The sequence below is a fragment of the Arvicanthis niloticus genome, chromosome 2, assembly GCF_011762505.2.
Source record: "Arvicanthis niloticus isolate mArvNil1 chromosome 2, mArvNil1.pat.X, whole genome shotgun sequence".
In the NCBI taxonomy this organism is placed as follows: Eukaryota; Metazoa; Chordata; class Mammalia; order Rodentia; family Muridae; genus Arvicanthis; species Arvicanthis niloticus.
This window is the reverse complement of record NC_047659.1, coordinates 147,684,952-147,789,355: the sequence shown is the minus strand read 5'-3', so window position 1 is coordinate 147,789,355 and position 104,404 is coordinate 147,684,952. Positions and strand designations below refer to the sequence as shown.

The 104,404-nt window shown below is 46.4% G+C and overlaps 5 protein-coding genes, 1 long non-coding RNA gene and 1 other non-coding gene across 27 annotated transcripts; 3 read left to right on the top strand and 4 right to left on the bottom strand.

The window, feature by feature from the left end:
* Window positions 1-5,203: 5,203 nt before the first annotated feature.
* LOC117704878 (U6 spliceosomal RNA) lies at window positions 5,204-5,308 on the bottom strand. Its single transcript, XR_004606386.1, has one exon. It is a non-coding gene; the product is annotated as a U6 spliceosomal RNA (small nuclear RNA).
* Window positions 5,309-7,955: 2,647 nt separating this feature from the next.
* C2H20orf204 (chromosome 2 C20orf204 homolog) lies at window positions 7,956-11,792 on the bottom strand. Of its 3 annotated transcripts, XM_076930457.1 has the most exons (4): window positions 10,346-11,792; window positions 8,696-8,974; window positions 8,451-8,603; window positions 7,956-8,255 (listed from the first exon to the last, which is right to left on the bottom strand). In XM_076930457.1, the coding sequence occupies exons 1-4, from the start codon at window positions 10,346-10,348 to the stop codon at window positions 8,118-8,120; spliced, it is 573 nt and encodes a 190-aa protein (XP_076786572.1). In that variant the 5' UTR covers window positions 10,349-11,792; the 3' UTR covers window positions 7,956-8,117. The 3 variants fall into 3 exon arrangements, with proteins under 3 accessions (XP_076786572.1, XP_076786571.1, XP_034349687.2); XM_076930456.1 differs by lacking the exon at window positions 10,346-11,792 and having other exon boundaries at window positions 8,696-10,312; XM_034493796.2 differs by lacking the exon at window positions 10,346-11,792 and having other exon boundaries at window positions 7,956-8,252; window positions 8,696-10,306.
* A 152-nt stretch (window positions 11,793-11,944) lies between these two features.
* On the bottom strand, window positions 11,945-55,980 carry Prpf6 (pre-mRNA processing factor 6). The gene is made up of 21 exons (XM_034495100.2): window positions 55,786-55,980; window positions 50,126-50,294; window positions 44,090-44,208; window positions 39,696-39,774; window positions 38,939-39,115; window positions 38,589-38,744; window positions 33,610-33,704; window positions 33,030-33,186; window positions 32,242-32,404; window positions 30,346-30,464; window positions 29,350-29,568; window positions 26,387-26,509; window positions 22,560-22,681; window positions 20,918-21,056; window positions 18,955-19,074; window positions 18,477-18,653; window positions 17,883-18,016; window positions 16,952-17,043; window positions 15,270-15,384; window positions 12,691-12,817; window positions 11,945-12,199 (listed from the first exon to the last, which is right to left on the bottom strand). Exons 1-21 carry the CDS (start codon window positions 55,854-55,856, stop codon window positions 12,047-12,049), a joined length of 2,826 nt encoding a protein of 941 aa, XP_034350991.1. The 5' UTR covers window positions 55,857-55,980; the 3' UTR covers window positions 11,945-12,046.
* A 107-nt stretch (window positions 55,981-56,087) lies between these two features.
* On the top strand, window positions 56,088-62,810 carry Samd10 (sterile alpha motif domain containing 10). Of its 4 annotated transcripts, XM_076930454.1 has the most exons (6): window positions 56,088-56,116; window positions 57,836-57,919; window positions 59,815-59,996; window positions 60,081-60,252; window positions 61,087-61,227; window positions 61,384-62,810. In XM_076930454.1, exons 2-6 carry the CDS (start codon window positions 57,853-57,855, stop codon window positions 61,404-61,406), a joined length of 585 nt encoding a protein of 194 aa, XP_076786569.1. In that variant the 5' UTR covers window positions 56,088-56,116; window positions 57,836-57,852; the 3' UTR covers window positions 61,407-62,810. The 4 variants fall into 4 exon arrangements, with proteins under 4 accessions (XP_076786569.1, XP_034349568.1, XP_034349569.1 ...); XM_034493677.2 differs by lacking the exons at window positions 56,088-56,116; window positions 57,836-57,919 and adding an exon at window positions 58,292-58,552; XM_034493678.2 differs by lacking the exons at window positions 56,088-56,116; window positions 57,836-57,919 and adding an exon at window positions 58,294-58,519.
* Window positions 62,811-64,822: 2,012 nt separating this feature from the next.
* Window positions 64,823-75,433, top strand: Znf512b (zinc finger protein 512B). Of its 12 annotated transcripts, XM_076930444.1 has the most exons (18): window positions 64,825-65,176; window positions 66,560-66,685; window positions 66,935-67,077; window positions 67,366-67,494; window positions 67,588-68,174; window positions 68,275-68,501; window positions 68,600-68,671; window positions 68,759-68,935; window positions 69,040-69,164; window positions 69,256-69,348; window positions 69,488-69,586; window positions 69,668-69,838; window positions 70,147-70,341; window positions 70,595-70,696; window positions 71,035-71,097; window positions 71,650-71,748; window positions 72,297-72,544; window positions 75,297-75,433. In XM_076930444.1, exons 2-18 carry the CDS (start codon window positions 66,562-66,564, stop codon window positions 75,322-75,324), a joined length of 2,682 nt encoding a protein of 893 aa, XP_076786559.1. In that variant the 5' UTR covers window positions 64,825-65,176; window positions 66,560-66,561; the 3' UTR covers window positions 75,325-75,433. The 12 variants fall into 12 exon arrangements, with proteins under 12 accessions (XP_076786564.1, XP_076786560.1, XP_076786555.1 ...); XM_076930445.1 differs by lacking the exon at window positions 67,366-67,494 and having other exon boundaries at window positions 64,824-65,176; XM_076930440.1 differs by having other exon boundaries at window positions 64,824-65,176; window positions 67,366-68,174.
* Window positions 75,119-77,271, bottom strand: LOC143441549 (uncharacterized). The gene is made up of 2 exons (XR_013109105.1): window positions 77,171-77,271; window positions 75,119-76,940 (listed from the first exon to the last, which is right to left on the bottom strand). It is a non-coding gene; the product is annotated as an uncharacterized LOC143441549 (long non-coding RNA).
* Window positions 75,406-87,916, top strand: Uckl1 (uridine-cytidine kinase 1 like 1). 5 transcript variants are annotated; one of them, XM_076930452.1, is made up of 16 exons: window positions 77,741-77,832; window positions 78,699-78,816; window positions 82,090-82,280; window positions 82,369-82,475; window positions 82,584-82,754; window positions 82,841-82,912; window positions 83,726-83,915; window positions 83,999-84,060; window positions 85,831-85,850; window positions 86,477-86,575; window positions 86,673-86,766; window positions 86,882-86,944; window positions 87,041-87,163; window positions 87,275-87,382; window positions 87,455-87,611; window positions 87,689-87,916. In XM_076930452.1, the coding sequence occupies exons 2-16, from the start codon at window positions 78,749-78,751 to the stop codon at window positions 87,766-87,768; spliced, it is 1,605 nt and encodes a 534-aa protein (XP_076786567.1). In that variant the 5' UTR covers window positions 77,741-77,832; window positions 78,699-78,748; the 3' UTR covers window positions 87,769-87,916. The 5 variants fall into 5 exon arrangements, with proteins under 5 accessions (XP_076786566.1, XP_034350710.1, XP_076786567.1 ...); XM_076930453.1 differs by lacking the exon at window positions 77,741-77,832 and adding an exon at window positions 77,901-78,044; XM_076930451.1 differs by lacking the exons at window positions 77,741-77,832; window positions 78,699-78,816 and adding an exon at window positions 75,406-75,544.
* The last annotated feature ends 16,488 nt before the right edge of the window (window positions 87,917-104,404 follow it).

Genomic DNA, 104,404 nt, shown 5'->3' with positions numbered 1-104,404 from the left:
TATATTTTTATTCCCACAGAGGACCTTCTCCCCTTGGTTAGTAAAGTGGAACCCCAAAGAGTCTGTGTGTGGAAGAGAAGATAGAGCAGCGTGCTCTCTAAAAGCCCCCTTTCCCAACTGTCATGGAAAGAGGCTCGTAAGGGTCTAGTTTGGAGCAAGTTCAAATTTATAAGTTCCAAAGGGCGGGGAGTACCCCAGAGCAGGGTCAGAAAGAGACAAGAGCAGGATCACACTACCAAACGCAGCCGTAGATTGATAATAGGCTCTGTGTACCTGTGTGTGTGTGGTAGGGGAGTTCCCATTATCCTGCCTGAGAAGACCTTCCTCTCCATCCCCCAAGGATGAACCCTCCCCTCCTTTCAGATAGAACCTTAGACTAAAGCCACACTCCTAATTCCTCATCCTATCTACCTCCTTCCCAAAAGGTCTGAGCTTCTATCCTCACCCCTTTTGATCCCTTGAACAGTCTGGAGTGGCCTGGCTAACATGCTAAATAATCCCAGCAGAGAAACAGGGGTGAGAACAGGTAAGGGTCTCCCCAGAAAATACAGTCGTTACTTTGATTATTTTTGAGGAAACTGTCATATACCACATAAAGACTCCTGCCCCAACAAGGTCACCATGGGGCACGCCAAGGGGTAGGCATTTCCACTTGAGGTCTAAGCCCCCCCACCCCCAGCTCCCAACTCAGCAGCACTCTAGAGAGCCTGATCACCCAACATCCACCAGTTTCTCCTCTGCCCTGGAGTTCCTCCAACTTGAATTTGGTAAAAACAGGGTTCTACTTGCCTTCTGCTCTTACACTTAGAGGAAGGGCGCCTAAGAAGCACTCTGCTCTATCGTACACAAAACCTTCAGTGCAAAGTTCAGTGATTTCAGAACCATTACCATGTAATTTCAGAACTTTTTCATCACCTTCATAAATACTTCCATGGTCCTAGAAACAAATAACTTTCTATCTTAGGAATTTACCTATTTTAATATGTTTAATTTCTTTTAAGATTTGTTTAATTTTATCTTACGTGAATGAGTGTTTTGCCTACATGTATGTGTGTGTGCCACATGCATACAGTGTCTCTGGAGGCCAGAAGAGGGCATCAGATTCCATGAAACTGGAACTAAAGACAGTATCATCAGGTGGGCACCAGGAACTGTACCTGAGTCCCCTGCAAGAACAGGAACTCTTAACCACTAAGCCATACCTCCTGTCCCTATTCTTTTCAAAATTGCATTTTATTTATTTATTTTGTGTGCAAGTGTGTAAGTATGCAGGCATGCACACGCCATGGCATATGTGTGGAGGTCAGAAGAAAACCAGAGTAAGCCAGTTCTCTCCTTCTTCTACATGGATCCTGGGGCTCAAACTCAAGGCCATCATAAATTTCATAAGCACTAGTCCCTGTTATCTAAAGATTCATTCTTTTTTTTTTTTTTTTTTTTTTTTTTGGTTTTTCGAGACAGGGTTTCTCTGTGTAGCCCTGGCTGTCCTGGAACTCACTCTGTAGACCAGGCAGGCAGATTCATTCTTTAAAATTATGTATTTACATTTATGTGTATGGGTGTTTTGCCTTCATGTTTGTATGTGCACCATACACATAGTTGGTGCCTTTGGAAGCCAGAAGAGGGTGTTGGATCTCCTGGGATTGCTGTTACAGATGGTTGTAGCTGCTATGTGGTTGCTTCCTTTAAAGATTTATTAGTGTGTTGTGTTGTGTGTGTGTGTGTGTGTACTTATGTATGCGTGGGCAGGTATCTATAGAAGCCAGAGGCATCAGATTCCCTTGGAACTAGAGTTACAGGCAGTTGTAAGCTATCCATCATGCATGGTGCTAGGAACTGAACTCAGGTCCTCTGTGTGAGCAATATGCTCTCTTAATCACCAAGCCAATTCTCTAGCAAAAAATAATTATTTTAAACAAAATTTTCTCTACTCTTACAGCAGTGGCTATCCAGCAAGTGAAAGCCAGACCCAATGGGAAAACTCATAAAACATATAAAAATTAAATCTAATCACAAATGTTTACTGTCTCATGTAATAAAAGAATAAAAACGTACTTTAAAAGCCAATTATTTTTATTTATTTTTAATTTGTGTACATGTGAGGGGGTCGTGAGCACATGAATGCAGGTACCCACAGAGACCAGAGGCATCAGATCCCTCTGGAGCTGAACTTACAGGCACTTACTTCCTTGCTTGGAGACTGGATCTCACATGTATCCCTGGCTGACTTGAAACTGGCTGTGTAAACTAGATGGTCTTGAACTCAGTGACCTGTTTCTGTTTCCTGAATGCTGGGATTAAAGATGTGGACCACCATGCCGTGTGTGTGTGTGTGTGTGTGTGTGTGTGTGTGTGTGTGTGTACCACCTGTATGTGAATGCCTATGAAGGACAGCAGTGTCCGACCTCCTAGAGCTGGAGTTATAGGCAGTTATAAGCTACCTGAAATGAGTGCTGGAAATCAAACCTGAGTCCTCTGGAAGAGCAGTCAGTGCTCTTGACTGCTGAGCCATCTTTCTAGACCAGGATTTACTTAAAAAAAAAAAAAAAAATTTATTTATTTATTTATTTATTTATTTATTTTATGTATATGACTACACTGTAGTTGTCTTCAGACACACCAGAAGAGGGAATCAGATTCCATTACAGATGGTTGTGAGCCACCATGTGGTTGCTGAGAACTGGACTCAAGACCTCTGGAAGTCAGTGCTCTTAACCGCTGGGCCATCTCTCCAGCCCCAGGATTTTTTTTTTTTTTTAAAGAATTTATTTATTTATTTATTTACTTATGTTTAATTATTTATTTTTATGTGCATGTGTGTATACCTACATGAGTTTATGTGCACCATGTGTGTGCATGTAGGTGCCCTTGGAGGGCAGAGAGCAGCAGATGCCCTGGAAGTCGAGTTACAAGCAATGGTGAGTTGCTGGATGTGGGTGATTGGGAATTGAACCCAGGTTCTCTGGAGAGCAGTAAATGCATTGAACTGCAAAGCCATCCCTCCAATAGCCAAGATTCACTTTATAATTTTTTTGTTTTGAGTTTGTTTGTTGGTTTGTTGAGACAAGGTTTCCTCTGGGTAGCCTTGGCTATCCTGGAACTTGGAACTCACTCGGTTGACCGAGCTGACCTTGAACTCAGATGTCCACCTACTTCTACCCCCTGAATGCTGGGATTAAAGGCTTGTGTCACCTCCACCAGCTGGAAGTATAAATTTAAGACATTTTAATGAAAATGCTCTAATAGAAGTTTGTAACATAGTATCTCTTAACAAAGTAAGTTCCAGTGTGGCTAGGGCTACAGAGAGAAACCCTAACTCAAACAACAACAACAAAAAGTACTTTTAATTTAATTTTGTATTTCTGAACAATAGATTGAGAACTACACACGCATAAGCTACAGCAGCTGCTCCTAAACTGATTCCTTTTTGTTTGTTCTCTTTTCTTTCTCTTTATTTCAACAGGGTCTTTCTGTCACCTGGCTGTTTTGGAATTTCCTGTATAGACCAAGCTAGCCTCACACAGAGATCCTTCCCAAGTGCTAGGATCAAGAGCTTGTACCACCATGCCTGGTTCCAAACTAAGGTTCTGTGTGGCTTAGTCAGCCACTACCCAGACTATAAAACGTCTGCTCTAGGATAGGAAGGAAACTCACTAAGGAGGGAACCGTGTACATAGAGGGTCGTTGTTTCTGAGGACTTGGGAGCAGGACCTTGTTACACACTGGGCCCATAGTGCTTCTCAGGTACCCTGACTCCTGTTCCCAGGGGTCTCTCCTCCATGACCTCGGTTTTTCCACAACCCCAGCTCATGGCTTCATTCCTTCTCTTGGGTTTGGCCACCTACAACTCTACTTTTTGTACCACAACCCCAGCTTCTAGTGTTACCTCTCAGGACATGCCACACATAACCCTGGCCCTAGAACTTTACCCAGTCTCCCAGGAATCTGTTTCCACTCCTCCTCCACCTCACCCTGAATCTATGCCCTGTCCTCCATGACTTCATCCCATCTCCTATAGTCCCCTCCCCTGAAACTCCACCCTCTGTTCCATGACCCCATCCCCCACCACCTTGTCCAGTCTCCCACACCCCTGTCTGCCCTCCAGAAAACAGGAAGCGTTGGGAGTCACAGCTCTGGGAGTAAGTGCAGGAAGCTGGGCTTATCTTGCTCTGCAGCCCTGACCCCTGGCCTTGTGCCTGGTAGGGGGCGCCAGGGGCAGTCCAAGGACAGAGCTTGCTCACCTGGTGAGCCCTGACTGCCTCTCTCTTGAGCTACAAACTGTCACAACTGGACTGGTATGCAACAAGGCCTAGCCAGTGTACCATTAAGCTTCCCAGGGTATATCAGACCGATGTGTCCTCCACAGACAGCAGCAGAAATCCCATCTTCACAGTAAGGAGGTGACCCAGGTTCTAGGGCCTCAGGATGTCCCACTTCCCTCACAACAGGCACTGCACAGCTGCCAAGGGCCTGACCTTCCCTTTTCCACCCAAACAAGAACTCACTTCCCATAGCAGGTGCTACCTCTTTGCTGCTTATTCCAGAGTCTAATGAAGTAGGGTGTGTGTGTGTGTGTGTGTGTGTGTGTGTGTGTGTGCGCGCGCACGGCGCGCACACGTATGTATGCCTGTGTCTGTGTCTCTGTGTGTGTCTGTGCGTTTTTCTGCGTTTACAAAACTAAGTCTTCCTGAGGAGGGGGCAGGGATGTCTCTTGCACTTCACCCCCACCCCCAGGTCTTGAAGGCCACTGGCAGGGACAATGGGCCTCAACACCTGCCTCACTCTCCCCCCAACCCCCAGTAATATGTACTTCCTGGAGTAGAGAGCCTTGTTTATTTCCAGTTAGCTGCAGCTGAAGCAGGCAGCCTTCTTGAACATCTGCAGGTCTTAGGACCCCACACGCAAGTGTCCAGAAGCCCGCAAGGCCAGGCCCTCTCCAGGTCTGGGAGCAGATGTTTCCTCATCCTTCACAGCCCTATCCATAGGGCTGCCCAAACCTTCTAGGAGCCCAGCTCTTTTTTTTTTTTTTTTTTTCCCCAATAACTCCTTGAGTAGAAAGGGCAGTCATTTAATTCCAAGCAGCTGCAAAGCTGAACCTCCCTTTACATGCACCACAGGATCTAACAGTGTCAGTGAACCAGGCCCGGGCCTACTCATTGTCTCCCATCAAAGAATTGTGTGTGATACAGCACTGTTAACTAGGAAAAATATGGAACACTTTATAAATTTGTGTGTCTCCCTTGCACAGTGACCATGCTAATCTTCTCTGTATCATTCCAGTTTTGGTATATGTACTGCCAAAGTGAACCCAGCTTTAGGACGATAGCTGAGTTTAGGCTCTACCTGCTTAGCCGTGGCTCTGTGCTCACAGGACACGCACACACAGAAGACATGTCTGTCCTTACTGTGCCCTTTACTCTGCCACGCTTCTAGGCTGTTGTGGTCAGTAAAAGTCCTCACTCCCTGTTGCATCATGGGAGGTGGGGCAGGGTTCTTAACACACAAGTGGCAAACTCAAGATTAATTTAGGGATTTGCAAACCCAAGAACTAGCTTGTCATTCACAGCTGTTGCCCAAGTTCCAGATGTTCTTTCAAAGGCTCCTAGTCGTGGGAGGCCGTGGTATCCAGTCTCCCTTCAAAGCCCGCCAGGCCCCTTCTTCCAGGATTACATATGGAGGCCTGGCTCCTGGGCTGCAGAAAATTGCACAGGCCTACCCAGTGCCTTGGGGGTTCCATCTGTAATCCTCACACAGCCCTTCCTTCTGGGCCATAGCCCCACCTCCCTGGAAAGCCAAGCATTGAAAAGGCTTGTGTGGGATAGGATAATAGCAGCAGTCTCCAGCCCCATGTCTGAGCCTCAGCATCTCCAAGGTCGGTTCTAGCTGGTCAGCAGCTAGCAAACAACTGTGGGACAGCTTCTGTGCTGGGCTAAGCTACGCGTACACAAGGATATGCCCTGTCCTCAACTACAGAGCAGCCCAGGAAGCCTCCATTTAGGTCCCTGGGCTGAGCCTAGAAAACCCAGAATCTAGGGTCTCAGTAGCACTCAACTTGCCCTTCAGCTCCAAGCCTTTCTGAGGGCTCTGTATCGGTCCTTGTCCTGCAAGAGGACAGTCATTCTAGTGGGTTGGTGACCATAGGCTGATGCTTTCAGGACTCCTGCAGAGAGTCATGGTGCAGAATTCAAGTAGCCTCTCATGTGTAGTCTGGTACAGGGCTTAGGTATCAACAATAATTTCCTGAAACTCTTGAAGCCTCTGTTTCACCCCCAGTCCCAGGAGGCTGTAGTTTGATCTTTCCTCAGCTGAGGAGTGGAAGGTGGGAATCAGGACACTCTGTTGGCTACGCCCCCCCAGGACAACAAGATGGGGAGAAGCTGTGGGTGGGGACTAGCTGTGGGTGGGGAGTAGCCGTGGGTGGGGAGTAGCTATGAGATACTTACTAGAATTGAAGTAATTGCCCAGTAGGATCTAAAGTCAGGGCAAGGATCAGTACAGATTACCTTGAAAAATGAATTCATGGGAACTTCATGGTGAGCTGTCCATACTGCCGTTCTTCAGCTCAGTGCCTAGACTGTTACTAACCTTCCTCAGATCCCACTTGACCACTCTTTAGTTAAAGTTCTGCTTCCTTATGGCTTATATTTCAACAAAACCAGACCTCTTTTCCTACACTGGACATTGGTTATACCCCAGCATACTCAGCAGAGCTCATCAATATAAGCCCAAGTCCATAAGCCTCCCAACTCTCTTCCACTGGTATTTCCCAGTTCAAGACGGCCACCCACTCAGGCCCTAGGGCCAGGATCCTGCAATGGCTCAGGCTTCCCCTCAACCCTTCACACCAGCTAACACATGCATGCATTCACTATGCACACATGGAAGAGAATCATTTTAGACCTGACCTTGAAGGTCTTTGTACTGAGGCCCTCTCTGGTACACCCTGCACTTTTTTACACTGCCTCGTACCCCGTAAAGAAGAATCAAAATGTTCTATATTTGTAATGTATCGTGGCTTTCAAGACCATTAGAAATCCCAATCAAAGATTATTAGAACACACATCGACACCCACAAAGCTCCATTTCCCTTCTGCACACCATACTATGGGTCTAAACCTGATCCCAGTTCTCCCAGTACATGATTGTTGTGTAATTAAGGAAGGTCCTATGGTCTCTCCATTGCTCAGCTTTCTCAACTGAAAAGAAACAAAAAGGTCCCACTGGGCAGATGGAACTTGCACCAAGAAGTGGAGGCCTGAAGAACTTCAACGCTATTTCTTGCTCTTATAGAGTAGAATGCCTTTTCGTCCCTTGTTCGCCTGTCTGAATGGTACAGAGCAAGATATTCCTTGAAGCTTTTGGGCTCCACATCCTATTATGAGGCAAGGAAGTGGAGGGTGGGGTGACGACATTGCCTCTTTCTGCTCAGGGCTAGAATCATGAAAGAACAGACACCCAGGTATATGTAGGTACTGGGGTCAGTCCAGTTAGTTCAAAAGACAAGTCTAGGACAGTCTGTGGAGTCATCCCACCCCCATCCCGCCCTGCCTATCCCCCAGGGGCAGCAGGAAATGGCTTGGTCTAGTTTGTGGCCAGGGCAGCAAGGCTGGCTTCCTCTAAGTCCTGTTTCCTTTATCCGGTTGTTTTGCTCTGAATCCACGAAGCTCAGCCTTCCCCTCCTCTCCATTTCCACCCTCTCCTCCGGTCCAGAGCTGGGCAGGACGGATGCATGACGTGTTAAAATCCCTAACCAGGTTGTAGGGTGGGGGTAGGGGATTCGTTGCCTTCCACACTACTCGAGGACATGTCCAACGTCCCACCCACGCCCCCTGCTGTATGAGGGAGATACAACTATTGCCACTGTGAAATACAGGCCCCTAGCCCCACCCTTACTGAGGTGCAGATCCCTGGATAGACCACGGGGCCCACAACCAGTCAAACAAATACAAGAAGAATCAGGTCACATCATTAGCTCCATTTATTGGGGCCTCAATGGGTGTATACACACCCTGGACCTTTGAGTGGAAGCAGTGAGCCGAGAGAGAGGGTGTTACCAAAACACAAATCAGTTTGTTTCCAATCTTCTGTAAGAAGTGAGAGCAAGAACAGGGACAATGCTAGAATTCACGGGTAGCCATGGCACTTAGTGCAAAGAGCTTTTCCCAGCAGGTGGCGACAGCATATAGGGCACGTAGCAGGAGCCGCCTCCGCCTGTTGCGTGGCTGTAGCGGTTGCTTCTTTGGCTGCTGGATCTGCTAGTAGAGACCAGCTGTGAGAAGTGCATACAGATCCTACACCCTTGCCTTCACCTCACAGCTCATATTTAGCCGTGAGGGAAGTGGGTTGTCATCAGATCAGTTGGCCCTAACTGAGCCCAAAGCCTCAGGCCATTGGTATGATATAGCCCGGGGGGGTGGGGGGGGTGGGGGGTGGGGATTGAGGACACATACCCTGTAGGATGTTCGGCAGTGTCTGCGTATCACTGCCTCGGTGCGCACTGCCACTGTCCATGCCGCTTTCTCTAATGCATTGTGGGGTACTCCAGCCACACTCCCAAGAAGGGTCTGACCCAAGGACTCAATAGATAGTAGGATGCTACTCTCCTGAGTTGGAAAGGGAGGAAAGCCAGAGCAGGGGGATGGGGGAGGGGCCTGAGGAGGGAACAAATAGCGGTTTGGGGGCACCTCCCCCATACCTTTTGGGCACCACAGGAGGTCCCTGGCTGTCCCTGACCTCTGCCAGCTCCAGTCAGATTTTTCTGAATGAAGCGGTGGTGTCGGGATCCAGGCTCTGTATGTTGGACTCCCATCCCAGCCCATTGCATGGCAGCCTGCAAGTCCTGGAAGATGACGGCTTGGTAGTGACGGAGTACCTCCTGGACACTGCAGGACTGAGACCCAGGCCAGCCCAGAGCAGATCCAAGAAATGCCAGCAGCAGCAGCAGTAGTATGTAAAAATCAGGCTTTGGGGGCACCTGGAGAAGACACCATGTTAGGGCTGAGAGCATGAAGTGGCCCCATAGGCACTTGGAGTCACCACAAAGGGCGCTCCTTCATCTTTGAGATGCTAGGAGATAGAAAATCTCAGAGGCTCTGGTCATGGTTTATGATATACCTGGGCAGTCCTAGAGAAGGGAAGAGACAAACCAAACACACCTATGAACGTTTGTGGAGTGTGGAGTGGGGCATGGAGAAGTATTTTTACTGAGCCCTGAAGGACTAGGAAGGTGAGCGAGAACAGGTATACAGACCAAGGGTGATACTATGGTCTATACTGGAGAGGTAGGAAAGTGAGCACCGGGAGAACCACGAATGTATAAGAGCTTCCTTACTTTGTACAGGAGGTGGAATGGAGGTTCAGCAAGAAGTGATCCCTTGTACAGCTTCACCCCGACCACGCTCAGACCCACAGCCACTAGTCATAGCCCACTCCCATCCCCTGCTTGTTATTCTCTTGGTTGTTCTCTCTCACATACATCTAAAGCACTTTGGGTGAACAAGAAAGGGTCTCGGGACAGAACCACTTTGTTCTTATGCAGTATGAGAACCCCAATCTTCCTTGATAGCTCTGCTACAACCAGCCACAGAAAGCCCGAAACCATGGCAAAAACAATGGCTCTGAACTCCAAGATTCACTCCCAATGTGAAGGGAAGGCTGGTGGGAAGGCTCAGAGACAGCAAGAGAAGAAACAAAGTCTGCCAACAGGTTTCCTCCCACCCAGAAAGGAAAGGACTGGTGCTGGGGAAAGCTCAAACAAACGTTAGCAAGACAGCTAAAGGTCCCCAGGACTCCAGCTCCTTCAAATGGACTAGTTCCCAAATCTGCCTCTAGGCCCCCAGCTGGAGTTCGGCATTCTACTTGCTCTGGAAAATTAATCTTGTGAACCCAGCGAAACGACAGGACTCAGCTTCCCAGCCCTGGCAGGAGAGCTGAACTGAGCATACCGTAAACTCCCACATAGAGATGGGTGGGGGTTGGGGTGACAGCAAACGGAAGGACGCTCTGGCAAGTCACTGAGTACCATGGCCAATGGAGGGATACTGAGACCAGCCCATCAGCCCACATTAGGAACAGGAGCGGACCAGGCCAGCCAGTGAGACTGCTAGTGTATCTAGCACCAAGGGATGGGGCAGGCTGCTTAGGGAGTTCCTGACACAGGCTTAACCCAGTATAAGAGAAAACCGTTCTGGGAAAGCCAGGACATAAGCACCTACAATAGTCATTTTACTGGGTACCATTATAAACATCTGGGGGTTCCCATGAGGCACAGGGAAAAGCCTACCCCCACCCCCACCCCAGTTATGCCCATGCCCAGCCCCTTGGCCCGAGGCCCCAAGCTGCTCACCATAGGCCTCTCAGGGTCTGGCCCTCCCTTACTCCCTCTAGCAGACAGCACACATGATCCTGGGGTCCTCTGAGTCTTCAGGTGGCCAACGAAGCAGGCAACTGGCAGCCACACCAGGTGGATGGGTCCTCCCTGAATAGAGCTTGAGGGGCAGGTGGAGAGGCTTTTGAAGTTGGCTCCTCCAGCAAAAGGAGGGAGCGACAAGGGAGGGAAGGAAAAGTTCAATAACCCAGCCCGGCCCCTAACCCCTCCCCAACCTCTCCCCAATTACAATTAACCTGACCCTGGAGCACAGCAGCTGCTTGTTGCAGCAGATCCTGGGCTTCTCTGGGTCTTAGATTGAGTTTCCAGCCCCATGGAGACCCCTGCTCTGTCTCAATGGGCAAAGAACAATAGTCTCTCCTGATAGGCAGGTTAGCCACCAGTTCCCAATCCATATCCAAACCAACTTGTCCAAGCAAGTCTGGAACTTGGGACTTCCCAGCCTTCCATTGCTGGCCCCACTTCATCCCTCCAAACCTTGGGGTCATCCAGGAGTAAGAGGCCCAGTCCCAGGGTTGCTGTTTTCCTTTACCGTCAACAGCAGCCTCGAACACAACTAATCTTGTGTTGAGCAGAGCTCAACTTCTTCCAGCAGAAGAAAAGCAATGGCGTGGGCCAGCAGGTTAGTTAAGGCACTTGCTGACAAATCTTGACAACCCGAGTTTGATCCCAGGGGCTAACATAATAGGCGGAAAGACTCATATAGGTTATCATCTGACCTCCACAAGCAAATTGCTGCATACATGAACCCAATAAATAAATGTGGTACACAAGGAGTTGCTGACCATGTCAGCAACAAAAATATCCTCCATCCCCACAGGCAGAAAAAATAACCTGGACACTATAGGCTATCCAGACTTTCCCACAGCCCTACAGAAAATTTTACCCAAGTATCCTCTTCTGTAACTGCTCCAATGCATTCAGTCCGAGAGTCGAAAACAGTCAAAAGAAACCACCAACAGCTTGATGCTATAGTCAAATTCTTTGCCCTTCATCAGTGAAGAAATTACTGGGTATGGTTCCTCAATATAAGGAACCCCATGGATTTCTCCACAGAAATACCCAAGCAGCTCTCTTAAGACATTCCCTCAGGACAGAAGTACTTCCCCAAGCCAGCAAACAAGTAACCATGCTGTTAAGCGTCAGCCAGCAGGCTCTACTCTTGTCCTCTACTGTCAAGGTTCCCAGAACCACAGGAAGAGTGAGCTCACACCTTCCAAGGTAAGCAAAGGTGCCTGCTGAGATTCATTTTACCTCAGATGACTACAGAACAACGGGGGCTTCTACAAGCCTTTCAATCCTTTGTAGCTTGGTCCCCATGTGACCTTCAGCCTCCTGTACCAGAGATCTGTGACAGAGCCCATATTCTCCATATAGCCTATACTCTTAACATCTCCACAAAAATCTCAGCAAGCCCTCAGTACCCAACCATACTTCTTCTGCAGCACATAAGCACTTGCAGGAGGCTACATCCAAACCAGACTTGACTTGACCATCATTCATGGAGACTAGACATCAAGGACAAAACAGAAAAACAAATGAGGCCCTAGCCCAACATAACTCTATAAAAATCTTTAATGAATAAAAGACAGACAGTGTAGGCTTTGTGTTCATTGTCCACATGTGGCACCGGAAGTCCCGTGTCCTCCACCCCTGCTATCAGAAGGTGTTTTTGATGCGGGCGGCCACCAGCACTAGGATCTCCCCAATCTTTCTCTGCCAATTGGTGATATCCTTGGACACAGCACACCACAGCTCTCCATGTCGGGGCTCTGCATTCTCACAGCGTTTCCTCACTTCCTCCTGCTGCTCCTGGGGAGATCAAAGGATACTTCAGGTGGATTCCTTATGAGGTTTACATCTTGTGAGGTACAGGTCTTGCCTGTCCCCTTGCAGATCTGGCCCCAGCAGATTTCAACCCACCTCTTTCTCTTGTGGAACATACAGTCAAGGTCAGTGTATCTCTGTGTTGACTTCCTATCTTTTGATTCCTATGAGTTGCCATGTGCACTCTCTAAACTAGGTACTTCCTGGATTCAATGAAGTCTGGCTACTACTTCCAATGAGGACCCCAGGACATCCTGCCCTGCCCCCCACCCCACCCCACCCCGCCTTATGAGCACTGTTCCAACAAAGCTCAAGGGGGAGGGGCTCCTGGTCTTAGCCACTCCCTGCCTCCTCTTCCCCAAGGATTAGATGGAGCTTTCTACCGTCTCTGTCGTGGCTAGGGGAATAGGCAGATTATTACTGGTGTGCGGGTGTACAGTGCCATTACTATTACAGGTGTGTGGGTGAAGCCTTACCTCAGTGCCATGCTGTAGTTCAAATTTGTAGAAAAAGGCCCAGGCATCTCCCAGATCTGAGTCAATCTTCACAGTACGATGGAACCACTCCCGAGCCTTGGTGATCTTTCTTTCACTCCAGAACAGCCTGTTATGGGAGAAGTACTTAGAGCAAGGGACATAGACTAGTGTCTGCCACATTTGAGAGTCACTCTTCTATGTAGGTGATCAGCTGTACCCTGTTCCTGTTAAGACCAGCAAGCCTAGGCATCTGTTAGAGGTCTGTGTCACAGTCCAGGGCTGTCTGGAGGTTATCCCAGATCCTTCCCTGATCCACACTGCTTTTTAGAACATTCGTACACAGTGAGCTCTTAATGTCTTTTATTTTACTTACTTACTTTTTGACAGGGTTTCTCTGTGTAACTGCCCTGGCTATCCTGGGATTCACTCTGTAGACCAGGCTGGTCTGGAAGTCACAGAGATCTGCCTGTCTCTGCCTCCTGAGTGTTGGGGTTAAAGGCATACACCTGCATCACCTGCACCACCTGCACCACCACAGGCTAGATAGATCTTGACTTCTTAAAACTATCTGGGCGAAATGCAATTTGAAACTAACCTTGACAAACATTAATTAAGGCAGATTTAAAAAAAAAAAAAAACCCTGAAATCTCAGACTGCCCCTTAATAAGACACCAACCCTGAACTATTAACCTGCCTCGTCTACCTTGTAGCAACCTAAGCAAACACTAAGACTGACGTTGACAGGTCCGCTCTGGGAAGACTGACGTTGACAGGTCTGCCGGGCCACTGGAGCTGCAGCTCCACGACAATCAGTCCAGAGGACACGACTGTTGCACCTGACACTCAAGACACTTGAACAGCAACCTGAACGGAGTCGTGCAGGAAGCCAAGAGACTGGACTGTTAGAAACTAACTTACAAGTGGGGCATGGTGGCACAGGCCTTTAATCCTGTCTGGAGGTTATCCCAGATCCTTCCCTGATCCACACTGCTTTTTAGAACATTCGTACACAGTGAGCTCTTAATGTCTTTTATTTTACTTACTTACTTTTTATTTTACTTACTTACTTTTTTACTTATTTTTACTTACTTACTTTTCCAACACCTGGGAAACAAAGGCAGGCAGACCTCTGAGTTCAAGGCCTGTTGATCTACAGAGTCCCAGATGGCTACACAGAGAAACCCTGTCTAGAAAAAACCAAAAACAGCAACAACAAAGAAACCAATTTAGGGTTGCATGGCACCCTGCTCCCCACCTGGTAGTTACTGTAGTATAAGCAAGGTGAACAATGGGGAGGATGGCATGGCCTGCTGTGGGAAACACTCTGGCAGGGCCAGGACTTGGAGCTGTATTCACCCCCTTAGTGAGGCAGCTGGTGCACAGCTAACCTTTCCACTGTAGGCAGCTGTCTGGGCTGCTCTCAGGTACCAAATGGAGTAATTTCATGCTGATAACTTGATTGCTTTTTAAGCCATATAGTACTCTTAATTGCTTGGTGTTAGATAAACTGTGATTTAAAGAGCATAAAATCAAGATAGGAGGCACATGGAACACTGGCTGGGAACAGCAAAGAGTGACTTATTTACTGTAATAAAGCCTTTTGTAAAGTTTACGGCTGCTTTGGCTGAGGGCATAAAGAAGCTACTCTGGGAAAAGGAAGCCCAGGCTAGCAAGGCTGGGACATAGAACCTCCCTCATCTACTAGGGTTAGACTCTACAGAGGTGCCAGGTAGCAATGTGAAGACAGCTGCACCAGACCCTGAACACTCAGTGCCACTCAAAGAGAACCAAATTGGTTCTAAGGCTCTGCCTCCACCAGTGGCATATCCTTATGCTGGGAGGTGATAGATCACTTGATGGCGCTGCAGATGAACCATGGTTAATCATTTCTGTACTCCAAGACGACGGATTACAGCAGGTTATTCCTGGGGTCACTGAGCTAAAAGGGTCTGAGTTCTGCTAACACAATGAAAGTGCAAGCCTCTTGGCTCTCTGGGCAGTGATAGTGATACCTTTTGTCCCAGCAGTCAGGAGGCAGAGGCAGGCAGATCTCTGACTTTGATCTACAAAGTGAGTTCCAGGACAGTCAGGATACACAGAGAAACCCTGTCTCAAAACAAAAACAAAAACAAAAACAAAAAACAAACAAACAAAACCAACAACAACCACAAAAAAACCCCAACCAACCAACCACAACATTAAAAACCTCTTGGATAAAGCCCATTCAGTCAAATGGGCTTGGCTTAATACTTAAATTCTGTGTGGACCAATAACAAATCTGTCTTGCAAGTAATCCAGGCCCCATGTGGTACTAAAACAAAGGGAACAGTCCCATCAGAAGCCTGGGCCTGAAGATGAGCCAGGAACCCAGGAGGCCTGAGAAGAGGGAGTGACCAGACAGATGTCTAGACAGGACACCTCAAGGCCTCTAGCAAGAGCGTGCTGCCCAGAAGACGGAAGCAGCAGTTCTGGCAGCTGAGGCCCATGTAGCTCATCCTGGGCAAACAAAGGCAGCATAGCCAGGCAGAGATGCTGGCAAAACTATAGCAGAACCCAAGCAATCCCAGACGAGTACTCACTTAGCCACAGCTAGAAGCACATGGGGGTCATGTTCACACTTCTTCAGGGCATCCACACTCTTGGTCTTTCTCTGGGGCCTTGCCTCAAGGAAGACAGCTTCAGACCACAGGATACCTGGAATTCACAAGCAAAATTCACAAGTGCCCCTCAGCACTTCTGGCTTCAGAAATGCACCCTCTTCTTCAGGCTGCCCAAAAGGTGTCTCACAATCACAAGGGTCTCAAGTATCCATCTATTCAGTAACCTGAATTATAGCAGCTTCGCCAGAACAGAATTGGACAGCTTTCATTCTCACCGAGTCAGCAAACAGGCAATGGGCAATGATAATCTGAAAGCACTATCACATGCTGCTGTTGAAAATAAAGACGGCAGAAGCCAGACAGGATGGCGCACACCTCTGATCCCAGCACTCAGGAGGCAGAGGCAGAGGCAGGCAGATCTGAGTTCGAGGTCAGTCTGCTCTATGAAGTAAGTTCCAGTACAATACTCAGGACTGTTACACAGAGAAAGTCTGTCTCAAAAAAGAGAGAGAGAGAGAGAGAGAGAGAGAGAGAGAGAGAGAGAGAGAGAGAGAGAGAAGAAAGAAAGAAAGAAAGAAAGAAAGAAAGAAAGAAAGAAAGAAAGAAAGAAAGAAAGAGACAAAAGCATAGCTAGGCATATGACACATGCCAACAATCTAAGCACTTGAGAAGCCAGTAGCTGAGGCAGGAAGATCATGATTTAGGAGCCAGCCTAAGCTACAAAGTCCAGCAAAAAATCAAAACCAAAAGCAAAACAAAAGAAAACAAAAAAAACTACCACTACTAGCACAACAACAACAACCTCAGCCAGGAAGATGGCATAAGCTGTAATTTTAGCACTCGGGAAGTAGAATCAGGAGAGCAGAGGAATTCATGGCCAGCCTTTACAACATATTGTGTCTGAGGCCATTATGGGCAATATCAGACAAACAAAGTACTGTTCTAAATACCCAGCATAACTCTGTACAATAACCCAGAAATAATACAAACACTAAGAGAAGACCCCTGAGTAGTAGGTTAAGGCAATCTCTATTATCCTCTTTTAAAAACTCAAACTTCTTCAAGTGACATACATTTCTTTTTGTTTTCAAGACAGGGTTTTTCTATGTAACAGCTCTGACTGTTCTGGAACACACTTTGTAGACCAAACTAGCCTTGAACTCAGAGATCTGTCTCTGCCTCTCAAGTGTGTGACAGCACTGCCTGACTACATTTCTTATATACCACATATAAGAAAAATAACAAAAGTTAAAACTTGGCTTAAGGGGATGAAGAGAGATGGCTCTGAGGTTAAGAGTACTGCCTGCTCTTCCAGAGGTCCTGAGTTCATTTCCCAGCAACCATGCGGTGGCTCACACCATCTATAATGGGATTGGTGTCTTCTTCTGGAATGCAGGTGTACATGTAGATGTACATAAATCTTAAACAAACAAACAAACAAACAAACAACAAAAACAAACCAACTTGGCTTAAAATGATAGTGCCCCAGAACATGAAATCAAGTTTTCCCGTACTAGAACTGAGGATTTACTCTGAAGTCTTTGTTATCACATCAGCAAATCTGGACTAAAATGGGACACAAGGGTTGTGTATTAAGGGAGTCCCTGGAAGTCAACTGAGCCCATACTACAGAAGATTTTCTCTGTGCCAGGAATCCTTACCAGAGTTAGGGCACTCCTGCAGCGCCTTGGCCATGAGGGTATTGGCAATGTTCTTCAGCCCTGCCCGGTACTCCAGCCGCACTGACTCCAACCTAGGAAAACAGGCCCGGGGATGGGACATCCCCATCTATCATAGCATAACCAACTACTCCAGCTGGCCTTCTGCCAGAGACCCTTTGAAAAGGCTTTTACATTCTTACTTTATTATTATTGTCCTGCTACTACACATGTGTGGAAGTCAGAGGTCCACTTTTGGAAACTGCTTCCAACACATGAACCAAACTCAGATGGTAAAGTTTGCTCAGCAAGTGCTCTTTCCCCAATGCCAGTAAAGGAAGGCTCTTGTCTCCTAGAAGGGGCTAGAATTCCGTTCTCTACACGGATGGCAGCACTGGTGTCCACAGCCTGTTAGAAGGCAGCAGCCCTATCTGAGATCCCTGAGTCCACAGGATCCAGATACAAGTGAAGATAAGGAACAAGTGCAGACCGTATGTGATCACCACATGAGAGGCACCTAAGAAGGACCCTCCTCAGCAGTGTCCTCTCTCATCCCAGTCTAACCCCTAGCTGGACTCTGCATTCATTACCCATACCTTGTCATGTGCCCAAGCTGGCATAACTCACTAGCCTTCTGCATCCATCTTCCGGGAACCAGGGAATACTGGATACACCATACTCTGTATGTTTCTTCATGTTACTCAAGGTCTTCCTGTTATCTCTTTTATAGTTCACTTCTCAGTTTCATTCCCTGACATCTTACAACACTTCACCAAAAGTGCACTTACCATCTAGACCCAGCTCTCCCAAGCATGACTGTGACCCTCATAGAAGCTGTCACCTGTTACGGAGCCCACAGGAGCCTGGGCTAAAATGAAGAAGGAGCTGAGGACTGCCTCTAAAGGGGAAATGAAGCTGATTACCTAGAACTCACCATAGCCCAGGGTTCTTTGGGTTTTTCAGACGAGATTTCTCTAAAATGGCCCGAGCACGAGTCAGCTGCCCAATCTTTTCCTCTAGCCGGGAAAGCAAAAGCCATAGTGGTGTGGAGTGAGGACATTTCTTCAGCTATGACCAAAAAAATTGTACAAAATAAGAGCTCAGAGAACATCTACAAAAGACTGAGACTTGTGGTCAGCTTCTAGGAGTACTTTAGGGCTGTTAGATACGTACTTCATGTTTGACATGGCTCTGTGGTGTGCACATGAAAACAGGCATACATCAGTTTCCTGTGTATGACTGTGTTGTGTACATGTACAATAAAGAAGGCTTGTGGGACTCTGTATATGTGTCGTGCATGTGTGTGTACAGGGTGTGCACTTCATACACAATGTGCTCAGTCTGCTACATCTGATATACTGAACGAAACCTATACATCTCAAACACAGGGTATACAGCTTTGTAAGAAAAAACCACAGTACCCACAATGACAGCAAGAACAAAGGCTCCATCCCAAGGACAAACAAAGTTCTATCCCTGACTACTGCCATGCTGCTGGATTCCCTGAGATATCCTGACAGAGGCTCACCCCCTGGTTATAGGCCTCCCGGGCCTTCTCCATCAGTTCACCCTGCTCCTCAATCTGTCCCTTCATCATCCACAGTTTAGGGAAATCTTCATAGTGCTTCAGAGCCTCCTCACACAGCTCCTGTGCAGCAGTGATGTTCCCCAGCACCCACTCCAGCTTCACAGACTTCATGAACACCTGCAAAGCAGAGAAGCACTGTCACATGCGGGGGACCTCCACCATTTATCTGGATGCTATCTTTACATCACATGTTTGAAGCCACAGACATCTTTACACATCTGTCCTGGACCTTATAAGTTTTTGTATTAGCTCTTTTGTGAATACAAAAGGTATAGATAAATAAGGGGATGTATGTTGAAGCCCAATACCAAGATTGGGCTGGGGTCTGAGCTGCGCCACTTATCTTGCTCCTTCCAAATGCCGTGCAGGAGCCACAAGGCTCCCTGCCAACCCTCCATAACCACCAGTCACCACTCACTCGGGCAGTGGGAGCACTGCTCCGAGCCTTGGCCAGCAGCCTCCGGGCTCGCTCATATTCATTGTTCTCTGACTCCAGCTTCACAGCCGCCAGCCAGATCTCCTCGCTGTTGGGGTTGGCCTGCAGAACAAACAGCTGCATCAGAAAGGCTCAGTACAAAAGTGACCAAGGCTAGATTATGCTTAATCAAAAACAGGCAGTCTGAAAACTGAGCTGGCCCTCTCCCTGATGCAGGACTAGTATTAGTGCACTCCTGCACAGGCTACAGGCCAGGGGACGACAGCGTGGACTCAGTCAGGACCCACACTTACTTGAAGGACAAACAAAACAAAAAAACAAACAAAAAAACAAAACCCCACATTTGTCTTCACTCTTGTACAGAGATGAAGCAGCAACACTGGAGCTCTCGAGCCGCCCTCTCCAGGGTCTGTCTGAATTCTACGCAGCCTCTACAACACATGCCTTGTGTCAGGAGCTGCTGTATTAACTTAATCCCTTCTGCCTGGCTAGCCACACCATGTGGTCAGGGTAGAGACGTTCAAGGTGCAGACAATGGCGTGTAAAGGGCTCCCAAAGGCATGGGCCAAGTGGTGCACTCAACTCTTGTACCCACTCTCCTCTGGGACTTCTGCTACATGGTCATGGTGCCTATAGTTATGGGAAAGGACAACAACCATCTTAGAGCACTGGCACGCAGCTAGAGGAGAGAACTGAATGTGGAAAGGATGCCATCTCCTCTGTACAGCACTGCCACCTGCTCCTATGTACTTTCCAGGTGACAGCTGGAGCAAAAGATTGACCCAAGTTAGCTCTTTTTCTGTGTTTCTCACAAGAGACAAACTTTACTATGCCCCTAGGCTATGATACCAAACTGATTAATTATATAGCACCCTATAACTTATTAAAAAGAATCTAACACCTATGTTATGATAAAATATTAGGATTTTTTTTTTTGATAGAAATAGTTTTCAAGTAGGGCAGTGGTGGCGCAAGCCTTTAATCCCAGCACTTGGGAGGCAGAGGCAGGCGGATTTCTGAGTTCGAGGCCAGCCTGGTCTACAGAGTGAGTTCCAGGACAGCCATGGCTACACAGAGAAATCCTGTCTCGAAAAACCAAAAAAAAAAAAAAAGAAAGAAAGAAATAGTTTTCAAATATTACATGTTGACTGGGGAGACATCTCAGTGGGTAAAGTGCTTACTGGGCAACCACATAAAGTCAGGCACGGCAAAGCCCATCTAAGACCCCAGTACTGGAGGCGGAGACAGGCAGGTTCTAAAGACAACTGATCAACTGATGTCCAGATAAACTAAAATGGCAAGCTCTAAGCTCCAGGTTCAGTAAAAGGTCCAGAAAGAAAAGAAAAGAAAAGAAAAGAAAAGAAAAGAAAAGAAAAGAAAAGAAAAGAAAAGAAAAGAAAAGAGCGAGCTAGAGAGAGAGAGAAAGAAAGAAAAATGGGGCAGTGGGGGTAATAGAAGAAGACACTCTAGGTTGACCTCTACTACTACTACACACACACACACACACACACTCACGCACGCACACGCACGCACGCACGCACACACACGCACGCACGCACGCACACGCACGCCCGTCACCAGGCCTGCCACATATACACTATCCATGTTGTAACAGCCAGACCTAGTCAGTGTAGGTAAGTGTGCCTGTTTCAATGGGGCCCCATTCTCAAGCACCCAGGCGGCTTATGCTTTGGTCTTGTACTCTGGAACACTTCGCCTATAGTCCAACTAGGTACAAGGGACGAAGAGGACAGTGTTCCTTATGTCCCTTGTTGGGGTGTTCTTCATGCTTTGGCCCCACAGATCAGGCCATGCACATAATGTACTATCTCTAACTAGACCATGGCACCTAAAGGATATGTATGGGGTAAGTTCTCAGGCTACAACAGCATCAAAGCTGAGTTTGTATTCGTGGACCCTTCCAGGGCAGGTATCCTTCACCTACCTGAAAGGCCAGGGCCAGGATGCTCCTCGCTGCAGGGACATCCCCTGCCAGCCACTTTGACTTGGCACCCATGAGCCACAGCACCTCTGCCTTGGGACAGTGGGCTACAGCCCTCTGCAAGAGTGCTTCCAGAGACTCCCTGCAAGACAGAGGACATGGTTACCAGGGCCAGGGCCATAAATCAGAGCACACAGCTACCAAGATGCTGAAAAGACAGTTAGCACTCCAAAGTTCGGCGCTATTAATGATTTACAAGATTTTACGATGGGGAGAGTGTGGGGAAATCTTTCCTTCCAATAAAGAATCTAAAATCAACTACTGAAGACTGCTTGATAAAGCAAAGCACTGTTTAAACAGCAGAGCCTTTCATAGCCATGTGTCCTGGGCACTGATAACATGGCAGTGAAGGCCTTTTTATCTTGAAGCACAGAGGATACCACGGATTCACTAATAAAGATTAAGGTCCCTAACCCTGTCCCCCTCCCAAAATAAGGTCTCATTGAGATGATTTTAGGGCATTACTAAGCAAGAGTATTTGTCAGCCTTGGATACTGGGCATGAAGTCTCTGGGTTATCTCTGGCTCACCACCACCTCACAGTCACACCACCTTCACTGATGACCCTATGAGCCCTCATGGTCAAGAGCAAACCAAAGAATATGCAAAATCCTATCATACAGAAAGTGCCTACAGAAACAAAGCCTTGTTTCCCAGAGCTCTGGGCCCAAGCATTGATGACTTTCTTCATCAGTCTGTGAGCTAGCAGCAAAGAAAAAATAGGTTGTTGGAGGGAACTAACCATTGAAGCATGTGAGTGGACAGGAGCACACACTAAAGCCATGAGTCATGAGGTCTCAACCCACACCTGACATGACGATACCAAGTGACAGTCTACAAAGTGAGTCATGAGGGTCGTTTTAGAAAGTCCTCAAGTTCCCTAAGGAGTTAACTCTGAAATACCAAGGCAGCTGGCAGGGTAAGGAAAAGGCCCTGTAGAAATTAACATCAAATAACATCAGAAAAGAAACAAGAGCTCAAAGTCACAGCTGCAACCTTGGTGAAACCAGCAAAGTCTGTGTCCACCCAAATAGGGAAGAACTGAGGACCCAAAAGAGGATGATATAGGGTACCCAGGGACATGAGCCCAAGACCCTAGAGAGTTACACATTTAAAACAAGAAATTACAATGCCTAATTTAATCAGCATTTACAGCCAATAAGGCAGACCCAAAGGTTTTTCCAATTAAAGGGTACAATTAAAGGAAATTGTCAAGGACCTCCTTCTGTGTACAAAAACCAGCCAAACCCCAGAAAGCTAGAGCAATGTAAATGAAAAACAGACTGCATGGCCCCTGACACTGCACCGCCCACTGCTAAAGGCAGTGCCCCAGCACTAACAGCCTGCCCTGGAAACTCCAGGCCCATGGGGCACTAGTAAAGAACAGGCTTCCAAGATGCCTCCGTTTCTCAACTATAAAATAGTGATAATCCAATCACTGAAGGGCTATAAAGAATGAGGCAGTTTCAAAGTCCCAAGGGCCACAAAAGTGTAACCTGATCACAGAGTCAGACCCCAAATGGTGTTGTGCAGGGAAGTGAGGAATCCAGCACCACACAGATAGGAAGTGGAAACTGACCACATACCTGGTACCATGGTTCTTCTCAAAGTATGCAGCTCGTAACCACACACTTTTCTTGCTGGGGAAGACTTGTAGGGCATAGGCATATATGGCTCGTGCACACTCCAGGGCATTGTGGGCCACACACTAGAAGAGAGAGAGTCTATGAGGAAGATAATTCAGGACGGCCATCGAGCAGGTAATAATACCTTTCCAGCCTCTTGAAATCCTCAGCAATGACATCTGGTAGCAAACATGCTGTGACACTGGTCTAATTAAACTACAGTCTAAAGCAAGGACACCTGAGGATGGGGACAAAGATGCCGAGAAAGCCCAGAAGGCAGCAGGCAGCCTACTGAGCCTGGCATGCATGGAGAGCCGGTCGGAGGAGGGCTAGTTCTTAACTGCAGGATAACACATGCACATGTTTAGGGCTATGGCTAAGGCAAGTGTGTGTGTATGCACATACACTAGACTATACTATACACACACACACACACAAACACACACGTGTTTATGTGTGTGTGTGTGTATCACATGCTGATTTTTAACAAGGAGTACTATTTATTTTCCATTAAAAGGTTAAGCTATTCGAAACCTGTACAAGACAAATAAACCAACACAAAGAGGATGAGAAGTCCACCAATCTAGTAGAAATCACAGCAGACACCATTAGGCTCTGCTTCCTTTAGTCTCCCACCCCCATCCTATCCTCCAACACCAGATCTTAAACCCAATGCCAAGGCTTTGTAATAATAAGCACTCTACCATCGAGGTACATTCTTCGCCCTTTTCTATTTGTTATTTTGAAACAGTTTCTCTCAGTTACCAGGCTGGACTTGAAACTGCAATCTCATCTTAGGTTTCTAAAGAGCTGTGTAACAGGGCTGCACCATTAGGCCTAGATCCTCTATTTTTTCCTATGTTCAAGTGATTTTAGGGGCTGAAGAGATGACTCAGTAGTTAAAGAGTACTTGCTACTCTTACAGAGGAGGATACAAGTTTGGTTGCCAATACTCAAATCAGGTAGTTCACCAGTAATTCCAGCACCAAGAAATATGGTGCCCTCTTCTGGCCTCTGCAGGTATCTGCAAACATGAAGCACATGTACACATATATGTACTGTGGTGGTTTAAATAAAAATGGCTCCCGTAGGCCCATAGGGAGTGGCACTCTAAGGAACTGTGGCATTGCTGGAGTGGGTGTGGCTTTGTCACAGGAGGTGTGCCACTAGCGGGTGGACTTTGAGGTCTTAGAAGCTCAAGCTTGGCCAAGGTATCACTGTTATTTTCTGCTGCCTGCAGATCCAGATGTACAACTCTTAGCTCTTCCTGTCTGCCTACTCAGTGCTACGCTTCCCACCATGACAATAACAGAGTAAACCTCTGAAATTGTAAGCCAGCCCCAAATAAATGTTTTCCCTTATAAGAGTTGCTGTGGTCATGGTGTCTCTTCACAGCAATATAAACCCTAAGACGTGTGTATACACATGCATAAAAATAAAAATAAGTCTTAAAAAACAAAACACATCCAACATTTGTATACATAAAGAGATAGGTAGGGGCTGGAGAGATGGGTTAGCAGTTACAAGTACTGGCTGCTCTTCCAGAAGACTGGAGAGTTCAATTGCCAGCACCCACATGGTGGCCCACAATAACCATTTGTAACTCAAGTCCCAGGGGATCCAACACTCCCTTCTGGCTTGAGTACTGCATGTACATGGTGCACTGACACATGCAGGCAAAATATCCATACACATAAAATAAAACAAAAAAGAAAGAAAAAGTGATAGGTAGTGGATGGCTTAGTAGGTAAAGACCTACATAGTAACTAACAAGTTGAGTTCAATCTCCAGGGCCCACATAGCAGAAAGAAGGAATCAAGTCCCATGCAAATTGCCTTTTCTGACTGTTACATGCATGCTATAGAATGTACACACATATACTTAATTTTTATTAAGTGATAGGTAATATCAAATGACAAACCCAGCCACAGAACTCAGTGACATGATCTGATGAGAGGTAGTTTAAAGGATCTTCATGGTGACCATAAGACCCAACAACATACTGAGCAGGCTAAAAGAAGACTAAGGGCTCCCTTCCTGAAAAAAAATCACTTCCTTCTATATCTGCAGACAGCACCTGGGAAGCAGAGACAGGCAGATCCTTCAGTTTGAGGCCAGCTTTATCTAAACAGTGAGTTCCAGGGCAGCTGGGGCTACACAGAGAAACCCTGTCTCAAAACCAACAACAGAAAAAAGAGAGGTCTGAATCTGGGGTTAAGTTAATGGCCACTAGGGAGAAACAAGGACAAGCTATTACAATGGTAACTTGTACACACCACAGGGAGTTGTCTGGTTATGTAAAATTCCTAGTCAGGCACCTTCATAGAGGAGAGATGCCAATGGCTGTTAGTGTCCAAGACCCAACAGTATGTGTAGAAACAGGTGTGGAAGGAAGAGAGCTATGCCGAGATTTTCATCAGACACAATCCCTCCTGTATCAATCACATAACCTGACTCTGACTCAACCACCAGAGAAGAGGATCTTTCCTTGGGTGTTGTACCCTGACCAGAAATCCGTATCTAGACAGGGCAGATGTGGTCTGCACACTTCTGTGTGGCTGCTGACCAAAGCGATGAGGTCAGCCGCACATTTCTAGAACCTCTATTGCCTTAACTGCCTATAGCATCGAGTAACAGTGTCCAGGGCCCAGGGTGGTAGGCCAGCCAGCCCACACAGGAAGACCTACAGGCTGTGAGCGGTGACTCCAGCCTCACTTTCTAGTCCTGACACAATGTGCTAAGGAACCACAGCAGCGTGTAAAGTGTAGGGAAATGATGCAAGTGTGCAAAAATGTGAAAAAGTGTGAAGAGTAATAAGGCACGAAGGTAAAGTGGGTAAGTAGATAAACGGCATATACAAACTCTGTGATTTTGTATTATTTCTGGGTATCTGAAAACTTTTTTTTTTTTAGACAAAAGTTTGTTTTTTGAGACAGGGTCTCTGTGTACCCCAGGCTGTCCTGCAACATGCTCTGTAGCCACACTGGCCTCAAACTCAGAGGATCCACCTTCTCTGCCTCCTGAGTGCTGGGATTAAAGATGTGTGCCCTGTGTTTGTTTGTTTGTTTGTTTGTTTAGAGAATGTTTCTCTGTATAGCCCTGGCTACCCTAGAACTCACTTTGTAGACCAGGTTAGCCTCAAACTCACAGAGATCTGCTTGCCTCCTGTGTGGTAGGATAAAGGCATACACTGACTACTATTTTAATATCCTAAACATGTTTATCAAAGTAGCCCTATGGTTTTCCCTCTGGAAGACTGTTTTGAGGACATAATCTCAAAGAGGCAGCTACTCTATGCAAAATGTTTCCTGAAACGCAATCTGTAGAGGAAGCAGAAGTGGGAGAAACCCTGGAGCCATAAGGTTCTCAGCTGAGCACATTGTAATGCAGCTATACCTCTATAATAGCTGCTCCTCCATTTAGTAAGCACTGAAACCTAAACTCATGTTTATAGAACTCTGCTGCCGTATGACTGCAACTCCACCTGAAGTAAGTATATTAGAATGAGATGTAATACATGGTCCTGCAGCCCCAGCAATGAGGAGGATAAAGCAGGAAGCTCTCCAGACCAAGGACCACCCGGCCTACAGAGTGAGGCCCTGTTTCAAAAACAGACAAAAAATAAAAGCAAGCACATCAGAAAGACTTTTAAGGAGACAGAAGAGAAGGAGGAGGGAAACATATGGAAAGCAACCTAAGCACTAATGGGGCCACCGTTCCTGACAAGGCTATGGACTGGAAAGCAAGCAGGCAAGCAAGCAAGCAAGCAAGCAAGCAGGCAAACTTACACTGTCAGCGTCTTCCATCCAGGTGTGTTTGCGATCTTCCTCCTCAATCCCGATACCGATTACAGCACGCATGACGGCCTGGCATGTGGCCACACTCCCTGCTCTGTCACACTCCTCAGCATCCTGAAGGAGGAACAGAAATTTTGTTTGGATTTTTTTTAGTAAAGTGAATGGTATTCCTGAATGGTGACTAGTAACGCACCTATTGTTCTGGCAAACGTGAATATCATATCTGCCATACTGTCTCTTCATTGACGTTCCTGTCCTAATTACCCTGCATTAAGTGCTCAATAAACATGCATGACTGAATGAAGCCATATTTATACACTCAGTGCATTTTAAGCATGATCCTGCTGTACACAGGTTAGTTATATTAAGCTCTTACCTGAAATAAAGAGTATCTAGAAATCCTAGTTTTGCAACATTCCAGGGTATCTGAAGTTATTTTTATTTTAAAATAAAAAGCCAAGTGTGGTGGTACACACCTGTAATAGCAGCTATTTGTAAGGTAGAAGCATAATGACCATGGTCCAAAGCCTGCAATACTGAGTAAGACCTGGTCTCAAAATTCATGAAAAAAGGGGTAAAAGTTATGCAATGCTCCAGTGATACACCACTTGCCTAGAGTATCTATTCAAGGCTCTCGGTTCAATTCCTGAAACTGTGGGAAAATTATTTTAAAGACGTGTAGGGGGTGGGAAGAGAGCTGGTAACAAGGTAAAGGCGTTTGCTAGGAAATTCTGGTAACCTGAATTTAACCCCTAGGAGAGCTCAACTCCAAAAAATTGTCTTCCAAGTTCTGTATTTACACTATAGCACGTGCCCCCAACACATTAACAACAAGGCTGCACAGTGGCACACACTTTGCACTAGAGAAACTTTCAAACGAGTGAGAGAAAAGACAAGTTAAAAAAATATTTATTCCCTTTGGACTAGAACTCATAACTTATATTTAAAAAAAAAAAAAAAAAAGGACTACTTTGGCCCATATAAGAACTGTTACTGGGGACTCTGATGAAAACCTGGTTAGAGCAGATGACCAACCACAGAGCAGTCCACTGGGCAGGCCAGCATACAGCAAGGTACCTTTAATTTTAGGAAAGCAGATTTGGGACACACAGAGAGAAGACATATCTGTCTCAGTTAGGGCTTTACTGCTGTGAACAGATGCCGTGACCAAGGCAAGTTTTATAAGGCCAGTTAACTGGGGCTGGCTTAGAGGTTCAGATGTTAAGTCTATTATCATCAAGGTGGGAGCAGGGAAACATCTAGGCAGGCACGGTGGAAGAGGAGCGGAGACTTCTACATCTTCATCTGAAGGCTGCTAGTGGAAGACTGAATTCCAGGCAGCTAGGATGAGGGTCTTAAAGTCCATACCTACAGTGACACACCTTCTAATAGTGCCACTCCCTGGGCATATACAAACCATCACAATATGTATATCCAATTTTTCTTCTTAAAAAAAAAGTTCTACGTCATGTGTTACTAAAAGTTGGGTATAATAAAGTATCTTGTACATCAATTAGGAATTAAGCTACTGATCTAACAGATGAATGTTGTAAAGGATAAAGACATAGAGTTTACCAGAAAACAAATTACAACAAATTTAAATGTCTGAAAAGAAACTATAAGCTATTCTCTTTTGTAAGATGCTAAACTGTTTCCAGGGACATTTTCAGATCAGTATGGTATCTGATCCCTTTATTACACTGCACTTTAACTGCAAGTGTGAGGAAATTGAGACTGCCAATGTCAGAGGTTAGAACTCTACAGGGCAGGAGCTTTGACAATCAACTCCAAATCTCCCTGTTCTGTTCAGAACCAAAATGTGAAATTTTGTGTGTATGTATGTGGGCCAGGACTGAAGAGAGGTATCTAACCACGTGGTAGACATAAAATAGTTTAAATAAGTTAAAAGCTAGTCCAGGAATGAGCCAAAACTTATGGCCAACACATTTAATAAGTAATTAGACCCAGAGTCGTTGCTCTTGGGAACTAAGTGGCCAGGAGGAAAATAGAATTTATAATTTTTTAACCTATGAGAACGTGAGTTCAAATTCTCTCCAAGTACCCACATAAAAAGCTAAGCATGTCCGGGAACAATAGTTGCAAGCCTTTAATCTTTAATTTCAATACTCCAAGTGCAGAGGCACACAGTTTTCTAAATTTGAGGCCAACCTGGTGTACTTGGTGCCACCAGCATTCAATACACTTTTCCTTTTTTTTTTTTTTCCTGATGGCTTTTTGTGTTGCTCTGGTTTGGTTTGGCAAGGGTAGAAACTTATGAAAGCTATGAGGAGCCAGCCAGTAAGCACCCCTCAAAGGCCTCTGCATCACCTCCTGCCTCCAGGTTCCTGCCCTGTTTAAGTTCCTGTCCTGCCTTCTTTTGATGATCAACAGTGATATGAAAGTGTAAGCCAAATAAACCCTTTCCTCCCCAAATTATTTTTGGTCATGGTGTCTCATCACAGCAATATTAACTCTAAGCCAATTAGCAAAAAAATGCCAGTCATCCATGTCTTCATTCAACACAAGACAACTCAAGGTATTGGGTCTGTCAAAGGTGGCAGCATAGGAGCACACTCACAATGAGCCTGTTTCTTTTGCCAGTGTGGGAACTCTCCAGTGCTACCTTTTATCTTACGTGAAACCTCATACTCAGAAAGCATCTGCAGAAGAGGGAGAAGTGACTCAGTGATATAAAGAATATGAAGCATTGGCTACTCTTTTAGAGGAGCTGCGTTCAACTCCCAGCACCCACACGGCAGCTCATCTACCTGTAACTCTTCTGGAGCACAAATATGCAAACAGTCAAACACCTATATAAATAAAATAAAAATTTTAAAAACCTTACTTACTCACTCACTCAAGACAGTTTCACTTGGCCTTAAACTTGCACTCCTGCCTTTGCTTCCTGAGTGCTGGTACCAAACCAACTAAAACAGAACCGAGTGAAAGCTTACCTGGATCCACTGTTCGCGATTGATCTCTACACCGTTGGCCCGAAGAGACGTGATGGCTCGGTCAATGATCTTCTCCACCATCTGAGTGTTCCCATTGGCCTCCTCAAGCTTGGCAGCTGTGATCCAGATGTGCCTATCTGTAGGAATGTTCTCACGTGCTTTATTTAAGACCTTTCGAGCATTTTCATAAGTTTCTAGTCTTGCCAAAGCAAGCCAGAGCTACACAAAATAAGCCACCAGAAAGAGAGAGAGAGAGAAAGAGAGAGAGAGAGAGAGAGAGAGAGAGAGAGAGAGAGAGAGAGAGAAAAGTATGTTGAATGCCGAAGGCACCAAGTAGTGTCTTCTAGGCTGGATGGCAAGCCAGTCTCAATGGCCCACAGCACTTCTGCAAAGTGCTTTCTGAAAGCTTAAACAGAGCCCATATCATTCATAGGAGCCCTTTCACTACATCAAATGAGTAAGTATACTTCTGACACTGGTTAACACAGAAGGTTAATAATGGGACTCTTTAAATGTGCAGTGTGCCAGACTTGACAGTAGGTGCTAGGCCAAAGGTGAGCAAGATGGGTTCACAGACAGTTGTATGATGAACTTAGCCCTCTGGAATGCTCATGCCTCAAAGGTACTGACTGTAACATTCCACCCCTAAAGTGTGCACTATTTATTTTAGTGTGAGTATGAATGCGTGTGTGCCAGAGAACAGTTTGTAACACAGTTTTCTATAGCTATCAGGGGTGAGCAAAGAAAACTCAGTTTAATCCATCTACTACATGCACTGTGCAGCACTCACGTGCACTTCGTACTTGCACCTATACCACAACAACTGAAGCCACCTGCTACCTTACTCGGCAGCTACTGTAGAATGCAATTTTAGGCTTCACATTGTCCTTTACTGACAGAAATTGTAGTTTAAATAAGCAGCATACATATGCAGTCTCAGGCACTGGACTTAGGCCTTCTACAGTGGGGTGGTGGGCCTGAGCCTGGTAGACTCACCTCTACACTGGTGGGACAGCACTCTACAGCTCGGCTCAGCATGATTCTAGCATCTTCAGGCTCTTCAAGCTCAACAGCTGCTTTCCACAATCGAACAGAGTTTGGAACATGCTCAAGGGCTGGAAAAGGTCAAATAATGTGAGCGCCAGGAATGTTCTGCCAGTTGGATAAGAAATGTGCCCCTCCCTACCCCCACCTCCTGATAATCAAGGGCTACAGACATGCCCATTTTGTGGGTCCTTTGATGTTGGGATAAACATAAAGCCAGACAGAAAGCATTTTGATGTAGGAAAAAGAAAGGAACAGTCAAAATCACTAAAGTTGTATCAACAGGAATTGTAACATAAATACAAAGTAAGTCTCAGGACAGTCAAGACTACACAGAGAAACCCTGTGTAGAAAAACAAAACAAGACACCAAGCTATATACATAAAATTCACATATGATTTACTAAAAATATATTTCAAATATCAGTGTCAAAAAACCTTCATGATTATATTTTCCCTTAAGAATACATAAAATTTTATGCTGGGTGGTGGTGGCGCATGCCTTTAATCTCAGCATTCTGGTGGCAGAGGCAGGCGGATCTCTGTAAGTTAGGGGCCAGCCTGGTCTACAGAGCAAGTTCCAGAACAGCCAAGGCTACACAGAGAAATCCTATCTTAAAAAAAAAAAAAAAGGGGGGGGGGAAATACCTAAAACTTTAAAAAGAAGTCATAAGCAAACTCTGAAAGACTCCTACAGAACAGTGATGGGGTCCTCTGTAGCACACCACAGCCTAGGTGTGTGTGTCTAACACCTGTGTTATCCTCAGGTAACTGAGACAGTGACTCACTGGCCAGCAGCATGGACACTCCACAGAGGCAGAGTCCAGGTTTTTGTAAGGTTGGCAGAAGTTTCACCGAACAGAATACTGTATGACTTAAACTTCTGAATGACTGATTTCTACAGCCTGTAAGTTTTTGGATGTGTGAGCTCACTCCCCATTTACACACATACAGGATCTCATAGACCCTTAAACTTGCTAGATCGTCAAGGATGTCTCTCTGTAGTGAATTCCTGATCCTCTCGCCTCTGCCTTTCACACTTTCACAGGCTGGGATAAGTCCCCATACCTCGGTTATTTCTACAATTTTCTATTAGTTTTCATGTTGTGGTTGAATATAGGTTCATGTTTCCCTTAAACTCAAGGAAAACTGTAGGTGAAGGAGATCACAGTTAAAAAAAAAACCTGCAATCTGCAATGTAAGGGACGGGAGGGGAGGGGAGGGGAGGAGAGAGAGAGAGAGAGAGAGAGAGAGAGAGAGAGAGAGAGAGAGAGAACGAGAACGAGAACGAACACGAGACTATAGTCAAAAGAAGCAAAAGCACCAACTGATGATCCAGACCTTAAAAGGTCTAGGTCACTGGATCACTAACCTAGGTAGAGAGCTAACCCTTGATACCTGCATGAGGGAAAAAAATCCTAACTCCAGTATGGCACACAGTTAGCGTCTGCTCTGTGTGTGCACATGGTAATAGTGGTGTTTCTGTACTACTTCTTCCTCTACCTTTGTACACTTCAAAATTCCATCTCCAGGGCACGGGCTATCCTCAAGGGACTATACTTACTGAGTCACAAACCTGTCCCTGTACTGTGAATAAGGAAAACTAGGATGACAGTGACTGTTGCACTCACGTGCCCTCCATTCAGTGTGGGACACTCCTACTAGAGACCCTTTTCTACACAAAGTCCAAGGGCAAAGGCAACCAACCAGGAAGAAAGGACTAGCAACATTTCCAGCTTCTTAACTACTCTCACAAAAAGTCGAAATCGCTCTCCAAGAGAATGAAACATCAGAAAGCAAGAAGAGTACCTCCAAGGGACAGTCTGAGGGGACCCCCAGAGAGGCTCACCTTTCCGAAGAACACGCTTTTTTGCTCGAATGTCTGTTTCTAGTTCTGCAGCTCTAATGTAAATTCTCACAGACTGCGGGAGATGACGGACAGCTTGTGCCACCACAGCCTTGGCTGTGTCCCCAGGCTGTAACCTAGCTGCTTCTAGCCAGACATCTTCACTCTGGGGAAAAAAAGAGCAATAAGAACATTATCAACAATACCTAGTCCACACAGAAAAGCACATGACATTCAGTTGGTTTTATAGCACTTTTCAATCTTGTCTTAATCATCCCACCTTCCAAAACACAAGTGCTAGAATATTCTAAGAGCTCTCTCTAACCTGTGTTTTGCTTTTTGTTTTTTTTTTTATGACTTACTCATTCTTGTTTTATGTATACAGGTGTTTTGCTTGGATGCATATCCAGAAGACATCAGATCCCCCTGGAACTAGATTATAGGCAGTTGTAAGGTGCCATATGGCGTCTGGAAATCAAATCTAGGTTCTCTAGAGGAGCAGCCAGTGCTCTCAACTGCTGAGCTGCCTGTCCTGAGTCAACCTCTAGGTTTTCTATATTATATGGCCTGAAACGCTGCCTGGTTCATCACTTTTAGTAATGCTGATTCTGCCAGTACAATGGCAGGTCAATCTCTGCTCCACACAAAAGCAATCAAGAAACTCCTTTCCCTCTGTTTATAACCTTACTCTGGCTTTATTTTTCCAGTATAAACACCATGCCTGGAAGAACAGAGGATTTCCTGAGAACATAAATCATGCAGATGTCAAGAGAAATATGCTATAGCTTCACCTTGGGGCACATCTCTGTCCCTTTCATAATAAGGTTTCGAGCCACTTGTAACTTTCCAGTGACTTCTTCCAGGCGAGCTGACGCAATCCAAGCTGGTGGGTGATGAGGGTTTGTTTCTCGAACAGATTTGAGAAGTAGTCGTGCTTTCTTGATGTCACTGTAAAGATTAGAAGCCACAAAACATCAGGCCACACTATGAGAGGTGTGACAAGAGCCTGGGGGAAGGCACCTCCTTCAGACACAGGCATGAATTGCTAAGGAAAACATGCTGAAGACATAAAATCCAAAAGAGCTCTACTCTGTGGGGCACTAGACAAACAAAGTGCAGCCTGACGGGAAGCATGAGGCAGCGAACAGGCCGCTTTTCCAGCTCAAACAGGCACTGACCTATTGTTTGCAAAAATATTTAATATACACAGTAAAGAAAAACAAATTTACTTCTGCATTTCTCAGAACATCCATGTCATATTTTGACTGTATAGTCTTTCTTTTTTTAAAAACACCACAACAACATAGTAAGCAATCAGAGTTCCCATTTCAACCCATCCATTATTACAGTGAGTATCTGCAGCATACTCACTTTATGTCCCCGCCGTGGGTTGGGATCATAGAATTTAGATCTGTCAGATAGCCTTTGGGGTCCACAACAGTCTGCCCACTCACTGAGTCGGATACCTGTGAGATACGTTATCATGAGAATCAGCTAGCCATGACCAGCAATGTTTAAAACAATGAATTACCAACAACCCCGAAGGCCTCCCAACAAATCTTACCTAGAGTAAGTAGTCAGGAGGAAAACAACTTTATTATAACTCTAACAACAGTTAGTGATTTAAAAAATGCCTTAGTGATTTAAAAAAATGCCTTGTATTATGTTGTTACTATCCTATGTGCAGTCAGAGAGACCAAATGTTTTCTTTTCCAGGATTATGCATTTTAAAATCTTATTTCCCATTCATTGTTTTAATAATATTTTAAAACACTTCGCAGATTGTGAATTGGGGGCTGGAGAGATGGCTCAGTGGTTAAGAGCACTGACTGCTCCTCCAGAGGTCCTGAGTTCAATTCCCCGCAACCACATGGTGGCTTACAACCATCTGTAATGGGAACTGATGCCCTCTTTTGGTGTGTCTGGAAACAGCTACAGTGTACTCATATATATAAAATAAATAAAATCTTTTTAAAAAAAAGTTTTTAAAAGACAAGACCTCATAGTATAACCCAGACTGGATTCAGGCTCAAGGTGATGCTTGTACTAAGTACTTTTAAGTACTAAGCTTCCTACGTAGTAAAATTACAGATGTATCACCATACTATCCAACACTCTTAAGAAAAGACAGGCTAACAAGCACAATGCACAGAAAAGGGGAAAGGGAGAAAAAGAATTATTTTTCTAGTGACTGGGCATGATAGTGCATGCCTAGAATCCTACCACTTGGGATCATGGTAGAAGAATCAGGTCATCCTTGGCTACATAGTTAGTGTGAAGCCAGCTAGGCTACACAAGACTGTCTTCCTTTCCTCCAAAAGCCAGTTACAGTAGCTTATACCTGTAATTCCTGCACTTGGTAGTCAGAGGCAAGAAAATTATTACAAGTTCAAGACTAGCCTGGTCTACACAAGTTTCAGGCCAGCCAATTACATGCCAAGTCCTGTCTCAAAAAAATGCCAAGAAGAACATGTGCACAGCATTCTGTTTTATATAGCAGTGGCTTCTATATTTTTTGTCAATTTAAAAAACAACAACAACAAAAAACAAACAAGGTAAGGTAAGAGAATAAAAGAAGATACCTAAAGCTGACATCTAGCTTCCACAACACAGGCACATACACACACACACAAACCCACCTAAACATGTGTTATATCACACACACACACAGAGAGAGAGAGAGAAAGAGAGAGAGAGAGAGACAGAGACAGAGACAGAGACAGAGAGTGAATGAATGAAAATATTGAGCTAGAGAGAAGACTCAGCAGTTACAAGTGCTTTCTGTTTCTCCAGAGGATGAGTTCAGTTCCCAGAACCCATGTCACGAGACTCGTAACAGCCTGGTAATTCCAAAACTAGGAGGATCGGATGCTTCTGGTATCCTGTACCTGGCACCAGTACACATATAGAAAACACACACAGACATACACACTCAAATGAAAATAAACACAGGAAAATGAGGAGAATCTAGAAACTTTGTGCAGTCAAAGCTGTGAAATAACTATGGAAGCCAGTGTCACTGTTTCTAAAAAATCTAAACAAAATTATCAATATGACAGCAATTACACTTCTGAGAATATACCTATAAAAACTGAAAACCAGGTCTGAAACAAGTATTCGTATGATCATGTTCAACAGCAGCACTATTCTCAGGAACCAAAGTCAGAAACAAAGCATGTGTCCATTGAGAGATTGATGAATGATACATGAAAATACACTCATACATACAATTAAATATTATTCAGCCTTAAAAAGGAAAAAATTTCTAACACATGCTAAACATGACCCAGGAAGACAAACAGCCAAAACAAAGTAAGTGAGAATACATGGGGGCTGGAGAGATGGCTCAGTGGTTAGGAACACTGACCGCTCTGGCAGAGGATCTGAGTTCAACTCCTAACACCCACATGGACGCTCACAACTATCTCTAACTCTGGTTTTAGAGGACCCAACACCCTCACAGACATACTTGCAAGCAAAATACCAACATACATAAAATAAAAATAAGAATATAAAACATTAAAAAGAGTTACTCTGTTAAAGTCAAAGAAGGAGGAGAAGCAGGAAGAGCAGCAGCAGCAGGACAGACAGACAGACAGACAGACAGACAAGCAGTGGTGGCACATGCCTTTACTGCCAGCACTCAGAGGCCAGCCTGGTCTACAGAGTGAGTTCCACAACAGCCAGAGCTACCTAGAGAAACCCCGTCTTAAAAATCCAAAAATAAATAGATAAGTAAATAGAATAATAAAAGAAAATAAAGTACCTACCAAGAGTCCATCAAAGTTACAGACAATAGAATGGAGGTTGCCTAGGGTTATTGTAGAGGCAGACTGTCATGTGTTTAACATAGTTTTAGCAGGGCTGAGGAGATAGCTCAGCAGTTAAGAGCACTGACTGCTCTTCCAGAGGACCTGAGTTCAATTCCCAGCATAATCGACATGGTGGCTCACAACCATCTGTAATGGAATCCCATGCCCTTTTCTGATGTGTCTGAAGACAGCTACAGTGTAGTCATATAAATAATACAAATAAATCTTAAAAAAACAATAGTTTGGATCTGAGATGGCGAAGAGTTTTGGAGCTAGATGGTAGTGATGCTTACATAATAGAGGAAAAGCAGTGACATCGATACACACACACAGAAAAATGGCTAAAATGTCCAGGCATCAAAAACATTATATTATATCTACATATTATATCTGTAGTTCCACCAAGACAGGAGGTTCACTTAAACAGTGTATGAGGTCAGCCTAAGCAGGCAGTCATCGTAAGACCTTGTCTTAGACATAAACACATTCAAAATGGTTAAAATGGTAAACTATGGTTCCGGGGTATGGCTCAGTAGTGTCTTGTTTATCTAGCATGCATGAAGCTCTGGGCTCTACCCTAACAATTATTTTAACAAGGGTAGAGAGGAAGATAAAGAAGGTAAAGCCTGTCAGGCGCAGAAGTGTACGCTTTAATCCCAGAACTCCCCAGTCAGAGGCAGGTGGACCTGTGACTTGGTTACACAGTGAGCACCAGGTCAGGGCTACACAGTGAGAAAAAAATGAATGAACAAAATTTAAAAGAGGAAGAAGAAAAAGATGTAAAGCTCAACACACACACCACACACACACACCACACACACACACCACACACACACACACACACCACACACACACCACACACACCACACCCCCACACACACCCCCCACACACACCACAAACACACCACACACACACACACACACACACCCCACACACCACACACACACACACCTCACACACACACACCACACACACACCACACACACACACAACACACACACAGAGACACACATTTACTTTTAACATGAAAATTTACCACAGTACAGATTTTTTTTATTTGGGTTGTTTTTAGTTTTTGTGGGAATTTTTGGGTTTCTGGGGGGTTTTTTGTTTTTTGTTTTTTCTTCTTCCCAAACAAGGTTGGTTTCTCTGCGTGGCCCTGGCTGTCCTGGAACTTACTTTGTAAGACTAGGCTGGCCTCGAACTCAAGAGTGCTGGGATTAAAGGTGCTGCTACCTCCTCCACCACCTGGCTCTGTTTGTTTGTTTTGTTTTGTTTTGAATACTCTTCACTGGAGATATAGCTCTGGGGTAGGACACCTGACTAGTGTAATCAAGGCCATGGACTCCATCCTTAGCACCACAAGAAAAGAAAAGAGGAAAAGAAACAGAGTAACATTAATTTCTTCTCAATGTTCATACAAGAAACTATTAATTTTACAACAGTTCAAGCAGAAAAACAACAAACCAAAGGCGACAAAGTAGCACTGATATTAAATACAAAACTAACAATAAAGACATTTCTCAGACCCTCAGAGACTAATGGGGCTGGAAAGATGACTCAAGAGAGAAGAGCACTGGCTGCTCTTCCAGAACCCAGACTTTTGATTCCCAGAATCCACAAGATGGCTCATCTGTAACTCTGATGCCAGGGAACCCAATGTCCCCTTCTGGCAGCTATAGACACTGTACACACACCGTATACAAGACATACAATGCAGGCAAAACACCCATACACATAAAATAAAAATAAACAAATCTTTAAGAAAAAAAAAAACTGACACACTGGAAGTCCACTGAGTTCAGAGATGGACAGTGCACTTTAGACAGGCTGAGGTAACAAAGAGGATCCAGCAGTGCCAGGTGCCAGATATGTCATCACCTGATAGAAGTGTAGAACAAGGAAGCATTACAAAAATGCTGACTTGAATGTGCTACATAGAAGTCTATGAATTCAAAACATAGTAAGAGTTAAAAAAAAAAAAAAAAAAAAAAGTAAAAACCACCCAGAATTTCTCCGAAGATCAACTACTGAGACCATACATGACATCACTCAACTGTGATCCTAGTACTCGGGCCAGGGCCGGAGCTGCAGCTCGGTCCTAGCGTGCTCACCTAGAATATAAAAAAGCCCCTCTCCAATAGCACACACAAAAAAACATTAAGTCATGCTGCACATTTTACAAGGTAAAACAGACACACACATGTTAACAGAAAAAGTGCAATCAATAAGCAATTCAGTTTTTTACTATAAAATATTTGCTGTTACAAATTTTCAAAAATACAGTAACAAAAAGTTAGAAATTTAGTTCAGTGGTAGAACACTTGCCTAGCACGCATAGAGCCCTGAATTCATTCCCAGTGTTTAAAAGGGTTAAGCTTCATCAACAGAGCGTATGGACTTTGTTGGGAACACACTCATCCCCTACAACAGCCTTATACCTCCAAGGGACAGACTAGCAGGTCACACAGGGATGGCCCTTTATTGCTGTGCTGGGTCTGTTGGCATGCCCTGTAGAGAAACACACAAACTCTTACCTGGCTAAGCCTCATGTCCATCAGGGTGTTCCTTGCCTGGCCAATCTTCCTCATGTCCAGCTCCCCTGTACCAGGTGTCATCAATCCTGGTGTCATTCCCCCCGGGTATGGAGTGTTCAGGCCTCCTGGGTAGGGTGTGTTCAGACCTCCAAATTGCTAGAAGGAGGATAAAACACTGGCTTGAACTGCCACACTGAAGATTCCCACCTCCTCTAAACTCTGCCCACCGAGCCCCCATGTCCTAATGACTCTTGCTCCAGCACAGCTACAAAAGTAATCAACACTCACCCTTCTCACCACATCCTTATCCAGACTAAAGAAGCCCCATTTGCCTCTGTTCATATACTCACAGTTTGTCGGGGATCCACAGAAGTATGGTTCTCTCCAGTCTGTAAATGTTTGGCAAAGAAACTATCAGGAACAGGAGTCAGCTTCTCATAACGTGGGTTCCGCTGACGTTTGTTTCTGGCATCGCCAACTTCTGGGATGCTCAGCCACTCTTCTTCTGTGACTTCTGCCAACTTCCTCTGGAAATATGTAGATCCCAAATGTTAGTCAGGGTTAGACTTCACATTGCTCTCCCCAAGCCTCTGACCTATTGTGCTTTAGAAAAGACTGATGCAGAAATGGTTTTCCATTAAAAAAATAAATAATGCATTTCTTTATTATTTATTGTATGTATGTATATGCATGTGTCCATATGTATATGCATGTGTGGATAAGTGGCAATAGCTTTTACCTGCTGGTTTTCCACTTTAGAGAAATCAATTCATTGGATTGGCATGACTTTACTAAAAGGTAAATTATCAGATCAAAGTCTAATAGGCAGTTTGAAAAAGCATATGCCTAAATGGAGAGAAATTTAATAGAGACTGTTTTCCTACCTTTAACAGTAGAAAATGTTTTTTTTTTTGCTTTATTTTATTTTTTAATATATAATGACAGATGATCAAATATATGAAGTACAAACTTCCCCTAAGCAATTAATCCTCTGAACTAAATCAAGAGCATCATTAGCAAAGGCTCAACAACAGTATTACACCAAGCAGTTCCGCCTCCGCTGCTTAGGGGAAGGCCTGGAAGCCAGTGGGCTAGCCATCTGCTCACCTTAAGGTCTGAAAATTGCTGCTGGATTTTGGGACGTTCCATTCGGTATTTCTCAATCTCTTCTTTCTCCCTTTGCTCTCTAGGAAATAAAACATGTGCCTGCATTAGAAATATTACATGTAGGCTTAGGGTACTTGTTCCCATAAAGAACCCAGTTGTTTTTCCCAGGCCCCACATAGTAGCTCACAGCTATCCATAGCTCCAGTTCTAAGGAGTCCAATGAATGCCTGTTTTTGACATCTATGGGCACAAGGAATGCACTTAGTACATGTACATACATGTAGGCAAAAAAAAAAAAAAAGTCACATATATATATAAAAATAAATAAATCTCAAAAATAAAATCCATGAAAAAAAAATATCAACTATCTATTGCAAAACAAAGTTTGTTATCTATTGCAAAGCAAAGTTGGTTTGTTGTATATCTTAATTAAATAACCAAAAACAATTCTACACATTTAACAGTTAACTAGAATGTATTTTAGGTAACTATAGATATAATCACAAATCTAGTTGTTCAATTATTTACCAAACAAAAACAAGCAGAAACTAAATAAACCGGGTATCTTTATTCAAATAGTATGTTTACATCAAAATAAATCTATTATAGTCAGGCATGATAGCACACACCTGTAGTTTGAATACTAGGAGGCAGAGGTAGGCAAATCTCTGTAAATTCAAGGCCAGCCTGGTCTTGATACAGCCTGGTCCAGACACATATGTATCTATGTAGGGAGTTCTGGAACAGCCAGGACTATGTAGAGAGACTCTGTCTTTAAAAAGAAAAAAAAAATTACAAGGAAAATAGATTTTACTCCCTAAACTGCACACCCTGTGTTCTGTGGTGTCAGTTGTAATGGATCATTTTGTTATAAGGTCAGAAGAAGTTCATTTCCATTTGACCAAGAATTCAAGTTGACCATGCTTTAACCTGTTTCCGGAATTTGACATGCTCCCCACCCTATGGAGTTTGACTCACACCTTGAATATACCCAAATAAGATGTTCTGCCTAATAATTTAAAAATGTTTACCCAAGTCCCTAAATAACCAAAATTCCCCTAGAAATCTCCCAACCCTTGAAAACCCCCTAGTCTTGCTGGTTTTTGTACTATATAAAACCTATATTCCTAGTTCAATGCTATATTCTCAAACCCCACTTGAGGAAGAAAGCACTGTATGACAGAAAATAAACCTTGGTTAATCTGATCAAAGAATTTGGGTAATGGGCTTTACTCTCATTAGGTGGGATTAACAGCTGTTTCCTCTTGTTGACTGCATGACTGACCAGAAGTTATGGAACTGCCTGCCTCTGCCTCCCAAATGCTCGGATTTAAGGTGTGCATAACCACACCCAACTCAAAGTATGGTTCCTTCTGAGCACATGAAACTTTTCTTTAATCCCATCCCTTGGGAAGTAGAAGCAGGAAAATCTGAGTTCAAGGCAGGCCTGGGCTATATTCTAGGAAGCTTGTACAAGAGTAATATCCTGTTTCAAAAATAAAACCAAACAAAACTTACATAGCAATATAATTATGCTTCATAGTATCATATGTCTACTTCCTATAAACTTTCCCAAAATTAAGTCACAGAATTCAGAACTTGCCATATATAGATAGCAGTGTACTGAGAGAACATAAGCACAGCTATTGGTGGTTGGTCTGGTGCTGCCATATATTCAAATGCTTAATTTTGAACCCCAAGATCTGATTGCCGCCAGATGAGTGAATTCTCACATCTGCTGGCTTGCTCCTCAATTTAAAGTGATTTTCCTGCTTCTACTTCCCAAGGGATGGGAATAAAATGGTTAATAAAAGGCTAGATCCTATGGTTGGGCAGTAGAGAGAAAAAGGCAGGACCTAAGAATCATGTGAGGAGTCTCAAGAAAGACCAAGGGGAGAATACAGGAGACAGAGAGAAGAGGCGGCCACCATGAGGCTGGATGAATCCTGAACACGTAGCCAGGAGAAGTAGATCCTGAGGATAAGTTGACAGAGAGCAGAAATAACACAGCAAGACTTAAACATCAAGTTAACACAGGGTCTATGGACTGGATGTAACTTAGAATAGCTCAGGGCCTGCTCAATGTTGGCTTACAGCTTGTCAATAAAATACAATGTTTTTGTGTCATTTATAAAGGCAGCTAAACACAACAGATTTGACACATTAGAGTTCAGTGTAAGATGTTACCTTAAAGCCCTCCAGAACAAGTATGAGAGCCTTGCATCTCAAATAGAGCACCCAAGTTCCAACATAGCACCAAGTGACCACCACAGTGATCACCTCAGCTTGCTCAGATGCCCTATAGTCTGCTTCACCCACTAGCCTCATTTGATCCACCCATTTCACAGTGGAGACATGTGGCATAAACTTCCAAACCATTAACTCCAACTGGAACACTCTAGATTTTCACCTTGACTCCATTTCACCTTGACTCCATTTCCCCACTTTCTCCTTTCTTCTTCCTTCTCTACCCTAAGATCTTTTTCTTTTTCTCTTCCCCCTCCCCATGGTGATTTCCCTGGCCTCCTTCCTTGGGATCAGTTATCGTGCCTGCAGTTTCCCAATAAACATACACACACACACACACACACACACACACACACACACATATATATATATATATATATATTTTTTTTTTAAATCTGGCTTGAACTGGGGCTCACTTCACCAGTGGGGAAATAACTTACCACCAAGCATGCATATGATACACATAGATATATATGATAGACATACAGTCAAAATATTCATATACATAAAAATAATACAAGCTTTAGAAAGATTCTTAAAAGTTTAAAATAATTTTTTAAAGAGAAAAGAAAAGACAAAGGGAAAGGGGGAGAAAAAAAGCCAGGCAGTGGTGGCACATGCCTTTAATCCCAACACTTGGGAGGCATGTTTAAGGTCAGCGTGGTCTGCAGAGAGGGTTAGAAGAAACCAAGACTGCACAAAGAAGCCCTGTCTTGAAAAGCCAAAAATAGAAAAAGGAAAAAAAAACAAAAAAAGCTGAGGATATATAGCTGAGGTGTAAAGAATCTGACTACCATGCATGATGTCTTATGTTCAATTCCCTAGTACCACAAAATAAAACAAACCAAAGAAAAGGGGGGAGGGTATACAGTTAATTCACTGGTAAAGTATCTGCACAAAACACACAAGTTAAAATCTCAAAACCAAGGCCGGGCAGTGGTGGTGCACGCCTTTAATCCCAGCACTTGGGAGGCAGAGGCAGGCAGATTTTTGAGTTCGAGGCCAGCCTGGTCTACAAAGTGAGTACCAGGACAGCCAGGACTACACAGAGAAACCCTGTCTCGAAAAACAAAACAAAACAAACAGACAAAAAAAATCTCAAAACCACCCAAAAGCTGGGCATTGAGGCACACACCTTTACTCCAGGCACCTGGGAGGCAGAGGCAGGTGTATCTCCGAGTTCAAGACCAGCATGGTTTACATAGTGAGTTCCAGGGCAACCAGAATTACATACTGAGACCCTGTCTCGGGATGGGGGCATAGTTCCCAGGTTTCAACCTCTGCATAATCCCTCAAAAAAGATTACACTGCTGGACATGGTGGTGCACATACTAAAGAGGCAGAGGAAGACAGAGCTCTGTCAGTTCCAGGCCAGCCAAGCTACACAGTGAGACCCTGTCTCAAAAGCAAGAAGGAAATAAATAAATAAATAAATAAATAAATAGGTGTAGACACAATGTTATTGTGTCCTGCGTGCTGACTTATGTGCCCCCATATCTGGTAGCAATCCTTATTCTGAGAATCTCCTGTCTCAAAGTTGTGTAAATATTGCTCCTCAATTATTACCTGTTTGGTAAATACAGAACGGATCAGCCAATGACTGAGCAGGGCAGCGAATGGGGGGACTTCCAGGCAGGGGAAGGGGAGGGAGAGAGAGCAAGCAGAGATTCTGCCAGGAGAGAAACAACTGGAGCAGAGAAAAACCATAAAATGCAAGTATCTCAGGGATTTTAGTTGGGAGGTAGCCAAATTAGTTTACGGATTAAAAAAGATTAAGACTGCTCAGTGGTTATGCCTTAAAGTTTTAAATAAATAAATTAGTCCAGTCTAAATTATTTGGGAGCTAGCTGAGTTATGAGAAAACTGCAACATTTATAAAGTTGCACTGACAAAAAGTAATCCTGATCACAGTCAAAGTAATTACCCCAAACTCTGCTGCTCTTGTGGCAGCTTCTAAGCTTTGAGGCTGTTTTGCAAACACCCAGCACTTATGCAGGTACAGCTGTTTCAAACTAAGGTCCAAGTAGCCTCCAAAGTCAACATACAGACTATTATTGCAACTTCCCTCCCAGTCCAAAATAAAACAGAACAACAACAAAAAATTATTTTGCCTGAAAGTTGGATAAACACAGTATGAAACAGCATACCTTCTCTCTTTTCTTCTCTCATCCATCCTTTTATCCAGAGCTGCGTAAATAGCATCTGCTTCCTCATCGTCTTTTTCATAGGGCCCACTTGAGAAGAGGCTCCCAGCGTAGCCGTTAAACTAAGAACCAAACAGCATGTTTAAAGGATCAGCTTTCCAGCCAGCACAGAAAGCACGAAAAACACTCATATACATAAAATAACTAAATCTTAAAAAACAAACAAACTTAAAACCAACTTAGGGAAGAAAAGGTTTATATGACTTATTTGACTTACAAATCCAGGAAAATCATGGAGGGAAACGCTTGAGAGAGCTGATCACAGCACATCCATACTCAAAGGCAGAAAATGAACACAAGCTTGCTCACTTCTGCTCAGCTTCCTTCACCTTTATACAACTCAGAGCCCATGAAACACTGCCTCCTACAATCAGGGTGGGTTTCCTACCTCAATCAATAATCAAGACAAACTCCAACACACAGGCCCACAGGATAGGCCGATCCTGGTAATTTCTTTATTGAGACTTTTTTCTCAGGTGACTCTAGATTACGTCAAACTGATAGTTAAAGTAATCTGTAGCTTAGTTAATAACAGTGTCAATATTAATTCTAGGTTTCCATAATTTATAAAAATTTGTAAGATGAGACAAAGCTTGAAAGAGCATGTAAGAATTTTCTTTTTTGAGACAGGTTTCACTATGTAGCTCTGGCTGGCCTGGAACTCGCTATGTTGAACACGCTGGCCTTGAACTCAAAGGTCTACCTGCTTCTGCTTCGACTATGCCCAATAATTTATTTACCTGGAAGTATCACCATACCTGATTCCAAATACTACTACAAAGCCACAGTGATAAAAATGGCATTGTACTGGCGAATGGACACCTAAGCCAATAGAAGACCCAGACACAAGGGTACACAACTACAGATACCTGATTCCTTTACACACATGCCAAAAACATTGTGCCAAGGACATCTTGAGCAAATATTACTAGTAAAACTGCATTCCTCCATATAGAAGAAGAAAATTAAATCCTTCTTTTTTAGCCTGCACAGAAGTCAACTCTAACATATGATCTGAAATTCTCATGTGCTGAGGAAGAAGTTGACTTTAGAGTATAGTATAAGTAGGATGTTCTGAATAGGATTCCACCTGCTCAAAAATTAAGGCCAACAATTAACAAATGGGATTTCATGAAATTAAAAATTTTAGCACTTAGGAGACAGAGGCAAGTGGATCTCAGAGTTTGTGGCGAGTCTGGTCTACAGAGTGAGTTCCAGGACAGCCAAGTTTACACAGAGAAACCCTGTCTTGAAAAAACAAAACCCAAAACAAACAAACAAACCCTCTGGAGAGGGAGAAAATATAAAGAACTTGAGAAACTAAACATCAAGAAAACAAACAACCCTTGGGGCTGGAGAGATGACTCAATGGTTAACAGCACTGACTGCTCTTTCAGAGGTCCTGAGTTCAATTCCCAGCATAACCAACCATCTGGTGCCCTCTTCTGGCTTACTTCCAAGATCTGACACCTGCACCCAAACTTACATGCAGGCAAAAAACCAACGCACATAAAGTAAAAGAAGAAAAAGACAACCCAATTCTCAAAAGAATACATACATATATATATATATATATATATATATATATATATATATATATATATATGGCTAATAAATTCAAGGCTGGGTGTAGTGACACACACCTGCAATCCTAGCACCCCAGGAGGCTGAGGCAGGATGGTGCTGTTGAGTTCAGAACCAGCCTTGTGGGTTTCAGGTTATCCTGTGTGAGTGTGGTCACTGTGAGGCTGAGATCCTACCTACTAAAATTAGTATACAAAATCATTAACCACCAGAGAATGCAAATTAAAAATACTTTAAAAATTCATCTTACCCAGTCAGAATGGCTACTGTCATGGTTAGATTGTCAATTTGACACAAACTTAAGACTTGTCACCAGAGAGTGGTCTATGAGGCATCTTTTTCTATTTCTTTCTTTTTTGAGACAGTCCCACTATGCAGCCTTGGTTTGTAGACCAGATGGCCTTGAACTCAAAGATCTTCCTCCCAAGTGCTGGAATTAAAGGTGTGAAGCCTCTCACCCAGGTGAGGCATTCTCTTAACTGCTAGATGACACAGGAGAGCCCAACCCCCTTCGGACCTGCTACCCCTCAGCAGGTGAGCATGGGCTGTATAAAGAAGCCACATGAGCAAGCCAGTGAGTGCCTTCCTGCATGGTTCCTGCCCTGATTTCCCTCAATAATGGACTGTTACCTGGAAGTGTAAGCCAAACAAAACCTTTCCTCCTGATGTTGTTTTTGGTCATGGCTGTTCATAACAGCAACAAAAAGCAAATTAGGTAAGAAATGGGTACCAGAAGAGCAGGATTATTGATATAATAAACTTAATCATGTTGTTTAGGTGAAGGACTGTGGAAATAAATGTGTGAACTTTGGGCTGGAAAAGCCATTAAATGCTCAGAGCTTAATGAGCTCTTCTGTGGAAATTCTCAACAGTGCTTCAAGAAATACAAATGTTGGAAGCCTGGTTTTTGAAATTCTGAGTGAAACAAAGGCTATAAGGAACAAGTGTCTATAAAGGACAGTCATGTTACACTATGTATGGATCTACGGAAGTCAGATCTGTGCTTCACTGGGACAATGAATGGTCATCACCAGGACCTAATGAAAACCAGCTGTGACCAGCATCAAGGTAAAATCTTTGAAGCATTTCTTCAGGGTCAGCCTACAGAAGCTGCTCCAGAGGGAGCTAAGGCTGCATCTCAAGCTGGCAGCCAAACTTAGTAATGTGCATGATGGTACCGGGTTTGGTGGCATGAAAGCAGCAGAATTGAAGAAGTCATGAGAAGAAACTCAGGCTTTGCACCATGTGATAGTGTTAGACTCCCTGAAGAAAAGCTAGGAGAGGCTATTGTGAAAGTGTATCCTCAGTGGCCGTAGAGACCCCAAGATATTGAAGATGCCAGGTGAGATGACCACCAAGGATATGGCAGATGTGAAGCAGAGTCATCTTGAGCCAACCAGATAAGCTAGCTATGTGTGCCACATATGGCAAACTGGAAAAGTGCAATTGCCCAAGTTTTTTGAAGCCCAGAAGATCATGAGTGACTCCATATGCTGGATATTGAGCTACAGAACATGGGTATACACTACTGGGTTTTGTTTTACTTTAATCTCATTGTAACTATGCCCTGGCTCTTCCTTTGTAAGAGGGTAACGGTTTCTCCATCTTGTCTCAGCTGAAGCCATCTTTGGTTTCTACTCCCTGCCCTGAAAAGTCCCTGTTCTAGCAACTCAGGGTTGAAACGCCCCAGCTAACTGCATATTCTTGGCTCTTGTTAAGTTGTTTGCTTGCTTGCTTCCCTCTGCAACTGCCAACCAGGATGTAATTTTCCTGTACCCTTCATCTTTAAAAACTCCCTGTTTTTTGGGGTTGCTCTGTAAGTGTTTTTCTCTAGGCAGTCACCAGCCAGTTTAACACAGATTCTCAAACTCTGCTCTCTAGGTTATCCCATAACACTTTCGGGATTAAAAACAAATACATAACTTGTTTTCCGTTTTACAAAGCACAGAGACATTGAACTTTTAAAGTGTTGGCTTTTTTTTTTTTTTTTTTTTTTTTTTTTTTTTTTGAGACAGGGTTTCTCTGTGTAGCCATGGCTGTCCTAGAACTCACTCTGTAGACCAGGCTGGCCTCCAACTCAGTGTTAGACTCCCTGAAGAAAAGCTAGGAGAGGCTATTGTGAAAGTGTACGCCTGCCTCTGCCTTCCAAGTGCTGGGATTAAAGGCGTGCGCCACCACTACCCAGCAAGTGTTGGCAAACTTAAAGATTGTGGTACTTTTAAAGTTGTATTTTAATGTGTAAAGTATTTAAATATGATATGAAAGTGGAACATGGACTACCAAGAGTTAAAAATTTAACTGGGAATGTGGGTGAGGAAAAACAGGAGAGGAATTGGGAGGGGTGGGTTAACCAAAACTAAAGATATATGAAAAACTACTACTTTGAAGCTAATTAAAGACCATAATTTGTTTTTAAAGGAGTTTGAACACAGGTACTCTGCAGGGATAGATGTGGTAGTTTGAATAAAAATGGCCCCCACAGGTCCATAGAGTGGCACTATTAGGAGGTGTGGCCTTGTTGGAGGAAATGTATCACTGTCTCTTCCAGTTTGTTGCCTGTGGATCTAGCCAGGTATAGACCTCTCCAGTACCATGGCAGTCTGCATGCCATCATGCTTCTAGCCATGATAACAAACTAAACCTGAAACTGTAAGCCAGCCCCAATTAAAGGTTCTCCTTTATGAGAGTTGTGGTCAGTGTCTCTTCACAGCAATAGAAACCCTAATAAGAGACATGGGTCATTAACTGAAAATCTCAGTACCAGATGTGGGATGTGGTAGCAGAGTTTCAGTACAGTCATTATATCTGGCATGAATTCTGGAGTGATGGCACCTAGGTTTTGAAGTAGCCTTTTGTAAATAGTGACTGTTATCTGAGGCTTATGGAGGATTCACAAAGTTTTGTATAACTTAGTCTTATGACATACCTGGCAAACCAGGAAGTCTCCTATGGATGAAGATTCCTTCAGCAACTAGATCAGCTAAGAGGTTTTGGTACTTGGAAATTGACTTGCCAAAGGTATCTTTTGTGTAACAATCAAGAGGCTCTACAAATAGAGTTCAGAGTTCAGTCCTTTGAGGCTGATCCCCTGCTGTGGGGAAGCCTAAATTCAATCTGCAATGTCTCTTTCTTGGAGAGATGGTTCCAGAACACAGGATACCTCCCAATGAATTACTGGTCAAGGAATCCCCAAAGGCTCCCTTTAAAACAACACAAACTGTTGCCATTGTTCTTGGTTGCCCTCCACAGCAAGATAGTAAGACCCTATTGCTGAAGACATAAAACACTTTGGTTGCTGGACATAGAAAATTCAAAAAAAAAAAAAAAAAATTGGAATTGACCTGAAACTTTTTTGCTGCTGGCTGGCTTTTGTAGGGCTGAAAAGTGTCACGTAGGCTACTCAGGAAGAAATGTCATTGATGGCATTATACCCAACAGTTTACCTTGAATGCTACAATACAGGTCTTCCAAGGAAAATGTATGCGTGGGTGCAATTGAGGCAGGAAATGTAGGGGGTTAATCAAATGTCTGAGGCCTGCTCCGTCGGAATAAATTCATGCTTGAGTCTATAAACATGCACAAAAGCCTATGGCTTGGGAGATCACAGGCTGCAGGGAGAAACCTACTTCTATTGCTTTGCTAAATGGAAAAGTCAAATTGCTTTCTACTTAGGTTTATATCCATAGATGTAGGCTACTCTCAAACTTTACCCAAAAAGCCTTCTGCAGTGAATAACAGTTAATGGAAAAAATTAACAAATTGTCAAAGTGCTAAGAATAAATTATAGTAAGTATTCATCCCTAAAGTATCAATATCATCCTCCCTCCCTTCAAAACTAGAGTTAACCATTGAAGAAAGGTTAAAAAGTATCTAAGAGCAGGGGATGGGTGGGGGTGCTGTGAAATGCTGTCTTCTGGGTATGACATAGCTACTGCACTGGGGAACTCACTGCATACTTAGTTACCTGCACAGGACAAAGCTAACAACATCAGCCAGCATCCCAGCAGGTTGCACTAATTGGACTCAGTAGGTACCGAAAAGGAAGCGATCATGAAGACGAGAAAGAGACCTGTCAGAAAGTACTAGGGTTGATCAAAATACATTGTATACACATGTGAGGCTGTCAAGTAATAAATACAACATATTCTAAAAACACTTCAGTTTTTTTAAAGATTAGAGAAAGCTCAGCAGTTAAGAATACGTTACTCATCTTTCAGAGGACTCTAGTTCAGTTCCCAGCACCCACATTGGGAGACTCACAAACACAAACCCCATCCCCTGGAGAGATCCAACGGCTCTGTCCATCTCAGCCACACATTCATGTACACACATACTCATACACATAACTTAAAAATAATAAAAATAAATCATTAAAAATTATTTTTTAAAAATCACCTCATCGTAGTTGGTATCATTCAGATCTTCATCATCATCATCAGCGGCCTGATTCTTCTTCATCTGGTCACCCACAGTTCTCTTCCCTGGTGGGGCATGGCGATCGTCCACAGGGTCATTTGCATCCCGAGCAGGCCCAATGTCTGATCGTGTGGTGAAGCCGGTGGCTCTGGAGGAAGCCCAGAAACATCATTATTTCAGTGACCGTGATCCTGTGCTCCCTTTTGATCGTCATGTAGTATCGTCACTTCTCACACTTCTGGGACCTCCAGAGATTCTAGCACCAATGAACTGAATGCTTACACATCCCTGGTCTTTGTTTGCTAAACTTTTAACCTATAGTGAGTAGATCAGAGGCCGTTTCTCTTCATCCCAAGGTGTCTCCATTTCTCCTCCACATCACTATCCAGCCCTTCAGAAGTCTGAGTCTCTCTTTAGTTCTCACCTCACATTTCCAACTATCTGTTGGGGATGAACTTTCCACTTTCACCCAGGCCCAAACTGAGTTTCCTCCCTTACACACTCAGCAGCTGTTCCAGTGATCAGCCATTAAAGACATCCCATATCAAGCACCATCTTACTGTCTGACTCCCTTTTGAGTTCTCTCCATCCTGTCTGCCCCAACTACTACTGACAAAGCATGCCTGGCATGGCTGAAAATCCATTTACCATTCTATCTCCAACCTGCTCCTACCTCAACTCTCAATCTGCCAGGTGACTCTTTTCAAAATGTAGCTCAAAAAACTATGGGAACTGTTGCAGGTTATTTAATCAAACTAAGAACCCCAAGACTGTGTTATTTACACTTTTAGTTGTTCTGTGGCTCAGCCTTAGCACACACCTTTACTCCAGGAGTTTTCTGCTTGAATCTTGTTAATAGGATTAAGTAAAATCAACCACACAGGTCAAGAGAGATAAAGATTAGACTTGAACAAGAGAGGCCTCCTGAATAAGGAAAAGCAATAGTTCATCAGATAGCTTGGTCATTCAGTTCAAACTAACTTATAGAGACTAACAAATGCCTTTTATTTGATCAAGCATGAAAAAAATTAAAATAAAAAAAATTTTTCAAATAATAATCTACCACAGGCACACCTGCCTTACTGGCATGAAAGGAAAATGGGTTTTCTTAAACCATGTGCCTTAATTTCATGCTAGAACATTAGACTGTAGATTGTCACATGGCCCACACCATCTTGGACATTAGCTTTTGAGTTTTCTTCTTAAATAAGAAGAATATTTTTTTTTTGGTTTGGTATTAAACACAGTTAAGAGATTTAAAGCATTTTAAGTAAATTCAGAAGGTGACTGTAGTTCAAACTTGTTTTCTACATTTCTAAGAGCTGAAGTGATCTGGAGCGAAGATAAATATTTGAGCAGATCAGTAGCCCATGCCTTAAATCCCAGCAAATCTCTATAAAGTAACTGTTTCCTAAATTCAAGAGTTAGGGTGAACAAGGTGGTGGTAGCACATGCCTTTAATCCCACCACCCAGGGACAAAACTAGAGATACAGCTCCTAACTGGTATGTTTGCACACTAGAGAAATCACATACCATATTTACAGATTATTATTATAAAAACCCTCCATATGGTTACTAGAAAGGCAGCTGCTGCCAGGCAGTGGTGGCGCACGCCTTTAATCCCAGCACTTGTGAGGCAAAAAAAAAAAAAAAAACAAAAAAAAAGTCTTCCTTGGTAATGGTGGTGGAAGGGAGGCATTCACAGCCATTTTCAGAAGATTTGCAGTTCATAAGACACGGCCGGTGTCTGTATAAATAAGCACAAACAGTAGAACAGAGGTCAAGAGATATTCAGCAGTGTGGCATTTTAGTCGGGTTTACAAACAGGATTTTGAAGTGTCAGATTTGGGAGGAGTAAAGGGAAAAAAGTGGAATTTGGTATAGACACATAAAAAGGCAAGTAGGGTCTGGTGAAGTGGCTCAGAGGGTAAAGGCTCTGTCAGGCCTGAGTTTGATTCCCTAGAATTCACAAGGTAGGAGGAGGGAACTGATTCTCTGAAATTGTCTTCTGACTTCTACAGACATGTCAGGTCACACACACACACACTAAATAAAGAAATAAAGCTGAGTGGTACCATGGCAAAGCCCTGGGTTTGAGTCCAACATCTTGCCCAACCTCTTTAATATAAAAGGGATTAGAGAGATTCCTTAGCTTTTGTAAAGGACTTGAGTTTGATTCCTGTGACCCCTGTCAGGAGACTCACAACTTGCTTCAGGGGATCTGATACTCTCCACAGCCACCTGCATGCATGTGGTGTTGATAAATACACAGCTACATACATACACATAAATAAAAATACACACAAAAAGAACAAGGTCAGGCCCAGGGAGGCTAGGAAAAAGAAAAACAGAGTCCAGCATAGTGGGAATTGCAATAAGAATGGAGGTGGAGGAGGCCACAGGACTTCAACATTAGGATAGAGTTCCCTGTTGGTTTTTAAACCATTATCTCAGTTGTTTGATTTTACCAATGAGGAATAAGGAGCCAGTTGCTGGGGTGAAAGCCTACTAGCTCAGAGAGCCAGAAAAAGCACTCAGTTGTCCTTCCTCCTCAACCAGTATCTGAGAAGGAATCTCCCCGCCCCCCCTTTTGCTTTCTCAAAAAAACCTTTCAAACTGAATGTCCCTCCCTTCTACTTCCTGTCTATCACTCTGTCCTTTTATTCTCTGTTTTTTTTTTTTAAATCCTATATTCACTTCCTGTCAGTTGGTTGCTTGCTGTGCTTCTTGACCAATGCTTGACTTTATTTAATCCAGTTTACACTATTGAAGCAGAAAGGCCTTGGATTAAAGGTGTGTGCTAAGGCTGAGCTCTCTCTTACATCAGTAAATTATATACCATAAGAACTATTATGAAACCATCAAGTAAGAATTATATTTACAATGTCTAGTCCATTTGTATTTGACAACTTTGGAGAAAGTTCTCTACTTTCCATCCTATCTTGGTGAGATAGAGTTCTGTACTTAAATAATTCTCTATCAAAACTTGCATTTATAAACCTAAGAATATCTTCTTAGATCTTAAAACATTTTCTGAAATCCGAAACAATTTAAACTTAATTGTGAGACTAGCTAGTCTTCAACCCCATCAGAGATCTGAGAAGGAAATAAAATTACCAAAGTGTGCAGGAAGTGCAGACAAGCAGCTTCCAGAACTATTGAAATGACAGAGGTTGTGGCTGACTGGACAGTGACCCAGTTTCTCTGAGTCCTAGCAGCATCAGCTTCATTCAGCCTTCGGGCCCAGACTTCTTTGTGAACTAGGAAATATGAAGGACTTGCCTAACTTGTCTTTGCAAACCCCGGTGGTCAACTTCTCTGCGTCGTTTGTCTAGTTTGGACAATATTTTGTGTGCATTTGAGCCATATAATCTTTGAAGTACAATGTGGGTGCTGCCAGGAGCAGGCCTGTCTCATTGTCAAAAAGATCTTTTTTTTTTTTTTTTTTTTTTTTTTTTTTTTTTTTTTTCAAGACAGGGTTTTTCTGTGTAGCCCTGGCTGTCCTGGATCTCACTCTGTAGATCAGGCTGGCCTGGAACTCAGAAATCCGCCTGCCTCCGCCTCCCAAGTGCTGGGATTAAAGGCGTGTGCCACCACTGCCCAGCTATAATAAAACATCTTTAAATGCTGTATTTTGTAGATCTCTGAGGTTTTGAAGACTATAGTATATATAAATTGTTTCTAGCTATTTACTATACTTTCAACTCTGAAAACAACATTTCTGTAATAAACTAGACTACTATCTAACATGATTATGAGTTTGATTGTCTGACTACTAACTCACATTTCTTACTTATACTTAGCAGTTTATAATAGCATATTTCAAAAGTACTAGAACTTAACATTTAAGTTTTAAGAATTCCATAGCTATAATACCTTAAACAGAGTTGAAACATAATATGTTGTAACCAAATATCTTATTCCTGTATGTAAAAAATAAATCTGTTTTTCCTCTTTTCTGCTCCTGCTCCCAGAATGATGACTCTGAGACTATTTATGAATAAATGCCTAGGCCACAAGCTTTGTCTTATTCCCTGACTAACTCATAACTTTTTTTTTAACCCATTCATACTATTCTATGTCTTGCATATGGTTAGTTACCTGTCCTCAGTTTCATGTGTCCAAGTCTAGGGTAAATCTCCTCTTTATTCTCTCTTGAGTTCAGCTACCTATCTATCTCCTCAGTGTCCCAGCTCAGATCTCCCCTTGATTCTAACCTGAATTCATCTACTTGCTGGTTAGTTACCTCTCCTTCAGTCCTGACCTGCTTCTTCCTCAGCCTCTATCTATTTCACGGAGTCCTCTCTCTTCCTGCTAATGTCCCACCTCCTATTTCCTGCCTCAGCTCATTGGCCATAGCTTTTTTTTTTTAATTGACAGGTGATGCTTATAAGAGATTCTCTCTAGACTTATATCCCCTTTTTTCTTTTCATCCCTTCTCCCCCCTCCAACACTAGATAGGAGAGAAAGGATAGAGAAAAAGTTATCCCTGAATGTAACCTCCCTGACCAAAACCATTAACAATTTTTAACCAACCCTTCTCCCTTTTGATGACAAACACCCATCATCTACTGAATGACCAAAATCCATCCACCCCAAAAAAACAAAAAAACAATTCACCAATAAATATGATCTCCATAGTTAGGGTATCATCTAGTTCAACATTGATCAGGGTTGTATGCATGGAGATGAGCTTACTGGCAGACACAAAAGCTACTCTTCTTGTCTCCATGGGCAGCAGCTGCTTTTTTTTTTTTTTTTTTTTTGGTTTTTCGAGACAGGATTTCTCTGTGTAGCCCTGGCTGTCCTGGAACTCAGAAATCCGCCTGCCTCTGCCTCCCAAGTGCTGGGATTAAAGGCGTGTGCCACCACTGCGCGGCACTATGGAAGACTTATGTTTCCCTAATCAAACGCATAAAGAAGTAGGAAAAATACTATTCATTTACCCAACATCTTATGATTAGCAGCATAGCCATCTGTGTCCAGAGGGCTGAGATTTTGAACTGGTAACCTACAGCCACACATCCTAGAGGAAAAGGACGTTTAAGGGAAGAAATGTATAGCACACTCTTACGGTATACATCAGAGACTCAACTGCTTCTTACAGCCAACTTGCTTACGGATATTACTTCAGAAACCAAAATGCTGAGGTTCAGACCTCTCAGTCATTTCTTAGGGTGGCAGTCAGGCCTCATGAACCTACTTATTTTAACAAATACATAAATACATACATACATACCCACTTTGTCGGAAAGGCATTATGCCAAATTACCTAGTTGTGGCGGTGAAAGTTAACCTTGTTTTTGAGACAAATTTTGTTTAAATAATTCTAGCTGTCCTGGAACTCGCTATGTAGCCCTGGCTGTTTTATAATTCGCTACGTAGACGAGGCTAATCTCTAACTTAAAAACGAAGCCCCCCCGCCGCCCCATCCCACCCCACGCCCCACAACAATGCTGGGATTAAAGACGTGGGCCACAAGCCCCAACCCCTTGGTTTTTGCTTTGTTTTGAGACGCGGTCTCTCTATGTAGCCCTAGTGGCTACTAGTCCAGAATCGTTTTCAAATAGGCCAAGAGCGAGTTGTGTTCCAAGGCACTAGCAACCCTACCCGGGGCAAGCTCCCCCTACCGCCTTACCCCCGGCCCAGTCCGGGTACGTAGCCCAACGGCGCAGGCATGCCCAGGAACGGCTTCTTCTTCTTGTTCATGGCGGTGTTGTTGACCGAAACAGAGAAAAGCAGGAGAACAAGTGTGCGACAGAAGACTCCGAGCCCTCACGGTGTCGCAGCTGGAAGAGATGCAGCCGCTACGTCACCGGCACACCGGAAGTAAAGACCCGGATCGCGGAAAGCCCCGCCCACTTTGATGCTCGGGCGGAAGTCAAAGATGTGGGTTTGCAAAGTGTTTCCGGCCGAGGCTGGGTGGTGTGTTTGCTGCGGGAAAAAGCGCGTGCGCGCGAAGCTGTGAGGTACAGCGCCACAAGGTCATGGGTTCGATTGTCATCCCAGCCGTGATGCGCAGCCAGAGCCTATCCGTCCTGTTCAGGAGCGTTCCGGTGCAGGCATGGCTGCGAAGCCGCTTGGTTCAGCCACCATAACCACTTCCGACTTGCTTTACTGTACTGAACCGTTACCAAAGGTCCAGACTGCACGCTAAATGATCAGATCCGGGACCACCCCCCATTCCCCGCGCGCCTTCGAAGAATAAGTGTATAGTGCACTCAACAGAGTGTGGGAAGCGTCATAGGCTTGGGAGTGATTGTGTGCCCAGTGGCTTGGGTGGACTCACACCACTTTGCACAGATACTTTTTGCCTGTGTGCTACTCCTCCTGAAACACAATGCCACTCCCCCCTGCTATGTGGTAATAGCCTCCGGTCATGGATTACGCTGTACAGGGTTAAAAACCAACATTTTTAACCCCAAGGTGTAAAAAGTTGATTAGCCTCAGGGATGGTCTGCTCTACCTGCAGAAACAGTATACCAAGGGAATGGAAAACAACTCTGCTCCCAGTTAAACCTCAAAAATAGCTGTAACTTCCTGGTAGCTACTCTGTGTGTATGCGTCCCAGCCCTTTTACATTGGTGGCCCTCAGTGTTTCAATAAAGTGGCCTCAATCGGTAGAGTCTGCCTCTCAGCCTCACTTTTCTTGCGCCTCCTGCACCTGGGGAGAGAGCACCAAGCTCTAGGTCAGGCAGCAAAAACTGCAAGTTGTGCAAGTTGTGCAGCCTGGACTCTGTGCTGGACCAGACAACCAGATGTCTGCATCCATTTCAGTGCAGTACTAAAGCAGTACTGGCTCCCTAGACAGGTTTTTAGGGAGGGACAGGACTGAGTCTGTGAACACTGAACGGCAGGAAACTGAGCCTGACAAACGGGCTTCACAGAGATGAGCAGTTCTGCCCAAAGTTCAAAGCAAAGTGGCCTGCAAGTGAGGATCAGCAAATGCCCCAGTGAAGAATGACCTACTAGCTGACTCAGACAGATACAAACACCAACAGCCAAACCGTGAACGGAGCTCAGGGATTCTTACAGAAGTGTGAGTCCTGAAGGAGATAAGAACTCCACAGGGCTACCAACAGAGTCAACTAACCTCCACCCTTGGGGCGCTCAGAGTCTGAACCACTAACCAAGGAACATATACCAGCTGGATCTAGGCCTCATCACTCATATGTAGCAGATATGTGGCTTGACCTTCCTGTGGGTCCTGAACAACTGGAGTGGGGACTATCTCTGTATGTGGGGTATGTTCTACTAGCTAGGCTACCTTGTCTGGCATCAGTGAGAGAGGAAGCACCTAGCCTCAAAGAGACTTGAAGTGAAAGGGGGTGTCCCAGGGGGGCCCCACCCGCCCAGAGAAGCGGGGAAGGATTGGGGAAGGGGTGACCAGGAGGGGGAGAGTGAGCAGGATGTACAATGAATAAGTAAAAAAAAAAATTAATTAAAAAATAATCATAGCCGGGCGGTGGTGGCGCACGCCTTTAATCCCAGCACTTGGGAGGCAGAGACAGACCGAATTTCTCAGTTCGAGGCCAGCCTGGTCTACAGAGCGAGTTCCAGGACAGCCAGGGCTACTCAGAGAAATCCTGTGTCCCCCCGCCCCCCAAAGCATGTATGTATATAAAGAATGAGCTAGTGGGGCTGGAAATATAACTCGGTGGTTAAGAGAATTTCTCGTTTTTTTGCAGAGGACACTGGTTCACCCATGTGGCAGTTCACAACTGTCCATAACCCCAGTGCCAGGAGATCCAATGTCCCCTTCTGGACACCAGGTACGTGTGTACTGCACAGTTACACACTCGGGCAGAACATTCATAAAATTTTTAAAAAGGAATGAGCAAATTAGGATACACAGGTATTTGGGAGAGAATGATCGGCCCTTGGCCAGACTGAGTAGGTAAAAGCCCACAGGTGTGATTAACCCACCACCATCAGACCGAGGGGACCTCGCTTGCCAACACCAAAGGTCCTTCAGCGGGTTGCAAGAGAGCCTAATCCACTGAGTCCTACCCAGGTGCGCAAGGACGCCTTTTGCTCTGGCCGACATCCTCGGCAGACGCAGCCCCGCGCGCCGCCGATACACCTCGGAGCTCCCGGAGCGCGCCTTGCGCCCAGGGCTGGGCGGCAGGTGCTTTGCCGCGCAGACTCCCCGGCCGCGGGGACCGGCTTGGGTTCTGCCGGCTCCGGCAGGTGGGGACGCAGTGCGCGTTGCCCACCATCCACACTGGCTGCCTGGTGCTCCGCGAGGGGCGTGTGCCCGAGCCGCGCATCCGCGGGCTCCATGTTTACCGAGCTGCGGTCAAAGCTGAGCCCCCCGCGAGCTCGCGCCGGGGCTGTGCGTACAGGCTTCGGGGAGCGCCCGGATGTGGACGGTGAGCTGGGATGGACCCAGGCGCAGGAATATCGTGAGCGGCGGGCAGAGTGCGGGAAGGGTACCGGGGCCCAAGGAGCGCACTGGGGCTAGACTCAAAGGGTTTCCGGGGGCGGCCACTGCGGGGAGGAAGTCTTTTTTACTAGAGTCCAGGGGCCTTTGTCCAGCATTATGGGGCGGGAGGGCGGCGGTTAGTCTCAGGCCTGATTTGGAGTGGGGATGACTGACAGGAGCTTCTTCACCAAGATGACAACACACTCTGATCACCCTTTACTTCACATAGAGAAACCCCCCCCCCCCCCAAGCCCTAACGTTAGGGTTGAGATGAGGCAAAGGCATGTAATTCTGGGCTTGAGGTTAAGAACAACAGACTCTGGCCCAGTGCAGGGAGGAAATAGGCGGGGCCTGGGCAACCTTGGCAGGTGCGGTTATAGCCAAGACTTTGGACTGGTTTCCCCTTATGAGGAGCTTTCTAGCCCTAACCCATGGAAGGCCTTGCAAAGCCCTCAGACTACAGTGCCTATTCCCCGGACCTCGCTCGCTTAGAATAAGTCTTATGGTATTACAGGCTACCTCAGAATAGTGGCCATACACTTCTTAACCCACCTTGTACCACATAGAGTCATTTGTTTATATACAGTACTTATGGATGCTTTCAGTGCATCAAGATATTGGTCATCCCCAGACTCATGTGATTCCTGTAAATGACCCTAACACTCACTTAATAAGTGCAATGAATTTGTGGGAGAAGGACTGTACCCTATTCACACTAGTTGTCCTGGGATAGGCCCTGCAGAATCCATACAGAAAGGAAATCCAGCATGTGTCTGGCAAGTTCTTCTTGTCAGCTTTCTCAGAGTTCAAACTTTTTGTCAGTGAGTCATAGTTAGAGACTATTAAAGACAAAGAAGTGTGCACACCCTGGTCCTGCATGACATGTAGGAGGCTTGCTTGTCAGCCCAAGGCAAGGGCAAAGCAAGTCAGGGCAGTCCTGGAGATAGCTGCTCTCCTGGTCCCAGCTATAGCAAGTGTGGTCATCCTCCAATCTAATCACCTAGAGTGTGGGCTATCAGCTGATAAAGGGAAAGACATGTCCAGTTTATCTTCTGAAAGAAGTTCTCAAGACAAGTCTTGCAAAAAAAAAAAATGTTTTGATATTGGGGGCTCAAGGTTCCCCCTACAGGAGAAATTATTACTACTCCCCTCATTGGTAGAGGGAAGATTTAATTGTCAGGGAGCTGAGTCAGAGGGAGGAACTTGCCCCTGACCACTCTGTATGCACATCCCTGCATACAGCCTCTGCCCATTTCAGCTTCTGCCAGACCCTCTTAGAGCACACAGTATCAGCTGAGAACATACCCTGCCACCTGCCTCGGACACCAGGCACCAGCCTCACGTGGCATGACTCCCGAAGCCAGAGGGCATCCAGCAGCAGGCCAATCAAGCTCCTTCAACAGCCGGGCTCAGAGACCCCCCAGGTGCCTACCTATCCCACCTAAACCTTAGCCCTTGCCCTCAGTTTTGTCACTTTCATTCTACTGACCTTACCTCCCCACCTACAGGCCCGGCTCTACTCTGATCACTATGGCTTGTACCATACAAGCCCTTCGCTGGGTGGCCTGACAAGGCCAGTGGTCTTGTGGAGCCAGCAGGACGTTTGCAAGTGGCTCAAGAAGCATTGTCCTCACAACTACCTCGTCTACGTCGAGGCCTTCTCCCAGCATGCCATCACTGGTATAGTGGGCTACGGGTTAGGGAGGACCAGTATGCTCAAGACTTAGCCTTGTCTTCACTTGTATCCTCCTGAGTTCAGCCTTCTGTGTGTGTGCGTGTGTGTATGTCTATGTCTCTCTCTGTGTGTGGTCTATGTCTGTTTGTGTGTCTGTCTGTCTCTGTGTATGTGTTTGTGTCTGTGTGTCTATGTCTCTCTCTGTGTGGTCTATGTCTGTTTGTGTGTCTGTCTGTCTCTGTGTGTGTGTTTGTGTCTGTGTGTCTATGTGCATGTGTCTGTGTCTATGTCTCTCTCTCTCTCTCTGTGTATGTGTGTGTGTGTGTGTGTGTGGTCTATGTCTATGTGTCTGTCTGTCTCTGTGTTTCTGTCTGTCTATGTGCATGTGTCTGTGTCTGTCTGTCTCTCTCTCTCTGTGTGTGTGTGTGTGTGTGTGGTCTATGTCTGTGTATCTGTCTGTCTCTGTGTGTTTCTGTTTGTGTGTCTATGTGCATGTGTCTGTGTCTATGTCTATGTCTCTCTCTCTCTCTCTCTCTCTCTCTCTCTCTCTCTCTCTCTCTCTGTGTGTGTGTGTGTGTGTGTGTGTGTGTGTGTGTGTGTGCCTTTCCTAGTCTCTCTGCTGTCTTTTGATGCTTCTCTTATTGGTCTCTATCTTTTAATCAATCTTGTCTTTCTCTCTACCTTTCTTCCTTTAAGAATCTCTGAATCTCTGCTCCACTTTCTTGGTCTTTGGTGGGTTTGCTTTTGTTTGTTTATTTTATTCTGATAGAATAAAATATGATAAAGTCTTATGCTTTGCCTCTGTCTGCCTCACTGACTTCTTCCTTTTCTCTCCCTAGGCCGAGCTCTGCTTCGACTGAATGCAGATAAGCTGCAAAGAATGGGGTTGACCCAAGAGGCTCAGAGGCAGGAGGTGCTGCAGCAGGTGCTCCACCTGCAGGTTCGTGAGGAGGGGCGGAGCCTGCAGCTGCTCAGCCAAGGTTAGTATCAGGGATCTAGAGTACCAGGGTTGGGGGAAGGACAAAGCTGAGGGTGTAGGATGACTATTCTTGACACCAAAGGGTGGCTGGGGGCATCCAGTAAGGACCATCCTTCGGTGTGCCAAAAATCAACTTTTCCTCCTATTCATCCTACAGCTTCCTTCGGGAACATGTCCTAGCTGCTGCCTATACTTGGACCCCAGACCCCAACACTGTGACCAGAGCCCACAGCCAAGAATGAGTCAGAACTGGCCCTACAGCCCCTTTGGATCTTGCAGGATACCCTAGTGGCTAAACCTAGCCCAGTGATCAGGGAGGAACAAGACTTCCACCTCCAGGTGCCTCTGGAGAGGCACTACAGGTTCTGCCCTGTGGCTGGGTGGGTGGTTGCTGCCTGCTTATAGACCCTTCTTCTGAGATCCAAGCCCAGGTCCATCCCCTGGAGCTGCTGGCAGCAAACAGGGTAGCTGCCTGGAACTAGAGTGGGGTAGAGTGGGATTTGAATGTCCCCAGACTCCCAGGGAGTCTGTTTATTTATGCTTCCTCCAACATGTGACCATCCCCCATCTGAGACATGAGTCTTCCCCTTAAGTCTTAGTTCTGTGTCTTTCCCAGGCACCTCCAGATCAGCCATACAGTGGGACAAGCTGTCTTGGCTCTCTTTCAAGTGTATCAGTCCCCTAGCCCTCTTAGAGTACGACAGGCCCAACCTGCTATCTATATACTAATATGGTCATCTATTCAGCTAGACATCATGCCATGTGCTTCACTCAGTGATTAGGAAACTTCAGCATACCCACTCGTTAGAAGTGAAGTTGAGAGGGTTCCAAGATGTTCAAGTGCAAAGCCAGTGTGTGGCACAGACTCCAGTGCTGTGCAGGTGATTCTATGCATAGCCCACCAGTTCAGCAATGTTCTCAGTCTTACCTTTGAAGAAGTCATGCTTTTAAAAGCTTCCCTATTCCCTGGTTCTTAGAGACTATATTGAAGAAATGTGTGTCTGTCTCTCTGTGTGTGTTCATGTGCACCTCTGTGGCTTTCCCAAGAAAACCTGTTCTCAGCTGAGAAAATCATGTAGGGCAGTTCTTTCATGTGTCACCAGATACCTGAACAACCCCTCCTTGGGTATTTGGGGGGCTGCTGCTGCCAGGAAGGAGGACAATGAGGATGAACCTGGCAGCTCACTCTCACTCTGCTCTCTACCAACTTTCCCAGGGACTCTACAATCTCAGGGACAGTTGAGGCTCTGCCTCCAGTCCCCTCTGTGTGCCAAGAACTGGCCTCGATTCAAGGTTGCTCATTACAGTTAATTTGGGCCATTGGCCTGGGATCTTACATCCTGTATGCCCTCAATCCATGGAAGGGCTCCCTTATTGTGTTTGCCTGCCTCTAGAATCCCCTGGTCCTGGTGGTGCCTGCAACCAGAGGGCCCTCTCTGCTTCCTTTCTCTCTCTCATGTCTTTTCTTCCCTATGCTCCTGTCTTGTCTTCCTTGGTTTTTGGTCACTTTTTTATACTCTGACACCCCCCTGCCCCATCCAAAAAAAAAAAAAAATCAGAAATAAATCTGGTTCTCAAATGCCATCAGTGTTTGAGTCTCTGGGGAGCAAAAGGATGTCTAGGACAGTGCCTGCAGATAGAACCACTAGAGGGCAGTGGTGTTGCATCCTGAGAAAAATACCTGGTAACTCCAGGACACCAGAACAAACAAGATGTCTCAAGTAGAGGTCCTATGGAAATCATCCCAGTTTTGGGACACAGCAGCTCTGACACACTCAGAACAACAGCTTGGACATATGGAATGAGGCTCTCTGGAGCTGATCTAACAGTGGGTTCCTGCTGGTTTGCAGTCTGGGAGTGTATCAGTGATATTGGACATGGTTTGTGGTTCAGGCCCAGGTTTGATCCCCAGCACAGAAACAGAAACAGGTCTTCTAAAACTAGAGAAGAATCCTTCTTTGTCTATTCAACTTTGTAGTGGCTGTCTGGTATTTCTGGGCTCCAGGCTCTGTCACAAATCTATTTCTGTGATCATTAGTCTGCCCCTCAAATATCTTCTTTAGAGTTCACTTAGGTACTCCAGATAGATCTCAGAAACTTCAGTCGCACCTACAAAGACCCCTTTCCAAATAAACTATCACTACAGCTTACCATGGTTATTTGTTGGGGCTTACTCTTCAGCCATGCCCTTCATACATAGCACATGAAGCACACACCCTGAACACAGTAACCAGACATACAAATAGGAACATAGAGGTATAAGCCACAAACATAGTGACACAACACCCAGACATGCTCAGATATGTACAAACACACTTGCATATTTGACCAGACAATGATATGTACAAAGATTTATAACATCCCCATATGCACAGATATAATTACCCAAGCACACAAATACTAATGCATAATCACCAGCTAACACTAGATGTGACATGCCACACGGTGCATGTAAGTGCACTACATTGTAAAATGTCTTGACACTTAGATACACACATAAAATTACAGGGAGGTGGGACTGGAGAGAGAACACAGTTGCTGCTTTTGCAAAATTGAGTTTCTAGCACCTTCTTCGGGCAATTCACAACTGTCTGTAACTCCAGCTTCAGGGATCTAAGGCCCTCTTCTACATCGTGGTGCCCACATGACTACCACGTGACAACACATAGTCACTTAGACACATAGCAACCTAGAGGCATTGGTATATCACACTTATAAAAACTCAGATTTACACAGGGAAAGCCGGCAACCTTGAATGTACCTCAGTATCCCTGATCCCCACCAACATTCTGATGTTTCACATCCTGGAGAACCACAAAAGGTTATACATGTATTTAATCCCAGCATATAGGAGGCAGAGACAGGCAGATGTCAGAGTTTGATGCTGGCCTGGTCTATAAAGGGCTACAGAGTGAAACATTGTTTCAAAAAACAGTGGGGGGTGGGGGGTGGTCTGGGAGCAGAGGACAGTATTATGACTACCAAATGAAAGCTGAATTCTTCTCTTACCTATTGCGTGCTCCCGTGGAGCCCCAGGCCTTGCAATCTATCTCCTTATCAGCCAGTTTGCCTGCTCTAGTCTGTCAAAGGGGTGTTTATTTCTCTGCCTCATTTATTCCCAAATCCTATGGGCTGGATGTCACCCCTCCCCCTCCCCCGGATCTTACACTAGCACCTAGCAGCCCAGGCTCTGGGCCGGAGAAGCTAGGTACCGGCTGTTACACTGTTCACAAAGAAGGGAGAAGTCGATTCAATAGCCAGTAACCCCAATAAAGCCTGTTGGTCTGCATTGACTAAGGTGGCCTCAGGGACAGAGAGAGGCTGAGGTCCACCCTGACAGCCTATGGATGCCCTATAACTCTTCCTTCATAGGATCTACTTCAGCTCGCGCAACCACACAGGCTGCTTAATCTGTGAGACAGGATCTGGGGTAGTGTCCAGACTTCCTGGCATGCCTCAGTTTACTGGACTGGCCCTGGAGCGGCAGACCGGGCCCCACTGGCCCCTTCCCCGCAGCAGCGGCCGCGTGAATACCGCGAGAGTTCGCCCCCTCCCCCCCGCAGTAAAACTGTCAAAGGTAGGAGGGGCGGGAGCGCGCATGTGCGCAGCACGGCGCGCAGTGTGCGCCGCCCGGACCCCGCGCCCCGCGCCCCGCGCCCCGGCCCGGCTCTGGCTCCGGCCTGGCCCGGCCGCACCCCTTGGGCGCTGCAGGTAAGCGCCGGCACCGCCCGCTCTACCGCGGCCCCGGCGCCACCCACGCCCCGCACCAGCCCTGTGCCCAGCCCGCCGCCCGCCGCGCCCGGACCCGCGCCGCGCCCCGCTCCCCGCGTCGGCGCCGTCCTCCCGCCTCCTCCTCCAGAAAAAGTCGCCATTTTGGTTCACTGCCTTCGCCCCCCCGCGGTCGGCGCTTCCGGGCCAGGCTGCAGCCCGTGTCCGGCCTCAGGTGACAGGTGGGTGGCCACGGGCCTCCAGGTGCGCCTCTTGGCTGCTCTCGCCAGGCCGGGCGGAGTGGCCTGAGTCGGCGGCGGCGCCCTCTTCCCCGGAGGCTGCAAGGGAGATCTCAGGGACCCCAGGTGGAGGAGGGGTTTTCCTCCTACTCTGCCGGCCAGGCCTTACCCCTAACTCTGATCTCTGCCTAGACGCTGAAACACTGGAAGGGGGCAGCAGGCCGTATACCCCGGGCCTCAAGTGTAATCGGGGTTCTGGATAACTCATTTCTTTCTGAAGCTGCAAAGCGAGGACATCCAGAGAAGTTTGGTCGACTTAAGACCTTCCTCCCCTCCCCTAGGCCCAGGATGGGGTGTTGTCCTTGACAATGGACAGTGATTGTCCTGACCTCTGACCTGAGCACTCCTGGATATAGCAGCCCCTACACATCCCCTCTGATTTGAGTTGCTCAAAAACTGTTAGGAGAGGGCTCACCTGCTTGAACCTTGCTCTTTGGTACCGCCCCCTTCTGTGGCTTTGGGCGCCTCAGGGGCCTCAACATGCTATGTTCAGCCTTCCTCAGTTTTCAGGGTCTATAATGCTGTAAGCAGAACCGTCCCTGGAGGCCCAACCCCAGGGCAGTAGAATGCATACTCTGTAGCCTTTGCTTGCCAGTATTGGCTATAAGTTGTTTTTAGCTGATGTGGCTTCCCAGGCAGGGAACCTAGAAGCTATTGAAAATAGTAAGAAATGGTGGCTGCCTAGGCTGTGGTGGCGGAGGGTGCCTTCATCCGGGTGGAGGGGCCCTGCCTGCACAGAAGGCTGAGAAGGCAGGCAGGTAGGATGGCTCAGCAAGCGTGGGGACCAAAATGTATTCCTAGTGGACCGTCACTTTACGAAACCAGAGAGACAGGCGTATGTGGTGGGGCAGTGGGCCTCTAGCACCCATGTTGGCTTCTATGCCTGTAGAGAGGTCTTCAGGGGTGCCTATCTCAGTAGGGTAGTATCATGTATCTGGATGGCAGAGGCTTGGACCCTGAGGAGTGAAGATGTGGCTGCCTGTGAGCCAGCAACCATTCCTAGTGTTAATTGTCAGTCTTCTTCAGTTGCATGGGCCCCTTCTGAACACAGGCCCTGCCTGATCCTCAGCACCCTCTGTCTAAATGAGAGTGTAGGTGAGTGTGTCCAGTGTAGCAGAGTCTACACTGCTCATGCCTCCTGGGTTATTTAGAAAGACCTTGTCAGTGCAAACCCCCTCTCTAAGTTAGAAGCTTCCATTACTTGGCTTTTTTATGTGATCGATACAGGAGGTCAGGGCTAGAGAGGCGTATTGAGGGCCTCTAGGATAACCCCAGCGAAAGTCCTGGGCTGAGCCTGTTCTTCTCATCGGTCTGTATACTTTGCAGAGATGACTGAATCCTTCTGTGTTGGAGGAGGCCGTCGGCTTCAAGGATCCAGCAAAAGTGGACCTGGAAAGGGAGGCAGCCGGAAGGAGGTCCAGCTTCCTTTGCTGCAGGACCCACCAAAGCTGGGTGAGGAGCTAAGGCAGAAGTCACTTCTAGAGGACACAGATAGCCAGTGGCAGAGTTACCTCCTGGGGTGTCCTGAGGACCTTTGTGGGGTGGAGAGTGCTTGCCTGATTGTAGCCAGGCTCTTGTCCTGGGTTAACACTAGCCGCTGGGCCTTGGTATGGGTGAGCCAAGACTCAGTCTGAGCTTGCTGCCCCTTGGGGGTCAGTGATACTGTGCAGCCACTGAGTGTTGCTGTCTCCTGTACTGTAGGGATGCCAGTGGTCCACAGTGGACACACAGTGCCTAGCCAGGCCCCACTCTGCTTTGACCCCGGAAACTCAGCCAGTGACAAGACAGAAGGGAAGAAAAAAGGGAGGCCGAAAGCCGAGAACCAAGCTCTCCGAGATATTCCTGTGAGCTCCCTGAGGGTTAGAATGGGGTTCATTCTATTTAATCTGTGAAGGCCACTCCCATGCCCTTACCAGTCCTTCATACATCCTGTGCCAGTTTACTTCAGCATGTACCCTAGGGCCCGTGTGCTGGTTACAAAGTCCCAGTGGGCTGTGAGTAGTCACCAGCATAGGTCTGTAGCATGGCTTGAATTCTTGGTCTGCTCTTGAGGTTGAAAGGCTTATTTGGCTTGGGGGAGCTTTGAGTCTGTGTAGCTACAGGTGAGCAGCTTGGCCTTTTCCTCTGCCCAGCTCTCTCTGATGAACCAGTGGAAAGATGAATTCAAGGCACACTCAAGGGTGAAGTGTCCAAACTCAGGGTGCTGGCTAGAGTTCCCCAGCATCTATGGGCTCAAGTACCACTATCAGCGGTGCCAAGGGGTAAGGGGCTGTGGGTCAGGGAAGAGGAGGCCTGGGGTTGCATCTGGGCAGAGGCCCCCGGGGCCCCATCCCACACCTGCCCTCCCTGCCCAGGGTGCTATCTCAGATAGGCTGGCCTTCCCTTGCCCCTTCTGCGAGGCCGCATTCACCTCCAAGACCCAGCTGGAGAAGCACCGGATTTGGAATCACATGGACCATCCCCTACCTGCCCCCAAGCCTGGCCCAGTCAGCCGGCCAGTCACCATCAATCGGCCTGTTGGGGTCAGCAAGCCCATCGGAGTGAGCAAACCTGTTACTGTTGGCAAACCAGTGGGAGTCAGCAAGCCCATTGGCATCAGTAAGCCAGTCACAGTCAGTAGACCTATACCAGTCACCAAGCCTGTCACAGTCAGTAGGCCCATGCAAGTCTCTAGGCCTGTGCCGGTCACCAAGCCCATCCCAATCACCAAACCTGTGCCACTCACCAAACATATGCCAGTTACCAAGCTTGTGACAGTTTCAAAACCTGTACCACTCACCAAGCCAGTACCAGTCAGCAGGCCCATTGTGGTCAGCAAGCCTGTGCCGGTCAGCAGGCCCATCGCCATCAGCAGACACACACCACCCTGCAAAATGGTGTTGCTGTCCAAATCTGAGAACAAAACACTTCGTGCTACAGGCAAGAACAGCAATAAGAAAAGGTACAGGAAGTCATTTGTGGTGGTGAGTTGTCAGGTGTGCCTGGAGGGGGTGAGAGGACCACTGGGTTTGCCTGGACCTCACCTTACCTGCCACTTGCAGGGCTGCAGACAGTTTGGACACCTGCCCCATCCTGCCCAAGCAGGCAAGGCCAGAGAATGGAGAGTACGGCCCATCTACCATGGACCAGAGTGTGACCTTCCAACTGAGTACAGATCCTAGCAACAGTTCCCTGCTGCCAGGCAGCAGGCCCCTGATGGGCAAAGAGGCCCTGCGGCCTATAGGCCCAGTGTCCCAGCCAGAGGAGGACCCTGAGCGCACAAAGCACAGTAAGACGAGCCCTGGGGAGACTGGCCATGGTGGGCTCTGGCCTTTCAATGACTATGTGACCAGGGTCTTGGCACTCATTTTCTCTCCCCTGAGTCAGGAAGGAAACAGAAAACACCGAAGAAATTCACAGGGGAGCAGCCATCTATCTCAGGGACCTTTGGGCTCAAAGGTAAGACCCCAGCTAGCTGAACACTTCTGGAACTGAGGATGTCTGTAATTGGCTCATATATCTTATCCATCCCGTATGTGCACACAGGCCTGGCCAAAGCTGAAGACAAGGCTCGAGTTCATCGCTCCAAGAAGCAAGAGGGACCAGGCTCTGAGGAAGTGCGGAAGAAGGTGCTGGCCACCCCTGTCACTGTCAGCAAGGAGGCACCAACTCCTGTGGCCCACCCAGCCCCAGGTGGGGGCTGCCTGGCAGGACCCAGGACAGGTCTCCATGGTGGGCTGGATCCTGTAGCAAAGGCATGGGGGATGCCCCTGGATTCCAGGGCATTCAGGAGCCCCACAAGCCTGAGGCCTGGCCCTGCCTCACAGGTGGCCCTGAGGAGCAGTGGCAGCGAGCCATCCATGAACGGGGGGAGGCTGTCTGCCCCACCTGCAACGTGGTTACCCGGAAGACCCTCGTGGGGCTCAAAAAGCACATGGAAGTATGTCACAAGGTAAGCTTCCTGTCCCCCTCGACCCCCAGGGCACTGGGGAGGGAGGATCCCTAGCCTAGATGGGTTTCTTATAGTTAGGCCTTGTCTGCAGTTGCAGGAAGCACTCAAATGCCAGCACTGCCGAAAACAGTTCAAGTCCAAGGCTGGCCTCAACTACCACACCATGGCTGAGCACAGTGCCAAGGTATGCTGCCTGACCACCAGCTCCCTGTTCAGCCCTGACTGCTGACCTCTCTCTCTACTGCTGCTCCTCTAAGCCTGATTTTGGATCTATGGCCCTAACTCCTGGCTGGCATCAGGTCTGAGGCTTGCTCTGTCTCCAGCCCACGGATGCTGAGGCCTCTGAAGGGGGAGAACAGGAGGAGCGGGAGAGGCTTCGAAAGGTGCTGAAGCAGATGGGACGGCTGCGCTGCCCCCAAGAGGTCAGTGTTGGGCCATGTGGGGGTGTTCAGGACTTGGGAACCTAGCTGATTTCTTACCTGGTTTCTGACCTGGATCCCCAGGGCTGCGGGGCTGCCTTCTCCAGCCTCATGGGTTATCAGTACCACCAGCGGCGCTGTGGGAAGCCACCCTGTGAGGTAGACAGTCCCTCCTTCCCCTGTACCCACTGTGGCAAGACTTACCGATCCAAGGCCGGCCACGACTATCATGTGCGTTCAGAGCACACAGCCCCGGTGAGTGGCCTACAATCTACCTTGTCCTTCTTCTAAGATACTATATTGTGTCATACATGTGTTCTCAAGTTCACGTGTTCCCTGATCGGTGCAATTTGTGCCTTAAGTGATGTAAGTCTTAGGAGGAAGGATGGGAGCCGGTGGCCCTGTGTTCTGTTCTCGTTGTGTTGTCTACAACTGCATTGAGTTCCCATACTTGCAAAGACCACACATGGCCTACAACTCATGCCACCTCTAACTCCTGGTCTCTGGATATCATCCTTTGCTCTGCTGGCTTATACTGGCCTCTGTGTATCCTTGCCATCTAGCCCCCTGAGGAGCCCACAGACAAGATCCCTGAGACTGAGGACCTGCTTGGGGTAGAACGGACCCCAAGTGGTCGCATCCGTCGTACGTCGGCCCAGGTTGCCGTGTTCCATCTACAGGAGATTGCAGAGGATGAGCTGGCCCGGGACTGGACCAAACGGCGCATGAAGGATGACCTTGTGCCTGAGACTGCACGGGTGAGTAACCCATCTAAGATATGGGTAGGATCTTGACCCTTGGTCATTCTCTAATTGCTCCCCCAACCTCTTGGTCTCTGACCCGGATAGGCCTGATTTGATTCCCCTGTGGCAGCCCTATTTTTGTGACCTTGGCCATCTACTAACCCCATCTGTGAAGGGGCAATGAGCCTGCTGCAGAAGCACATGCATTTTGTCAGAGCAGCATGTGCGTCAGCCTGAAGCTTACCTGGTGCTGTACCTGGCTTTGCAGCTCAACTACACTCGGCCAGGCCTCCCCACACTTAACCCTCAGCTGCTGGAGGCATGGAAGAATGAAGTCAAGGAGAAGGGCCATGTGAACTGTCCCAATGATGTAAGCTGGGACTAGCAGGTAGTAGGACATTGGGGCTCCAAGACAGAGGGCTTAGGTTTGGGCCTTCAGGCAACAGTAGAGGTTAAAACAGTGAATGTCCTGTTAGGAACCATCTTCAGTATGTCTTTGATCCTGGGGTTCTGTAGGGTCTTCACATAAATACCATATCAACAAACGGGACTTCAACCTGGGGGGGCCCATATTCCCTATCCTGCCCAAAATCCAGGACTTGAGGGACCTGCCTTCAGAGAAGCCCCAGAGTGCTCTGGGGTTGGGGTGGGACGCCCCTTGTGTAGCGTTGTGGGAGGGCTTTCTCCACAGCTGTCTCCTGCCTGCAGTGCTGTGAAGCCATCTACTCCAGTGTGTCCGGCCTCAAGGCTCATCTTGCCAGCTGCAGCAAGGTCAGTTCTAGAATTATTCCCATGCCTTACGGGGGTGGAGGGCACAGAGCACTCCTAGTTTTCTCTTGCCAAGGGTTAACCTGCATCAGTGTAAGATCATATACCCTGACCACTACATATCCCAGAGGTAGTAGGTGCTCAGCAGGTGGCACAGAATCCCTCTCTGTCCCCTGCACTAATTGTTTGGCTCCAAGTCCTGGCCTGGAATCTCCTTGACTTACGTGGTATAAGTGTTCATCCTGACCTGAGCAGAGGGTACATTTGGCTTGGGATGAGGATATTCACCAAAGGACTGTGACCTAACATTCAGTGCCTGCCTCATCCCACCCTCTTCTTATTTCCTATTCCTGTAGCAGGGATGGCTTAATAATCCTATTGCAGGGTAGTTTCAATTCCTAAACCCACCATTGACATACATCCTAGAAGACAGTGCAGTTGTCTTCTCTCTGGCTGACCCAAGTCCTAAACTTTTAGCAGCAGGATAAGGGCTTGGACCAGATGTGGGTGCTTTGAATCTTCCGAAAGTGGGTACTGGACCACTGTGCATTGCAGGGGGACCACCTGGTGGGAAAGTACCGCTGCCTGCTATGTCCCAAAGAGTTCAGCTCTGAGAGCGGTGTCAAGTACCACATCCTTAAGACCCACGGAGAGGTATGAGAGTTATCTTTTGGACTTGCAGGCCTGGGGGCTGGCCTAGGGGTGGGTAACAGAGAACAAGTGGCTGAGACCTGTACACTGGTGTTCTCTTCTCTAAATAGGGTTCACTTCCCCTGAAGTGTCAAGAGTGTGGGGTAATAAATCTTATTAAAAAAAAAAAAAAGACTAGTCTGGAGTGCCCCAGTTTGATATCCAGCCATCGAGTGGAACCTCTCTTGGCAGGGAAAACCCTGTCTTCAGCCACTTTCTAGCTGTTATATGCCCAACCAAAAAAATAGTTTAAATGGGTTGGAAAAATGGTTCAGTGGTTAAGAGTACTTGACCAGAATTTGTTTCCCCACACAATTGTCAGGAGGCTCCCTGGCCTCCACAGCTACTTACATGCACATACCCACACGCAGTCACAAATGCCAAGAAAACAAGAATAAAAGGTTTTGTTTGGTTGGGGTTTTTGGGTTTTTTTTTTGGGGGGTTTTTTTAAAGAAAAAAGAGTTAGTCTGGACCAAGGTTCTCAGTCTTTACTGCAAGTTTTCTCACCCTAGAATTGGTTCCGGACCTCAGCTGACCCACCTTCCAAACACAAGAGCCAGGACTCCTTGATGCCTAGGAAAGAGAAGAAGAAAAGTCTGTCAGGAGGAAAGAAGCGGGGCCGCAAACCCAAGGAACGGTCCTCCGAGGAACCAGCATCTAAGCTCCCCCCTAACAGGGATGACTGGCCCCCAGGAGGCAGAGACAGGGCGGCCCGGAGCTCCACTGGGAAGAAGGCTGGAGCTGGGAAGGCACCTGAAAAGTGAGCCTAGTGGGCAGGGCCTACCCATCATGCCCTGCATTGTCCAGATTAGGGGAGCCAGTTCTAGACCGGTCCTCCACCTCCACACACACCCATCTGTCCAGAGGGTTGGCAAACCACTCTGCTCTCCCTGAAAGTGGTCCTTCCCCTGTTTAGGCTGCCTCAACATGGCTACATGGGGCTCCCCGGGAGTGCCGGGGGCAGCAGCAAAAGTGCAATAGGCTGGAGGGAGGACCCAGCCGTTCCCACAAAGACACTCATGGGCCTGGCAGGATCTAGAGCCTTGGCATCAATGGGGCATGAAGTGTGCTTGAACAGTCAAATGACCCCAGTTTCCACCTCCCTCTGGCCCAGTAGGGTCCCCAATCTGACTCTTGAAGGCTCAGACATTCCTGGTGACCCATAGTTGTGGGCTGATGAGGCACTTGAGCAGTCTAGCTGCATAATGTGGGCCTCGACTCTACCCAGCACTGGAACTCCAGTACTCCCAGCTACCTCCCAGGACAGACCCTGTCTACTGCCATGCTGCCCTGACAGCCACCCACTCATCTGTCCTTTTGCATCCACCTCTGACCCCCTTGCTTCTGTTTTCTACCTCTCTGGCCTGCTTCCCTCCTCTGTCATCCCTGCTGTGCTTCAGGCCTCACCCTACTTGACTGGTGTGGTCATGATGGAGTATGTAGCCTTCCAGGCAAGGAAAGAACTGTGTGTTCTACCTTCAGGGAGGCCCAGACCTATAGCTACTGACCTGAGAGAAAAAGACTAGGATGCTTCACCTCCAGCCTTTAGTTTCTAATCTTGTGGTTAGCACCCTTAGGGGTGCCTCCCTGGGACCACAGCCATGTGAAGCAGAGGCTGGCCAGAAGGAGCCTAACTCAGGAGTAGCACTTAGGAGAGACTGCATATGTCTGCTATGCTAGGTGGTCTTGTAAGCCAAGTTCTGTGGAAGGCCTCTTTTCCCTTTTATTTTATCTGCCCTTGGGATCTAGTGGCAGTCAGTCATGTGATAGAGAAACTGAAGGATAGTGAAAGATGGGGTCTCAGCCAGAATAGAACTCCAGGCTGAGTCTCTCCCCTGTCTTAGGGGCCCTGAGGATGACAGGGTCTGCAGGTTGGACAAGGCCAGGAAGAGAGATCTGGCCTCCTTCCTGGTTCTACCTTCTAACCCTACCCCCATCTCCCAACCGAGGAGAAGGCTGGAGAGGGCTGGAATGGGCTTTTTATAGTGTGGGTAGGGGTGGCTGAGGCCTCTGCTTCTGATCCTGGATGATGTGAATTTTGATATTTGCCTCTGTGTGTCTCCTGATGTTGTTGATGCCAGTCTTGTTGCTGTGACAAGTAGCAACCTTTTTTTAAAATTTTGATTTTTTTTTTATACAAAACTCAACAATCTTAATGTCATGGTGCTAAGGGTTTCCTGGTGCCGAAGGTGTTGCTGTGGTACTGACTGGCACCTGCCCCCAGCCTCAGTAGGGAGGGTTTCCAAGAAGGCCAGCTCCAGGGAGATTTGGGGTAAAGTCCTTGTACACTCAAATTTAGAAAGGCTCTCTGACTCTGGGCAAGGCAACCATGGCCTGGTGTGCCGTAGGTGTTAAATGGACTCTCCGATTCCTACACACTTTGACGGGTCAGAGGGTGGCTACAGAGGTGGGTATGACCCAGTGTCAAAGGGTAGGCTGGGGCTTTGGGGTTGTGGTGTTCAACTGTGGAAGGGAAGGGGGCCAAAGTGCACTTTCACAACACCTCTGTGGGGTGTGACCATCCACCCCAGCCTCTCAGGTACTTGGCACTTGTAGGGAGAAGTAGGACCTGGGTTTGCTGGGGGTTGAGTTTCCAGGACGTACCATAAAGCCCATATACCTTGATATGGGACTTGGCTGTTCTGGTAACTTGATGTTAGCACTTTAACTCAAGTCTTTGAGGTCAGTTTGGGAGCAGCTGTCAAAAGCTGCAGTTGGATAGGTACCAGCCAGTGGTGACTGGTAAGTAGTGGCAAGCTAGACTGCAAAGCTCTTCCAAGGTGGCAGGGCTCATTGGTCTGCCCACCTCCCTACTCTGGCCCAAAGGTAACCACCAGCCTACACAGATCCTCAATAAGAGGGACCATCATGGCAAAGCTCCAAAAGGTGGTGGGCATAGACTTAAAGGGCCAAACCAACCCTGGGTCCTTGGCAAAATGCAAAAGTCAGGGTCTCTACAGATCTACCTCTGGCTCAGCGCTTGCCCTGCCCTAAAAAAAAAAAAAAAAAAAAAAAAAAAAAAACAGAAGTGCCAAGGGCAGACATTTCATGCAGAACCAGGGTGCACTTTATGTTCCTGCACAGGCAGATAATGGTGCCTCCTGGAGGCTTTGGGACCTTCCTGTCCCTATGGTGGTTCTGAAGGGAGAGCTGTTCCCTTGTTGGGTGAAACCCAGGTCCCTTGCCCTGGAGGCCCGGTTTCCCAGGTCACCCCTCATACCTGACTGCAGCGCCTCCTAAACTTTGGGTTCCTTGGTTTGGTTTTAATGCAGTTCTCATTACACAAGTGCATTTCTGGCTATCACTTGTAACCATAGATATACATGCATATATATTCTATCTACAAAGTGTTTTATTTGCAAGATGTTTTGAGGTGAGCTTTGGTCCTGCCCGCCTTGTGATCATCTGTCCCCATCCTCATCCCCTGGCCCGGAGTGGTGCGGTGGTGGGCCGTCAACTATGTATTAAAGTCACTGTATCAAATAAATGTTTATTGATTTTTTTTTTTTCAGGGATTTTGTGCGGCTGTGTTTGTGTTGAGGCGAGGGCCATTCTCGGGGCTTGCCGCACGGCCTTGTGGGGATTGTAGTCCGCAGCGTGCCTGCCTCCCGGCGCGCCTCCCCGGCCTCCGCCAGGTTCGGGACGCCATGGCCGCGCCGCCGGCCTCCGCGGGCTCTACCCCTTCGCCCCTGCAATCCACTGTGGCCCCAGAGGTGCCTGGCCGCCCGGCCGAGCAGAATGAAACAGCGTGCGAGGACCGGTAGGCGCGGGCCTGAATAAGGCAGGGGCCGCGCTTGTCTCTTGGGAGGGGTCGGAGCACGGCTTGTATCCGTTCCTAAAGCCCGGGCGGCTCCCGCATCCTCGTAGATGGGAAGCTTGATCTCCACAGCCTCGTGGATCCTGGACAGGTTTCGGCGGTTCTCCAGCGCCTAGGGGCCTCCTGAGCCTTGTATCGGCAACCCCCTGCCAGGGGGAGGGAGGTGGCAGGCGACCTGGAGGGCCCCAGCGGACGGAAGGCGGAACTGGCCCAAGCCCCAGCTTTTGGCGGCGCGGGGAGTGGAAATCTGTTTGGCCTCTTTGGCCTGGGTTTCTGTCCTTAGTGGGTGCGCACTTGGTTCAGGGCTCCCAGCTAGGTGGTAGGCGTGTTCGACCTTCTGAGTTCGTCGAAATTGAGCTCAAATTTGCACCTGGAGGCCAGTGGTCCTTGTGGATGTAAGATGGGGTGGTGATATCCACCTGTCCAAGAGTTTAGGGGCCTTTGAGACTTTCGAGACTTTCAGGAGAATGGAAGGGGTACTGTAGGAGATAAGGGTCCTCGTCTTCGCTCGGCCTGATCATCACTAGTAGCAGCTCTAGGTCACGGCCGCCAGGGGGCGGTGACCATCCTTGGAAACTGCATGTGGCACCTCTTCCGGTCTGACTGCGCTAGTTGAAGGCCAAGTGTCTTCCGCTTTGCGGGCCTGAGCGCACTGCCTGAGAAGCTGTAAGCCCGGACACCTTTGTGGCAGGTGCTGGCAGTGGATGAGATGAATCCCAGCTAGTTCACACATTCCAGGCATTCTGATCAGGAGCCTGACTTTGTGATGCTTTCTAGTTCAGAATGTCTCGATTTAACCAGAAGCAAAGAGACCATGGCCAAATACCTCCGAGGGCTCCTTGAGAAGATACAAACTGCCCTGGTGCCTCAGGCACTGGCAGCAAAACGGGAGGGAGTCCCTGGTAGACTTAATGTACAGCTCGAGGTTTCTCCTCCTGTTTTTCCCAGCACCTGTCGCCATATCTGCCCGCCCTTGAGGCTTTTTCCTTGGAATCTGCTGACCTTAGCTGACACAGCCATTGGCTTTCATGTCGATATGCAAAATGGAGATTGGTTTGGGATTATAGAGAGTGGGGAGAAGTAACGGTGCTCACCCAGAGTCTCGGGGTGCGGGCTGACGAGTGAGCCCGTAAAAGCCTCTGATCCCCCAGTCGTAGGTCTACCTTGATGACTGTCTCGGAACCACCTCCTGCCTCTTGCAGGAATTCCATAGAAGCACCGGGATTGACTATAGATTTAATCATAGCAGTAAGACCTTGAGACCTTTCTTAGTGCTTTGGTGATCCAATGATGAAACTTCCTCTCTTCAGTCTTTGCAGTAGACATTTGATTCTGGTTTCTGAGATATGGGGGGGGGGGGGGGGGGGCAAATTACAGGGCAGCTCTAACTTCCAAGATATTATCAGTGCCACACCTGCTTAGGTCCTCAGTAACCTCTGCTTCTTTGATAAGGATACATACAGGACTGCAGCAACTCCCTGGTGAGTGGTACTTGAGCTGACAGAGCTGTTACCTAGTGGATAGCCAGGGGGAAATGAAAACTGAGCGTCAGCTTCCAACACCACCTACCTCAGACAGCCTTGAGGCCTAAAATGGAGCTCTGAAAGAAGAAACGTCAAAGATGAAAGTTAAGGAGTGTAGTAGACAGGCAGCCTGGTGTATCCTAGGTAAAGAAGAAGTTCAGGGGTCAGGGTGTGGTATTTTGGGGCCAAGTCTAGCGAATCTATAGGTGGGACAGGTCTATTCTGTTAGCAGTAACAAATCTGGAATTAAAGCCTTCTCTTTCTGAGACCAGCACAGTGTTAGCTTCCCATAGACCTGTAGTAGCCCTTTTTGCTACCCACTGATCCTGACCTGCTGGGGTTCCCAAGGAACATGTCAGGATCCTCTGTTGTGATTCAAACTTAGCGAACTGATTCCCCAGGACTCCTTAACTTTGTACCCCTGCCCAGAACAATGTCAGCCTCCCGCAGCAACCCTAGGGCATATCTAGCCAACCACCTAAAAGTAGAGTCAGAGGGCTGACAAACTCTATAAACACATACATGCACATGCAAACATAGATTGGCTCTTCCTGCTCCTGGTATCTGGGGATGTAAACATACCCACAAGTTACCTAGGTAGTGAGAAGAGCTGTCTCCAAGGCAGCTCCCAGAGTGGCTCCTTTTCAGATGCATGAAGTCCACTTCCTTCTGTGAGCCCTGCCAGACTTAGTGCTGTAGGCCAGCCAGGTAGGATGAGGTTGCAATAAAGCCAACCCACCCCTTGAAGAGAACCCCAAAGCCACCAAAGCCTCTCTGATTAGATCTTAAGTCTGTTAAGGGATTTCAGCTGAAGCTGGGACCAAATCTTCCCTTTCCATGCTGTGGGCATGAAGATGGCTATGTCCCCTGCTAACTGATGAGGCCTGGGTGGCCATCGGACTTGCTGGAGTCTGTGTGAGGTGGGGTGGAACAGTTATTCTTGGATGTGCTAGGGTAGAATTTCAGATTTGTTTATCCTTGTAGGAGGCACCTTGGGGCCAGGGGAGGGGCACTCAGCTCAGCACTGACATTCAGATCACCTGGTCTGGAGGGGCCTCAAATTTCCTTGTCTTGTTGTGTATGCATTGGGAGGCAGAACGTTTCTTCCAGAAAATTTGGGGAGAGGTACTCGTGGTTCCCTGCAAGTCCAGGCCAGTGCGCATAGCAGCTAACACTGAAGTACGTTTTACAGCAACTGGTCTGGGGATTGTGCAGTCCAGAGTCCGTACTATTAATATCTGGGCATGAGCCCCGACTAGGTGATCCTCTTATGTGTGTGTGGCCTTAACCTCTGAGACTAGCATTGAGTGTGTTCCCTTAGTGCAGTAGGGTCCCTGGGGCCTCCTAGCTGCTGTGCCCCACTCCCTGTATATAGCAACCTACTTCTGCAAGCTAGGGGTCCAACCCCACCTAGCTCTTCAGCTGTGCTGCCTATAGGAGTGATTCCACCCATGGAAGACCAGTTCAGGTGGCTAGAACTCCCAAGCTGTCCTTGGGGACAACTGTAGTTCTAAGAGGTAGTGATACTAGATACTGCTAGAACCTATACCACACATTCCTGCGTCATCCCACAGTCCAGGGACATCCACCTCTGAGCCCTGTGTGCTTACCTGCATCCTTGGCTATGAGCAGCCCCCCATCTTACCCTGGCATCAGGATCTCAGGGTGCTGGGCTCTTGGAGCAGAAAACAGGTGAGTTGCCGCAGAGTCCCTGCTGATGAGAACCCCACTTCCCAATACTGACTATGTCTGACTTGTGTGTAATGTGTGTCCATGGATATCTGAAAACAAACAAGCTGGCAGGTACTCCTGGGAGCTGAATCGTGCTTGGGCTGCAGATGTGGCTGGCTTGGGGCTGTGGGTTATAATCAAATCTTGCATTCACTGTGGCTCTTAATACTGTTTGTACAGATGAACTTTTGTCATTGTGGCCAGAAGCACCTTTGTCTGTGGATAAGAAATGAAGTATTTTGTGCAACTTTCCCATCAAGGGGCACCCTTTGTGAGAAATGGGTGCTGCCTTATCTCTGGCTGTAGGAGACAGCTGTTAACTTTGGGGAGGGCAGGGGAGCTGGGCTTGGTATAGACACAGCCTGATATCCCAGTCAGGCTGAGGCAGATTGCTGGCAAAGTCCTCCCTGATCTACTTGCAATCGGGCGCTCTTCCCATCAGCAGCACAAGCTTTGGAAGGAATCTTCACCGAGGTGGAAGAGGGGAAGATCGGGAAAACAGCCCCAGCCTGTTGGGTCCTTTGTCCAATTTCTGTCTGAGTGTGTCTTGGCTTTGTGTGTGCTTGTTTTTACCACTGGTGGCTGGGAGCTTTGTCAGGTTGTTCTCTGCCCTCTTCCAAGTCAGATATTCTGCATTGGAGTGGTCTCCTCCCAAAAGCATTCTCTGGGGATGGAAGCAGAGGCTGGTGGGGAGACAGATGTCCTGAATTTGTTGTTATTTGCTTTTGTTTGTTTGCTTGTTTGTTTGTCTACCATGGCCTCCTAGAGCTACCCTGTGTATTATGGTCATGCTGCCTCTAGGGACCAAGGCAAGACCCAGTCTGAAACCCTAGGGAGTCTCTGGTTCTCCCTCTAAGGGGTTGGGGATGGGGCTCTAGCTTTGCCTGCCGGAAAAGGGCAGCGCAGTGGATAAGCTTCACAGATCCATTTGTTTACTGTAGATGGATTAGTATACCCAGGTGAGCAACCACCTACCCTCTGCCCAGGGATCTGGGGACCTCACTGTTTGTGTTTACAGTTGTCCTCTCCCTTTTTGACTGAGCCATTCAAGCAGGCTTGTGTTGAACTGCAGGTGACGTCCCTCAGGCAGCCTGTCATTTCTTGACCTGCGTTCCTCACATGCTATCTGTCCCTGACACCCCTGACTGGCAGACTCAGGTCTCAGTGCTCAGCTTACTTATGCCCAGCTCTATGCTCCCAGCTCCTGCACTTTTCTCCAGAGCAGTGGCAGTGAGGCTGAACTTAATAGACTGGCTAATTATTCCCTGTGCTCAGGCTCTGAGCTCTGGTAACTGTGGATGGTGTAGAAACAAGCAGGCTTATTGTCCTTCTTTGTCCCCAAGGGTGAGTTCAGTGTGCTTTCTCGGTTGGATACAGATGGGTTCTTTTCACGATACTCACTCGTGTCTGTGTTGTCATATACTACGTCCTTCAGAACTGCTGGTATGACCAGTTACATGTTAGGCGGCCTTTCCACTGCTTGCCCCCACTCACATGCACACACCCACACTCTTTCTGCTTCTGGGAAGGATTATCCAGCTGAGAAAGTTTGTCTTGAGCAACAGCCTGATACATCAGCCCTGGAAACTACCATGCTGAGAGAGCCGTGAGGCAGCAGCAAGAATATGGCAAGAAATAGAGCTTCCCAGATAAGCCCAGCTTCCGTTTTGATAAGAGCGACTATAATTGTAAAATATCCATATGTGACAGAAGTTCCTGTCCCAAGTTGTGGTCTCCAGGGAACTCCTGATCATTATTATACGGGCATGTTTGCCTTCAAGTTTTCTGAAAACACTCTTTTCTCTCAGACACTGGCATGGGTGAACATCTTTTGGGGTTAACTGGGGTCAGGCCTAGATTTGTTTTCTAAGCTATATCCTCAGTCCCTAACTGAGCATCACCCGTCTACTGGCTTTTATGTAAACTGCACCGTGTTTCATTACAGTGTGCTTCTCTCACCCAAGAGTGCCCCGTGGATACGCACTCCCATCTGGGCCTACCAGTCTGCCGCATTCACCTCAGGCTTACCTGTTATTCCATACAGTGTTCTTTTTCTTGTGGTTCTGTAGACTACACCAGCCACTGTAGGAGACATCCCACATAGAGCTAGCCTGGCATGTCCATCTGCCATTTCTATAGGCAACCCTCCTACCCACTGTCCTGTATAGTCAGTGGCTACTATTAAATTTAGTCCTACACGGGTGGCCCATAGCTTGCTAGGGCACTGACCTGAGAGCTTCTCAAGTAGTTTGAAAGCTGAGATTAGGATGATGTGACCTGTCCAGGCTTCTTTTCAGGCAGTGGCCAGAAATTGCCTCTGTTAAGCATGTATCTCGTTCTCTTAGCACTTTTGCATCAAGCTGCACTTTAGGTAAACAGCAGGTAGCAGGAAGGTGATGCAGAACACTGAACTTGTGTAGGAGTTGCTCATTCTCAGATTCGAAGGCCATGGCCAGAAATGGCACCCCTTTAGGGATGCAGGCCCACTGAAATGTCAGCAGGGTTGGAGTGCCCACCTAGCATGAGTGATAGGCTGGCTGTAAGTGTGCACAGGTTCAGATCTGATCTGACCTTCTTGGGTTAAATTTCCCTCTTGCACCCTTTGTTGGTCTTGTGTCATGATCTTAAACCACCATCACATGCACATGTATGTGTGTCTGTACACAACATTGCTAAGACAGGTGCCATTTACAGTCTGCTGGAGGGGTTATACTGAGAAGAAGTGAGTTCTTCATGGGCCTTCCAGCCTCCCTTCTTGCTTTCTGTCTTACATTTCTTGACAGGGTATCAGGCCAGGGAGTCCCCCAGAACATACATCTTTCTACTGGCATGTGGCCAGTGTACTGCCCTTTCATCTCCTGAGGCAGCCATCCTGTAGGGCATCAGTGGCTGGACTACCTAAAGAGTGTGCTGTGTTGGGGAGAGGGGCATAGTCCTTAGCTGGATCCTCCTTTTTCTTGAGTAATGAGGCCCTACCCACCACAGTCCACACGGGTAGGGTTGTGGCTCTGAGACTGTGCGTATCCTCCTGTGTCCTCTTGCCATTATGCTGTCCCTTGTTCTTGCTGTGTGAACAGTCTGAGATCTTGTGCACCAATTAACCCTATGGAACAGCTAAAGGCAGGTTTCTCGGGCACACTCTCCCCAGTTGAGCCCATACTGTGCTGTCCCACTTTGGCATGACCAGAGAGGGTGAACACTGTTGACTGAGGCTGAGCACATTCCTCTTCACAGCACCAATGCAGGGTCCTTGGACAGACTTCTCCCACCAGTGAGTACTGGGCGCTCACCCCGGAAGCGCACCACCAGCCAGTGCAAGTCAGAGCCACCCCTGCTTCGCACAAGCAAACGTACCATCTACACAGCTGGGCGTCCACCATGGTACAATGAACATGGTACACAGTCCAAGGAGGCCTTTGCCATTGGTGAGAGCGGTGTGGGAAGGCACTTTGGGGACCAGTCTGCATGGCCAGCCCAGCTGGAACAAACTGCAAGTACCCTTCCACTCCACAGGCTTAGGAGGTGGCAGTGCATCTGGGAAGACCACTGTGGCCAGGATGATCATTGAGGCACTAGACGTGCCCTGGGTGGTCCTGCTGTCCATGGACTCCTTCTATAAGGTGAGGCCCTGCTCGTCCACCCCAGAGCATCTCCTGCCTGTGAGTGCTTTGCCTCTACAAATGTAGGCCCTGTGGTCAGCAGCCTTCATCATGCCCCTCCACCCCCAGGTTCTGACACAGCAGCAGCAGGAACAGGCTGCCTGCAACAATTTCAACTTTGATCACCCCGATGCCTTCGACTTCGACCTCATCATTTCCACCCTCAAGAAACTAAAGCAGGGCAGGAGTGTCCAAGTACCCATCTATGATTTCACCACCCATAGCCGGAAAAAGGACTGGGTAGGCCCATGGTGTTGGGGCCCTACTTATGGAAGAGGCTGCAGGGGCCTGAGCTGGACTTTAAAGCTCCCTGGGTTCCTTTTCAGAAAACACTGTATGGTGCAAATGTCATCATCTTTGAGGGTATCATGGCCTTTGCTGATAAGACGCTACTGGAGGTGAGAACTTGCTGGGAGCACCCGTCCACAGGCTTCCCTAAACATAATTCCTTTAGTAATGTGCTGCCTCACCCCCACAGCCTCCATGATTTGAGCATATCTGTCCCTGTCATGCCCTTGTGGATGAGTCCCACCTGGTGTGTCCTGGGCACTTGCAGCTGTTCTTTGTCACTGGCTAGCTGACTACTACAGTGCGGTGTGACTTCTGGGGACAGTGGTCTCCTCTCCTACCTGCTGAGAGCCTTACTTCCATTTCCCATGCTCTTGATATTTTTGCTTGTTAAAGAGCAAACAAAGGACATAAAGGCAGTGAGTTAAGGGACGCTGCTACAAGGCCTACAGGACACACCCGACTGTGACTCTGGTCCAGGCCAAGAGGACTCTTACCATCTCCATGTTGCAACTCCAGTCTCCAGACAGCTCCTCAGGGACCACCTGTCACATGCTGACTGGAGGAGGCCATACCCAGAGTTCACAAAGCCCAACTCCCCCAGTGTTCATGGGAGGTATAATGAGTGAAGTCATATGTACATCACACTGCCAAGTACCATTCCTGCCCATTTTGTGCCCCTAACAAGTAGTATGTCATATCTACATGTGCATCCCAGTGCACACTTCCTAGGAATGCATCCTACATGCAATGACAGCTAAGCCAATGGGTGTCCTGGGGGGAGCTGGCCCCAATGATCATATAGCCCATAGGCTGTGAGCTGATCATGTTGCCACTCTGGCTATACAGATCCTAGCTTCAGTTTGACAGTGCCACTGGTGCCTGCCTCAGCCCTGTGCACTGGCTTCTTGTCCCTCATCCAGCTCCTGGACATGAAGATCTTTGTGGACACAGACTCTGATATCCGACTGGTACGGCGGCTGCGCAGGGACATCAGTGAGCGAGGCCGCGACATTGAGGGTGTCATTAAGCAGTACAACAAATTTGTCAAACCTGCTTTTGATCAGTACATCCAGCCCACCATGCGCCTAGCAGATATTGTGGTGCCCAGAGGTGAGCCTGCCAGCCCTTGTTTTCCTGCCAGTGGGGCAGAAGGGCCTCCAAGCTTCTTCTGGGTTATCTTTTTCCCTCTCCAGGGAGCGGGAACACAGTAGCCATTGACCTGATTGTGCAGCATGTTCACAGCCAGCTGGAAGAGGTTAGTTAGCCAGATAGCACTCAAAGTCCCTGTCCGTTGTCTCCCAACAGAAGCTTGCTTACCCCACCCCCACACATTCTCTGTCCGCTGCAGGTACTGGCACTCAAGTGTCCTGAGCCTGCTCCCTAAGCTTATTATCTGGCCCAACCCTCTGTGATAGGCAAGTTATGCTTGGAAGGCTACACTTCTGTCCCTCCCAACTGTGTGGGAGTAACAAGGGTGACCCACTCCACTGCTCTGGGATTGTGGATTTCAGCACTGAGTCCTATGTCTTTCTGAGTGGGTCACTGTACAAGTGATGTTTTCACACTATAAGCCCCACATTACATGGTTTATGACTGGGTTCTGGGGTCACTACTAGAACAGGCCCAGACTCACAGGTCCCAGGCCAGCTGACCCCATTAGAGATCCTTAGAAGCTTGCCTCCTCTTGCAGTTCGCAGACCCTGAGCTGTCTCCACATGGGGCTATAAAGTGTCCGTCACTGGGGGTGGGGGTAGCTTGGCTGCTTGGCCTGGTCACTGATGCATCACCCATTCCCTTATGTCTCCCTGTGTTGCTGCCACAGCGTGAACTCAGCGTCAGGTAAGACTCCACAACAGTCTGCACAGATGGAGGCATTTCCAACATCTACATAGAGCTCCGGGTCAGCTGTCACCTAGCCAAGCAGGCAGGCAATTCTTACCAATACCAGGGGTAGAGTGGCACGGGCCTGCTGCTGCTCCCATTGGTGGCAGATAAGAACACTAAGGTACAAAGAAATTAAAGAGTTTCCTCAGGGTTATGTATTACCCATGCTGGCCAGATATGGAGGATGTGGAGGCTCCTTCCCCATACAGCCTGTCTTGGGCTACAGCCACAGAGAGCACAACAGTCCTCCTGGGCCAGCACTGCCATGCATGACCCAAGACAGGGACCATATTGATATGTTCCTGAGATCATAAGGCCTATGTCTGCATCTGGGCTGCTGCGTCTTGTAAGCTGAACCATCCCATGGACCACAGGTTCCGCTGACTCTCTCTGAGAGGTGGGGAATGAGGGCTTTGCTCTGCCTTCTCTACCCTGCCTACCCAGGCCCTGCCCTGTCCTAGCTTAGTCTTGAACCTGCAGCACACCTCAGGCAGAAGTAATGCTTGCACTGCAGCAGGAAGAAGGGAGAGACTGAGCTGCACCATGACATCCTGCTGACGTAGGCTGAGGCAGGAGCTGTAGGCAGTACCAGCGACCTACCCTTCTCCTAGGTTTTCCTCAGAGTTGGGAAGATCTAGTTGAGCCACCGTGAGAACTCTCATGATCCTACTGGATAATCCAGGAGTTCTGAGCCAGTGTTGAAAATGCCTCCAGGGCCATCTCCATAGCCCTGCCTCCTGTCCTTGCATGAGTCTCCACTTGGCCTCACCAGTATCAGGGTGCCACAGACCTGTGCCAGGGCTCTTTTAAAGCCTCAATTCTGAGAAAAGTTTCTAGACACGGCCAGCTCCACTTTCCATTTTCTGGCCAGCCAAGGAAGTGGTGGCTGGTGGCCCCCTTGGTCTCCTTCAACTCTAGGAAGTTACTGGTGAGCAGGAGGGAAAAGCGGCTGGGTGTGGGTGGTGCTCCACCCTCAGGCGCCAAGGCTGTCAGTGCCAAGACTGCTGCCAGCCACAGGGCACCTTCTGTAGGGACTTGGCTGCTCTCCCCACTAAGTGTTTTTCTCTCTGTTCTTTTCCACTTTGTAAACCTGTTTCCTGCCTTGTTCCCTCCCTGAACACGCTCTTCACCTGGCGAGCAGAGGAAGCTGCGTTGGGATATGTGAGCAGAGCAAGCTCTGGTTGTGCCGCACTGTGTGCTGCCCTGCACCCTGCACTGCTCCTGCACCCGGTGCCTCTGTGACCCCTCCCTCCCCTTCCATGATCACTGCTCCTTCCTTAACCCCCTAATCAGCCCTCCCTCCTCCTGCCTTGCCCCTTCCCTCTCCTGGCTTAGGTCTTTGGTGGGACAGCCTTTGGCACTGAGGCCTCCCTGCTTTGCCCTCCCTCCTGAGAGGGACTGTACACTACCTGGGGGATGGACCTTAGTGGAGCTCGACCCTACAGCTTACTTGTTGCTCCCAGGAGTTGGGGACAAGATGTTTATTTGGAGGGTGAGACCTGTGTCCACAGTAAGCTCCCTTCCCTGTGTCTGGCCTCTCTATCTGAGCCTGAAAGGAGACACCTCATGCCTCAGTTTCCTACCCCCAGCACCTATGTTCAGTGTTGAGAATTGAACATTCTTACTTTTCAGTCACAGTTCAGGTGCCAAGGCATTTTTCATGGGTCAGCCATAGCCTGCAGACAGCTCTCACCCTGCACATGCCCCAGCCCCCAGTGATGATCGGATGTTCTCTGGGGTATAAAGGGACTTTTGGGTAAGACATACCAATACATTTCTATCCCTAGGGCCGCGTTGGCCTCTGCTCACCAGTGCCATCCCCTTCCCCAGACACTGAGTGTCCTCAAGAGTACACCACAGGTACGAGGCATGCACACCATCATCAGGTAAGGGCCCACCTGTAGAGTGCTACTCCCAACCCTGTTCCACTCCACTCCCAGGTTCTGTCCCATCCTTTTCTAAGCCTGCTTGTTCTACTGTCAGGGACAAGGAGACTAGCCGGGATGAATTCATTTTCTACTCCAAAAGACTGATGCGGCTGCTTATTGAACACGCACTGTCCTTCCTACCCTTTCAGGTGTGGGTTTGTGGAGAAGGAGGTAGAGGGTATCCCACTCTTCCAGGTGTGGGCTAATGGTGGGGGGAGGGGGCTGGGCCCCAGCTGTTCACGGATGTCCCACCTCACTATACAGGACTGCACTGTACAGACTCCACAAGGCCAGGACTACGTGGGAAAGTGCTACGCTGGAAAACAGGTGCACATGGCTAGCGGGGAGATAGATGCTGGAAAGAGAGGCTGTGGGTTAGAGGCACCCAGCTTGCAGCCTACTCAGCCTCCCTTCCCCCACCAGATCACTGGCGTGTCGATTCTGCGTGCGGGAGAAACCATGGAGCCTGCACTGCGTGCTGTGTGCAAGGATGTGCGCATCGGCACGATCCTCATCCAGACCAACCAGCTCACAGGGGAGCCTGAGGTGTCTGGCCAGGGAGGGCTGGGGTTCACAGTAACGACCAACACAGAGGGAGGCTGGGGAGACCAGAACACTGATGTGGGGGCCCATTTCTGACCTTACTATCAACTATAGCTCCATTACCTGAGACTTCCCAAGGATATTAGCGATGACCATGTGATCCTGATGGACTGTACAGTGTCTACAGGTGCGGCAGCCATGATGGCTGTTCGTGTACTCCTGGTAAGTAGACCTGGATGGGCTACCGGCAGGTTCCCTTGGTGTTGGGACTTATCCTGTCCTCATGTTGCACAGGACCATGATGTGCCTGAGGACAAGATCTTTTTGCTATCCCTGCTCATGGCAGAGATGGGTGTGCATTCTGTGGCCTATGCATTCCCACGTGTGAGAATCATCACCACGGCTGTGGACAAGCGCGTCAATGACCTCTTCCGTATCATCCCAGGCATTGGTGAGTCCGCTGTAGCCCAGGGAGCGTGGCTGATGACCCAGGGGGACCCAGTCACACAATGCCATTTCTTTTCGCAGGGAACTTTGGCGATCGCTACTTTGGGACAGACGCAGTCCCTGATGGCAGTGATGAGGAGGAGGCAGCCTCTCTGGGTTAGTCCCCTGTCCGAGCTACTCTTACTTCCACCCAGCCTTCTGTCTCCTGGTTTGGAATCACAGAGACAACACAGTAACTTATTTGAATTTAAAGATGTTTCCAATAAAATTCAGTTTACACATTTTATAAAATAAAGCTTTAGAAAATGATGGTGTGGCAGAATGTACCCTGGGTGGGCTCTGTTGAGGCAGTCTCCCCAAGGGAATAAGGAAAAAGGTCCAGGAGGACAAGGCATTCTCAGCCTTCTTGCACTGTGCCTTCCTTACAGTCGAAGCTTATTCACTTATTGCCTGATGGAGATAAGGGAAGGAATGGGGCTCCAGATGAAACACACAGCCCAAGAGCCCCACGGCTCACCTGACCTGGATCCAAAGGCAAGGACACTTAGGGCTTTCAGTGTTCCAGGAGGCAGCCTCTGTGACCACTTCCAACCACGTTTGTACTGCCAAGGGGTCCAGCGGAAACTGGTGTGTGGGCAGCTATGGCAAGGACTGAGAAGTGGAAGAAGATTAGCTCTGTGATGGCCAAAGCCCCATTCCTGCCTTGCTGGTACTGAATTCTAGGGGTTAAGACAGACTTCCCTGGCAGCTGCCGGACAGCTGCTCACTGCCATGAAGATTCTATCCCAGTGAGACGACAGACATGGACAGCTACTGGGTGTGAGCTCTGGGTCTGTGCGCTGTGTCAGGTAGCCCAGGAACCTAAAACAGGGTCCCCTAAGCCCCATGCAAACGTACCGTGGGCCATTTCCTGCTTGTCACAGAACAGACTGTCAGTGTGATTAGGGCAAGGAGATGTTGGGTGGAAGTCTGCTCACAATGGTGGGAGGTGAGTCGTTTGTCCAGGGAGCAGCCAGGCACTAGAGGGAGACAGAGGACCAAAGCAGAGGTCAAGAGGACCTCTAGTCCTTACAACCTAGTAAGTGGCCCCCCTCCATGTCTCCGGTCTAACCAGTGGCTCACTCATCCCTGCACTTTATGCTGGGAAACTGAAGAAAGACTATTCCTTCCAGCCAGGTTTTCCCAGATGAGGAACTGAGGAATACTATGAACCAGTTCCTCCCCGGGAAGGTTCCACCCAAGTCCAACCAGGATGATGAGTTCTCTGAGAACAAATCAAACCCATACACACACATGTACATACCAACACTACCTACACATGTAGTACATGCATCTACACAGCAGACAGTATATACCAGAGACACGCATATATTATGTGTGGTGATAAAGCTCTAGGGCCATATTGCTCCACCACAATAGGTAACAAGCTCCTAGGGGAAGGTAGTTTCTTCTGTCTTCCTGAAGGTCAGTGGGACCCAGCGAGTAGCCTAGAGCAGGAGTCCTAAATTTCAAGGTCCTGACTAGATATTCTCTGAAATGTGCTATTGGGAAATCTCAGACTTGGGTGTCCATTTTGGAGATAGATTGGGACCTGTTAAGGCTACAGGTTAAGAGAGTTCTTAGGCTTATTTTATAACTAGGGTCTTATGGATGTAAGAAGTGGGAGAAACGCCCCTGAGACCAGGGTACACAAGCACTACGTCCTCATGGGTACAAGCTCAGCACAACTACATATACCTGGGGCTTCAGTCCGGAGCAAGGCAAGAGCAAAGCTGAGCCTGGGTGAAAACGCCCAAGGAGTACACTCAGGGTTATGACTCAGAGATAGAAAGCCTTTGTACCTCTAAATGTCTGTGTCTATCTCGGACCATTGCAGGTTAGGGTGATATGTGCCATGGAGCCAGGTAAACTATGAACAGTAAACACAGAGGCAGGCAGATGGACTCAGAGCCCGGCTGGCAGTGGGTGTGGATGCTGCATATGGACCTGAAGTGCATCCCTCACACTCATCCTGAAGTCACTGTGATACTCAGATGGGCTAAAAACCTCAGTTTCCTTAAATGTTTCTAGGACTGTCCAATCATAAAATAATGTCTACAAGGTCAGTCTCTGGTTTGTCAGCTTGTGAGGTGCCACCCTTTCCTGATCTTAGCAGTTTCAGAGTGACATGTCCTTGCCTGGATAGACAGGAAGCCTAGAGCTTGGAACAGTCCAGGTCTACTGAGTTAGTAGAGGACCCTGACACAGGTGTAAAGTGTCTATGCTCTGTCACCTGGAGTCAGGAAGTAGTAGACAAAGATGGCTGGACCTGGACCTGGGCCCTGAGGTATGTCATATGTTGGGTGCTCCAGAAGGCCTGCAACAAGAGCATTGCAGGTGGGACATCTGCAGAACAGCATAGCTTTGCACACCAGATGAGGAGAGGCAGTCAGAGAAAATTCTGGACACTGAGGGTTTTGTTAGTTGTTTTTGTTTGTTTGTTTGTTTGTTTGTTTTTTTCGAGACAGGGTTTCTCTGTGTAGCCCTGGCTGTCCTGGACTCACTCTGTAGACCAGGCTGGCCTCGAACTCAGAAATCCACCTGCCCCTGCCTCCCAAGTGCTGGGATTAAAGGCGTGCGCCACCACTGCCCAGCAGTTTTTTTTTTGTTTGTTTGTTTTTTTAAGGGAGTGGAAGAGAAAAGAGCCTCACTTTGTAGCATTGGATGGCCTGGAACCCACCCTTTAGACTAGGCTGCCTCAAACTTACAGAGGCAAATCTGATTTCCTCTGCCTCTCAAGTGCTAGGATTAGAAGTATGCACCACCTTGCCCTGAAGTGTTGAGGCTCTTCACAGGCAAGTTCAGGGCTGGAGGTCAGGGTTTTTGTTGTTTTGGTTTGGTTTTTGAGACAAGGTTTCTCTGTGTAGTCCTGACTGTCCTGGAATTGGCCCAGCTGGAGTTTAGGTTTAAGGAAGGAGGCCATGGCTTGTGGGCAGTGAACTGTGGTTTTTAGTTTGAGTATGTTTTGATTCAGAAAGGAAGTGGCATCCAGCATATGGGGAATGATCTTTGACTGGGCCCAGGGAAACACAGGGCTAGAAGCAATGGCTACTTTAGCAGTGAAATCTAGGGCATTCGGGTGGAACAACCTGGTGGCAGGATTCTTTAGGCCATCACACCAGCCAAGTTCCAACTGGAGGCAGAGACCTACCGTGAGTCTGGACCACTTCTGTTTACATAGACTTGCACGCTGTGGCTAGGGCCAGAGAAATATTTGTTCTTCAACCTGTTGATCTGGGGTGCTCCCTGGAAGCTGGGGACCTGGGATGTATTCTTACCAGCACAGGTCACTGCTATTCAGCTCTGACGCTACCTAAGCTTGGGCCTACAGAGCCACAGCATGGACACAAACAGGAGCAGGAAAACTGTCGCCCACTCAAAGGCTGCACACGTTCCATGGGCCCAGCCATCTGCATCCTCCAGGACTTGCAGTGGCTTTTCTCTGCATTCATTCCTCTTGTGGAGTCTCTGGAGATGCTTGCCACGACGATCTCCTGATCAAGTGTAAGTAGCTAGGGGGATTGAGACATGTAGAAATAACTCTGGAATTGTGGTTTCTTTTAAAAACAAAGAAATATAAGAATATGGTTTTTTTTTGGGGGGGGGGGCTGGAGAGATGACTCAGCAGGTAAGAGCACTGACTGTCCTTCCAAAGATCCTGAGTTCAATTCCCAGCAACCATATGGTGGTTTGCATCTGTAACAGAATCTGATGCCCTCTTCTGGTGTGTCTGAAGATAGCAACAGTGTGCTCATATACATAAAATAAATAAATCTTTTTTTTTTTTTTTTTTAAAGAAAAAGAATGTTTTTGTTTTAATCCCGGGTGTGGGGAGTGGGGATGTGGGGCTGCTTCAGATTGTCCACAGCAGCTGACTATGATTTGACCCTGCTCTAGCAGAGGTGTGGTTTTGCCAGCTGCAGAGAGTTTCTGCAATTGTGTGATGTTTGGAATTCTGAGAATTTTTTCAGAGGGTATATAAATGCTAGGGCTGGAGGGAGGGTTTTTAGTTGGTTGTTGCTGGTCACAGTTTGTTAAGAGTCATGCATGGGAGAGGAGGAGGAGGAGGAGGAGGAGGAGGAGGAGGAGGAGGAGGAGGAGGAGGAGGAGGAGGAGGAGGAGGGAGGGATAGATATCCTGACCAAGAAGATCAAACTTGCCCCAAGGAACTCTACTCCTAATCAATAGGAAGTAGTCTAACAATAATGTTGCCCCTTTCCAACCCCTGAATTTATTTAGGAATCTCTTTCTTTTCCTCTCTATCCTTCCCGCCCCCCCCCCCCCATCCAGTGTTGGGGTATTGAAAGGGTGGAAGAAAATGGGTGGAGAAGGGTGGAAGAAAGAACTCATAAAGTAGCAAAAGACAAACTACAAGCGGTACCCAATTGGGCTAGGCAAAATGGGGGAAATTTTATTTCAAACCCTATAGAGAAAATGACAGTAAACAAAGAGATGGATTTTTTTTTTTTAAACTCAAGCAAAATTTTTATTTCAGCTGCTACCACTCAGATATCTTCTACTTTGCTCCCGGAGAGGATTTTTTCTTTTTCTTCTTATGTTCTGCTTTAAAAAGGAATAAAAGACTGGCTGAGCAATTGGGGATATTGCAGGTGAAAATAGAGGGGCCTGAGAAACAAAAAAGGCTGAAATGGGAAAAGAAAGGGGTCACTTTGCTCTCTCATTTCTGAAAGGGTTGCAATGTTGGCTGTGCAACTGAAAACTGTCAGGAGCCATAATGGGACAAGCTAATAACTAGCAGGTGATCATCCTGAAATGCTTGCCTTGGATTATTATATAATCTGCAACAAGTGAGCCCTTATTCAGCAAGGCTGTAAGGGACTGATTTTAGGAAAGATTCCTGCTATTAGTATGCTTTTCGTATTATTATTAAACATATGTAACAATCACTAAGTAATAGCACACCCCTTTGGAGCAGATCTCTGCAGATCCACGAAGATGTACTGTCTTGTAGTGATGCTACATAGACAAATAGATGACTTCTTAAGTCTTAATGATGATCCTATAAAAATTCCTAAAATTATATCAATGATTATTATTAAGCTCTTTTATAGTGGGACTGCTATTAGGTCCCTTTCTGATAGTCAAAACTGCAATGAAAACTCTGCCAGTCTCCCAAGTGTCATCAGTTAATTGCTCTTAGATAGTAACCAGACTTTCTCCTACTCAGAGCACATTCCAAGAGGTTGTAAAACAGTTAACCAAAGGTCACTAAAAGGGAACTAACAATTTATTATAGGTGCTGGGACAAGATAAAATATTGCCTGGGTTTATCTATACAAAACTTCATTAATTTCTTATAGTTTTAAACCTTCAGTGAACCTGTGGAGTTAGACAGGCGATGGATAATTACTCCTAATGGATATGCATGTGAACATTCTCTGTTGTAAACTTCCGTTTCAATTTATGATTTGATTTTTGGTGTGAACTTGTGATGAACTTTGTAACATGTGACCGTGTACTCTGAAAGATGGATAAGTACTGAGGACAAAGGGAGCTTCATTGTCCCTTCCTTTTCCCCTGCCTAGAATTTTTTTCCTTATTAGATTTTTTTAGAACTTAGAACTTTTTCCTTATTAGATTTTTTTTTCCTTTCCCCCTCTTAGGACCTTTCTGCTTTCCCCCTCAGATAGCTTTCATAGGAAACTTTTTACACTTACTAATAAACTCTAAGTGTTTTTTCTTCCTGCGACCTCAGACTAGCAGGCATAAGTTAGAGTCCAGCAGCTCCTGCTGAGATAGAACAAACTCTATTTACTTAGTCCTTTGTTGTTTTGGGGATGAGGTGCTAAGTGTCAGAAACTGCAGTTTCTGGCCTCAGAGGACCACAGAAGTCAGGTCAGCTACAGTAGCATAGTAATGTAGATAAGTAAACTTTTATTATGTAGCAACCCTAAATATCTCATAAAACCAAGTCTTACTCGCCCCCCATGCTCTTCCCCCTCCGATTCCTGAAGATGAACTGACAAGAAGAAGAAAGGAGACTTCCCCCCCCCCCCCAAGGCGGGGCTGGCCCCTGGCAGAAAACATTGCAGGTGGAGGTGGAAGTTCTTAAGAAGAAAGGAGCACCAGAAAAGAGAAAACAAAAAGCTTAGTCCCATTGACTAAGCAAGAGAGTGGAAAAGGGGAGGAAAGGGGGAAATAACCTGCAACAGAGGGTGGTTGGGTCAGAGAAAAGTTAAAAATGAGGGGAGGGGCAATCTGATGAAGCAGTTTTGAGAAAAAGGTTGATCTCGAACCAATCCAACCACATAACCAGAGTGGGAGGAGCAGTGGCCTGGGGTTATGAGGTCACCACCATCAGCTTTCCCAGGAGTCATACAGCATATGCTTGCTAATGGTGTGGAGCTAGGTTATGAGGACAGTGATGACATCCTATAGAAATGGTAGGTGTAAGGCATTTTAAAGAGGTCATGATGTCTTATGGAATGCACAGATTGCTTTATGTGAAACAAATTCTAAATAACTGAGTTTCTAAAATAGAATTATTCACCCAACCTGGAAGGAACTGGTGATAGCTGTGCTAGAGGCTGGTGCTCAGATGCAATGGTTAACATGGTAGAGGGAAGAAGCCATAAACATTGAATGGTGAAATAAAGTAAGGGGAATTAATATAGTAAGAAATCACTTGTAAGTGAAGGGTGGTCCTCTAATTGAACAGATTCAATTAGATTATGCTACTATAGAACAATGTCACTTAATGGCTTTAAGAACTTGAGGCAAAGTTGGAATCCAGGAAAAAGTCCACCTCATTTAAAAGATTATGCAAGGCTCTGGAGAAGCCTTCATTGATTTTTTATTTTTATTATTTTTTTTTTACAAAAATTAGTCTCGCCAGGCGGTGGTGGCACATGCCTTTAATCCCAGCACTTGGGAGGCAGAGGCAGGCGGATTTCTGAGTTCGAGGCCAGCCTGGTCTACCGAGTGAGATCCAGGACAGCCAATGCTATACAGAGAAACCCTGTCTCGAAAAACCAAAAAAAAAAAAAAAAAAAATTAGTCTCAACAGTGAACAAAGTTGTATTAGACCCTGATGCAAGACAGGTGTTGATAGAGATCTTGGTGTATGAAAATGCAAATATCAAATGTAAAAAGGTTATTAGACTGTTAAAGGTGTGGGCAATGCCTATGGATGACCAATATGGGTTCTAACATATACCATGCAAATATGAGAGGTCAAGCTATAGCTAGAGGTCTCTGATATTAAAGTTCCTGGTGCTTCAAATTATGAGAAATACGCTCATTTGCATGGACTGGGACCAGACCACTAAAGGTCTCCAATCTCAAAATGTCTGGTGCTTTAATTGTGAGAAATACTTGCAAAAATTGGCAACAAACTTGTGAACAAGGCACCTCTAAGGCCAGTGATTTTTCTAAATATAAACCAGAAAGAAGGCCTAGGCTTTCAGGGTTGTGCAGGTGATGTGACAAGGGCTGTCACTGGACTAGCGAGTGTAGGTCCAAGAGCGACAGTCAAGGTAATTTCTTACCATTGGAAATGGACTTTGGGGGCCTGGTTTAAGGCTCTGCAGTAAAAAGTATAAGCTGTTCATTGTTCATATCTTGTCAGCCAGGAAATAACATTCAGACCCCAAACCCTCCACTAAGTATGGTAGATCACTAGAATGTCACTGCAGGCAGTGATGCCGTGTGTGGGGGTTGGTCTATGCTGCTTGTATTCAGATGCTAAATTCTATACTCCAAGATCTGGTTGTTCCCAGATGAGCAAATAGTTATGCATATACCAGCCTATGCTATGTAAACCTTGCTTCACAATTTAAAACAATTGCTTAAATAAAACTGGTGACAGACAATTACTAGGGGGAATAGAGACAGGTGGAATTTGAGTTTCTGGGCTGGGGGTGGAAGGTAGACCATGAAGAGGAAGAGGAGGAGGAGGGGGAGGAGGGGGAGGGGGAGGAGGGGAAGGAGGGAGAGAGGAGCTCAGAAGATGGAGAAAACAGAAGGCTTCCATGAGTTGTGATGCACCACCAGCAGTTGCCAGAGTGAAATGTCTCCCCAGGAGGCCAGAGTGCTGGAGCAGAAATAACCCAGAGAATTTCAAACACCAAGTATCTGGGAAGGAGTTCAGGTAGTAGCTGGACTAGTGCTAGAGATTTAGATTAGGGGTAATCCTCCAGGAATTGCTGGTTCATCAAACTCATGGAGGTGTCTTATTCTCTCCATCTTCTCTGAGCTCCTCTCTGCCCTCTTATTCCTCCTCCTCCTCCCTCCTTCTCTTCCTCCTTCTTCCTCTCTCTTTGTTGTCCTCCCTCCCTCCTCCCCCTCCTCCCCCCCCTTCTCATGGTCTACTTGTCACCCCCAGCCCAGTAACTAAACTCCACCTCTCTCGATCCTCTAGCCCCTCCTGCCCCCAGTAACTCGCTGTCACTAGTTTTATTTAAGCAATAGTTTTAAATTGTGGAACAAAGTTTACACAGCAAAGGCTGGTATATGTGAGAATTTGCTAGTCTTGGAGCAACCAGATCTTGGGGTACAGAATTTAGCATCTGAATACAATCAGCACCAAGCAAACCCCCTACACCTCTTAGACTTGGCTATAGGTGAACACACCTCACTCTATCCCCAAAAGCTCAGTGTTATAAAGTAACTACTGGAGTTTATGGTTCTTTGTCCTCAGGGACAGTAGACATGATCTTGGGAAGACTTCCCAAGGATCCATTGTGCATCCATGAATTATAGATGAAGATTTCAAAGGAGAAATTAAAATTATGGCCTATGTAAAAAAGAGAGATGCAGTTTAACCAGGTGACAGGGTTGCTCAGCAGCTACTGTTTCCCTACATCAAAGGCAAGGATGCTCCAGTAGAAAGAACATGAGAGGGGCTGGAGCCATGGCTCAGTGGTTAAGAGCACTGACTGCTCTTCCAAGAGGTCCTGTGTACCCCTGGCTGTCCTGGAACTCACTCTGTAGACTAGACTGGCCTCGAACTCAGAAATCCACCTGCCCCTGCCTCCCAAGTGCTGGGATTAAAGGCATGCGCTACCACCGCCCGGCTAGTAAATAAATCTTAAAAATGAAAAAAAAAGAAAGAAAAGAAAGCATGAGAGTTTGGAAGTACTGGGAAATGTGTTCTGGCAAACAATTGTTAATGATCAGAGGCCAAAATTAAAATTTCAATTAAATGATATTGAAACAAAAGGTTTGGTGGATACAGGAGCCAATGTAACTATCATTTCACAAAAATCTTGGAATTCAGAATGGCCATTTCAAAAGGTTTATGCCCAGTTTCTAGGAATTGGAAAGTTATCTCATATAAAACAAAGTGTGCAATGAGTTAAATGTGTGGGACCAGAAGGTCAAAAAGGAACATTAAAGCCTTATGTGGCTAACATACACATAAATGTATGGGGAAGGGTTTGTTTTACAATAGTGGGTATTCATATTAATATTCCTGCAATCCCAGAGACAGCTCATGATAAGGGGTGACTAGCAGATGATCCTGGGGAAGGTGTTGATATATTTTATCAAAAAACCCCTCCAGACTGTGACAACTGTTCAAACACAGGACATAGCAGGGATTGGGTTTCCAAACCTATAAGTGGGACCACTGCTGAAATACCTACCTTAGGTTTTAAGGCCCTGCTAAATGATTGACTGACAAGCCTGTGTGGCTAGAGCAATGGCTCTTAAGTAAGGAAAAAGTACAGTTACTTGATCAACTGTTATAAATGAGCAGCTGGAGACTCAACATATAGAAGAGTCTCCCAGCCCATGGAATGCCCCTGTATTAAAAAAGAATTTGTAGGAACTGGAGACATGGCTCAGTGGTTAAGAGCATTGACTGCTCTTCCAGAGGTCCTGAGTTCAATTCCCAGCAATTACACGATGGCTCATGACCATCTGTAATAGGGTCCGATGCCCTCTTCTGGTGTGTCTGAAGACAGCTACAGTGTACTCATATACATAAAACAAACAATTCTTTAAAAAAAAGAATTTGTAATTTTCTTTATAAAAAAGAAATCAGGAAAATAGGAATGTTGACAGATGTAAGAGCAGTGAATAGAGTGATGTAACTAACGGGTCTGTTACAGCCTGGAATTCCTTTACATTCTTTATTACCCAGGGCACTGCTAATGATAGTAATTGATTTAAAAGATTGCTTCCTTACTATCCCCTTGCATGAGCAGGATAGGAAAATGTTTGCTTTCACCATGCCTATTTATAATAACGGTCAACCTGTAAAAAGGTATCAGTGGAAAGTTATTTCAGAGGGAATGTTAAAACAGTCCAACTTCATGTCAATATTTTGTGCAACAACTGCAAGAAATAATTTGTAGGCAATTTCTTCAATCCGTTATTTTTATCATTACATGGATGACATTTTGTTGGCTGATTCTGATGAAGATATTTTAGAGAAAATGTTTAAAGAAATTTCAAAAATTCTGCCATGCTGGGGGTTAAAGATTGCTCCTGAAAAACTACAGAGAGGAGATTCTATTAACTATTTGGGTTATAAAATATGTCAACAAAAAATTCAACCACAAAAGGTACAGATCAGATCAGAAAAAATAGGTCACAAATTCTTAATGATTTTCAAAAATTAATGGAAGGCACTAATTGGCTATGGCCTACTCAAGAGTTAAGTAATTTGTTTCAAATGTTACAAGAAGATTCAAACAGTTTGAGATGGCTAACAGCTAAAGCAGAGTTAACTCTGGTAGAATAGAGATTGCAAGATATATATGTTGATTACATATAGATTCCAAACTTGATTGTATTTTGGTTATTTTGCCTTCAACTCATTTTCTTACTGCACACATTATGCTAAGGGAAGATAGTACTGTAGAATGGATTTTTTTTTTTTAGCACACAAAAGTAAAAAATTAAAGACTTACATAGAAAAAATTCTGATTTAATTATAAAAGGTAGAGTAAGACTACTACGTCAACTGTCAGGAACAAACCCGGCAGAAATCATGGTATCCTTTTACTAATGCTGAGAATGTTATTACAGGTGATCAGTGGCAAAGATCTCATAACAACTATTTGGGAAAAATTAACAACAAATATCCTAAAAGCAAGTGTCCTCATTTCATAAAAAGAGCTAATTGGATTCTCCCACATATTGTAAAAGGAACACCAATTCCTGAAGCATCTACATTCTATACTGGGGAAGGCAAACTATAAGTCAGACAAAATAAGCAAAATAAGTCACAGCCCATATACTTCATTTCAAAAATCAGAGGTATACCCAATTTTTATGGTATTAGATTTTCCTGAATCTCTTACTATAATTACTGACTCTCAGTATGCAAAAAGAGACCCTTTGAATGTAGAAACTGCTGAATTAATTCCTGATCATTCAGAATTAACCCTGTTATTTTTGCAACTCCAACAGGTAATCAGAAATAGAAACTATCCATTATACATCACCACCCAAATTTGGTCTCATACAGGCTTGCCAGGTCTACACTGGCACTAAGAAATGAAGAAATTGACTAGTTATTAATAGGAAATGTGTTAGAAGCTTCAAATTTTCATGAAAAATACCATGTTAACAGTAAACATGGTTTACTATTTAAAGAAAAAAAATTACCTGACAAGCCAAGGAAATTATAAGAAAATATCCTACTTGTTCTTTTTCATAACCAAATTCCATTGCCCACCAGAAGTAACCTTAGGGGTACTCCCCCCAAATGCAAATGGATGTGTTTAAGTTTGCAAATTTTGGAAAACTAAAGTTTGTACGCCATGCCATTGGTACATATTCAGGGTTTCTATGGGCAACTGCTTTGAGTTCTGAGAATGATGATTCTGTAATTATACATTTACTGGAAGTAATAGCTATTATGGGGACACCTGTACAAATTGAGACAATGCCCAGCATATGTCTTCAGTAAGGTGAAACAATTCCTTGTGTATTATCATGTAAAACATATTACAAGTAGGCCTTACAATCCTACAGGATAAGCAGTGGTAGGAAGACCTAATCACACCTTTAAAAGTGCTTATAAAAAAAGGAAGAATAAAGACCCACATGGATAGACTAAATAGTGCTCTGTTAACTTTAAATTTTCTGAATGTTGATGAGAAAGAAACAACAGCAACAAAGAGACACTGGGTTATAGAAAAAAAAATGTGTAATTAAATCAGCCCACATACTTACAAGGGTTTCAGACTGGGAGCCTATAGAAATTTTGCAATGGAGACACATATTTATTTATATTTCCACAGGAAATGAAAAGTTGTAGATACCATCAAAACTGATAAAGATTAGAATTGAGCAGGAGAGGTATCCTGAAAACCCTAGCCACTGACCAGAATGCTTACTTCATTGTAAATGCCTCTGTTTATAATTTCCAGCTATACCAGGCATAATTAATGGCTTAAAACAGAAGGAGGGAAATGCAGTGACAATTCTAGAATGTTGGTTTCTTTAAGAAACACAGAGATATCATAAATTCATTTTAATCCCAGGTTTGGAATGTGGGGCTGCTTCAGATTGTCCACAGCGGCTGACTGTGATTTGCCTTGTGCTCTGGCAGAGGCATGTTTTTGTCTGCTGCAGATATAGCTTCTGCAATTGTGTGACATTTAGAATTCTGGGGACTTTTCAGAGGGCATATAAGTGTTAGAGCCTGTAGAGATGAAAGGTTTTTCGTTGCTTGTTGTTTGAGATTAAGTAGTCATGCACAAAGAAGCAGCAAGAAGAAATTAGTCATCTTGATGACAAAGATCAAACTTGCCCTAAGGAACTCAACATCCTCAATCAGCAGGAGGCAGTCTAAGTAACACTGCTCTTTCTGAGCCCTGACTTTATTCAGGGATCTCTTTCCTTATCTTTTTTTTCCTCTTTTATCTAGTGTTAGGGAGTTGAAAGGGTGGAAGAAAAAAAAAAAAAAAAAAAAAAAAATAGTCAAGAGTGAAAGAACCCGTAAGGTAGAAGACAAGCTACAGAGACCAGCCTCAAGCCCCTGATCAAACACCTGAGTTGTGCATCTGTGAGGGACTCTCCTGAGTCTATTCTGGGAATAGTCTCAACAGGCCCTTTCCAGTTGTGTAGACTTTCCTTCCCAGTACAGTGGTCTGGGGGTGAGCACGGTGCCCAGAAATAATCTTCCCACTCACCATCCTAAAAATCTCTCATAAGTGTTTAGCATTACATATTTTAAACTCTTAAAATGCAGAAAACAATAAACATGGATTCTCCATAAGAAAAAAATATAAGACTAAATCATGAGAAACATCTGGCAGCAGAGTAGTTAAGGACCAAAACAGGGAGAAGGCAAGGGAGGTGACTACTTGACAGAGCACTTGGGTACCAATAGTCAAAGGGTGGTCTTCAGAACTCACTCCTTGTAATCCCATCCCAACTTTGTATTAGAAACATGTAAAATTCTGGGTGGCCAATTTCTTTTGTTTTTGTTTTTTGAGACAGGTCTTTGTATATTCTTGGCTGTCCTGAAATTCGTCTTCTATACCAGGCTGGCCTTGAACTCCTCTGTACCCCAAGTGCTGGAACAAAGGGTTCCAACATCACCAATGTCCAGAATGTTTGTTCATTTTGATACAGGGTCTCACTGCATAGACCAGCTTGGCTCAAATTCACAGTGACCTGATTGCCTCCACTTCCTAACTGCTAGGATTAAAGGCATGCACAGACACCTCTGGCTTAAGGGCCAGCTGTTATTAAATCGTATTTTGTTATCTGGGCAGAAGAGGAAACGAATGAGTCTGGCCTAGGTAAATCCATTCAGGCAGATCTGTGAACCAGCCAAGATGAAGGAAAAAGACTGCTCGTGATTTAGTACAGCATAGCAATATCTATGAAAATACTTGTAATGAAAAAACTTGTAACCTATGAAAAAACTCTGACATCAAGATATCTTGCTTCTTTCTTCTTGCTTCTTTGCGCATGACTACTTAACAAACCTCAACCAACAACAACCAAAAATCTTCTACCTCTCCAGGCCCTCTGAAAAGTCCCCAGAATCCCAAATGTCACAGAATTGCAGAAGCTATATCTGCAGCAGGCAAAACCATGCTACTTGCCAGAGCACAAGGCAAATCACAGTCAGCTGCTGTGGACAATCTGAAGCAGCCCCTTATACCACACCTGGGATTAAAATGAACACATTTGGGCTGGAGAGATGGCTCAGCGGTAAAGAGCACTGACTGCTTTTCCAGAGGTCCTGAGTTCAGTTCCCAGCAACCACATGATGGCTCACAACCATCTGTAATGGGATCTGATGCCCTCTTCTGGTGTGTCTGAAGACAGCGAGTGTACTCACATACATAAAATAAATTTTAAAAAATGAACACATTCTTGTAATTTATATTTCTGTGTTTGTATGGAGCCAACATAAGCAAACAAGGCACCAAGAAGAGAACAATTGTATAGACACACCAGGGGCCACTCTAGGGAGAACACAGACAGGGCTTTAGTATCTCGCTCCTTTATGGGTAATCTGAACCAAATTGCTTAGTTTTCAGTCTAAAGGGGAAGGTTCCCCCCCCCCCCCCGGTTTTTCGAGACAGGGTTTCTCTGTGTAGCCCTGGCCATCCTGGAACTCACTCTGTAGACCAGGCTGGCCTCGAACTCAGAAATCCGCCTGCCTCTGCCTCCCAAGTGCTGGGATTAAAGGCGTGCACCACCACCGCCCGGCTAAGGTATTTATTCTTAGTACTCTTAGGGTGTTTTTCACCCCAAAACATTTGTTTTTTGAAGTCTCTAATCTTAAGTTCACGTATATGCTTTTGAAACAGGGTTGTTATATAACATTGGCTGGCCTGGAACATGCCAGTAAACCAGACTGGGTGCTCAAACTGGCAGCAATCTTCCTGCCTCTTTTTGAGTGCTAGAATTATAGGTATGCACCACCATGTACAGCTTCTTCAAAACAAAGACTAGTTTCACGGGACTATATAGCAAGGCCTTGTCTCAAAAACAAGCACACTCTGGCTTCAACTCAATGGCCTTTCAAGAGTTTTCTCAGACTGGAAATGTAGCTCAATGGCTAAATGCCTGCCTAGTATGTGTGAGGCCCTAAATTCAATTTCTAGTACTACAAACAGAAGTCAGGGGAGGGAGGAAAATCAATCTGTCTAGCTTCAGGTTAAGATGAAGGGTAAGAAGCTGAAAAAAAATGGCTCATCAGTCAAGGCACTGGCTGCTTTCCCAGAGATCAGGGTTTGATTCCCAGCATCTATCCAGTAGTTCACAACCATTTTATAATTTAAGTCTCAGGAGAACCATCTCCTTCAGCCTCCACAGGCACCACAGGTATACATATGCATGCAAGCAACACACACACACACAAATTAAAAGACAAGACAGGTAGTGGTTGTGCACACCTTTAATTCCAGCATTCAAGAGGTAGAGGCAGGCAGATCTCTGTGTTGGAGGTCAGCATGGTGTACAGAGCAAGTTCCAGAACAGCCAGGGCTACACAGAGAAACTCTTTCTCAAAAACTTAATGGTTGAGTTACCTACACAGTGAGTTCCAGGCCAGCCATGGGTACAGAGTGAGGCAGCAAGGAAGGAAGGGTGGAAGGAAAAGAAAAAGAGTGATCAAGGACACAAGGTTCCGTCTATCAGACAAGGTGCAGATTAGACAAGAAGGGACCTGGTCAGACCTGAGGGACTTCATGGTCAACGTGTCTTCTTTCACTCTAATACAAGTGTCTGGGGCTCAGCCTCAGGCTGGTACTGCTGTAACTAGGCACCGAGTTCCAGCCCTAAGGTCTTCAAAATGACACCCCAAGAACACATGGATTTTCTAGTAGCACAGCAACAGCACTAAATCCTCATCACAGTAGTGGGGGAAACACAGACACCAAACAAAAGGACATGAGAACTTGAACTGACTATCCTAAGCCACATCTGTTCTTACTCTGCCATCAGGAGTGCTTTTATGAGTGTGTACAGAGCAACTCACGAATTCCCCTGGGAACCATGACATCTGGAGGGCCAGATGGTTAAGACACAGCAGGATGGATCCTACCAAGAAGTGCTGGACCATAGATAAACTGGGCCAATAACGGCTAGGAACTGTTCTTATACCAGCCATAATCACACACTCAGGAAGACTATATAGATCATCTCTCTCAGAAATACAAATGGCCAGGACAAAAGGTAGACAGAGGTAAGAGCTTCCTAGTCGGGACCAGTAGGGCCTATCCCTGTGTAAGAGCTGAGCTATGTAGATGCCCTCTACGCTACACATTTCTCTCAAGCTTCTAATTCAGGAAAGAGGCATGTTGTGTCGTCAAGGTCTCACGCTCAGAATCAACAGGTGCCACATATGCCAGAACCAGTTTCATATAGCCCCCAACATGTGGTGCCCTAGGTCTTGTTTGCACTGCACCGGAAATGGGGCCAGCCCAAATACTACAAAAGGATGAGCAAGCATGTATGAAGAACAGCAGGGAAGCTCCTAGAAGCTACAAGTAGAAGCTAGAGATGTGTTAAGCCAAAAAGATGAAGAAAAAGCAGAACTAGTAGTCATAATCCAGTGGCTTGGTTTGGCGATTAAGACCAGAGGGCATAGGCGTACCTGCTCTGAAAAAGTCGGAGCTGTGAGACAAGAATTCAACCACTAGGGGGCCAGACACACTGTAAGGGCTCCAGAAACTCCTGACTGCCCTTGGCTTAGACTATTTAACAGGTCTGTTCATGTCCCACCACTCCCCAAAGGCCTATGCAGCCTTGGCTGTCCTGGAACTTGCTATGTAGACCAGCAGACCAGGCTGGCCTACAAGTTACAGAAATGTACCT

Bases quoted from the DNA above. Each gene is read 5' to 3' on its own strand.
- C2H20orf204 (XM_076930456.1), bottom strand. From the start codon at position 9,007: ATGCTCTCAGCCCTAACATGGTGTCTTCTCCAGGTGCCCCCAAAGCCT. The intron at 8,604-8,695 runs GTATGGGGGAGG...TTTCCAACTCAG, and splicing joins CCTCCTGTGGTGCCCAAAAG to GAGAGTAGCATCCTACTATC. The intron at 8,256-8,450 runs GTATGTGTCCTC...GGTCTCTACTAG, and splicing joins ACTGCCGAACATCCTACAGG to CAGATCCAGCAGCCAAAGAA.
- Prpf6 (XM_034495100.2), bottom strand. From the start codon at position 55,856: ATGAACAAGAAGAAGAAGCCGTTCCTGGGCATGCCTGCGCCGTTGGGC. The intron at 33,187-33,609 runs GTGAGTATGCTG...TAATCTTTACAG, and splicing joins ACCCACGGCGGGGACATAAA to TGACATCAAGAAAGCACGAC. The intron at 19,075-20,917 runs GTAGGTGAAGGA...TTTGTTCTGCAG, and splicing joins TCCTGGCCCTGGCCTTTCAG to GCCAACCCCAACAGCGAGGA.
- Samd10 (XM_034493677.2), top strand. From the start codon at position 58,429: ATGTTTACCGAGCTGCGGTCAAAGCTGAGCCCCCCGCGAGCTCGCGCC. The intron at 58,553-59,814 runs GTGAGCGGCGGG...CCCTGCATACAG, and splicing joins GACCCAGGCGCAGGAATATC to CCTCTGCCCATTTCAGCTTC. The intron at 59,997-60,080 runs GTGCCTACCTAT...CCCCACCTACAG, and splicing joins CGGGCTCAGAGACCCCCCAG to GCCCGGCTCTACTCTGATCA.
- Znf512b (XM_076930440.1), top strand. From the start codon at position 66,562: ATGACTGAATCCTTCTGTGTTGGAGGAGGCCGTCGGCTTCAAGGATCC. The intron at 68,502-68,599 runs GTAAGACGAGCC...CCCCTGAGTCAG, and splicing joins CCCTGAGCGCACAAAGCACA to GAAGGAAACAGAAAACACCG. The intron at 68,936-69,039 runs GTCTCCATGGTG...CCTGCCTCACAG, and splicing joins CCTGGCAGGACCCAGGACAG to GTGGCCCTGAGGAGCAGTGG.
- Uckl1 (XM_076930451.1), top strand. From the start codon at position 75,432: ATGGCCGCGCCGCCGGCCTCCGCGGGCTCTACCCCTTCGCCCCTGCAA. The intron at 83,916-83,998 runs GTGAGCCTGCCA...TTCCCTCTCCAG, and splicing joins AGATATTGTGGTGCCCAGAG to GGAGCGGGAACACAGTAGCC. The intron at 86,767-86,881 runs GTGTGGGTTTGT...CTCACTATACAG, and splicing joins TGTCCTTCCTACCCTTTCAG to GACTGCACTGTACAGACTCC.